At 36.4% G+C, this 124,004-nt stretch overlaps 2 protein-coding genes across 4 annotated transcripts; both read left to right on the forward strand.

Moving 5' to 3' along the window:
* Positions 1–1,842: 1,842 nt before the first annotated feature.
* gcgra (glucagon receptor a) lies at positions 1,843–78,355 on the forward strand. 3 transcript variants are annotated; one of them, XR_007826422.1, is made up of 15 exons: positions 1,845–2,091; positions 52,378–52,535; positions 54,587–54,683; positions 54,932–55,039; positions 56,779–56,882; positions 57,375–57,481; positions 57,657–57,825; positions 61,423–61,582; positions 61,719–61,779; positions 65,529–65,598; positions 68,043–68,131; positions 68,783–68,930; positions 73,048–73,089; positions 73,173–74,169; positions 74,389–78,355. XR_007826422.1 is itself a non-coding variant. In XM_051102207.1 (14 exons), the coding sequence occupies exons 2-14, from the start codon at positions 52,482–52,484 to the stop codon at positions 73,527–73,529; spliced, it is 1,542 nt and encodes a 513-aa protein (XP_050958164.1). In that variant the 5' UTR covers positions 1,843–2,091; positions 52,378–52,481; the 3' UTR covers positions 73,530–78,355. The 3 variants fall into 3 exon arrangements, 2 of the variants coding, with proteins under 2 accessions (XP_050958164.1, XP_050958156.1); XM_051102207.1 differs by having other exon boundaries at positions 1,843–2,091; positions 57,657–57,801; positions 73,173–78,355; XM_051102199.1 differs by having other exon boundaries at positions 73,173–78,355.
* Positions 78,356–118,096: 39,741 nt separating this feature from the next.
* Positions 118,097–123,649, forward strand: LOC127159466 (G-protein coupled receptor 183). Its single transcript, XM_051102280.1, has 2 exons — positions 118,097–118,184; positions 122,572–123,649. Exon 2 carries the CDS (start codon positions 122,601–122,603, stop codon positions 123,549–123,551), a length of 951 nt encoding a protein of 316 aa, XP_050958237.1. The 5' UTR covers positions 118,097–118,184; positions 122,572–122,600; the 3' UTR covers positions 123,552–123,649.
* The last annotated feature ends 355 nt before the right edge of the window (positions 123,650–124,004 follow it).

Raw genomic sequence — 124,004 nt, forward strand, 5'->3', positions numbered from 1 at the left:
TTGCAATTGCTCTGTGTGAGGAGTTGAGTGTAATGATGGACCTCCCAGCAATTCTTCACACACAAAAATAAATCACACAGCAGAGGGGAGCACATTTCCACAGACGTAGCACAGCAGTGGATCTCATTTACGGCATGTTTGTCGCATGATGACTTTGTGATGGTGCATGCTTCCATATCCTAATCTTTACACTGAAGAACATAATGTTTACATGCAGAAGACATTATGGAATTATGCATGTTCTGTCACATTGTATATGCGGTGAATGAGTTACAGCACTGCCTGCGTTTTCTTTAGACCCCTAAATGGAGAGCTTCTGTGTATGTATCATACATGTTATCAAATTTAGAACAATCGGTTCCAATAAAGCTTTAGGTGCCTTTAGGTGTTAAAAGTGACACAGCAAGGACTATAGTTATAACAATAGAGTCAAAAGTCTGATTACAAAAGTGTGATTTCTCAAGCTGTGATTTCTTCTGTCTTTTTTTTTTTTTTTTTCTTTTTACAGTAGTGAAAATATTACTAAATGTTTGATATAGCTGTTGGATAAACCCTCACTGACATTTCTCAGCTATATCATTTACAAACACTGACTTCTCCGGACAGGGGTATTTTCATTAATATCAGGTTACATAAATGTTTGTTTTTACTTTATACAGTGTAACATTTACAGTTACAGTTTCTGTTGACCGGAAAATGATTTGACGTTTTTCTTCAACCATACTGCGTCATAATTGTTTTGCTGTTAAAATTTTGCTGAAAATCAAATACTGTTTGATGGCAGGTTCTACTGTGACAACTTACCCCATATAAAGTGACAACGTGCACGTTATTGGGGCATGTTGTCACAAGAGGTTAATGTGTGTTCAGTGAACTGCATCAGTTTCTTGGGCAATATTTGTGCAAATGTTAAATATCTTTGTTGTAGCCAAATTTTACTGTTTGCCTTACGTTAAAATTAGTCTAGCTTCATAAATACTGACTGGAATATAATGTATTTTTGTTTTGTAACAATACCAGCAACACTTGTGAAGTGGAGAAATCAAAATAAAGTAAAATAATAATTACGAGTATAGCCTCAGTCTTTTCTTTAGAGGGTTTGCACTTACATCATGAATTGGTCAGTTTCCTGGATGTGCGGCCATATTGCCGATACTCAGATGTAAACAACAGCATGGATTGCACAATTAACGTACTACTGAATAGGTTGTTCTGCTAATTTATGCTGTCTAAACCACAGAAAGAAAAATTGTGTAAACTGCTAAATCATATAGAGAAAGTCTTAGTAAGCATGAAAGGGCGCAATAGGGGTAAAGATGCATAGAAGCAGTTAATTTTTCACCTACCTGACTGGAAATAATAAGAACCAACACAAATGTTGTCAAGATTCTTGCCTTGGAAATCCCGGTTCAGCCTGGCCACAAACACCTAGTTTTTTGCACTCGTATTCTGTTTTTCCTGGTCAGACCAATTAGTACAGCCCAAACATGACAATAATTGATCATTTCAGCAGCAATAATCAACAAAATATGCGAGTTTAGTTTGTTATTGTTTACGTTTTGTGCCGCCAACTAATGCCAAATGATTCTGTGGCAGATTGACGACGCGTCGTGAAAACCCTACATCTTAGTAAACAGATGCTATTAGTACTTGTTGCCATAATGGATATTAGCTCAGGTAATATTAATAAAAGTAATGCTGTTTGTTACTTTTACATAAAATTATCTAACATTAGTCTCACTCTGTTGACTGTAATTAACGCGGTCATTTAGTTAATTGTATAATGCAGTTAGCAGTGGTCAGTGGGCTGAGTGTTGACGTCAGGCTGATGATGCAGACAAGCGCTCCGCAGCTTCACTTTGAGCACTTCATTGTGTTCGTGCACTGGAACTCATGTGTGTCACTCACCGCAGACCGGTCACGCCAAATCTGAAGAGCAGATTGATAGTCTCCGACGGACTCATCTCGCATCAATCCATGCAGGATTGGATTACGTGTTAAATCCTGCGCTGGGATTCAGTTTTGCTCCTCTGAAGATGCCCGCTTGTGGATCGCAGATTGGGGACTTTCGCGGAATTAAACGAGCTAAAGGTAAAACACTTTTGATTTGTTTCTCTGTGTCCTTTGCGACAAGTTTGTTTTTTCCTGAATACTGAAAGTAAACAATTTTCTGCTTTTTGTGTCTAACAATAAAAGGGAAGTTAAGTGAAAGCGACATTTTAATCTGAGGGTTATCCCTTTTGACGTACATAAAATTGTTTATTTTGGTTTAGAAAATAAGTAACACATAAAGTAAATCTTCTGGTTTATGCAAGTTACTCTTGCGAAAGGCAGCTCTTAAAAACAAGTTGTCTGATTGCTTAACCTTAATCTTATCAATGCAAGAGTTTGTGAGTACAAAAACAGCATGCTATGTAAACATACACTACAGACGAAGCTATAAAATAATATCTTGTTTTTTGTATGCGTCACATGTATGTTAACAAACGCGAATAGTAGCTTAACTTTAGCATGTCGATTTTGTGTTCGGCACTTGAATTTACGCCAAATTGAAGTCATGACATTTCGTTTTATAGCTGTTTAGAGCAGGCTACCATTATTTTATAGTGTTTTCCACATTTTAAAGTGAGTCCTGTCAGTGCCACGCGTGGTCTGTTCTCTCTCTCTGTTTCCCCGCGCTGACAGGAACTGAGAGGATTCACTGACAAGCCAGTTGTTGATATTTTATGTATTCATAAATTGAGCCAGATGACCTTTTAATCGTATTTTAATAACGCATTTGCTTATTGTAAATTTTGGATAATAGTGCAATGTTTCTTTCTTTACTGAAGTAGGTAAGCCTATTCCTAGATTTTAGCAATCACAAAGAACCGAAGTGCAAGCTGAAAAAACTGAGGGATCACCTTTAGTTCAAATGTATCGATACATTTTAGCTGATCATTTACTTTCATGTGCTTGCTTGTTGTAACCTTTATTCCTGCTGTTCGAAACCTAATCGGAAACGGTAGGTTGTGAGTCATCACAAAGTTTTCACAGTTGTGCTGACGGTTGGTTCTGTTGTATTTATTTTTGTTGTATTCATGTTTTCTTCTGTGACCTCTTATTTTGGTGACGCTGACTTCACACATCTGCATTTTTTTTAACATGCACTATATATATCTCCACATGTTTTTGACTGCAACAAATTAAATGATGCACCTTTTAAACTATAAACAAAACGTATTATTACTAAAATATATAGCCGCAGGTAATCACATCTGAAGTGTTATTACTTTTATATGACAGTTCTGTTAATAAGACATTGAATAATTAACAAATTTTGTCTTTCGAATTTTTCCCTCAATGACAACAGTTCCAAAAGAAGTCAAAGCATCAAGCTTTGTGAATCACGCTTGAAAGCGCAAGCCACTCTGCAAGCCTTTAGATTTTCACCCTTAAATATAAATCAAATTTCTGGAATGTTATAAATGGTGTTTATAACAGTTTCAAAACTGACAATTCAAAATTCAAAAATTGACCCCATAGCGCTATTCGCAAAATGTATTTTTTCCCATTTGTGCTATTGCAACTTTTCATTTATTTATTTTATTTATTTATTACTCACCCAGGTAGCACACATACATCTGCAAGATGTCTGTTAAAGGAGAAGTCCACTTCCAGAACAAAAATGTAAAGATAATTTATTCACCCCCTTTTTATCCAAGATGTTCATGTCTTTCTTTCTTCTGTCATAAAGTAATTGTTTGGAAAACATTTCAGGTTTTTTCTCCATATAATGGACTGATATGGTGCCCCGAGTTTGAACTTCCAAAATGCAGTTGTAAACGATCCCAGCCAAGGAAGAAGGGTCTTATCTAGCGAAGCGATCGGTTATTTTCAACAAAAATTAAATACTTTATTTTTTTTAATCTCAAACGCTCATCTTGTCTTGCTCTGCCTGAACTCTGTGTATTCTGGCTCAAGACAGTTAGGGTATGTAGAAAAACTCTATTTTCTCCCTCAACTTCAAAAATCATTTTAAAATCATCCTGCATCAGTGCAGAAGTACCAACCCAGTCTTTGCAAAGTGAACATGCAAAGAAGATCAAACACCCTGAACAAAAAAGGTAAAACAACAATATAGGACGATTTTGAAGTTGAGGGAGAACATGAGATGAAAGTTTTTCGGCATACCCTAACTGTCATGAATCAGAAAAAAAAATGATGTCCTGTAGACTTATTGCAGATGAGCAAACACTCTAAAAACATATGTCTTGCAGATGTCAAATAGAAGTCGACGTGATGTGTGTGTGCTCAGGGCTTCCATATAGATTGATTTGTTGTTTGTGTGATACCTGCACTTTGTCCAAAAAAAAAAAAAAAATGCAGTAATTCGGGTCCAAAACAACAATGGACCAACTTTCATTGTATTGCATGAAAATAAAAAATCTAAATATTTTCAAAAACATGACATTTATGACTCAAAAAGAACTGAAGTCCCATAAAGAAAAGATGGCAGCATCCAGGTCTAAATTCTTCTTGGGCTGCATGTGTCAACCAAGCGACTGCCATTGAGATGAATGGGAATGCTAATGGATAGCTCTCTCCAGGTGTTATGGACTTTTTTGGGTCAAAATCAGCTTAATTGAGTGGATAACCAGCCAAGCTGGCAACACTGGTTGCTTCCACGTCAGAGATGTGTATCTGGACTCAACATCTGCTTTGTACTGGTTCCTAAAAAAACTGAATTATCTGTGAAGAGTGAACACATGTTTACTATGTTTGCAATGCAAACATAAACCCATCCAGACTGTTTTAATGCTTGAGGGGACCTGAAGTGGCCGTCAACCATCTGATGCGTTCAGACATTTACAGGTTCTATTATCAGCTACAGCATCACACAGAAACTGTTACAAGACAAGATAGGATTTTATAACAAGCGATTATGCACTAGAGAAAAGGTCTTTCGGTTCACAGGGTACAAACCTCAAAGCATGCTGTACTAGAATAATTTTCAGTAATTTATTTATATTTACATGCTGGGATAGTGACAGTATGTGACACACTGATTTTGTGTTGTTTCACTCTTATTTTCCCTTCTCATTGAAATCCAAACCTCAACGCATGCCCTGAGGCGCACAGACCTCGTCTGCCATGGATTTTGCTTATTATAGACCTTCAAGAAAAGTTATATCTTGCATTTGCATCACTTTTTGTCAGCTGAACCTGCAGGCTGAGGAAGTGGTCTAATGATGGCAGCGTGTGTAACTGGGGGCCTTTCGGTTGTACTTTATATGGTCATAAATGTCTCCACATAACCTGATGCCATCATCCATTTTCGTGGTTGTAGAAGCTATTTTTTATTTTTCCAACTTTGACTAATTTAGAGAACATTCATGTTTGGGCCTTGACAATACAGAGAACACACACAAAAATTAACAAATTTGTATTGTCTTATCACGTCCAAACAAGTTCCAGAAGCCAAATGTAAACCCAAAGCTTCAGATTAACGCATGTGAGCGATGGCACTGGTGCAACCAAGTCCTACAAACACTAGCAGGAGACAAAACACAAGTAAACAAACCCACTGTGCACATAATTGGTCTGTGCTGTACTGTTCATTTTGGGTTGCAATCTGTGTCCTACTTCAGAGCATTCGGCTTTTTGCTGTTTCACATAACTCGGCACTAATGGAAAAGAGTTGGGCACTTTTGTAGCCACACAAAACTACTGCAAGTATACTTTAGGTACACCTTAAATGTTTTGCATTTAAAGACTGATATTATTCAAAGATCATACAGTCATCAGCAATAGTGACATTAAAACACGTTTTAGGCTTAATATTAAGAAATAATTATTGTGCACAAGTAGTAATCCAAATAAAGTTTAAGTACAATTTTTATATCAGTAAGTCTTTAGTAATGTCAGTAATTATGTTAATGAACTATACTTAGTATAAAATAGATGTATTTTGAATCTAATACTTTTTTAAAAGGGCACACATATGTAGTTCAAGAGGGGAAAACACTTGCTTTTTAGACATTGCTTGTGCTTTATTCAGACTCTTAAGTAGGGTCTTAACGGTCAGTGCATGGATGTGAACAAGAATAATTTATTTATAAGACTTGTTCACTACTAGTCTGAAGGAATGGATGCAAACCGGAAACCACATTATTGTGTTTACTGTAAGTATAGTTAATGCTTTAATCAATATCCATGCCTCTGTTCTTGGAGTGTAGATGCCGTGGGCTGATATATCACATTGTGAGGTGGGAAGCATCACATTAGGTCTGTAATGTCTGTGTTTTTAGCACAGTGATGTTTATTGTTTTTCACCCTTGTGAATGCAGCTTTCTCATTGCTCCCAGTCTGTGCTTAATATAAAGGATATATTTAGACAACAGTTTACGCCGCTTCATGTGCTTCTGTATTAAAAAAGGAATATGTTCTCCCATTTAAGGCAGCAAAGAGGATGTTTTAAAAAAAGACGTTTCCCTTCTGCTGAATCATAGGACCAAATCAGGTGACAGAGAAAAGGGTATGTGTAGAGGAGAAGATTTCATCCTCTATACCATGCATTTTGTTCAGACACTGCTCATTTTTCCATTACAGTATGTCAAACAGAAAGAGCATTTGAGGCAAAGAAAAATGTCATAGCTGTATTTACTGTGCTTTGTTCATATTAAACCCAAATCCGGTCTTTTGGGGTAACTGTCCACAATGAAATCATATCCGTTTGTTCAAACAGTGTAATCAGTATCTGTTTTATGCTGACTTATCAGTACAATGCCAAGAGACATAAGGGAGAAGCTGTAGGTGTGGAAAGAGAACAGAAAATTTCATCACTATTTCTGATCTGACCTTTAAAATGAAATTCATTCTACACCTGGAATTTAATAAGATTTAATAAGATTTTAATTTACTTTCTATGGATCTAGTCTGTGTTTGTTTTATATAGATAGATCAATAGATAGATATTTTTTTTTCTTTCCAAAACAAAGACTAAAAAGAGACTTTGCCACATTTAGGCATGACTCTGCACTTAATTTTATCTCACATTAAAAATATATATGTGGTGAGATTTCTCCGAAATTATATTGTGGTGCTTGTTGCACATTTTACAACACTTTAAAAGCTAAAAGCAGGTTCAGTTTTGTCTAAAACTGATAGATGTGAATCTGGCAATGTTTTAATACATTAGCTGTTGTGCATATTGCGGTACTTTGGAAATGAAATGTCCAGTAAGTGGCGCTAAAGTTTAATGCTAAATTGCATTAAAAATAACATAAAAAAAAAAACTAAAACAGCTATAAATCTAACCAATTCTTTGAGCTCTTTTATTGTGACTCTATAGACTCGTCCTGAGTGCAGTGCTTTACCAGGTGAGCTAGTGAGCAAGTTTACTATGTCATAACAGCCGTAAATATGGTTGTCTGGTTATGTAATGCAAACATCAAAATGTTATAAGGCCATTTCACACTGAGAGCGATGCAAAAAAGCGAAGGGAATTGCTGAACAAACAATGCTTTCACACAGCAATAAAATGATTGATCAATCAGCAATCCATTTTTCCTTAGATATGTGTTCTGTGTATGGATTTAACATTGCCCGCTGCTCAACAGCATTAAATTAAGATAAATAAAGTTTGGTTCTACACCAAAAACTATCTATAATGTAGAGCTGCATGATTAATCGTTAAAAGATCAAGATCGCAAATCAAACGCACATACAATCTCATCTCTAAATGACAATGATTCGCCTGTGTTTGTTAAGCACGTCCTGATTTTGCTGAGTTAGATGTGTTCCTAGGTCAACATATTTTTTTTTGACCCTGGAACAACATTAAGCATTACAACTTAAACCTAATCTTACCCATGAGTAATCCCTAAAATCAGAGTAAAAGATGAATGACACTGATGTACAAGCACCAAACACTGATTGTAAGCCTACACTTCACAAAAACTATAAGATCTGATTGGTTAATTGGTTGATCCAGGAACATGTCGTACTTGGTAAAATCAGGTTCTGCTGGCAGTGAAACCTTTGCAAAAGTCTTAGCGGAACCAGTGTTAATTTTGACAGCAAACTTAGTCTTAGTTAAGATTAATTCTTAGATTAAGTCAAGAGCAGTGAGTGATTTTCTGTCTTACTTTTGTTGCTTACTTAACATCAATACCACAGACAGTAGAAACTAAATAGCTGCTGTCCCTTTAAAACTGAATGCTTGGATGCAATGTACTGATACAGGTCCGATAGTCTCCCAGTTGTTTGCGTTCACTTAAGACGAAACCAAATGTGTTTGCCTGAATACTCATCAAAACAGACAATTCGACATCATTTTATTTGTATTTCTCCGTTCATGAGACACAAAAGAGTACTTTTTGGTGCAAATGCATTAAAGTAACTTGACATTATCTTTGAAGACCAGCAATAATAATTTTCATTTTGATTGCGTAATAATTGCAATATATACATGTCAAAGTCAGACATGCCCCTTTGTCAGCTGTGATGCCTGCTTACTGGTTTAAACTTGGCCCAGGTTTTTAAAAGATTTTTGGGTCAGCACACCTTAATAGCTTCAACAATTGATTGCCAATTAAGTTTAGAATACAATAAATTTAGGCCCAGATTATGCAGAGCTGTAATAGCTGCTAATGGTGGATATTTTGATGAATTGAAAATGTAAGTTTTTTTTTTTTTTTTAATATGTATAAACTGTTTATGTTATAAATATGTTTTCGTAGTTTGTGTTGTCCCCTATCAGTGCAAAATTGTCACAAATTAAAAAGGATTCATGCCAATATTGTCCAAAACCCCACTCTTCTAGGGCTGTTTCCAAACTTTTGGAGGGCAGTGTATGTCTGCTCTTTTCTTACTCCCAGATATTGACGTTTCTGACCGTTTTACGAGACCGCAGCAAATGTATGCCAGTTTATGTCCCACCGGATAGATGTAGGCTATGCTACAGTCCTTATGCACACGTCTAACCTCCTAATCATGCTGCAAATTTGTCCTGCATTATTCTCTTCCCAAATTGTCCCTCCCTAACATTTTTGTCTCATTTTATTCATTTTTTCATTGGTGAAAAAAATGTTTGACAAATTACGATGAAAATTATTCAACAACGAAATTAACACTATCCAGAATGTTCAAATCTGCTTTCACGCTGCCTGTGGCACAGAGACAGACCGTGTTTGGGAAAGAAATAGCTTTACAAACAGTCTTTTCAACTGCACAGTATTATTTCTGTTTTGCAGTCATTTATAATATCAAAGAAACACTGGGATAAAAGTTTCACAGTTCAGATATAAACACACATGTCTGTGGTAGCGATCAAAATAGAGCAAACAGGGCTTTTGAAAGTAATCGGCACTTCAAATAATGTTGTCGATTACATTGTTTTGCCACTAAGTGGCAAAAAGTGAATTCAAAAATTGTTTGCCAATGCATCATTCAAAAGATTTGTTTAAAATTGATAAAGTTGATATCGAAACACCGCCACCACTCTCGCCTTTTATGCAACAGCAGCTGCTCCGTGCACATAATCTAAGCTCAAATCTAATTAGACGTCCCATTTCATCGCAGAGTGATGGAGCAGGGAAATCGGCACACAGGACGGAAAAAAATCCTCTTTTTCATTGTTCAAATGAGCGCCCCTGGTGTGAATAGCACTATAAGGATCTATTGTTTTGATTCAAAAGCATCATTGCACCAAATTTTCATGTTTTATGTGAAAAAGCCTTTATGTACTGTGATAAAACAGTTCATAATATGGTATTTTTGGAAGGAACTACATGGCAAGTCTTGATTAATCATTTCATTAATCAATAAATTTTATTAATTTATTAATCTACCCCTGTAACCATAAATGGAGTGAAAAGATATACAAGTTGTTGGCATTGTACAGCCACTGGTGTTCATTTCTGCTGTAGTGAATTGCATGTATAGCTACGTTGTTTTTGGACATAGAGGCACATTTTACCTATGTTGCCTAGGTTTTGCAGATTTTTGACTAGTCTAGTCCTCATTGTAGCTTATTCTGGCCAAGACCCAATCGAGAGAACATTTGACTGTAAAATTATGTAAAACAGCAGTGTTGGAACAAAAAAGAATGATAACAGAAAACTCAGAAATGTTATTAAACTTCTGTTTGCTGTTTGTACGTTTGTACGGTGAATCAAACTGTTTGTGCATATCTGCTACTGAGTGCCTCAAATAAAACTGATCAACTTTGACAGTTCCATTAATTCATTTTTGCTCAAAAGTGCTCAATACAGTAACCTTGCGTAGAAGTTGCATAAAGCCAGCCAAACAAATTACAGCTTGCCACATGGAAAAAGTGCTTACCATTTTTGCTGGCAGTATGTTTGTGGACTTGAGACTACTACCCAGGGTCGACCGTGCTGTTGTTAAACCCCTTTAGTCACTCAATTGGAATTGGGTGTAACGTGGCGTTATGTGAGGACGTTAGCACCAGCTGTCCTTTAGGGTCTGCGACGTGGGGTTACGCAGGGGTCCACGAGTTCACCAAGAGTTTCATTACACATTGAGTGACCACACGTGCTACGGTACACACACCCTGAGATAATTAGAGCCTCATGTATCCCAGCGTTCATGTTTGCTGTATGTGCACTTACAGGTGTTCAACAAGTACAAACAGTGCCTGAGAGCTGTAGGAAACAATAACCCCTCACTTACTGAATTAGCATTGACTTTTCTGTTTTTAACCAGCTCGAATTTTATTGCCAATCATTCCCGCTTTGTTTCTCGTGGTGTGTTAAACGGATCAGATCTGAGTTTATTAAATCTGTCCCAGTACATGAAACACTACGCATGAAGCTGGATGCTGGTCAGGGCTCATTTAATAAAACGTTCTCAAACACACATGCTCTTTATCTCCCTGTGAAATCACATTACCACTGTCATTTGTCCAGTGGAGAGACAGACACTCATGACGTTAACACAATCTGCCTCTGTCATCTGCAGCTTAATCAGTCTTAACCAGGCGTGACGCGACAAGTGTCCAGCGGCAAGTGATTCATCTGTCCAAACTGAAAGTGAATATGCAATGCGATGAGGGAGATGGATTTTAAATATAGTATCAATAATGATAATAATATGCACATATTGTTGTACTTGCCTACATTTGTATGTTGTTTTATACAGATATTCTACCACCAGGATGTCCAGATTAAAAATGTATGCATGTATGGAAAAAACCAACCCAGGCTCATTGTCTCAACACACAAAAGTTTAATGCCCTAAAACTACCTGATAGTGTTAACAAATGCAAAAACTATATAAAAATGCATTTGTTGATGCTGGCGTGCATGTTTTGTCGAAACATCATTTCACAGCGTTTGTACCAGAGCTCTTCGCTTTTCAAGTGCAACACTGTATCGTGTGAGCTACCGAGCAACCCTGCTAAATTAGAAAAATCATCCATATGAAGTTATATACGTGATGACAATGTTCAAAAGTTTCTGTTTTTACATCGTGCAGGATGTTAAAATTGTTTTGAAGTCAAAAGAGAATATTCTGCAAGGAACTGTATGAAAATTTGGCTTTATTAATCAAAACTCTGGTGCTGTAAATCATACTTTGTGTGAAAAGGAATAAAAGTTGTTTTACTGCCTCTAGTGTTCATTTCAACTAGATTTGCAGTGAAATGCAGTGATTCATACATATAGGTATGTTTTGTCAGTTTTGCGGAAATGTACATAGAGGCATGTATTTCGAATGAGCCTAGGAAGGAAAAATTTTAAAATATAACAATAACTGTCTTCATATTTCCGTGGCAGTTTCACAGAGATGGAGAGTGACTCATTCTCTATGTGATGGTGTGAGTTTATCACAAAAGTGCTAGAAAAACAGCTAAAATCTTATTTTAAATAAATGTATTTTTAAAAAATGATCCAATATGTTTTTATGGCTGGAAAAAATACTGTAGCTCTGGTTTATACAATAAAGAGCACTGAAAGTTAACTCATAATTGCTTTCATCAGAGCTGTGCACAAAATCAGGAAAGAAATATTGGCTCAAATTAAGGTTTGAGTCTGATCCAGATTTCTCACTGTTATTTAAAATTTAAAATTTAAAACAATAAAGACAGTTTATTGTTTTTAATATAAAAAAAAAAATGCTGCTTGGGTAACAACACTATACTGGACATGAGACAGCCGCCTAAGGTGGCAACACAGCTCCAGATGTGCGCTCAAATATTGCTAATCATCATTTGCATCAATTTCAGTAGATTATCTGGCTCTCTTTCATGCTGCAGCCTCTGGTCTCTGTGAATGAATTGCATGCTAACTGTGTCCTGGCATAGTAATCCTATATATATATATATATATATATATATGATGTATATGATGTGTGTGATAGCTGTGATCATCCGTCATTTTACACTGAGGGCGATCTACTGTAAATTGTAGCTGTAATTCTGTCCAGTTGGTGGCGAGTGCACTCCAGTGTGGCAGCAGAGTGCGGGATACAGAACAAAAACGAAACTCTCACGAATGTTTTCCTATGCGTTTGATTACACACAGGCAAGTACACAATACATCGATCTATCACGCCACATTAAAGAGCACCAAAACGGTATTTATTGCTTGAATTTTTTAAGGAAATTGAAGAAAATAAAATTTTCACATCAAAAGTAACACAAAGCCTAGCCAATTGCTATTTATTGGAAGGAAGACACACTATGTCCATTCATCAACTGAAAACAGCATAGACCAAAAGATTGATTGTGATTTAAGAATCAATATTGGTTCATTAAAATTTTACCCAGCCCTGGTGTATTTTTTAAACACTGCACTGTTTAAAAAATGTGAACAAAAATAAAAGCAATTAAATGTGTTATTCTAATGAAAATATGAAAATTAAAATAATAATAGATTATGACGGAATTTTTAAGACCCTGTCCATCAAAATAAGAGTGGACATATATATATATATATATATATATATATGTCCACTCTCATTTGGTTCGCTTGAATTAATTAAGTCAAGAGATGCTGGACAATTATTAAAATTCTGTGTACTTTTTAATTGTAGCGAAATGTAATATGGCTGACATTGATGCTGATATGATGTTTGATAACAAAGTTCGGGAGGAGCACGATCAGATAATCAACTAATTCGGCACAGGTGCAACTCGTCTAGCTAATCATCCAAAGTCATATATATGCACACAGCCGACTTACCTCCGTCATTCGACTGTTTTTCGGCATCCCCCCTCCACCCCAACTCCTCACTCTTAATCTATCCTCATCCTATACTTGGGATGGGGGGAGTTCTCTGGGTTTGGGCCATATTCTGGGCTCGGAGCCCTCCCCCAGGACAGCACGCCAAAATATGCTTACTGTTTACTCTACCAGATTAGATACCTCTGGCTTTATCACCGAAACATTAACTGTGACTATTATGAAGCTAAACCAGTTTAAGCATCACTTTCATGCTAACACAAATGGACATGATGGAACAAATCCTCTGGATATAATGGCTTACATTCTCAATTTACAGAAAGCCCTAAGAGAGAATGACACCGTCATACAGCGTCACATTTAGTAGACTCTACAGGAGGACAGAAGTGGTGTGCTGGAGAATGTTATGCTCTCATTTGTCACCATTACAACTAACATTTTCCAACCTATTTCATTTGTAAAGAGATCGTTGTAGCATCAGCAAATGCATGCCGCATGTTATTACCAATAAGAGTTTCTGATGTAATCACAGAGAGAAACTTTCCAGACATTATTACAAAACAAACCCTGACAGTGTATCAGAGATGTCTTGTAGCGATATCACGCTCACAGTTGTGCTTTTGTATTGAATATCATTATGACTGGGGTTTGGACATAGGTAATCACATCCAGCAAGTGTTATATTACTCGCCTTGTTTGTTTGTTTGTTTGTTTTTAATTAAAATAGATGCTTAATGGGAAAGTGATACAATCCCACTTTGGCTTGCAGGTTCAACGTCAGACTCTCAGCAAATCAATATAAACGTCACATAACATAATTAATATTCAGGACCCAAGCTTTCTTTGACATGGTTTTTGAGGCACAGAAGACCCTTTTCTAAAAAGTCTGTGAACTCGGTGACCATATTTGCAATGCCTCCGGGCAGCTAAAGGATCAAGGACCAGATCCTTTGTTTGAATGGAGAAGTAGTGAAACATCAAAAGCAACAAACTCTGACATCAACTGAGCCATAAATGTTGTTTGTTCTCTTAATGTAGCATTGAAAAAAGAAACCATATTCACATTTCCAACAGTAGCTGTGGTGATGCGATCCCTTTAACTATTGCTGATTGGCTCTTTTATTTAGAAGGCGGGGCTTGTTGAACCATACAGTATTTTGCATTGTAGTTCCTCCCATTCATTGTAATATATGAGCTGGAGCTGAATGAAGGTAAACTTTCCGAGTAGCCTACTAAGGACAATGAAGAGTTGTGCTTAACAAAAACATGCCTTTTTATATTCATTTTTATAATCAACAGTGTTAAAGGCTGAATTATTAAACTTTCCTAACAGCAGTGACAGCCTGGTCTCACGGTTTATACATAAGCAATCAAATGTAAAATTTACACAAACATCCTTTTTGTATGTTTGAAAAGGTTCTGAAACGTACAATATGGAAACATTAAATATTTACAGAATCTTTATACCATTTACAATTGCACATCTGTGGAGTTATTCGTTCGTAAACAATTTACATTTCAGATGCTGTCAGTATTGTACGTTTTAGTGTCTTTGCAAACGTAAATGTACCTGTGGTAGAACCACATTTTACATAATATATGTAACGAGATCATGTTGAAAATGCTGTTTTGTTTTGTCTAAATTGTATAACTTTAGATTTAATTTTGAGTTTATTTAAATTTAGATGTGTAATGTGTATTTAGAGAAGCTTAACTTCAGAATCATTTCAGCTGTGTTGTGCATATGAATGTCTAGCTTTGGCTCTGTTGAAGAACAAGTGTTTGCTTAGGATCATGTCTTGCCTTGAGGGAGTGACTGAATAGTATAATGAAGCTATAATGATTTGGTATAAGATGCAGTGCTTCCAAACATATATGCATCTAATTTTGTTAAACTGTTTTGGGGAACCTTCATGCAGCACTTTCAGTTCAGCATCAGTTCACATGCTGTCAAGTATGAAAAGTACAAAAATCAAATCACCTTTATAGTATCATAAAATGATTTCATATGCCCATCTGACTTTAAAACACCTCAAGTCATATGATAGACTGAGATTAAAAAGGATAGTTGTCAAAGATTAACATTCTGTCATAATTTCCCACCCATCATGTAATTCCTTTGACTTTCTTTCTTATGTGGAAACAAATAGAAGATATTTTGAAGAATGTTTGTAACCAAAATTTTGTGTCCCATTGAATTTTGTCCATAGTATGGACAAAAAATACAATGAAAGTCAAGTGGACACAACACAGTTTACTAACACTTTAACAAATATCTTCATTTTTGTTCCACCTAAGAAAGAAACTTTTCAGGGCCCGGGCACAGATGGTGCGAGGACCCTGTTGGAATTCAGTTTATTCTTTTTCATCTTTTCCAAAACGAATCTCATTTTTGAAGGCCTAACATATTTGAAAACTCATGAAACTTTAAAAAACGCCAAAAGTGGTGAAAATTTACATCTGATATGGGTTTCAGAAGTGAGTGTGGCAAAATGGCTCAATAGCGCCACCTATAAAATTTCAGTGAAGTGCCCCTCCCTCGAGCTGTTTCGCATACATGTGCGGAATTCGGTAGACATTTATAACACACCAATGCCTACAAAAAAGTCAGCCGATACAAAGCCCGAAACCCAACAGAAAGTCTGTTATTTTGGATTTTCTCTGCAAGCCTTGTGCCAATTTTGCCATTTGTAGGCATTGTTTTCAAACTCTTCAGGAGATTTTAACAGATCAACACCAAATTTGGTCAATGTAATCGAAAGCCCTTTATGATGTTAAATGAGTTTTTTGAGACAAAGTTCAAAGTTTTGCCATGGAAAAAGAAGTGGCTTTGAATTTGCTCCTGAATGAAAGCTTAAATTCTGCCAAAAAAAGATTTAATTCTGGAGCGAGTTTAATAGATGTGACATCAGTGTTTCAACTGTCATGCTATGAAACTAAGAGAATACTTTTTGCACACTTTTTGTTCACAACAGTACCCCGCATGTGTCGTATACTCTTGTGAAAATCCGTCGAAGACTGACACGGAAGAGAAGTGTTGAATAAAGTCATTATTTTTGTTTTCTTTGCACACATTCTTGTCACTGCATAAAATTACGGTTGAACCACTGATATCACATGGGCTATTTTAAAGGGGCCATCGGATGCAAACTTTACTTTTACACGTTGTTTGAACATTAATGTGTGTTGGCAGTGTATGTACAAATCTACCCTATAATGATAAAAAAAAAATCCATGCAGTGGTTTTTAATTAATCTGTAAAAATAATATCCTCTTTTTCAAATCAAGCCATTCTCAGATGGCGTCACACCGACAGAGGCCGCTCCCACGATCCCAGCGTCTCACCTCAGACCTGACCTAAATCAGCTGTAACAGTCCGACCTCCATTGTTTTGATGCCGGAACAGGGATGTAAGTTAGACAAGAATATCTCAGATTGAGCGATTGAGGTGTTGTGTTGCTAGACGTAAGAATGAACATAGTGGTCGTCATTTGCTCCCGACGTCTGAACTGCTGAAGATGCAGTAGATTATGTTTGTTTGTGAAGGGAATGTGCCTCCCGATCTACATAAATGCATCTATGTTCATGCAAATCATTCGTGATCCAGCTTCGCCTACAGCAGGAATGTAAGTTTTTTTTTTTTATGAATCTCTGCAGTCATCTTTCCTAATGACGTGCTAGTTAGCAAGTTTCACAGCTAAACATGCTTAATGCAGCTAAAGTAAACAGGCTCGTCACTCCACAGAGAGAAGAGGGGGCAGAGCGAGTAGAGCTCATTTGCATTTAAAGGAACAATCCCCTCAGAATGGGTTGATTTTTGCAGAGCTCATTTTGACAAGGTAAAAAAGGTGTTGTTTTACACTACCACTGAGAATTTTTAATCAAAGTATATTATAGACTTTTCATTAAGACCCTAAAGAATCATATCAACTTGTGGAAAATAGGCATCCGATGACCCCTTTAACAATGTCCTTACTTTCTTTCTGGGCCTTGAATGTGTCCGTTACTGAAAGCTAATGGATTTGACAAAAAAATATCTTAATTTGTGTTCAAAAGATGAACGAAAGTCTTACAGGCTTGGAATGACATGAGGGTGAGTAATTAATGACAACATTTTCATTTTTGGGAGAACTATTGCTTTAAATCATGCGTTTTATTTCATTTATTTAAAACATTTCATTAACCATGATGCCATCTTGACTCCATTTCATTTTAAAATTTAAAATGTTTAAAACCTTCATCCGAATTAATTGAACATTTTAGAGCTGTGCTCTTGTAGTGAGTGCATGTACTCTGATAGACTGCGTGCTGGCACTTGTCCGAAATGCCAAAATACTTGATAAATTGTATGCCATTGTTGTTTTTTTTATGGAATAATTGAACCCATTATTCATGAACAGCTTGATGAATAATAGTCATCTCTTCTTTGGCTCAAATTAATTACCTCTGCATTCAATAGTGAGAACCTGTCAATGCACTGGAGCACTTGCGCAGACTGAAGTGTTTCTGTCACCGCGCATGGCATTTATTCAGTTGAATTGGACTTCCATGAGTGGCACTCGGCGAGAGGCTGAAAAACATCTCGGTGACTTGCGTCATCAAGAGTGGGCTCCTGATGTCCGTGTGTTTAGTGTGGCCTATTTTTTGTGTAAACAAACAGGAAGAGCTGACCTTGATCTGTGGGCTACGTGTTGACGGCTGACCCTTGATCTATTGGGAACAAACACATTCTTTATGCAAAGAATCTTCTTCTGGTCTCTGCTTGGTTTATGTTAAGAGTTTTATATGTGCCACAGAAGTGCACACCCTACGCACCACTCTTCGCTCCCTTTCACTCTCATTGTTACATCAAGTGCTATAAGTTGTCATGTGGAGATCATGATGTTTTGCACTCAATTAGCAGTTTGATTTTGATTTTTATCTTAATGTTTTTCTCTCTTTTTTTTTTTTTTAACCTCTTATGATTTGGTGATTACATTGGCAAGCCAGTTGCCTATATCAGTGCAAACATGTTTTTGTAAACATGTCTACATACCATGCTGAGAATTAAGACGTTGATTGTTAATTATGTTAAGATTGTCACACATCAACAGCGATCAGTCAACCATGAAAGAATGTGTTACAGTGTGAAAAAAGCTATTTATATGGAGCTGGTTATGAGATGCAAATGTAAAAATGTAATGGTTTACATATCATACATTATGGTGAAAGTGTTTTGAAGTTATACAGTTTTTTTAAGGATATTGTAAAAATATACAGCTTCTTTACAGGTTTGAAATTCATTTTTAGGGAGAAATCTGAATCATCTTTGTGAAACTGTGTTTTTGTTTAAATTAGATAATTGTGTTTAAAAGGCATCAAATGTAAAATAATGTTTTACTTAAACATTTATAAAATAGTTAAAAGTATTAAATATTAAACATCAATATCAAGAACAATAATAAAGTAATTGATTCCTAATATTGCAAATCTGCATTTTACAGTGTTGTGAGAATGTCAGGTTGGCACAGTTTTCAATTTCATTCTATGATTGAATAACCATTAAGATAATCCAACTAGGTGCAAATTTATTTGCTATTGAATTCACTCCTGACTGAAAGCTTAAATCCTGTCCAAAAAGATTTCATTCAGGAGCGAGTTTAATAAACAGTTGCACTACTTTAGTGTGTAGTATTTCTCAGACATGCACTTTCTGCACTCTGTTAAATGCAATGAAATAAACTTCCATTCCAATGTTTTAAAATCATCAGTAAGACGGCAAACAAAATGAATTTATTATGTTGAGGGTATTAACGGTGCAGGGTTTTTTTTTAAACTAAATATATGTATATGTGTGTATGTGTCCAATTAAACATGCTTCATTGCAATTTGCAATTTGCAATTGTGCAATTAATAATAAAATAAAATTAATAAAAAGATAGTGTATTGGACAGTTGAGTTACATGGTGCAGCACAACATATCTTTAAGACCGATTCACACCATACATGATAAATATATAGCTTTAAAGTTTTAATAATCATTCTAAAGCATTTTGAAATGGGAAACTATAATGATAATGACAGGAGACCAGTATTGTTGGAATCACTTTCAAAACAAATTTTCCAGCTGATGAACAACTGAAAAACAATTTTAAAGAACATTTTAATGATGTTGTGACTTCTGAACTTGAAATGTCTCTAATTTTTATTGCAGCATTTAAGAAATCTGGCCATCTTAGCACTGCACTCCAGTGAGACAAATTATTCATTAGCCACTGTTTTGTGTGCACCAAAGTGTAAGAAACCAATGAGACCATATGTGTTGAGCTCGGAGTAATTTATTTAATAGTGTTCACTTCACCAGCGTGAGCGTGTACCGGTGAAAATGCTGATGTGTTAAAAATGCATTACCTCACAGTTTCCTTCTGTTTGTCAGACTCTATACAGAGCAGCGAAAGGGCCTGAGCTGGGTTGTTTGTCGAGTTGTAGCCCCATTAACTGTCTAGGGTTTTTTAAGGAGAGTTTTTAGATGCTGAAATCCTTGGTTTTGAATCTATACCTTTGTTGTGGCTATATCCATTACAGTATTATGTAAAAGAAGCAACCCAGGCTCACTGGTAAAATGCTCCTATGATAAATGATATTACATCACTTCTTGCACATATCATGGCAATTCAAAAGTAACATTTTGAGTAAGTACCACTAAAGGTTAATGCGTGAGATAAGAATGCATGCAATGTGAGGTAATAATGCATTTGTTGGAGCAACCATGACAATTTAGTTTGCTTCTACAAGTGTTTGAATTCTGTATCATGACTCGTGTTTCACAGGACTTGTGTTAGTCCAGTGCTGTACCAGGTGAGCTGAGCAAGTTTACTATGTCAGAAAAGCTGTATGTATGGAGGTAGCTATGCGAGGCAAACAACAAAAAGTATTAGTTTAAAGTCTTGCGTTAAAAAAAGTCTTGAGGTGATATTGTGCAGGGAGTTGCATAAAAGGAATTGTAGTTGTTGGTGTTTTACTGACACTAGCTGGAAGCTGCATTGTATGTAAAGACACATCTTGGCTAAAATGTAGGTAGAGTCACAGCCTGGACTGAAAAGAAACTTTTCAAACTGCTTTGTTTACTTAAAACAAAGGGCCACATTTCCCACATCTTTTCTCTGTTTACCACACATTTCTGAGATTTCTGCTTAGAGGAATAGTTCACTTCCAAAACAAAAATGTACCGATAATGTACTCACCCTGTTGTCATCCGAGATGTTCATGCCTTTCTTTCTTCAACTGTAAAGAAATATTTTTTTGAGGAAAACATTTCAGAAATGAGCTCCATATAGTGGACTTCAGTGGTGCTCGCAAGTTTTGAACGTCCAAAATGCAGTTTAAATGCAGCTTTAAATGGCTCTAAACAATCCCAGCTGAGGAATAAGGGTCTTATCTAGCAAAACAATCTGCCATTTTCTAAAAAAAAACAAACAAAAAAAAATGTATATACTTTTTAATCTCAAATGCTCACCTTGGCAAGCTCTGTGATTTGCATGCGTACTCTGTGTATCTGGGTCAATACACTTATGGTATGTAGAAAAACTTCTACTTTAAAATCACCCTACATCGCTGTTTAATCTTTTTTTGTAAAGGCCATTTGACCTTGTTTGCATGTTCACTTTGTAAACACTGGGTCGGTACTTCTGCAGTGATGCAGGATGATTTTAAAGTTCGACATACCCTAACTGTATTAACCCGGATTACACGGAGTACGCATGTGTGTGGCAGAGCTAAACAAGATGAGCATTTGAGGTTAAAATGTATATCAATTTTAATTTTTTTTAGAAAATGACAGATCGTTTTATGTTATAAGACCCTTATTCCTTGGCTGGGATAGTTTAGAGCCCTTTGAAGCTGCATTTAAACTGTGCTTTGGATAGAAGTGCATATAAGGACCACAGAAGTCCTCTATATGGAGATAATTCCTGAAATGTTTTTTTCTGTGAATTTTTGTTCTGGAAGTGAACTACTTCTTTAAATTAGTAACGCAATTTGTTATTGTCCATTTCATTCACCCGTTCTTTCTGCCTTCTCTCGTTCTTACTCTGTGTCTCTATCCGTCATAATCTTCCAGATTTGTTCTGGAATATATCCCATCTTATCCCTGCTTTCACTGTTGCTCACACTATCTTACGACTCTCACATTTCATGTCAGACAGGCCATTTTTGGTCTGTCATCCCTAGCCGAAGCGTGATCACCCATCCGTATGAAGAACGGTCGGCTCACCTTGACATGAATTTTGCCACCAGCAGTCTTTGTCGTTGCGGTGAAATGTAATCGCATTTGTCTGTCCTCAAAAGCAACATTTTTTTGCATTTATTTATTTATTTTCTGACATCGCTAAAGACAATAATCATGCATTTGACAAGTGTGTTTGTAAGGGTGTTTATTATTTGTCAGTACACACTACCATTCAAAAATGTGGAGTCAGAGAAATGTTTGTATATGTTTAGATAATGATTTTATTCAGTGAGGATGCATTATATTGATCAAATGTGAAAGCAAAGACTTTACATTACTAAAAAAAACATATCACTAGTATTTCCACAAAAATATTAAGCCACAGAACTGTTTTCAACATTGGCAATAAGAAGAATTGTTTTTTTGAGCAGCAAATCTGCATATTAAAATTATTTCTGAAGGGTCAATGTGAAACTGAAGACTGGAGTAATGATGCTGAAAATTCAGCTTTGCATCACATGAATAAATTACATTTTAAAATATTTTACAATAGAAATCAGTTATTTTAAATTGTAATATTATTTCACAATATTACTGTTTTTACTGTATTTTTGGTGAGCAAAAAATTTTTGGTGAGAAAAAAAAAAGATCCAACCCAAAATTTTTGAAGGTAGTGTATGTTCACATGGACTTGACCTGATGACCTTGGTGTTGCTAGCATCATTCTTTACCATTGGAGCCGTAAGAAGACACTTCACCCCCTTAGTGCATATAATCAAGTGAGACATTTACAGTAAATAAACAATTAATGGAAGATAAGCGATTAAGGAACTAACCTGATATGACCTTGTGTCTGCTGTTTATCAGATCTTATCACCTTTTATTTATTAAATTCTTTTACAACCTCCAAACTCAATGGAGCTTTCAAGCTTAAAGATGTAGGTACAATCACTAAGAAATAATAGTGGACTGTTGTGGTGGAGTGATGCTGTATAGTCCCAGTAAACTACACCATATTGCAGTAGTCTGCCGAATCTTGCACAGATCTGTCCTATGCATGATTATATTGTTAGATGCATCTTATTATTTGCATTTAGTATTGTTTTTCCTTGCTCTCCATGACCCTGTCAGAAAAGATCTCAGTTTTTGGGTCACAACCCCTTAAGAACCACTAGGTTAGAGAAGGATAAAAGCTGCCCTGCCTTAGTCTTTTACCCTTTTTTAAAGACAAAATTCCATTCTGAATTGCTATTAGCATTAGTTTGTGCTGAAGGGAAATAAATTATATGGTAGCCAGCAAGATAACGTTGCTTGGTATGTACAACTGCATGGCTGGCTGCTTAACTTGATAAATTCATTATTTATGTTCTGAGGCGCTCGCATGCCAGCTTCTGAAAACTTCAGTGGAGAGACACGGCACAGTGTCACCCTAAACTATGCTTCTCTCCAAAACATTTGGGAACAAATGAGACCTCCTTCACTGCCCAAAACAAGAATGGAAGTTCAAGAGCCCCCAGGCAATTTGATGTGGTTTACATAACTGTGTGTGAGAGCATCTGGCAGGGCATATGGGAGCATGCTGCTAAAAAAGTGTGATTCAGGAAAACGCAGAACGAGAAAGACGGGAGAGGAGAAAATCACTTAAATAGAAGACAAAATGAATAATGAATATTGCACAGATGTGGAAGTGAGAGGTCCACATGGGTAAATTGTATAAAACCATGATCATTTAGATATTCCAGCTGATGCTGCAGTAGTATAGAGAATGTCACTCAGTTGCATGGTAAATTGCAATTAAATGAGTGTGCATTGTAGTTCCCGGTTGGTCAGTCAGGGTGATGTCTTTGGGTCCTTGTCCCTTATACTTGCTGTCAACTTGATGTATTTTATCCTTGATCTTGGTCTGACATTGTTCTATAAATAATGTATATGGAGTGAAAGTAAAAGCTATTTTTGTTCCCAACATATAGTAGCATAGTAGAAATAAAAAAAACAGAGCTTTATTGGCTGATCATTTCCAACTCTTGTTATAACACTGTTACTAATTACTGAAGTCATTGTATTATTAAAAAATACATATGGGTGACACTCATAGAAACTTGCCATGGTTATATTTCACCCTAAGATTTTATGTACTTTTGTAGATATTCTGTTTTGCGTAATGTAAATAAAGCCCATTGTTTTGCATCTTGACATTTTTATAACATTTAACATATAACAAGCTTTTTACATTTATTCCAAAATAACTCAAGGTAGTAACAATTTAAATAGCATAATATATTTAAACAATTACATATTTTATCTGTGAGCTAATATTCAGCTGTTCTTTTTGTTAATAAACTTATTTTCAGATCAGTCATCAGAGCTCACGTCATTGTTAAAGTATATATTGGGTAATAATATTGCCATTATTTCATATATGTTGTAGTGTGATTTTTTTGTTTGTTTGTTTTTTTTTGTTTTTGTTTTTGTTTTTTGTTTTTCTCAATGTAAACGGTCACAACGTTTTATTTACATTATTTACACATTTATGAGCATATAACCCAACCCCTGCCCCTAAACCTACCATTTGCCAGTAAAACACAGGATATAACAGGCAGATACAGCTTCAGTCATATAGTATTAATATTCCAAGTCTTCCGATGCAAAGGATTGATTTGTGAGAGGAATAGACGCGATCGCCGTCTCCATCTGCCGTAAAGCTCAGTGTGTTTGTGCGTACATTAAACAAATGCTGCCAGAAGAAGCATTACATCAGCCTTGGTTGTGAAATTCCATTGGCTCTTGTGTGTCTCGTGACCAGTTGCGTCATGCTAATGTTCAGGAGTATCTTTTTAAATGAAATGTGAGCGCGTTATCAGAGCAGGATCATTTTCAGCGATTGAAACCTTATGTTTTACTGTTTTCTTCGTATAAAGATATTGTGTGGCTTTAGAAGACTCAGATTGCAACACGACTTGTTTGTAATGCTTTTATATTGCTTGTTTATGGTTGGTTTCTGCAATAAATACCTGTGACTGTACTTATTACCCCCCAACAAACTCACTGCATGCTTTAGGTGGTCTGTTAAAACTTAATGGGCTCAGGGGAGGCGAGAGAGATGTGGACTCCCGCTGTAACTTTACCTGCTGGTGTCACTGTTGGACAATGTTTTTTAGAAAAACAAGTGATTTATATACACTTTGTCATATTTTGTAATATTTGCATTTTTTTTAACTGGTCTACTGCCAAGATTAAAAATAGCTGCAGAGTGTACTGATTTTCCTTAAAGGGACTTTGTTCATTCTCAACACAAGCAGAGTCTGGGCAAGTCTCTCTGTGTTTGATGAAGACCAGTATCATTAGACATTGGATTACTATGGTATTTTGTTTTAAACAAGCGCTGTTTTAAAAAATGATGTGTCATCTGACACAAACACAGGCTGCTGGCAGCCCAGAAGCTTCGCTGTTAAATAACAGTCTGATTAGTGATGTTTTACTCTCTACACACAGACAGAGGAAATAAGCAAGAGCACAGCACTGTCACCACTTAACAGTTTGTTAAATACACTGTCACTGCATCCAAATCCGTCTACTTCCATACTATATAGTAGAAGAGAAAAACAGCATGCCAAAGAATAGTATGTCATGAAATCATAGTACACATCTGATGGACACTTTATCCCATGAGACCATGGGAGAGGATTTGTGAATTGCAGTGAAGTGATGTGACTGAGGTCACATGATAATGGCAAATGTAGTATGTCCACATTCATAATATATAGAGCATAGTTTTTAACAATTACAAAATGAGTTTCAAACTACCCAAGCTTATTGGAAATACATGCCTCTATCTACATTTCTGCAAAACTCAAAAAAACCTGCATGTATAGTCTAGAGGCAGTAAAATTCCTACAACTTTTACATTTGTAAACACTATCAGGTAGTTCAGAGTTAAATTTGATGTAGAGGGTATGTTATTTTTCAACACGATAGAGCATTAACCTTTTAGCGACACTTAGCGACAAAATCTGAACTGCCGCAATACATGCCTGAAGCTGTATAATAAAAACGTGACCACAGCCATGTATAGAACTGGACATTTCACTTTGAAATGTACAGTAAGGTACATAATCTGTGCTGCAGAAATGCTGCCACAAGCACGTATTTTCAGTGAGACTGGGTTGGTTTCAAACTGGTGTAGTACATACTACAGAGTATTTGATTTTAGACGCAGCTTATGATTGGATAAAAAAGCCTCTGGCAAATGCAGGAACCCAGGTTCAGATCTCAGATGTAATATATCATATTTATTTTAAATAATCTGAGCAAAACCGCATCTGAACCTGACAGCCAGTGACAGCGTGGCGACCCAAGAGGCATCAGCCTGCATTACTTATAGCTTCCTTCTCAGTAATGTTGGTTGCCGGTGTTGAAGGCACTGGAGAAATCAAAGAACATTACTCTCACTGTGCTGCGAGCTTTAAGCAGGTGTGAACTGACCCTCTACAGCATGTAGATGATCACATTATCCATCCTCACCTGGGGCAAACTGCAGGAAGGTCAGCAATGAGCCGACCGGGGATCTCAAATGTGCCATGACTAAACTCTCCATGGGCTTCTCTGTGGACCTTTTTTTTGTTATACTGTAAAAATTTAATGGTGAATTTGTGAATAAAACAAGAATTACTGGAGGATGCTTCACAGAAAATAAACTTGGAGTTTTGCTTGCCATTTATTTGTAAATGTTTTTGAAATGTACTAGCAATTTCTGAATAAAAATTGTTTCTAAAGAATTTATTTGTTTATTCAATGCATTGCATTTTCATACATGTTTTCAAAGCACTGGTAATCTCTCCAGGCCATACTCTGATTACCTAAACTACACTGTAAAAAAAAAATAAATAAATAAAAAAAGCTGTTTCAACTTAAAAAAAGTAAGTGTTCGTGCTGTCTTAAAGTTTTAAGTTTACTCAGCTCAGATATCCATGTTTTCATGTAGTACAACTTAACCTATTTGAATTTTAGTCAGTGTGTGGTGTGTATGTTTGAGCATAAAAAAGATCTACAAAGTTACAAATCTCAAAGTCCACTACAAAGGGAGATATTTCATTTTTAAAAAAATCCCTTTTCAAGAACTACAACGAACGGCTCCTTTGGACTACAGCGTTTGTTTTCCGGATGTTATGATGTTGCAACGTGGTCCATAAGAATATCGTTAAAATAAATCCCGTCTACAGAAATTTGAATGGTTGGTGGTGGGTAGGAATGAGGTGGGGGATTAGCCAAACTTTAGCGATACATTTCAACAAGCCACAGCGCAGCGGGTAGAAACACAAGCATTGACTAGAGTGGCCGCGATCTACTCTGGTGGACACATCAGAGCCGTAATGCGCCGAAGACGTGTGCAGTGTGTGTGAGAGATTTAAGAGATTTATTCATCATACAGTGTAGATAGCTTCACTTATAACGCAAGTGTTTTTTTAAAATGCATAAACTTGCACTAGACAAGGCAAGGCTAATCAGAGATTATGTTCTTTGATAATGTTCATGTTAGGCTGCTTTTAGCCTTATGCTGGAGCTGGTTTCAGGCAATGAAACTAATTGTGTAAATAATTAAATAAATGAGCACGATAATATCATGTATTGGCAATCTCGCAGGCTGACGATAGGACCCAACACTACTGTGGCGTATTATTTACTCACCCTCCATGCATCCTAGGTGTATATGACTTCCTTCTTTCAGACGAATGCAATCGGATGCAATCCTGGCACTCCCAAGCTTTAGAACTGCATAGACGAGTGTTTCTCTTCATCAGTCCAAAACAAGTCTAATAAAGTGCTTCCATCCATAATAAAAAGTGCCTCATACAGCTGCAGGGGGTCAGTAAAGGCCTCCTGTAGTGAATCGATGCGTTTTTGTAAGAAAAATATCCATATTTAAAATAGAAGAATTAAGAGCATAATAGGACCCCTTTAAGGCAGCATGAACACTTACTTTAAGGTTTTTTTTAAGTACTTTTTTTTTTTTGGCATTGTAATTCAATCCAAATTTTGAATATTGTATTGTATTTTAACTTTTAATTACATTTAAATTAATTTAAATCAAGGACCAGTGTTCCCATGTGAACTTATGTGTATTTTTTTTTACGCCCTTTCATTTTAGAGGCCTATTGCATGAAACACTGTTCAATTAAAACTCCCGGGAGAGGTGAAACCTTGCACCCTGCAAATTTTAATCTCTTTTTTTTATTCTGATAGTCTATCCAGTCAATGCTAGAAAAGCGTGTGTGTGTGTTTCTCATTGTGCATTCAGTGTCCTGAAATCCTCTCTTCCTGGCACATTCCTGGTGTGATTAGAATGATTTGATAGCACTTTAGTGTTGTGATACGCTCACCAAATTCTATATTGTTGTTTCTGTGTGAAATTTAAAACGAAAGCTTGTCATTTTTTTTTCCATGTTAAAATGCTAAAAAAATACTATGTTTTAGCAGACTGTAAATCATACATTCAAAGGTTGATTTCTCTCAAGAATATAAACACTGACTGGCACTATCAAAACATACGTTTGTTTGGTTGAACTTCAGACTCAATTTGAGGCAGGACCACCTGTTTGTTCAACCTGTTCAAACAATCATTCTTCATCTTTACTTTTTCTTTTACAATTGGCATATTTTAGCAGATTACTGGTATGAACAGGTTTAAATTAGGGCTGCACATTAATGGTTTAAAATATATGAATGATTACTTCAAATTCTAATCAAAATTATTAATCATAGTGTAATTGGTGTGATTTGACTTTTTGTATGTAATAAGAATTATTACTTTCACATAAGCACGAATCAAGATAATTTCAACTGATACTCAATGTTAATTTTTCCTCATAGTTTTGTGATTTATTATATTAACACTCTCTATATAATGAAAACTGGTAAATCATTATGAAATTTCTCTCAAAAGCTAAAACAGTGAAATTCATCATTTTAATTCCAAATTATGTTGATGTTTTGTTCTAATTATTTATTTATTTATTTAAACAAAAAAGACTTTGTATTGTCACACAGAGGTTGCATAAGTGCATTTATTTACTGATATAGTATATATTCATTTTTGGATTTATTACAGTTTGTCATTGAGAGGTTTTGATTACAGACTTAGTTGCAGCAAAAAGCTCAAATTACAGTGTGAAGGAACACAAACCAGCTTTATTATACTTTAATTTGAGCAGAACATCACAGTAGAGATTGCTAAACTCCAACATTAAAAGTTTTCAGATCTTCAGCACATTTTAGCAGGGTAAAAATCCCTGTGCGTATGGTTGCCAAGTTGGAAAGATTAAGTAAAACACTAGGCAGAACATGTATCAATTTAAGAGAAAAGCTTTATTTGGGGGATTTAAAACCTTGACCTGAAACCATGAAAGTTTGTGCAAGCAACGATTATGCAGTGATTATGTATTTTTGTAAAACACTGGGCAGAACATGTATCAATTTAAGAGAAAAGCTTTATTTGGAGGACTTAAAACCTTGACCTGAAACCATGAAAGTTTGTGCAAGCAGCGATTATGCAGTGATTATGTATTTTTGTAGACGAACCCATACGTTTTTCACTATACAAGAGCACGGCTGTAAAAGTGGATTAGCAAGTAGATGAGTTTTCCTATTCAGTGATGACATTTAACATCCCTGACAACCTCTGAAGTTCGATTTAGCCACTTGTTAGCAGCCATTATACTGATGTATTTTATGCTGTAGAATAAAATCTCCAAAATATCATGAGCTTGAGCTAGCTACAGCTTATTTCAGGCATTTAAAGGGAATCCCTTGTATTAAGACTTGCATGGCTTAATATAATATAAATGATGTCTCTTACTGAAATAGTAGTAGTAGTAGTTGTAGAAAACCCATTTAAGATTTAACGTGTTTTAACAAATCCAGATCCTTTTATACATAATTTGAGCTGGCGCTACCTGTTGCTATTTTTACCACAACACAACTTGGAAAACATAAAAGTACTGATACAATGACCACAGCTATTGTAAGAGATTACAGTTGATGATGTATATAAGTGTAGGCTTAAACCAAATGCAGTACCATCGATTTTTTTTTTTTTTTTTTTTTTCACAAGGAGTCTTAGCACCCTCAGATATTGAGTGAATTCCGCACTGAGAAACTCCTTCAGTGGCTGCGGCATCATGACAAGTGTCAGCATGTTTATATCTGTTCAGGATGGCATCTAGCGTTTCTTGTCTCTGCCATTTGTCAGCCTTTTCAGTAGCTGTGCTCTACTAAAAGCCTCAAAGGCATCAGGGCTAAAGTGGAGAGAACAAAGACACAGGTCTTTAGGAAGTTTTATTCATCCACAGGCATCTTCCCATTCTTTCTCCTTCTTATCGCTAGGAAAGCAGTGAAGACTTACAACTCTTCCTTTGTCGCCCTTTGACTGAAAAATACAACCAAATGCTGCAAAATGTGGTAATCGAATCAGTATTTTATTTTCCGGGTTGTGTCGTGGTAAAAATAGCAACAAGTAGCACCAGTAGCACACTGAGTGCAACCATTTACGTTAGCAAAAATATTGCGCCCCCTATAGTCTAAAACATGTATAAAACCCATTAAAAAAAAAACCCATTGACTTCAGCATGATAAAACCATGAGTGCTAAAATTTATTTCCAGGTTTTGGCCTAAAAAAATACATCCTCCCTACACGACTCCATGCAAGATAATGGAAATGTTGATAAAGTAGTTAGCCATTATCAAAGACAATTATGCTTGAATGAAAAAGAAAGTCACTTTGTCAGAGTATCCTGCTAATTTCTTTCTTTATATTAATATTTTACTAACATTCATGATTCATTCTAAACGGCTCTCATTAAACTTGTGCATTAATAAGCCATCAAATCAGTCAGGAGCTTCCAAAGGGAAAGATTTCAGTAAATGAAAAGTATAAATTAGAAAGATTTGTACACTTGAAAGATTAGTTGAAAAACGCTGATTCATTTACAACAACAAAACATCACCGCAAAGTGGCTCTGCACTGTAAAAAAAAAAAAAAAAAAAAAAAAAAAAACACTTTGTTGAGTCAACTTAAAATAATTTGTTACCCTGCACTCAAATACGTTTAGTCAACTTGAAATGTTAAGTTGTACTAAGTGAAAACATAGATATTTGAGTTGACTAAACAAACAGTTTGGTTTGTTAAACTCAAAAGCTGGGCTTGTTACCCAGCTGCCTTAAAATTTGAAGTTGAACAAACTCAAATATCTAAGTTGTCACTTAGTACAACTTAACATTTTAAGTAGACTAAACTTTTTTTGAGTTGACTGAACTTAAAATTTTAAGGCAGCCGGGTAACAAATTATTTTAAGTTGACTCAACAAATTGTTTTTTACAGTGTGATACGTCACAACATTTACACAGTAAGATTAAAACCTAAAATTTCCTAAATTAAAACTTTAACACTAAGCATGCACTTGTACGGTATGTCCCTCATTTCATGCAAATCTAGTTTATCCCGCCATTATCAGGCAAAGATCAAATAAGGCTAGATTCTAATTCAGAGTTGCTCTTTATCCTCACAAGCCCCAGACCTTTGAAATATACACACTCTGTCAGCGGCCCAATGGTTCACCTTTAACACTGCAGCCAATCTGCTCTTTTAAGACCTTAAGCTTTTGCAATATGTTTTGGTAGCTTCCCCTCTTGGTAACCCCACAGGGCCCCTGAGTTCACCCATATAATCCCCAGCCACAAAGATTTTCTGGATACAGAAAGTCCAAAGACGGCATGCTGTGTGGTTGATAATCTGTTATTTTCGTCTGTACCGTGGGTTGTTGGAGGCAAGCACCCTGCCTTCTTTTATTTCCTGTCAATGTACGTGCAGTAAATGTCACAACATGCATACAATGACAGAGTGACCTGACGGAAGTACTCGCTGATCAGAGATGCAGGTGTAAACAGGTGCACTCTGGATCAATGCGTTTCTTCTGTATATTCAACAATCTCAGAGCAAGCAGTCATTTGATGTTTTTGTGATGAGTTATCAGCAGGTGAAGAATAACTCCTGTTTAGTGAAGAAACGAAAGCGCCTGGGAGTCTGAGCTCAGCTCAAAAGGTCACAAGTGCCGGAGAGGCTGCGGGTCGTGTTCCTTATGTTTTCATTACCAGATCGACTGCTGAAGGGCACTCTGTCCAGGGCACGACTGAATTAAAGTAACTAAATCCACGGAGACCGGGGGGAATGTTTTTTTGTGGACCTTGAAAAAAAAGATTTTTGCACATCGTAGCTTATTTCTCTCAGCTATACTGCCATCCTATTGCCATTATGCACATTTGTGCCTCTTTCTGTCTGTACTGGTAAAAAGTTGCAATTTGGCAATTTTTTTGTTGAAAGTTAAGTTTTTGAAAGATGTCTCTTATGCTTAATTATTCAATCTAAAATACAGTAATAACAGTTTATTTAGTCTAAAATACAGTAATAACAGTAATATTGTGATATATCATAATTTAAAATAAAAGTTTTCTATTTGAATATATTTTCAAATGTATTTGATCAAGTTTCAGCATCGTTACTCCAGATTATCTGTGTTGAAAACATCATATATTTGTTGAAACCATTCAAAAGTTTGGGGTGAGAGATTTTTTTTTTAAGAAATTAATATTTTTATCCTGCAAGGGCACATTAATTTGATCTAAAGTAAATAAATATTTATTACAAAAGATTTCTATTTCAAATAAATGCTTTTCTTTTGAACTTCCTGTTCATCAAAGAATCCTGTTTTAACAAAAACTTTTAACATTGATAATAAGAACCATTATTAATGACTATTGATAATAACTGAGCAGCAAATCAGCATATTACAATAATTTCAGAAAGAAAATGTGACACTGAAGTTAAATATACACTCACTCAATACATATCTACTCACCAAGCCTGCATTTATTTGATCCAAAATACAGCAAGTAGATATATAACTGAAATATAACTGTTTTCTATTCGAATATATTTTAAAATATAATTTATTCATGTGATTTTAAAGCTGAATTTTTAGTGTCATTTTAGCATCATTATTTTTAGGATCATGTTGAAAACAGCTAAATAGAATTTTCAGATTTCTTTGATGGATAGAAAGTTCAGACGAACAGCATTTATCTGAAATAAAAATCTTTTTTAACATTATAAATGTCTTTATCATCACTTTTGATTTATTAAGCAAGGATGCTTTAAATTTAAGTATTAATTTCTATAATATCTTTCCCAAAAATTATACTGACTCCAAGCTTTTGAATGATATAATGTATTATGTTGCAAAATATTTTATTTTATTTTATTTTATTTTATTTTATTTGTTTGTTTTCAGATAAATGCTGATCTTTGGATCTCTCTGTTAATTAAAAAATCTTGAAAAAATTTCATTGACTATTTTAAATATTGAAAAAAATGTATAATAATAATAATAAATATTTCTTTAACAGCAAAATAGCATATTATAATGATTTCTGAAGGATCATGTGACTGGAGTAATGATGCTGAAAATGTAGCTTTTTAAAATATATTCAAATAGAAAGTTATTTTAATTAGTAAAACATATTTCACAATATTACTGTTTTTGCTGTGTTTTGGATAAAATAAATGCAGGCTTGTTGAGCAGAAGAAACTTTAAAACATTAAAAAATGGTTTGACTGGTAATGTAAATAAGATAAAAACAAACAAACAGCTATTTTAAATTGTAATAATGTGTTACAATATTACTGCTTTTGATCAAATAAATGCAGTCTTGAGCATAAGTGAATTTTTAAAACATTAAGTTGGCATGTACTTTGCACTATGACAATAAAGCTGTTTCTAGTCTGATGGAGAATTATTCATGGCTAATCTCTTTAGGTCTTGTGGGGTAAATGTTACAGAATGAATCTGGCCTGCGGCTGAAATGTCAGTATTTGAGTGCATTGCTGACCTTAGAGCTTTATTGGAAATGTATGCATGTTTAACATAGTTAGATCTTTAGTAATGTGATCACAGTTGTGACCAGGGAGTAGAGCGGATCATTACTTGCTCAATAACCTGAGATAATGCAACTAAAGCAATAATACACCCCAGAATTACAATGCTGTCATCATGTAATCAGCCTCATGTTGTTTCAAACCCATATGACCTTATTTTTTCCTTACATGGAACAGAAAGACTGCTCATTCCCTATTCTACTCATGTACATATAACATTTTCCCCACTCTTGAAAAGCACCAGACAAGCTGTGCAGGCCAGGTGGGAATTTGTAAGATCAGGTTTGACAAATCATAACAGGATTCAACCCATGTGACAAAAGCCAAAAGTCTCTCTGTAGTAGAAAACCTGCCTTGAATTTCTATACGGAGTATCTCTGTGAAGATGACTTAGTATGCTACCCTTTCCTGTGGTTCTGGAAAAATCTTCCTGGCATTTGACAGGAGATCTGTAACCTTTGAGTAAATCCAGCCCAGCGTGCTCTCAGTGTTGAGTGTAACTGTGCTTTTTTTAAGTGAGCTTACAGAGAACTTGCTTCCACCTCAGTCCCTTAAATGCTGTGTGGTTTTAGGTTTGCTGCTTCCACTTTAGAGCAGTGTCAATGTTAATTCTATATTTGCATTTTTTATTTATGTATTTCTATATTTGAAGAGTTCAGATGCAAAACCAGCTAAAAGCCATCTCAGTCAATAATGAGATAATGATACTGAGTGAATGCTCCTAACACATATTACACGTCCATCAACTACTTTCACTTCAAACTCACTAAATTCCAGCCTCAGCCCAATCAGAAGTACCAGTACTTACATAGAAACCTATACAAAGTAGCCAGAAAGAAATGCTCATTTTCAGTGTTGGGGGTAACACATTACAAGTAACGCAAGTTATGTAATAATATTCCATTTTTCAAGTAACTTGTAAAGTAACGCATTACATTTGAATTTCTAAGAAAATATCTGAGTTACTTTTTCAAATAAGTAACGCCAGTTGCTTTTTTCCCCGTTTATTGATTGACAAGTCTCCTGTCGGGAAATTGGGAGTAAACATGATGTTACTGTATTCTAGACTAAATGTGAACATGCATTAATTCATCCCACTCACAAAAAATAGATTCAGTATTCCTCAAAATGAATAAAAACAGTGAAATGCAAATCAGAATATGACACAACCCTGCGATAATTAAATATGTTAAATAAAACAAATATCCTTTATGTATTTAATCCAATTTTATTAACCAGTGTCTTTGCTGCTGACCTTCGATGATGCAATTCAACCATACTAATAAGAAAAAATTACTTCAGATAAACTAACATATGTGCTTAATTTTTTTTATAGCTGAAGAGTGATCTCCTGCATAAATGTACTTTTCTTTCAGCCTGAGGTGAATTCATTTCACTTTTGGTGTAAAAGGGCTTTTACATTAGAATTGTTTTATATTAAAAACAAAGAAGCAAGTACTGCCCAGATTTAAAAAGTAATGCAAAAGTAACGCAGAAGTAACATAACGCATTACTTTCTATAAAAAGTAACTAAGTACCGTAATTAGTTACTTTTTCAGGGAGTAACGCAAAATTGTAATGCATTACTTTCAAAAGTAACTTTCCCCAACACTGCTCATTTTAAAGAAATACGTCAGATTGATTTAGAGGCTTTTGCATCTGAACTCTTCATTTATTGTAGTGAAGGTTTCGTATTGAAGAAACAACAAACTGCTCAATGCTTAATGATTATATTTGAGAAAATACACTACTGTTCAAAAGCTTGTGATTTGTAAGTTTTTTTGTAATGAAAGATGAATGTGTTTTAAAATAGCAATTTTGTGTTGTATTATACATGCATCTTACAATTAATATGCCATTTTCTTCTGAAGACTGTCACACACTAAAGTAGCTCTCTATTTAACATATGAATTATCATCAAAACAATATTCTTTCTCTCTCTCTCAACCTTCCCATTTGTTCTGCTTGCTCTCCTTTAATGCACATTTTATGCATTCATATTTTACTTAATAGTGCACATAAATCACCAGAGTCTGTTAAATGAGGCTAATGGCAGTTATGTTAAATATTAATGGCTTGGGCTAAACAGAGCCATAAGAAAACCCTAGGTGTTTGTCTGTAGGTAAGGCAGTTACATTGTTAGAAATATAGAAATATTGAATAATCAGTGTTCTCTTTATCGTACATTCATTGAAGGCATTAACAAGCACATAGCACATTATCAGCACTATTAATTGTTTCTCAACAAGACCATTTGATGGTTCAATAATGGTGTCTGTTTATCCTGTTAAACAAGTCACATTGATTCATTATGATATTGTACTGTAGGAACATTTTTAACTTAATGATTTTTAATGATGTGATGAATCCATGTTAATGCTTTACAAGCCTAAAAACCTCCAGATGTTCAGCTTGTGGGTCAATGTAAGAAGTAATCCTAGTGAAGCATCTGCAGGCAGACAGAAATCCAAGAAAATCACCACAAATGACTGTTAATGGATTCCTGCAGACGAATGACGGAGCGCTCCAAATCTCAAGAACCTAACGTCATTTCAAACCGTTTATCACATGTAGCTGCGCTGTCTGATGTCAAGCCTTTTGTACTTTTCTTTGGAACTTTCTATTGCAGTATTTTTGTGTTCTATTTTATGAACAAAAAGGAAGCTTTGAAGAAAGTTTTATCTGTTTTTGTCATGCAATGAACGTCAGTGGAGAGACTCTGAACTCTCTGAACTCTGAACTCTCTCAGAACTCTGACTTTTGTCGTACCTACAGTCATGTGAAAAAGTTAGAACAGCCTATTCAATTTCCATGGTTTTCTGTATCAGGACATAATAAAAATGTATCTGGTCCTTGGCAGGTCTTAAAATGTGGAAAATAATTCCTCAGATAAACATCATCACATTACATATAACTGTGTCATGATTTATTTAACAAAAATGAAGCCAAGATGGAAAAGCCATGTGTGACAAAGTTAGGACACCCTATAATTCAACTGCCTGTAGATCCATTTTTAGCAGCAATAACTTGAAGCATTCATTTTGACTTTATCAGTCTCTCACATTGTTCTGGAGGAATTTGGACCACTCTTCTTTTCAATGTTGCTCCAGTTTTTAAGGTTTGTGGGCATTTGCTTATGCACAGCTCTTACCACAGCATTTGAGTCAGGAAGAGCTCTGGACTTTGAGTGGGCTATTGCAACACCTTGATTCTTTTCTTTTCAGCCATTCTGTTGTAGATTTGCTGGTGGGCTTGGGATCATTGTCCTGTTGCATGACCCAACTTTAGATGTCGGACAGATGCCCTCGCATTTGACTCTAGAATACTTTGATATACAGAGGAGTTCATGGCCAACTCAATGACTGTGAGGTGCCCAGGTCCTGTAGCTACAAAACAAGCCCAAAAATATCAGCTGTCCTCCAGTATGCTTGTCTTGTGCTATGAGGTGTTTGTGCTGATATGCTCTTTAGGTTTTCGCCAAACTTGCCGCTGTGCATTTTGGCCAAACATCTCCACTTCTGTCTTGTCTGTTCAAAGGACATTATTCTAGAAGACTTGTGTTTTGGTCAGATGCAACTTTGCAGACCTAAACTGTGTTGCAATGTTTTTTTTTGTTTTGTTTTGTTTTTTTTAGATTGAAGAGGTTTTCTTCTGCCAAGCCCTGCCAAGCCCAAACAAGCCATTTTTGTCTCATATTTTTCTAATGATATTGTCATGAACTTTATCATTTAATATGTTAACTGAGGCCTGTAGAGTCTGAGGTGTAGTTCTTGGGTTGTCTGCCATTTCTATGAGCTTTACACGGTCTGATCTTGGGGTGTTTTAAATGACTGATAGACTGCAACGGTTTGAGTTAAAAATCTTCGTTTGTGTTCTACTGAAGAAACAAAGTCACCTACATCTGGGGGTAAGCAGATAAACATCAAATTTTCATTTTTGGGTGAACTATCCCTTTAAGGCAGTTTATATGGTCAGTTTTGATTTCATGTTGACTTTAATAAATGTGCCCTTAACTCTTAATTACTTGACATGGTCATTTAATCTCAAGTATGAGGCATAAATAATTAGCATGGATCTTTGAATGTGCACAACTGCAGTCACTTATAATTATGGCAGCACTCTTACTATTGCTAGTGATTAATGAGACACTTTTGTTATGTACTTGTTGAATGGTGGCACATTGCAGAGGTGAATGTCAGCCATTCAACTGTCCTGGTCTCCATCCAGCCACTCTTAATCACTAGAGTAATGGTGTCTAAAATGTGTCAGCTGTATCTGTGCTCTGAATGGTTTGGGGGTCTTCTCTTGTTAATTAAAGGAATAGTTCATTCAGAAATAAAAATTAGCTGAAAATGTATTCACCTTCAGGCCATCCAAGATGTAGATGTGTTTAGATTTGGAGAAGTGTAGCATTGCTTCACTTAGTCAGAATGTGAGTCCAAACAGCTGATAAAAACATCACAATAATCCACAAGTAATCCATACCACTCCAGTCCAGTCTAAAACTGTGTTTGTAGAAAACAAATCCACCATTTAACTTCAAACCGCTGCTTCTGAGTCCATAATATTCATACATCCATTCAGCACTGCAGTGGAAAAAGAAACTGTAACCAGTTGGTTTCACAACTAGAACCATTCAAAACAATGGTGGAAAAGCAGCTGTTTCTCGGTTTGCATAATGTGTGTACAGTTTGTAAACTACAGAAATATTGATGACTCAGGAAAGCGGTTTCATGGGGTTTTTAATGGTGTTTCCTCTGCCCTCTAAAACCCACATTAGTGTCATGCCTTCAGACTGCATTCAGACAATGCATGTTGTCAGTGAGTTGACAGGGCTGTCGATGTGGATTACAGTGTTGATATTACTATTTTAGGAAATGCAAGAATGATGCCTTATAGGTAGGTGTTCTGAGGTTAAGGCCAACAAACCAGCCACAATAATCCTCCAGTCTGCTCATTTCACCGTAACAAACACAAACATGTTTTTTTTGTTTGTTTGTTTGTTTGTTTGTTTTTTTCCTATTGTGGTAAGAACTTTACATTGACCTCTATTGTTTCTAAGGAAGTTAATTTCCCGAATTAAAATTTCCTGATAATTTACTCACCCCATGTCATCCAAGATGTCTTTCTTTCATTAGTCGCAAAGAAAATACGTTTTTTGAGGAAAACATTCTAGGATTTTTCACCATATAATGGACTTCAGTGGTGGCAAATAGGTTGAAGGTCCAAATTGCAGTTTCAATGCAGCTTCAAAGAGCTTTACACAATCCCAAAATGACCGATCGTTTTGCTAGATAAGACCCTTATTCCTCAGCTGGGATCGTGTAGAGCCCTTTTAAGCCTCATTGAAACTGCAATTTCGGATGACGGGGGGTGAGTAAATTATCAGGAAATTTTCATTCTGGAAGTGAATTTCTCCTTTAAACACACACACACACACGCACACACACATTTGTTTTTGTGAATTGTGGGGACTTTCCATAGACTTCTATAGTTTTTATACTGACCAAACAATATCGTCTATCCCCTATCCCAACCCTAACCCTAAACCTAGCACTCACAGAAAATATGTTTGCATCTTTACATTTTCAGATAAACACCATTTACTATTTTTAATAATTTTTTAGGTTTTACTATCCTTGTGGGGACATTTGGTCCCCACAATGTAGCAAAAACAAGTACACACACACACACATATATATTTAATTTGTATAATATAATTTATTTATTTTTATATTTTTATATTATTATGATTTATATTTCCCATATATAAAAGTAACCTTAACAGTGGCTTCTTGCATTGATATTATTTGTATGTTAATATAGCCATTTTCCTTATGGGCACTGCTGGCTGCTCCCAACAATGTAGATGGTTTCAGGTTTTACCATGCCATCCTTCCAGTGTTGGCAATACCCAAGCCACACAAACACATGCACAGAGTGCTTGTATACATAAGCAAGTTCACTTGCCCAGTAAATTAGTTGTTGTTCAGGTGCAGTGAATGAAAGTTTAGGACGATATCTTGGTCATTATCCTTGCGAACAGCTACATAAAGAACCTGAGTCTGATCTTTAGAGAAAATAATGTTCTCTACAAAGTTCAGAGACATAGGTTTGCTGATTGGAAAAGACTGAATAGTTTGTCCTTCTCAGCCATGAGCATGTCTTCTTTTTTAATGATCAATGAAAACCATTGAGCTTGATCAATACTCATTCCATTGATCAATACAGGGTTGCTGAGAGTTTGGAAACTTAAGTGTACCTAAATGGAGTACACTTTCATCACTATGTTTCTTAACACACTTAATTACTAATTTTTTAGAGTGCACATAGTAATAATGTCATATTAAAAGTTTTACTTGAAGGTTCTTTTAAAAAAAATAGTTTGTCATGCTTTAAAGAAATACACTTATTCTGATGCGTTGACTAATATTCTGAAGCATAAAGTGCTTGGTTATAATTTTTATTCAATATTAAATTTAATATGGGGGGGGAGGTTGTTATGTAGTAAGTCGCGTGTCCAAACTATTACATACATTTCATTTTGCACTTAAGAATATTACCTAATTTACTTTAAGGAATATAGAAACATTCTTTGGTAGTTAATCAAAGAGAAATTACTAGATTTTATGTTTTCTCCATAAGTAACATGAACGATATTTGTTTGTGCAAAACTTGCTGCTCCAGTGCCAGGTTGGAGGTTTTAGCATGCTGCTGGGGTGTTCTTGGGCTTACTGGCTAAAAAAAAGTTGAGTCCTCTACCAAGTCTCTATGATATTCATAGATTTTCAAATATCATCAGTTTTTCTAAAAGTAACATCACACCTCTTCTCAACAACCTGCATCGTTTCATCGTTTCGTTTGTAGCACAATTGCTCCCGGATGAGTTCAGTACTTAGCCCTAGTGGTTCTGAAAACCCCTTTATTTTTACAACAGAAATGACATTGCAATCCGCCTCCATATCTGCTTTAGCCCGAGCTTTGTTTTCAAGTTAAAGCAGTTGTGTAGGCGTATTACAGTGTTGACTTCTATTGTAAATATATTCGCAAATGATGCTCAAGCTAACAAAAGCAATGAATCATATAAACATTCATTTCTATTTTTTTTTTTTTAATTTTCAGTTTTCTGGGTAAGGCATGCTTTTCATAGCTGATGTTGTTTCAGCATGAAACAATCATGCATGTGCCTGCTTGTCCACTACATCAGAGATTGTAAAGAGACAGCATGATATAGTGGAAGAAAGTAGATGAGTGAAGATTATAAATCAAGGCTCTTTTCCAAAACCTAGTGTGCTGCTTACATAGGACGTATTTTAAGCACCATAACACTGTAGAACTCATGGTGCAAAAGGCTTTTCCAAAAGTAGAATACCTTCTTTTTTTCTTCTTTTGTTTGCCTGTAATGTCCTGTGAACACTCAGTTGTGTTTTTGAAAAATGGAACTGAGGTGTAGTATAAATAAAGTAAAAGTGGTCCTGGTATAGAACCTTGTGGGACACCACCTTTAAAATTCCAAGAGGATGATGTAATTCTCCCTGAAAACATTCTTTCATGTAAAACTTAGGTAAACCGCCTTAAGACCACACCATGAATACCATGTTGATCAGTAAGAACAGCATCAATTTTCTCAAAAGCTGCACTAAAATCTAATATGTGACCCTGGACTACAAAACCAATCATAAGGGTTAGTTTTTTGAAATCGAGATTTATACACAATCTGAATAACCTGGAAATAGCTTTAAATTGATGTATGGTTTGATAGGATAGGACAATGTTTGGCTGAGATACAACTATTTGAAAATCTGGAATCTGAGGGTGCAAAAAAAAAAAAAAAAAAAAAAAACGCCTTTAACGTTGTCCAAATTAAGTTCTTAGCAATGCATATTACTAATCAAAACGTTTTAATATATATACAGTAGGAAATTTGAAGAATATCTTCATGGAACATGATCTTTACTTGATATCCTAATGATTTTTGACATAAAAAAAACGATCATTTTGACCCATACAATGTGTTTTTGTTGATTGCTCCAAATATACCCGTGCTACTTAAAACTGGTTTTGTGGTTGGGGGTCACATATAATAAGAACTAGGCAGCTACTACTGTTGATGTTTAATCAACATTAAACTCTCTCTCTCCTTCAGCTTGCTCCCTTTTATCAGGGGTCACCACAGCGGAGTGATCCTCATAGTCGATTTGGCACATGTTTTACGCCAGATGCCCTTCCTGCCGCAACCCAGTCCTGAGAGTGCACTAACTTGTGCATCCCCAGTGCTGGGACAAAATCACTCACTCATTCACACACACATTCACACACTACGGTCAACTTAGATTGTCCAATTCACCTATACTGCATGTCTTTGGATTGTGGGGGAATTGTGCCCGCTCTTACAGGAAAAATTGTACCCGCTCTTACAGGAAAAATACAATGGATAAAAAAATGGACTATTTTGCTCAATGTTTATGTGAAATCAAAAGATACTTTCATGACAAACAGAATTGCTATCTATGTAGAGTTTCCAAAGCAGTTACTTCATGCCTTTGTATACAGCAGACAGTAAGTCAGCTCAGTTGTTTTGGAACAAAGTCACTGAGTCTCATCTGTGGCATATCAGACTTGGTGTTGATAGAAATGGCACAGTAGAGTAGATGGAGTCAGCGGTAGTCCGTGAGTATCGCTGCTGACACAGTGAAATACGCAGTGACATTAATCTGAACCTCAATGAAGTGACAGCATGTGGTGTGTGATGTGACAGGACTGTGCAGCACTGGCACTCCCAGACATTTCCTACCGCGTTCCTCACTGGCATACAACCACGTCAATGTGCTGGTTCATGACACCGGTATCTCTAAGCCCTCTGTGAGCTTCTAATCAGATCATAGGCCCCTAACTGTCACATCTCAGCAGGAAAGAGACACTCTGAGAACTGCACTTGTTCTCTTACCCCAGTTAAATGGGGTAAAAGAGTATAGCGGGACAGCATTTTGGGGTCAATAAGTACATATCACTGCAGTTTCCAACAAAAATGAAGTCCAGAAGTTGTAAAACACTGATCACTTGTAATCATAACTGTGTACGAAAATGATTACATCTCCATAAAGCGGGGGAAGCGTGCAGCTGTTGATGCTTACAAAAGCATGCAGTCGCATTGTTATGTGCGCTGTTTTGTCGGTTTCACTTTCGCTTTTAAAATCGATCAAGTTCAGCAAGGAGGGGAGAGGATTGAAAGGTGGGGAGGCAGAATAACTTGTTTGTGGGCCGGCCCTGCTCCAGAGCGGGCTTATTTGTGCGGATTTTGAGGTGCGGTTTTGAACACTTCAGATAAACGCACGCACAAATCTTCTCATTGCGCCGAACTTGCATCGTTTGGCTTTTAAAGGCTTAAATGAGTTTAATCACAGATATCAATGTGTGCTGTTCAGGTCTCATCTGTGCACACGCGCTATCAGCACGATGACGGAATAAATGACTGCTCATATTCCAGCATACAGCATTCGCATTGTACAAGAGGGAATGGTTTATCCACGTTTTTATTTTTTTTCATCACTGTTGAAACCAGAATGCGCATCCATCAACAGAAACATACATTAGCCGAACCCTGTTTGTTTTACGTGTTGTTATTTATAACAAACCATATTACAGATGTGTTTTCAGATTTAGGTTGAACCGCGGTCCTAGTGCGTGCCGAACCTTTGTTCATGTTGAACTCCAGCCTCATTTGACTGAGAATCGGTGCATCCGTAAAACTTATTGTGTATTTGTCCATGTATAAATGTCAAATCTCAGTCCGTTTGACTCCTGTGGTATTACGTAGTCCACTAATGAATTTGTTCAGGCTTGGGTCACTAAGCCCAGATCACACAAAAATGGCATGGCTGTAATTACACACGTGTGTCCATCTGCTCTCACTGGGCTCTTCAGAAGGGCATGAGAGCAGCCCTGTATTGTGTGCTTTAATCAAAGAGGTTTGTTTTCTCTTTCATGACAGTCAGTATTCCCCTTTTGCAAAATGCCAGAATAAAAGCGAGCCCTCAAATTCAAAATAGTCAATGGTTGTTTTGTGGCACTTGTAAATAGAGTGAATGCTCAATGCTTTGCCTCTTTGTTCGCTTAAGAGGCAGTCGTAGTCACCTCTGTAATTACATTCTGTACTGAATTTAAACAGTACTGAACAATGAAAACTGCTGGGAGTAAAATCGGCACTAAAATGGCAATATAGACTGATCATTGGAGCACAGTTACTGAGACCACTTTATATTGTTGATCATGCTTCATATTATTGTGTGTATGTTATACTTGTGACTACATTATTTTTGCTATTACTTAAACATTACTACTATCATACACTACTGTTCAGACAGTTGGGGTCAGTCGTTGTTTTAAAGGGTACGTTTGTGTAAAACAACACCCTTTTACCTTGTCAAAAACGGCTCTGTTCACAGTGACTTATTTCGGTGCATGTCTCTTTAAATGATAATGAGCTACTGCTCACTCCGCCCCTCTCTTTCGTTTTTTTTTTTTTTGCGTATTCGGTGGCACATTACCATCAAAAACAAATCTAATTCACTGCGTCCTAAGTGGCTCTGATGTCGTGAGAAAATGAAGATTCTTATGTTAGCTTATGTTTGCTATTACGCTTATTTTCGCTTATTTTCGCTTTTACATCCAACTACAAAATACCTGCATTGCTTACGAGACATTGCTGTTGCTGCTGCTTGAGCACGTACAGAATGGCAGACAGCATACAACTGGCTGAGGGCGGAAATATGCTAATACGTGCCAGTTCATAAGCGGTTGTGGGCGGGGCCTGAGCAATATGACGTCATACTGCTCAGAAAATCAAAATTGAGACAGTTTAGTTTTTTGGGGGATAAAAAAAGGAGTGAATGGACTTTCATCATTTGTTGGGTGGTTGTGTCCACACGCTGTTAAGACATATTGGTAAGTTGGTAAAATGCTTGTTACTAAATTATATTCTTACTTATTTGTAACTAGCGTAACTAGCTACATTTGCTTGAATAGCTACTGCTACTAAACAAATTAGCTTCTGTGATTCATGTTAACCAACAAACTAAAAATAAAATCATTAGAAATTTAGATTTAAATGCCAGCTTGACTTCAGTGATTACATAGATGTACAGTAAATGCTGACAGATGTTGTGTGAATGAGCAGCTGCCTGTGGGCTGCTAGTGTAAAGCTAACTGCGTTTTGTTTTTGTTGTATCTCATTACCTACGGCCTATGAGCCACTAGTCAGTTTTTCGCACTTTTAACACCAAATTTTATGTGTGGCCTTTGGGTTTGTTTAATAAGCTAAAACCGCATCTGTGCCACTGTTACTTTTTTTAGCCATTGTTGGCAGAGATTGGTTTAAAGATGTGATATGAGAGTTGGCTAAAGTTGTAGCTTTAGATAGGCTTGAAGATATCCCTTTGTCAATTTTTCTCGTCTTGTTAAGTGAGATTAGTCTAATAGGACTCAAGTGCTATTCCTGGGCAATATTCCCCAACTTCCTACAAACAGCATTCCAGCATGTGCTTGAGGCGAGGTCTCAGGTGTTGAAACTGTCACACAGTGTTAGCGCTGTTTGGGGCAACAGTGGGGGGGAATGAATTTTTAAAGGGCCTCTGGTGCACATAAAATTTCCACTGGCTGAATTTTAATTTGCTTAAACAGCTCGTAACAAAATGAATCTGTGGTTTGTTGCTTCATATGTCAAAGACCATTGTCTGGCTTTGGGAGAATATGGCAGTTCTAAATGATAGCTTTTTAAGCAAGCTACAATGGAAAAAAAATACTTTACTGTAAAGATTCTGCCAACAATAATACTCTAAGTTTTTTTACAGCTAAATTTACAATTGTTTTCTTAAACTTAAAGGAATAGTTCACCAAAAAATTTAAACTCTATGATTGTTAATATGATAGTAGGATTTTAAAATTATACATTTTTAAAACTAATAATATTTATGTTTTCTTAGTTTTGAATTAGAATTTAATTTAATTACTATCAATAAAGTTGAGAATAATTAATGTTTAATGTTGTGATGTTTTTTAAATATGCATCATCTTTTGTGTTATGTACTAAAAGAACGAAAGAAAAATTATATAAAACCTACAATAATTTCTGCAGTAAATAAAGCCAGTATTTACACTACTGTTTGTTTTCGTTTTTTCCTTATAGTAAATGATGTTTGTTTTTAGACAAAATTAACAAAAAAGGTTTGAACAATGGTTTTCGATTAGACGGATATAAAAACGCACTTTAAATAAATTACTTGGTTGTTTTTAGGGCTGTCATTAACAGTTATTTTGGTAATCAAGTAATTTGTTGATTATTCTGTCCATGAATTGAGATAATTATAATACATTTGTTTGCAGGAATAAAATAGACCTAAGTGAACAGTAGCCTTCAAAATGGCTTAACGTGTATATATAATAGCAATGAGGCAATAATTAGTTCAAATAAAGTATCAAAAGCAAGTAATCATATGGTTTTATTGAACAAAACTGTTAAAATACATAATGTATTATAAACAACAGAGTTAATGTAAGCCTACATTACGCATTATAACAAGTGCCTGCAGAGGGCGCCAATGGCGTGGCGGTTGTTTTTACTTTACTGCATGATCTAATACATGTTAAATATTGACTCGACATAAGTTAATTCAAATGTCCACTTAATCTTTAATATTTGGCCATTTCTTTATGATAGAAACGCTACAGCCACTGTAAATTCTTGAATATGTGGACATCAAAACGTGTAAACTCAGAGTGAGGGTTTAAACTTTTATTTTGAAATCGCAATGAACAGTTAGCATATTGAGAAAGATAATGATGTATTCCCCTGTGTTTGCATAGGTTTATAAATGATTTACCTTACAAATCTGATGAAATGACTTGCATGACGTTGCAATCCCATCCCCGTTATAATAAACCCAAACTCACAGCAATATGAAGAGATGGAGTTGAGACGCTCTACACATGTAAATGATAACAGTTTGTGTAACGGAGTCACTCTTATTTACACGCATGTAAATAATTAAACCTGCATCGCATATATTATGCTTTATTATGATTTTTAAATGGGTTTAATATGTGAAATGTGCCACTTCCTGTATTTTGCCGATTACTTGACACGGGCAAAATGCGATCAAGGACTTTTTAAAATTAAGTACTGGAATAGAGTCGAGGAATCGTTGCAGCCCTAGTCGTTTTACTTTTTTTCACTGTACATCTTACATAATAATACATTACCTTGACATTCTTAGCCAATTGGATTGGTTAATGAAAACACTGGCAGGACAACCTACTGTCCAAACAGTAATTTTTTGTCTGTGTGTCGGAGTGTAATGGTTGATCTTCTCTCACGGGAAAAGTTTTGACTGGGCCGCACATACCTAACTAATCATTCTGATGGATTTCTGCAGGACGACAAGAACATTAGATTTAAGCTGAAGTGCTGCATAATGCCTTTATGTGATCTATTGTAGGCTTTGTTATAGAGGAGACCATGGTGTGCGGCGGCAAGTATAAAGGAAAAAGAAATACATATTTATTCACTGAAAATATTTCAATATATAGAGCATGGCGGGCAGAATTTTATTTCAGTAATATTACCTCTAGTGAACGGACTACTCATCCCTCAAGTTTTGTAATATAGTTTGTGGGTTTAAACCAGGCATTTGGCTTTTGCCAAATGTAAGGTCATCTGGAAGATTGAAATGAAGTAAAATATGACTCAGCAGACCGTTTTTGTTTTTCGCATTGGTCAGGGGTTTTCCAAAAAGTTTGGTGAATCTTAAACAAGGTTACTGTATACCTCTTTGTACTTGTGTCTTGGTGATGGATCGAAATGATTTCTGAAGGATGTAGCCCAGCTATCAATTCCAAGACTGGCAAGATCATAACAATCAGATATGGATGAAAGATACTAATCCAGTTCTTCGGTTCAGAAAATAGGTGAAAACTGAACATGAGATGAAAGCAAATCACAATTGCTGGCCCTCCAGAGAGGAATGGTAGCAAATGCAAAGGTAATAAAGATTTGTGACAGCAAACCTGACTGCAGGGATCAACAGTGAGTTTATTTATTCATTCTTGTGGCTCATCAACCTGTAGTTTATATTTTACTTTCCCTGCAAACATTTTCACCGATCCAACCACAAAAAAATCTTTATGTAAAATGGTAAATAATTCATTTTTACCTACATATTCTTTTAAGTATCATAAACCTAATTAAATAATATGTTTATTTTTATTTATAAATATTTATTCATAGAGTATCCAGGAATATCATAAGTCACCGTTGCATTTTACATTGCAGATGTAAGTATTTACATCAGTAGAATCTGTGACAGACAGAAATCACAGACGGAAATAGTATAAACTTACATGTAAATGATTGATAGATGTGAGATCACTGGAGCATAAGCATTGTGACAGGCTTGTGGAAAAAATCAGTTTGTATTTTTACAGAATTTCATCTTGTTTCAAGGATGTTTGTATACTGGAAGACAAACCCGTAGTTGAATTTGCATTCTGTTTAAATTGCAGGTCAGGGGCACCTAGAACAGACCAAAAGGGCACTTTAGCGTTGACGATTAAAAGGGCAGGGGCTCGAGCCTCACTGAGTATATTTTATTGTAACCAGTCTTTCAACTTTAAACTTTTGTTTCAGTATTTGTGAAATTTACTACCAATTTCTAAGTGAGAATTGTTTCAAAGACATTTTATTATTTGTAAAACGTACTCCAATAATCAGTGTTTTATTTACATTTATTTACCATTTTTACTAATCATTTAACAATCATGAATGCACAATACTCTGAAACCTTTTAGAAAGTCTGAATCACTGCAACAGTGTCAGTCATCAGATCACCATCCTGTACTGGGCTTCAAGTCAAAATGAAACAGTGATGTACTTCCATAATTCTTAGTGATTGTTAAAAAATATAAATAAAAAGGACGTTTAAATTGTGTATTTCTAGAGGGCATCAGGCAGTAGCAGAGCAGTTGCCGTTGAGATTATTGTGAATGTTAATGGGTACATTGTGATGAAAGATATTTTTAAATACTGTCAAATTGTCTTTTTTTTCTGGAGCATCTGTATTGTTAGTCTTTTGTATTCACCACAATAAAATGAATGCATTTAAAAAGGTCATTTAAGTGCCTGTCCCAGCCTGGCCAGAGATTGGAACAGAATGGAATTTGAAACGTTTTAGCCAAAAATGTTTCCATGGTAAAGGTGTTTTTTGCAGAAACGTTTCAGATTTCGTTCTGTTCTCCGACTACGGCGGAAGTAGGGATGGGGTGTGGATCGATTAACCAGGTGAGTAACTGTAACTACACTTTAGGAAACAAACACAAGGATAGGTAGTGAGCCACCTTGCTACTAACTTCATAGGCAGCATCCTACTTGAAACAGAACCTGTATGTTTGCAGTAACTCTCTGTCATATGTATATGTGTGAAAACCCAGCTGATTTCAGTGGTTTGCTGTTAGCATGTTGCTAAGCTAACAATGTGATATCCTAATAAACATGAAATATGTAAATACAGTTGAGGTCAAAAGTTTACATGCACCATGCAGCATCTGCAAAATGTTAATTATTTTACCAAAATTAGAGGGATCATACAAAATGTATGTTATTTTTTATTTAGTATTTCAAAATAGATGCCGTTCAAAAGTTTACGCTTGATTCTTAATACTGTGTTGTTACATGAATGATCCCCAGCTGTGTGGGATTTTTTATTTTATTTTATTTTTTTTGCTTTTTTTCTTTTCCAACAATGAGTGTATGATTTTGAGATTCATCTTTTCACACTGAGAGCAACTGAGGCACTCGTATGCAACTATCACAGAAGGTTTAAACGCTCACTGATGCCTCAGAAGGAAACAAGATGCATTAAGAGCTGGGGGTGAAAACTTTTAGAATTTGAAGATCAGGGTAAATTTCACTTATTTCATCTTCTGGGAAACATGCAAGTATCTTCTGTAGCTTCTGAAGGGCAATACTAAATGAAAAAAATCTATGATATTTAGGCAAAACAAGAAAAATGTATACATCTTCATTCTGTTCAAAAGTTTTCTATGTGAAATATGTTATTCAGGTCCGTACTAAATAAAAAATAACAAGCATTTTGTATGATACCTCTTATTTTGGTAAATATGCCATTTCACAGATTCTGCAAGGTGTGTGTAAACTTTTGACCTCAACTGTACATAGATAAATATTTAGTGAAAACAGAGGTGGTCTAATTACTGGGAGATACCAAGGTACGGCCAACTTGGGTCAGGTATTACTTTATAACGAATGATATTACATTTTTCACATTGTTGAAGTTGTGTGACAGTTAATTGTTAGTTTTGGATACCAGAGAAATTAATGAGAATGCTGTAAACTAAATCCTACCTGTCACAATATTGTTTGTGACTCTTCTTACATAACAGCATTTTTAATTTTTTTCTGAATAAATTTTGAAAATTGATCAGTCCAGAACTAATGTTTATTGGCAAATATGTTGAAGATTAGGCTGTCGATTAGTGCAGTGTGGTAGTGTATTATTCTGAATTCATCCAATTTGTAAACAGAGCTTGTTGCAGTGCATTCTGGGATTGCATCCTATAAGTTACCCTGCCTATGATGCATTAAAGTGTTGATTCAAAAAAGTCATCATTTACTCACCCTCATGTTGTTCCAAACCTGTCTGAATTTCTTTTTCTGTGGAAAAGATATTTTGAGAACTGCCTTAGTGTTTTTTAAATCCATAGAAAGGAAGCCAATGGTCATCAAAACTCTCTGGTTACCAGCATTCTCCAGAATATCTTCTTTTATGTTCCACAGAAGCAGGAAAGTCATAAGGGTTTGGAACAACATGAGGGTGAGTAAATGATGAGAAAAAGTTCCTTTGTTCATTCCTGTTTTCATCAGGTTCTGTTTTAACATTTCTCTGTAAACCATGTGAGTAATTGAGCTGGATGTGGAGAAAGGGTTCATGTATTCTGTCCGTAACTATCTGCTTCATCACGCGAGCAAGAACTTGGAGCAAAGACAGTGACATGGTCAACAGTCTGTGACCTTCCTTTGCCCAGAGGCTTCTGCAGAAAAGTGGGATAATGAGCGTGTTGTTTTTATACTGTAGATCAGTAGTCCAGGTCTTAATTGCACTGCAAACATTCTTTGTTCTTGTATGCTATCCTGATTGCCCACATTCAGCAAACAGTGAAATGAGTTTAGGGAGCCAATGAGGCTCACACTGCTTGCATTATTACTCAACATGATGTTTGCAGCTTTAATCAGTGGAAAAAACCAACATCAGTTCCAGTTTTCGGTCTAATTTTGGGAATGGGGTGGGGAATATGACCTAAATATCATGTTACGATGTTAACAGTACAAATTATTTTATGCGTTACATAACCATGCCGTACTGCCTATTTTTTAATAATTTGTCTTTAATTTTTCTTTCATATTTTGAACTCTTTTTTATATTTGTAATTTAAAGAGGTCATCGGACGCAAAGTTCCGCTCCCATGACAGTTGATTGACATGAGCGTCTTACGTCAGAACTGCCTTAAATCACCTGTAACAGTCCAATCGCCATTGTTTTGACGCTGGAGCAGGGATGTAAATTAGACAAGAATATTATTCGTGATCCAGCTTCACCTACAGCAGAAGTGAGTATAAAGGTTTTTTAATGAATCTCTGCAATCACCTTTCCTAATAACTTGCTAGTTAGCAAGATTTGCAGCTAAACGCGCTAAATGCGGCTAAAGTAAACAATGTCCCAGAGCTCATCACTCCACACTCCAGAGAAGAGAGGGGTGGGGTGAGCAGAGCTCATTTGTATTCAAAGGAACAATCCATCAGAATGGGTTGATATTTGCAGAGCTGGTTTTGGCAAGGTAAAAAGGGTGTTGTTTTACACAAACATTTTAATTTTTAACCAAAGTATATTATAGACTTTTCATTAAGACATTAAAGAATCATATCAACTTGTGGAAAATGGGCATCCGATGACCCTTCTAAAGCAACTGTATCGGGGATCTAAAGTGCGTCCAGCTGCGTGCAACTATGAAAAAAATATAGGAGCACCAGTGCGGCGAACCTGATCAGCATATTTGTGTTTGCGCTGAGGGGAGCTTCAAAGGTTTCTATGTGTTTTTGCAACGTTAAGTAATATATCTCAGACATATCTCACGAATCCTTTAATAAAAAATTGTTGAGAGAGTGTAAATAAGAGATTCATTGATTATGGAGGAACTTTGTGAAATCGCGATGGACTAAAATGAGTGACATCTTTTAATGATTTTTAAGGGAATTTGTAAATGAGATACTGATTTAATACAACAGTTAAATAAACAAGAAGTTAAAGGAGAAGTCCACTTCCAAAACAAAGATTGACATATAATGTACTCACCCCCTTGTCATCCAAGATCTCACTTCTTTCTTTCTTCAGTCGTAAAGAAATTATGTTTTTTGAGGAAAAAGTTTCAGCATTTTTCTCCATAGGGACTGATATGGTGCCCCGATTTTGAACTTCCAAAATGCAATTTAAATTCAAAGGATCACATGCGGTTGTAAACGATCCCAGCCGAGAAAGAAGGGTCTTTTCTAGAGTAAAGATCTGTTATTTTAATAAAAATGCTACAATTTAAATGCTTTTTATTTTCAAACGCTCGTCTTGTCTGACTCTGCCTGGACTGTTTTTTTTTCAGTTCATGACAGTTAGTGTATGTCGTGACGTGTGGAGTGGAACTGACTGTTATAAATGTATCACTGCTGTAATTACAGCGGATATCTGTAAACATGCATTTGTTGCTGATGTAAAGCAATCTTCAATTTTCATGAAAACCATGAAATTTACCACCAAACTTACTTTCAGAAGAGAGAAGAGGGCAAGAAATAGAAGTCATTCGCCTCATTAGAAGTTAGTGTACACAGTGTATTTGCTGTTTGATAATATGCTGATCTCTTTGACTCTTTCCATGTGTGCTTTAGGCTGTGTGGTGATAGTTGAAGCCTTCATATGAGGTGAGCATATCTCTTCGGACCCCCGGCTCCCCTCCTAGTGCCGCCAGCAGTAGCAGCAGCAGGACTAAGGGATGTCACAAGTATTCCTCTTCCTGACCCTGCTCTGTTTCTCCTCCTGCATCCAGGTCAGAGATTATTCCCTTTTTTTCTCTTTTTCCTCTCACTCTCTCTTAAGGTGACAAGATACCTCTCAATATACGTACCTCTTAATATTCTGAAGAAGCAGCGGTTGTGATTCTTTATATTATACTTACGGTTACCAATATCAGTTCAAAACATTATTTTATAGCAATCAGACCAAAGCCAAAACTAATTATCGGGACAAATGGCGCTCTGTATCTCCATCATGACGTGGGCTATGACTCGTATAATCAGGACTGCCCTGATTTTATCTGGACATCTGGTCACCATACTGTCTCCCTAAAAGGGCATGGCTAGCTGCTGCTTTATATATTTTTATATATTTAGCATACTTTTAGGAAGAGTACTAATTATGGAAATAAAATAGTTGAAAGAAATACATGTACAAACTGCACTTCTTTTTCACAACAATCACTGCATACATTTCATTTTAGATAAATAAGTTTGAGTTATCTAGCCTGATAAATATACAAATAAAGCTGAGAACAAATAAAAATGCCACACACGCACTGCTCAGCTCTTTTTTTTTTTTTTGAGTTGGCTATAAGTCTGAGCATTATGCAACTCACTAAAGATTAGATTAGCCATTAATTCAGCATATTCATGTGAGGAAATAAGAAGAAACAACAACATCACAGAAGTTCATTAATGAAGCTCAGCTTGCAGAAGTTTTACAGTTGCTGTATTTTATGGTTAGATTTTAATACTCCATCTACACACAAAGTAAGTGATGCAACACACCAGCTTTGTTGATTTTAATGACAGTGTTTACTGGAGTCCAGACCTTGAAATGAACTATGTTCTCATACAGTCACTAGCTAATGTCATCCAGAGCTGCATGGTAGTCTGCCTTTAATGACACTTACAGTTGAGGTCAAAAGTTTACATAAACCTTGCATAATCTGCAAAATGTTCATTATTTTACCAATATATTAGGGATCATGCAAAATGCATGTTTTTTTTTTTTTAATTTAGTACTAACCTGAATAAGATATTTCACATAAAAAACATTTACATATAGTCCACAAGAGAAAATAATAGTTGAATTTATAAAACTGACCCTGTTCAAAAGTTTTCTTAATACTGTGTTGTTACCTGAATGATCCACAGCTGTCTTTTTTATTTATTTATTTAATTTTTGTTTAGTGATAGTTCAGGTCCTTCAGGTCCCACAAATTCTTTGGTTTTTCAGCATTTTTGTGTATTTGAATCCTTTCCAACAATGACTGTATGATTTTGAGATCCATCCATTCACACTGAGGACAACTGAGGGACTCATGTGCAACTATTACAGAAGGTTCAAACACTCACTGATGCTCCAGAAGGAAAAACGATGCATTAAGAGCCGGGGGGTGAACACTTTTGGAATTTAAAAATTGGGGTAAATTTCACTTATGTTGCCTTCTGGGAAACATGTAAGTATCTTCTGTAGCATTGAAGGGCAGTACTAAATGAACAAAAATATGATATTTAGGCAAAATAAGAAAAATGTACACATCCTCATTCCATTCAAAGGTTTTCACCCCCGGCTCTTAATGCATCATTTGTCCTTCTGGAGCATCAGTGAGCGTTTGAACCTTCTGTAATAGTTGCATATGAGTCCCTCAGTTGTCCTTAGTGTAAAAAGATGGATTTTAAAATCATATAACTACACAAAAATGCTGAAAACCTTAAGGATTTTTCTGAAGAACAGCAGGCAGTTTAACTGTTCCGGACAAACAAAGGACTCATGAATAACCATCACTAAATGAAAAAAAAAAAAAACCAGTATTAAGAATCAAGAGTATGTAAACTTCTGAACAGGGTCATTTTTATAAATTCCACTTTTATTTTCTCTTGTGAACTATTTGTAAACATCTTTTATGTGAAATATCTTATTCAGGTCAGTACTAAATAAAAAATAACATGCATTTTGTATGATAGCTAACTTATTTTGTGTTTTACAGAAAAAATGGAGTTATAATACTTCATTCAAGTGACATAAGTGACTATAATGATAAAATGTTCATGCGGTCTCACTAATTGGCTCTTACAGGTGTCATCTGCTGCATCCCTCAAAACTTTGATGGCAAGATGGATGATGTACCGAGATGAATGTTTTCGAAATATTAGCAGAGAACCGCCGATGACAGGTGAGTTGTTTGGCATCCTTCCACAAGTAATGGCTGGAGTCGCAGTGACAGTCACAGTCGTGTATAAATTCAGCTGAGGTCTTTCACGGACCCTGTAGACAGCCATGATGAAAGTGCATAGTGCTGTTAAGGGATGTATGTTGGAAAACACTACCGAGACCTTAGATTAAGGGTCATGTTGCATACTGATCTTGTCCAGTGCTGTAAACAAAGCCTAGGTGACTTTAACATTAATGGTTGTTTTCCAGGTCTTGTGTGCAACAGAACATTTGATAAGTATGCCTGCTGGCCAGATGCACTGCCTAATACTACAGTGAGTGTGGCCTGCCCCTGGTACCTGCCCTGGCACAAGGAAGGTAAAACTACTGGATAAATAACATTTACATTGATAACATTTATAGGTCATATTTTATCCCGAAATTAAAAGAAAGACACAATGGACTATTAGGATTTATTTATATTATGACATACAGTCAAACCAAAAATTATTTAGACGCCAGATATAATTTTTTTAAATATTTTTTACTAGTGGGTGCAGGATACTATAGTTCATTTATGTAAGTGAGGACAGCAAAATAAAGTAAACTGTGACATATTATACCCAAAAATTCTTTGCAGTGGACTACCAGTAAAATTTTTACAAATTTGGGACCAAAAATTATTCAGACACTTTGACCTTGCGTAAGTGTTCTTTTCTTTAACTGCTAATGTGATCTTTTTACACCACAGACAGAACAAAAAAGAAACAAAGTATTGATGGTTATATAAATACTGTCATACTAACAGATTTTTTTTTGATTGATTGTAATCTATTACATACCTTTCTGTCAACGTTATCTGACATTTATCAAGACGAAGTTGTTCTGACACAGTTTAACTCTGAGTTCTTGTCACATTTTATTACCATTTTCTAAACTATAGCAAATAAACTGTGATAATGTGAGAAATATTGAAGGTGTCTAAATAAATTTTGGTTTGACTGTATATTGTAATCACAAGTTAAAAATGAAAATCTGCTGAAAATGCAAAAGATTTAGATGAAATGTAGGATCATATCACTTCACCAATGGTTCTTCTGCGGTGAATGGGTGCCGTCAGAATGAGATTCCAAAACGGCTGTTAAAAAACATTACAATAATCCTCAATTAACCCACACATCTCCAGTCAATCATTTAACAATAAGTGAAAATCTGTGTGTTTGTAACAAAAACAAAAAGTGTACATTTGTGCATATTTATCTCCTGATTCAGGCAAGATGACTTTTTCGCTGGAGAAAGTATGCTTATGGATAGAGGTTAAAATGTCTTAGTGACTGATTTGTTTCTTACAAACACACAACTTTTCACTTCTCAAGATGTTAAATGGAGGACTGCATTACTTGTGGATTATTGTGATGTTTTTATCAGCTGTTTGGACTCTCATTTTGATGGCACCCATTCACTGGAGAGGATCCATCTGTTCCGATGAAGAAACAAACCCGTCTTGTATGGACTGAGGGTGAATGGATTTTCAGCAAATTTTCATTTTTGGTTGAACTGTTTATTTAAGATATACTTACATTTACAATCCAGTCCGTGCCATTTTCCATTAACAGTTTACTTTCTGTTTGTCAGGTTACAAAATGAAAATAAAACCTAAAACTTATTTACACTTGATTAAGCTTGAAATCTAATTTTAGCAGTTTCAACAGTCAAAAGACTGCCTGGTACCAAACCCCTTCCTCCTCCTAATTCAGAAAATGAAAAAATTATTTGTGTTATTTAAGTTATTTATGGCTCTAACATTTAATAACTCACAATTACACACATTTGCTTCCTTATTCACATTGCATGAAGTTTTATTTTCTTTATGCAAAATGCAACTTTATATTCTTTTCATTTTGGGGTGAAATATTACTATGTATTGACAGGGATGTTTATGAATATTTATAAGTAAATACATGTCCATAAATGTGTTAAAAAATGTATTACATGTGGCTGCACTTTAAATAATGCATTTCTTTTAACTTAGCTAATTTAACACCATGTGGAATATTCTCTAATGTATGCATCCTGTGTGACCACTGTCTGTGTCTGTGTGCGTGTTTGTGTGCCAGTCCGACATGGGTTCGTGTATCTGGAGTGTGATGCAGATGGACAGTATAGCAAACAGAAGAATACCAGTGAATGTCTATCACGTGACCCAACGCAAATTGACATGGTAAGTGAGAAACACTGCAACTCTTTTGAGGCTAGATGAATAGGTGATTGTTATAATAAATGTCTGTTAGCTCTTAAACATTTTAAAGATGAATTATGTTCATTTCTGCCCTTCTAAAGGCTAGAATACATTGAACGACTTTTAAAATCTGAAGTCAAAATATCAAAAAGTCAATAAAACAGTTTAGATGTGATTGAGGACCTTTATACAGTTAAAAGGATAGTTCACCCAAAAATGATAAATTCTGTCATTAATTAGTCACCCTCATGTCGTTCCAACCCCGTAAGACCTTTGTGCTTCCTCAAAACACAAATGAAGATATTTTTGATGAAATCTGAGAGTTTTCTGGGTGAACTGTCCCTTTAATGCCATTGCAAAAACTGTAAGTCTATCCCTAAAATTCTCGTTTTCATCCACCTTAAATTCAATATTGTGCTCACCTGCGCATTTGTGTCATTGTCTGAGCAGATGTATTTATATGTCTGTGTGCAGCAACACTACGGACGCATCCTCAGTCAGTTTCGGACCATGTACACCATTGGATATTCTCTGTCTCTTGGGGCGCTGGTGCTGGCGTTGGGCATCCTGGTGGCCTTCAGGTAACATTCAAGCCAACTGAGAATTTATTCCTTCTGCTTACAGTTTAAATTGAAAACGTGTTTAGCATCAGTTTTTGGATCTTTGTTTTTGTGTCTGTGGTTAAAGGGTTGGGCTTCTTTGTGTGAACAGTGTAATGCTTTTTGACTTTTATTCATTGCACTCTGATCCGCACAGGAAGCTGCACTGCATGAGAAACAACATCCACATGAACTTGTTTGCCTCCTTCATCCTGCGAGCCTCTTCTATTCTTATCAAAGATGCCATGTTGGAAAGGCCTGATGACTTCCATGTTGGTCAGGACATCACCACTGAACTGGAGGTGGAGTGGCTGGTTAAAAACGAGGTCCAATAACCTGCTGTCTTTCTTTATGATATCTTATTAAAAGATGATTTCAAAGCTTTGGGGTTGGTAGGATTTGTAATGTTTTTGAAAGAATCTATTTGAATATATTTAAAAATATAATTTAATCCTGTGATACAAAGCTGAATTTTCAGCATCATTACTTCAGTCATCAGTGTCACGTGATGCTTCAGAAATCATTTTAATATGCTGATTTGCTGTTCAAGAAACATTTATTATTATTAATGTTAACAACGGTTTTTGCTGCTTAATATTTTTGTGGAAAATGTTTTCCTTTTTTTCAGCATTGTTTGATAAATAGAAAATTCAGAAGAAAAGCATTTGTTGCAAATAGAAAGTGTCTCTTTTCTCAACTGTATTTTGATCAGTTTAAAGGAATAGTTCACCAAAAAAAAGATTTACTCACCCTCAAGCCATCCTCGGTATATATGCCTTTCTCCTTTCAGACAAATACAGTCGGAGTTACATAAAAAAAATGTCCTGGCTCTTCCAGGCTTTATAATGGCAGTGAATGGGTGTTGGGATTTTGAAGTCCAATAAAGTGTATCCATCCATTATGACAAGTACTTCACATGGCTCTGGTGGGTTAATAAAGGCCTTCTAAAGTGAATCGATACATTTGTGTAAGAAAAATATCCATATTTAAAACTTAATAAACCGTAATCTCCAGCTTCTGCTAACTGTCGTACAGCCATTCACAAGAGATTACCATACCAGCGGATGATATAAGACATAGGCAATGCGGAAACTCTGGTAAGAATATGCTAGTCTCGCAAGAACCAAGTTTTGTTTACAGCAAAGGAAAACAAGTCTTTACAAATCCTTATTCTTCTTCTAATTTGTGACCAGTGTTTTGTTCTACTCTCTCCACTGCACTGGATATTTTTCCTACACAAATGCATCATTTCAGGAGACATTTATTAATCCCCCTAGAGCCATGTGGAGTCATTTTTATGATGGATGAATGCACTTTTTTGATTTCTATTGAACAATTGAATATTAACATCCATTCTTTGCTATTATAAAGCTTGGAAGAGCCAGCACATTTTTTTACATTTATATTTAAAGGGGTCGATAGTTGATTGACATGAGTGTCTTACCTCAGATCAGCTGTAACAGTCCGACCTCTATTGTTTCGATGCTGGAGCAGGGATGTAAGTTAGACAAGAATATCTCCGATTGAGCGATTGAGGTGTTGTGTTGCTGGATGTAATAATGAATGTAGTGGTTGTCATTTACTCCCGACATCTGAGCCGCTGAAGATGGAGCAGATTATGTTTGTTTGTGAAGGGAATGCACCTCCTGATCTACATATATCCGTCTATGTTCACGTGAATCATTCGTGATCCAGCTTCACTTACAGCAGAAGTGAGTATAAGGGGTTTTTATGAATCTTTGCGATCGCCTTTCCTAATAATGTGCTAGTTAGCAAGTTTAGCGGCTAAAGTAAACGGGCTCCTCACTCCACAGAGAGAAGAGAGGGGCGGGGCGAGCAGAGCTCATTAACATTTAAAGCAACCTCAACCAGAATAGGATGAGTTTTGCAGAGCTGATTTTGTCAAGGTAAAAAGGGTGTTGTTTTACACAACCATTGAGAATTTTTAACCAAAGTATATTATAGACTTTTCATTAAGAATCATATCAATTTGTGGAAAATGGGCATCCGATGACCCTTTAACATTTAAGAATAGAATAGAGTAGAATAGAATAGAATAGAATAGAATAGAATAGAAAAAAGTACTAATATTAATTCAATTAATTCAAAAGGTCAAGTGCTGACAAAAAAAAAAATGCGTCTTTAGGGATTTTTTGAAAATGGCTAAAGACTCAGCTGCTCGAATTAAAATAGGCAGGTCATTCCACCAGCTGGGAACAGTCCAGGAAATGGTCCATGAGAGTGATTTTGTGCCTCATTGGGATGGCACCAAGAGGCGTCATTCACTTGAAGAACGTCTGAACTAGAGAGTTTAGGTATATCGGTGCAGAGCCAGTGGGTTTCTTGTAGACAAACATCAGTACCTCGAATTTGATGCGAGCAGCTATTGGCAGCTGGTGCAATCTGATGTAGAGAGGTGTGACTTGAGCTTACTTAGGCTTCCGCTGCATTCTGGATCAGTTGAAGAGGCTTGGTAATACATGCTGGAAGGCCTGCAAGTAGAGCATTACAATAGGCCAATCTGGAGAGAACAAGAACTTGGACAAGGAGTTGTGTGGCCTGGAAAGAAAGAATAATTTTCTAAACTTGCTGGATTTAGAGAGAAGAGTTTCTTAAGCAGTGGTGTTACCCGGGCCTGCTTAAATTTTGAGGGCACCAGTGTGTAGAGGGGTGTTGATAATGTGATTGAGCGCAGGTTTAACTGAGGAAGAAATGGCCTAAAGGAAGTGAGTGGTGATAAAATTAAGCAGACAAGTAGTTGGATGATTGGAAAGGATACATTTGGAAACGTCTGCCTCTGAGAGTGGAGACAAGGAGGAGAGAGAGTCTGTATTTGTTTTATGATATGTTTGTCAGTTTGTGGTGTGGAAAATTGACCGCTGATGGTTGTTTTATTTATGAAGAATATTGCATGAATATTTTTAATATAACTCCAATTGTATTCATCTGAAAGAAGAGAGCCATATACACTGATGGCTTGAGGGCGAGTAGATCATGGGGTAATTTTCATTTTTGGTAAACTATCCCTTTAATGCATCCTTGCTGAATAAAATATTAATTTCTTTTTAAAAAGAAATCTTACAAACCCCAACCTTTTGAATTTTTTGTGTGTATCTCTGGATTTCTACATATTTTTAATAATCCTATACCTATGTAAGCATTTTCACAAGAATATTCTGGATTATTTACGATTTAATGTCTATGGACAGCATATTGTGTAAATTCTTCAAATAATGTGAACTTTTCAGATCCTTCTGTTGTGTTTTTAAGAAAAAAAAGTACAAAGAGCAACATTCTACTTTTAAAGGGTAGATTTAATGGAATAGAATCAGTGTCCTCAATATAACAAGCTTTATTGCTAATATATTAACCACTTTTGAGATATAGGACTTTTATTTATTTAAAAAAATGATTTAATATATATAAAAACAGAAATTAAACAAAAATTGTTATTTTATGACAGCTATTTTGGTCGCTAATGTCAGTGTGTAGTATGTTTGTTTGTGTAGTATTTGATTTATGAACATTTTCTCCAATAATTTATGCATCTCCCACAAATGCATATGCAAGTTAGCCACAAAAATAACTGTCTGACCTTTTCATTGCTAATTTTCACTGTCTGTCTTTAACAAACAGTCTTTTTGCACCGAGGGTTTGAGGGTGATAGTAAATCTGGCCCTTAATCTACAAACATTTTTTGTGGAAATTGCTTTTAGGTTCTTATTTAAACTCTTTCTATGCTGATAAGCTGTCCTTAAACCTTACAGTATGTTGTAAATGACCAGGAATATTCCTTGAAATGCATGCTAGTATAAATGTGGGTTAAATACCAATTTACTGTGCAAATCTAAATGAAGGCGGCAGGTTAAAATTTAGCCGAAAGCTTTCAGTGACCCAAAAACACGTCAATTTGTGCGTTTTAGACGGCGGTCGGCTGCAGGGTTGCAATGGTGATGATGCAGTACAGCATACTGGCGAACAACTACTGGCTGTTCGTGGAGGGCATCTACTTGCACAGCCTTCTGGTTGTCACAGTCTTGACGGAGAGGAATTACTTTGGCATCTACCAGTGTATTGGCTGGGGTGAGAGGTTCAGAGCTTTTACGCCGTGAACTCATTAACAGGGTTTAAGAGCTTCCTCATACATAGCATGTCCAAACAGAGTGCGGCAGATGGTTTATGCCTGGTATCACAAGGTCTCTCTCTCTTTCTCCCTCAGGTGCGCCTCTGATATTCGTGTTGCCTTGGGTGATTGTGAAGTACTTGTACGAGAATGAAGAGTAAGTTCTAGAGCCACGTGGGATGAGTGTGTTTGCGACTGATGAAAGCCAGCGCTCGTCAAACAGTCAGTGTGTTTTTTGCAGTTGGGGAGTTGGCCGACATCAGTACTCTGTCACTGTAGCGTTTGTTTTATAACAAATCAAATACATAAATTGTGAACACAAGCTGCCTAGATATTATGTCAAAGGCTCTGATGCTTCGCAGATTTTTAGCCCCTCTATGATAAATGAGTATTTAGCATTTTTATGTACCTGCTACATCCACTTCAGTCTTACAAGTTGTGGTTGTAGCAGCCAACATATCACATTGTCCTTAAAGTTATAAAGTGCATTGTAAAATCTCATAAATATTTCACTCATTCACTGTTATTGTTAGAAGGGCTTTCAAGATGTGTATTTATTTTAATAACCCTTTGGGAGTGCTGAGGTCGTGTATTTAATAGTATCTATTTCATCCATATTTTAAAACCTGACTGCATAATTCCCATACGTTCGTCTGCTATACATCAGATGTATTGTAAGTAGCACTCTAGTAATAAATCCCATAAAGTGTACATGAAGGAGATTTTCCATATGGTAGATATTAACATAACATTTTTTAGATATTTTCTGTTAGAGCTAGATGATAAAGCAAAAAATATTACCCTGGTATTTTTCTGCTTCAGCCATCCTTTCAGTCAAAGGCATGTAGCCTGCATATTTTTGTACGAACATATTTTAATACATAGAAAGTCACACTGGCACTTTTTTTTTTAACAATTTTTAGTCTCTCCGAGTCACAAAACTAATATAATTATAGTCTTTAGGACCTAATGGACAAGTAAAAAGAAGATTAATTTGATCGCAAATATTATAAGTAATCACAATTGCTTATTTTTTTAGCATCAGCCAAGTGACTATTAAATGACATTAAAGTATAGTACACATTAACCATATTTCAAAAACAATAGAAGTTATTATGAAATTACATATAAAACTTTACCTGCTTAAGTCCTACTTAAAGGGATAGTTCACCCAAAAATGTAAATTAATAAATGTCATTAATTACTTACCCTCATGTCATTCCAAACCCATAAGACCTTCGTTCATATTCAGAACACAAATGAAGATGTTTTTGATTAAATCCGATAGCTTTCTGACCCTGCATAGACAACAAAGGAACTATGTTCAAGGCCCAAAAAGGTAGTAAGGACATCGTTAAAATAGTTCAAGTGGCATCAGTGGTTCAAGTGATACTTTTGTCCATACTACCTTTCTGGGCTGTGAACGTGGTAGCTGCGTTTCTGTCTATGAAGGGTCAGAAAGCTTTTAGATTTCATCAAAAATATCTTCGTTTGTGTTCTGAACATAGACGAAGGTCTTATGGGTTTGGAATGACATGAGGGTGAGTAATTAATGACAGAATAGCTATTTTTAGGTGAACTATCCCTTTAAGTGGTTCGAAATCACTCAAAGCTGTCTTGCATTAAATATAACTTAAAGCTATAATGCATTTTCTTTTAATTGCAATTAACATGCAGTTGAGTGTCCCGAAAACATTGCACCTTAATTCACACTTAAAGGAACAGTTCACACAAAAGATTCCAAACCTGTATGAGTTTCTTTCCTCTGCTGAAAGCAAAATTGTGAAGAATGCTGGCATTGACTTTCATAGTATGAAAAAATATATATACTATGGAAGTCAACGGCTACTGTCAGCTGTTTGGTTGCCAGCATTCTTCAAAATATCTTCTTTTGCGTTCAACAGAAGAAAGAAACTCATGGAACAACTTAAAAGTGAGTAAATGATGAAGTTTTTTATTTCTGGGTGAACTGTCTCTTTAAGTGTATTATTTCCATAATAAATTCTGTGGATAAAAGGAATAGTTCACCCAAAAATGAAAATTCTGTCATTAATTACTCACCCTCGTATTGTTCCAAACCCATAAGACCTTAATTTATCTTCAGAACACAAATTAAGATAGTTTTGATTAAATCCAAGAGCTTTCTGGCCTGCAGAACAAGACATGTTTACGAAGACTGTTCTACAACAAAATGCCAGCTCCTGCGTCAGCAGCACCACACACATGCATTGTGGTACACTTGTGAATGTGCGGCAGAGACTGCCACGGAACAGAATAAATTGCTGTCTATGCAGGGTCAGAAAGCTCTCAGATTTCATCGAAAATATCTTTATTTGTGTTCTGAAGATGAACAAAGGTCTTACTGGTTTGGAACGACATGAGGGTGAGTAATTAATGAAAGAATTTTTATTTTTAGGTAAACTGTCCTTTTAATATATATTTTTTTTGTTTCTACAAGAAATAGCCCAGTCCCCTTTCTACTATTTTTCTGCAGCTCACCGGCAGGCACAGAGACTGACATAACTCATGTCGTTTGTATATCTGTGGCCGCACTTAAATGTGTCATGTTCTGCTGGGGTTGAGGACAGGTTCATACTCTCCCGCACTCATCACCCCATCCATCCAGATGAATTTACCCGTCCTGAGCAGATAAAACAATCACTCCTTCCTGTTGATAAGCTGAGCATTTTCCCCATTCCCAACAGAGAGCACGTCATCTGTCATGTGTCCATGAGGCCATTTGTTGCAGTGTCACCAAGTTTTTTTCCACCTATCACTCCAGATACTGAGATAATGCTGCAGTCTCAGTGTGCAGGTTTTCTGAATGCATTAAAATACTACTATAGTTGCCTAAATGTGCAGTATGCAGCAGAACTGCAATGTACTTGATTTGACCTTCCATTTCTAGAGTGATGAATGAACTGGAAGTAATATCAGCCACAATTTTAAACATCTAGTTCTTAATGCATTATTTAATCATACTGCCAAAAGACATTTTATACACAAAATTGGATTTTTTTTTAAAAAAAAGGGAAAAATCAGAATAATAAGAAAAATTATAAGGAAAAATTATGCATTAAGAGCCAGGGGTATAAACTTTTGAACAGAATGGAGAAGTGTATATTTTTCTTATTTTGCCTAAATATCTTTTTTTTTTCTTTTTTTTTTCTTCTTTTTTTTCATTTAGTATTGCCCTTCTGAAGCTACAGAAGATACTTATTTCTCAGAAGACAAAATAAGTTAAATTTACCCTGATCTTCGAATTTAAAAAGTTTTCACTCCCTGGCACCTAATGCATTGTTTTTCCTTCTGGAGCATCAGTGAGTGTTTGAACCTCCTGTAATAGTTGCATATGAGTCCCTCAGTTGTCCTCAGTGTGAAAAATGGATCTTAAAATCATACAGTCATTATTGGAAAGGGTTCAAATACACAAAAATGCTGAAAAACCAAAGAATATGTAGGACCTGAAGGAATTTTCTGAAGAAGAGCAGACAGTTTAACTGTTTAGGACAAACAAGGGACTCATGAACAACTATCACTAAACTAAAAAACAAAAAAAAACAAAAAACTGCTGTAGATCATTCAGGGAACAACACAGTATTAACAAGTGTATGTAAACTTTTGAACGGGTTCATCTTTATAAATTCAACTATTATTTTCTTTTGTGATTTTTTTTTTTGCGACAAAATATAAATGCAATGCAATGACGATTTAATGATGTACAGTACAAACATATGTTCCTCAAAAGTCTGTTGTATCATAACTGATACATTTAACATAAAAAAATATGCATGGATAATCAAGTAAACATAAGTTTCTTCAATAAACTTAATTTCTTAAGTACATTTTGTCTGTGTTGAGTGTATTTAATGAACATGACATATTTGATCTTTTGTTGTTGATCAGATGCTGGGTCCAGAATATTAACATGAAGTACTGGTGGATTATTCGTTCTCCAATCCTGCTGGCCGTGTTGGTGAGTGCGAGTCTCGTTCATTTCCCTCATCAGCCTCTCTCAGCTGTACTTATCTCCCGAGTGTCCCATATTCAGAGCACTGCTAATGACACTTTACCTCCTGTAATGCCACTTTACCTTCACCCTTGAAGTCAACATGAATTTAAAATTGCTTTTTAGCCTTGATTATCTAGCAATGCTGGCGATTGGACAGGAAAGCAGAAGGAAAGAGGGGGATTGAGTTCAGGACCTGCGAACACAGCAGCTCCGTATTCCATCTCATATATTGATATTCCCAACCAATCCATCTGTCAGTCAATTTCCTATGAATCAAGTACAACCCTCATATGTCACTGATTATTCTGTTTTACTCATAAATGATCAATTAAACAACAAGCTAAAAAATTAAACCTTACTATTGTGTTATCCAAAAGTCAATGTATCTGGGAATAAATTGGCATGATTAGTCTACATTAAAAGCAATATACAGTTGAGGTCAAAATTTTACATACACCTTCAGAATCTGCTAAATGTTTTTTTTTAACCAAAATAAGAGGAATTATACAAAATGCATGTTATTTTTTATTTAGTACTGACCTGAATAAGACAGTCCACGAGAGAATTTATAAAAATGACGCTGTTCAAAAGTTTACATACACTTGATTCCTAATACTGTGTCGTTACCTTAATGATCCACAGCTGTTTGGATTTTTTTTTTTTTTTTTTCGGTGATAGTTGTTCATGAGTCCCTTGTTTGTCCTAAACAGTTAAACTGCCCGCTGTTCTTAAGAAAAATCCTTCAGGTCCCACAAATTCTTAGGTTTTTCAGCATTTTTGTGAATTTGAACTTTTTCCAACAATGACTGTTTGATTATAAGATCCATCTTTTCACACTGAGGACAACTGAGGGACTCATATGCAACTATTACAGAAGGTTCAAACACTCACTGATGTTTCAGAAGGAAACAATGCATTAAGACCTGGGGGGTGAAAACTTTTGAAATTTGAAGATCAGGGTAAATTTTACTTATTTTGTCTTCTGGGAAACATGTAACTATCTTCTGTAGCTTCTTAAGGGCATTACTAAATGAAAAGAATATGATATTTAGGCAAAATAAGAAAGATGTACACAGCTTCATTCTGTTCAAAAGTTTACACCCCTGGCTCTTAATGCATCGCGTTTCCTTCTGGAGCATCAGTGAGTGTTTGAACCTTCTGTAATAGTTGCATATGAGTCCCTCAGTTGTCCTCAGTGTGAAAAGATGGAACCCCAATTCCATACATTGTTGGAAAGGGTTCAAATGCACAAAAATGCTGACCCTAACCCACAGTATTTGTAGGACCTGAAGGATTTTTCTAAAGAACAGCAGGCAGTTTAAGTGTTCAGGACAAATAAGGGACTCATGATCAACTATCACTAAACAAACAAACAAACAAACAAACAAATACAGCTATGGATCATTCAGGTAACAACAGTATTTAGAATATGTAAACTTTTGAATGCGGTTATATTTATAAATTCATTGTGGACTAAATGTCTTTTATATCTTATTCTGGTCAGTACCAAAATAGAAAATAACATGCATTTTGCATGATGCCTCTTATTTTGATAAAATAATTAACATTTTGGACATTCTGCAAGGTGTATGCAAACTTTTGACTTTGAATTCAGTAATGAAATTTCCTGTGTCGTCATTCCACTTCAAAACCCTGTGGCTATTTCAATTAAAATGCATATTCATGAAATGAAAAGAGACCAATTCTGCCTATTTTGCCCAACCTTTGCACACACACACACACACACACAGCAAGAATTTTGATAATACTGCTATTACTGCGACTCAGGTTTGAGTGTATTTTCGGACATAATCAAAGGAATATGAAGAACACAGTAGGGTTAAATGTTTTATGCCCTGCAGTTCCCATCTATGCTCACACCGTCACACTCAATTGCCTTGCATTTGGCTTAGCATTAAACACAACATTCAAAATTGAAGTAATTTCCATTATGCACGAAGCACAGCGCCATATGATGTCGACTCACAGTACATCAGGAAGCCACTACACAGAATATGTTTTAGGGTCTATGATTTCAAAGAATTGCTTTCCCCCTCCTCCAGTGTCTTTATTTCCACATGATTGCGTTGAAAGGCACAATACTGCGCAAATTGCCAAGCATCCATAATGCCCACATTGGCTACGAGGTTCAGATGAGCATTTAGCGATGTGCAGTTATGTTTCTTCATGTCTGTCCGCATCTCAAGTGTTCCTGTAGTGGGCAGGAATTCCTATGTTTGAATTCTCCCAGGGCTGGACTGTGCGAATGCTGTTCCCAGACTCTGGCTTCCTTCCCCCTACGCTCTTTGAGTCTTGAGTCATTTGTTGTGCTGTGATGAAACTGTTGTGTCAGTTTCGTGACATAATGGTCTTAATCAGGGCATTATTATGTTTTCTTCTCTGTCCAGATTAACTTTTTCATCTTCATACACATCATCAAGATCCTCGTGTCCAAACTGAGGGCGCACCAAATGAGATATTCTGACTACAAGTTCCGGTGGGTGTCCTACAGTTAAAGGGTTAGTTCACCCAAAACCAAAATGCCTGGCATCATTTATTCATCCTCATTTCAAGCCTGTATGAGTTTCTTTTGTATACAGTGAAACACAAGATGTTTAGATGATGCACACATTATGAAAGTAGCCCATAACACTATATTCCAGGTATTCTGAAGACAAACAATAGCTTTTGCATTTCATTTGGTTATGAGAGACATGAAAACAATGGCATTTGCAACACTGACACCAATGATGCAATGCGTTAATGCACCATATCTACCATACTTCAATAATTTGCATGTATTTGTGAAAGAGATTTGAGACCTACAGTAAAATGGACAGATTTTTATTGATTAACAACTTGTCACTTTGAGAGATTTGTACTTTATAGTTATTGCAATTTTAAGTGTGACGATAGAAAAATATATCTAAACTACTCTAGAAAGAATGAAAGTCATACAGGTTTGAAACAACATGAGGGTGAGTAAGTAATGACAGAATTTGTTAACACTTTAGTTTAGAGTCCCATTCTCAGCTGTCATATTGGCTGTTAATTAGTACTTATAAAGTACATATTAATACCTAATATTCTGCATTCGCACAATGTTGTGCATTTGTTTTCAGATTAACTGTTTTTCTCCCAATTTTAGGCTTGCTAAGTCAACCCTCACCCTGATTCCGTTACTGGGGATCCATTCGGTCCTGTTTTCGTTTGTTACTGATGAGTCTACCTCACATGGTGCTCTATCCCTGCGCCTCACAAAGCTCTTCATCGACCTCTTCTTCAACTCCTTCCAGGTCAGAAAGTCTTAAAGGATTAGTTTACTTTCAGAATAAAAATTTCCTGATAATTTACTCACCCCATGTCATCCAAAATGTTCATGTCTTTCTTTCTTCAGTTGAAAAGAAATTAAGGTTTTTGGGCAAAACTTTCCAGGATTATTCTCAATACAGTGGGCTTCAATGGGAGCCAATGGGTTGAAGGTCCAAATTCTTCAAAATGCTGCTTCTACCAATAATCCCAGCAGAGGAATAAGGGTTTTATCTAGCGAAACGTCATTTTCTTCAAAAAATAAACTTTTAATTACAGTTGAGTTCAGAAGTTTACATCCACCTTGCAGAATCTGCAAAATGTTCTTTATTTTACCAAATGCATGTTATTTTTTAGTACTGACCTGAATAAGATATTAGATATAAACCAAAACTTTTTGAATTTAAAGATTTAAAGATATTAAAGGATAAAATTTTGTCTTATAGGAAACATGTAAGTATCTTCTGAAGGACAGTACTAAATGAAAAAATACCTGATATTTAGGCAAAATGAGAAAAATGTACACATCTTCATTCTGTTCAAAAGTTTTCACACCCCAGCAGTCAGTGTTTGAACCTTTTGTAATAGCTGCATATGAGTCCCTCAGTCGTCCTTGGTGTGAAAAGATGAATCTCAAAATCATACACTTGTTGGAAAGGGTTCAAATACACAAAAATCATGCAAATCCAAAGAATTTGTGGGACCTGAATGATTTTTCTGAAGAACAGCGGGCAGTTTAACTGTTCAGAACAAACAAGGGACTTATAAACAAATTTCAGCTGTGGATCATCAGGTAACAACACAGTATTAAGAACCAAGTGTATGTAAACTTTTGAACAGGTTTATTTTTATAAATTCAACTATTATTTTCTCTTGTGGACTATGTGTAAATATCTTATAGATATATCTTATTCAGGTCAGTACTAAATAAAAAATGATATGCATTCTAATCATAAAATCCTTCTTATTTTGGTAAAATAATTTACATTTTGCAAAATCTGCAAGGTGCATTTAAACTTATGACCTCAACTGTACTTTTTAACTACAAATGCTAATCTTGCACTAGCTTGACTTCACAAATTACAAAAAAGCAGAGCTAGTGCAAGACTAGCATTTGTGGTTAAAAAGTATAATTTTTTTGGAAATGACAGATTGTTTAGCTTGTTAAGGCTCTTATACCTCAGCTGGGATCATGTAGAGCCCTTTGAAGTTGCACTGAAACTGTAGTTTCCGTTGATCCACATTGAAGTCCTCGATATGTAAAAAAATCCTGCAATGTTTTCCTCAAAAATCTTAATTTATTTTCAACGGAAGAAAGAAAGACATGAACATCTTGGATGACATGGGGGTGAGTAAATTACCAGGAAATGTTTAATTTGGAAGTGAACTAATCCTTAAATACACTGTCACATAAAATTCTAGAGTTTTACAATTGTTTTCCTTTCAATTAGTGAAGTTTTAGTGGAATGAAAGGACAATGGATTTACAGAATTACAGTTTACACCAGTTCAGCACAGTCACACAACAGAGCAATTTCAATTAGTCTAAACCATTTTCAGGAATTTAAAAGGCACTCCGTTTTCATTCATTAACAGATGGTTATCAAGCCCAAAATTGCTCAGAACAAGCTCAGGTGTAATAACAAATTTAAAACTGGTATGTTCTCAATAGGCCACTCAGCCGTGGATAAACAGAGACATCGACTCACCTTGCCAAAATCTCCCTAACAGCCCCATATGTTGCACATTAGCAGTGCATTCAAATGTCCCTTGATTGGCCAGCAGCTTTGAAAAAATTATTTGACATTCTGTAGCTTATTTTACAGTGTCAGGACTAATTGCTTTGCGGGAGCAGACGCTACAAATTGGCTGACTCACCCTTTGACAAACTGGTAATGACACTCAAGTGGAGCGCAGCTGCAATGTGTCGAATTTGTATCATCTGCCTGGAGGAACTGCCCTGATGAGACTTTTCACATGCATAAAGATTCAGAGTAAGGGAGAGATCGAGCAAGGCCATAAAGCGGTTATGTATCCATCTGTAGACACTTCATCCGTATTGGCTTTTGAACATCATACTGCAGATTGCACTAAATTAACTCATTCGGAATGTCAGGTTTAGCTCGTTCGCAAAATAGACTGATTATGACTTTTATAGATTTCTAAAAGCTCTTTGTTTTATTTATGCTTGACTATGAACAACCTCAAAACACAGTGTTTAGCTGGGCTTTTTACAGAGGAATCAACTTTTATACAAAGGAACTAACAAGAGCAGTGCGTTGGAGTCAAACCCATGAACTAGTCGAACAAGAGGTAGGGTCAGAGTCAGGACTATTTTATAGGAATATCAATTTCTAAACAACAAAAGATGACCAATGAACAAGACCGCATGGGTAAATCATGTTATGTTGTCTGACCTTCTGGTAAACCTGGTTGGCCAAGGTAGTCTTGCTGGTTAAAGAGATCACCCACCTCACTGTCATGTTGTTTCAAACCCATAAGATCTTTGTTCCCCTTTGGAACACAAAGATATTTTTGATGAAATTTAAGAACTTTCTGACCCTGCAAAGACAGCAATGCAACTGACATGTTAAAGGCCCAGAAAGGTAGTAAGGACATTGTTAAAATAGTCAATGTGGCATCAGTGGTTCAACTGTAATGTAATGAAGCTAGGAGAATATGTTGTGTGCGCAAAGAAAACAAAGATAATGACTTTATTCAATAATAATGTTTCCTACGACTCCTGTGTCAGCAGCACCAAATACATGTTGTGTTTCAGAAAGTTTTCAGATTTCATCAAAAATATTGTCATTTGTATTCTGAAAATGAACAAAGGCCTTACAGGTTTGGAACGACATGAGGGTGAGTAATTCATAACAGAATTTTCATATTTGGGTCAATTATCCCTTTAAGCTAGTTAAAAAGCCTGGATGGAGCACGAGCATCCTATTGGGACCAGCATCCAAAACACAACATAAACCAGTGATTTGTTATACTGTTGTTTTTTCCAAAAGAATTGTTAGCCAACTATCAAAACTTCCAATGTTCCCGAAACCATAGTTCTAACAAACATTCACAAACAGCATCTCAAAGTTGTGTTGTTGGAACTACACCTGTGGTTTGAAGCTTAGTTTGTTGTTAGCATGAAATTAAATGAAATAGATCATGCTCTTAAGCAAAATAAGCAGGATAACATGCATTACAATTGGTACCTGTTTTTTAAGTAAGAGGGAACCTGTCACTGAATCAAACATCTGTAAATAATGCAAAACAAATCCTGTGTAACATTAATAGCAACAGTCCTCTATTGTTGAACAAATGTGGTTCAAACGACCGATGTGTGACAAAATTACTAAAGTTTTGAAAACAGTCCTGATCAGGTTTTTTGATTGGCTTGATCTGAGTCATTGAATATTGAGCATTTGCCAATACCAAGTGCCAAACCAATAAGGTCTAGGGGTAGGGTTAGGGGTAAGTCATTTATACGAATTCATACCAATTGGAGAACTCGTAAAATACGATCTAGCAAAAATCATACTTATTCGTACAAGTGAGGCCGCATGAATTCATACGGACTAGCCATTGTGTGAATTTCCATGAGATTGAGTTGGATACACAGTATCTCTCAATCTGTAAGACACTGGTAGATATAAACGGGGTCACAGTTATTAATATGGGACTACTGATATAAACTTCTTATATTTTATGAACAATAATAAGCAGATTAATTGCAACTTGAAAGGAAAAAAAAATGAGATAAGGTTAGAAAGTATGAAGTTCCAATGTCCAACGCAAGACACAACCCTTATTAACGCTTTATGACAATGACGTCTCAGAAAGTCTGTCCGTCAAGTCCACGAGACCGGAGGGTGTCCCATTTATCATTTTAGCTTTCAGATGCTTCTGCTGAGCCTGCACTGAGGCGAACTCCACAGCTGACTTCTGCCACTTTGACCTGACATTTGAGCGATGGTGGACTGTTGAAAGTGCATACCGCCACCTATTGCACAACACTCGAGATCGGCTCGGGACATCCCTAGCACTTATGTAACTTTTTTAGTGTTTCTTAAATGAATTGCTTATTCATGTTCTGACATGTCCACAGGGGCTGCTGGTTGCCATCTTATATTGCTTCGTCAACAAGGAAGTAAGTTAGATTCTCTTTTTTAATGTCCACAACCATACAAAGCAGTCTGTTTCCTAACCATTCTGTGCATCTTGATTGGTCAGGTTCAGTCTGAGATTCTGAAGAAATGGAGACGTTGGAAGCTTGGGAGGGACATCGAGGAGGAATACCGTCACACCTACAGCCAGTCCCTTCAGATGAAGAGTGGCAGCATCATGGTCCCTCCTTCCAACCTCTCACGGCTGCCCGATATCGCCACCACTACCTCCCGGCTCGGCAGTCCAGAGGAGAAGCAGATGTTGGTGTCCAACAGCCAGAATGGTATGGGTACTGGATTGCAGTTCACCTCAACACCACAAGATAGTTCCACCTGCAGTTCGATAACAGAGGACATAGTGATGGTGGACAGAGGAAAGTGTTGTAGCATTCAACAACAGGACAATGCCAAGAGCAACCTGTGAGCTCACAGAAGAAGACCCTTAGCCTGACCATCCTCGGTTCTTCTGGCTGAGAGTCCTGAACCATTGGCCCTAGCTGGAGCGAGAGGCGTGTGTATGCGAGTGTGTGAGATAGTGTGTGTTTATGAGAGCACTGCCCTCTCTGATGGGACACATGATGGACACCCATTCGTCACATTAAATGGTGCTCAGCTGACTCTGGCCCAGTCAGAAAGGATCAGCAGTGAGCAGAAGGTGGATGTATGTTAAGAAAGATTTGCACAAATGTACATGTTAACAAACTCAATGATGAAGAACAGAGTCTTATCTCTAGTCTTATATAGCTATCTGTGATGCTGATAATTTAGTAGAGAAAACCCGTTGGGACTGCAGGGTCCAAGAGGAGCCATCACAAGCAAACATCCACAACCAGCACCTCTGGATTAACGGATAATTAAGAAAGAGATACAATTAACAGAACTTGTGAAAAACTTAACTAAACTGGTTGCATTCCAGAGCTCCAGAGCGAAGCAACCCTACATTTCCCTGTAGAAGACCAACCTGGATCAGAATTTCCATGCAGGTTTATGCTAATGTGGTGCCGACGGACCAACAAAGCCAAAAATGGGTGAAGCTGATTGGTCAAGGACATTCTGCTGGTTAAGTAAGTGAAGAAGCCTTGTGGTGACACCAGCACACCAGCATTTTTGTTTGCATATATTTTGGAATCAATTGATGCTTTTGGGTACATGTAACAAGTGAAGCTATTTGTGTGTAGTTAAATTAAAACCATTGTCTTTGTTAGAAATCAATTGCCAAGCTAAGGAATAGAAATAGACTGATCAAGTAATGACCGGTATTGCCCATGTGCCTTTTTCTGTAGGTCAAAGACCCTAATATTAAAACAGAAACACAGAGATTGACCATGCAAAGTAAGTGAAGTACAAATCAGTCCCACACCCAATCTTCAGAGGTGAAAGCTGCTTAAAGCAGATTCTGTCAAGCACACGTTAGATGAATGTGCCACTATTAATCACCATGATTTACTCCCTTAAGAGAAAATATGCTTGGTATACTCAAGCATGCAAAATACAGCCATATGTGAAATGCGTCAAAGGGTCTGGGTTAATGCCTTAATGGAGTAGTATGACAGATCTGAATCCCCTGTGTCAGTGGTCAGAGGAGATGACTGTCCAACAGATATGTTGGTATGTTCAAGAGTCAGTATTAGTTCTTCTCTCGCATACTTCTCATCTCCCAATAGACATTTAAAATCCTTCGCCACAGAGCTTTGAAAGATGTTCGGGAAGTGTAGGAGGAACAGCGAGGATGAGAAAGCCAAGAGAAAATTTAGAACAAATTACAGCCTAAGACATCGATCAAAATGATGCCTCACTCAGAGGATGTCTGTCAAGCTCAGTTCAAGATATGATATGCTATAAAAAAAAAAAAAAACAACAACAACAACAACAAAAAAAACTAAAATCAACTGCAAGACACTGAAATGAGATTGTGGCGAAGTATAAAGGTGAAGTGTGTAATTTCTGTGACATTAGCGCCATCAGATCAGTTTGAGTTCCCTAGTTGAGCCACAACAATAACAAAGCGTCTGGAGTAGGGCTGTGCCCGAATAGTAAATCCGTATTCGAAAAGGCACAAAAAACAAATCGAGTGTTTCCACAGCGCGTCATCATTTGGCCATGTTGGCGGCACTGAATGTAAACAATGCCACTGAACCAAACAGACCTCGCAAGTTTTGCTGATTGTTGCTGCTGGAAATGATCAATTATTGGCATTGTCATGTTTTGGGCTGTACTAAACCCTCTTAAAACATTTGGAGTACTATAGACTGCAACAATTTGTAACAAATCAAGGAGAGGAGTGCAAAAACACTGTCTGAGAAGCAAAAGGCGTTTGTTGTTGGCCAAACTGAACCAGGATTTCCAGGAGAAATCAAGAATCTTGACAACATTCGTCTTTGTTCTTATCATTTCCAGTCAGGTAGGTGAAATATTAGACAATAGACAATAAATTAGTGGAACAGCTAATTCAGTAGTACATTAACCATGCAGTCAAAGCTGTTGTTTACATCTGGGTAACTGACCAACCCCTGAAGTAAATGCAAACCCTCTATAATGCTTCTACAGAGCCACTAAAAGGACATGCTTAGCTGCTTGCTAGCAGTAGCCTGTTACATTACAGTACATATAATTTCACTTACCACATAAACAGAGTAAGGAGAGATGACTGATAGGGCGATGGCAAATGATTTGCAGATCATGAGCACCACTGACAAACATGTAATCTTGTAAAATGTGTGGTAAGTACTCCCGCTCCGTAGTATAAACGGAGTATGTGTGATTGCGAATCTCAAAAGTTAAAGTAATAACGTGAGCGTGCATTCAAAAGCGATTTCAAAGCCCCACATATTCATAGCGGCAACCTGATGCCCTCAATTTATATACAGTATAATTACCCAACAATATAATTGTGAGAGAAAGCATTTAAATATATTTTCCTCTCATCTGGTATTTATTCCCTTTAGGCGTTCCGTAGTACACGTCATTTCCCTTCTGAACGAAGTATTTGGAGTCGGGCGCATCCTTAGTCTGGAGTGGAACTTTTTGTCTGAACCGAAGAGTTAAGGTTAGTCTGGTTAATATTAGCAGTTAGCCCGTGTGGGTAGTTGTTGTGACCGCCATTTCTGAAGTAGATGTCCAGCAACTACATTTAAGCTGAATGCGAATGCTAACGAATGGAGTTCCCGTTATTGAAACGTACTTGAGACAAAATAAATGGACCATAGAGAGTTTGTTTTGAAAATTCATTTTTACAATTCTGTTTAGTGCCGCTAATGGCGTATAAATGACATACTTCACCTTTCATGACAATGAGCAGCTGATGCCCCATATTGTGGCATTTGTGTGTATTATGATGCACATTTATTTTCTTTAGATCATCAAATGTGATGACGATGATTATCGCAGATAACTATGTGGGGCAATTTGCACAATTTTAATTTATAATTGTTAGATATGTAGATATCAGTAAATGCCTGTTGAGATTTGTAATGACTTTGTTTTGTGATGTCTGTTATTCGTGCACATGGTGTGTATTTTGTGCTTGTGCGTGCTTTGTGAAGAGTGCGAGAAACATTTAAATCCTGGTTTAGTCAACTAAGAAAATCTTCTACTTTTTTTTCTTTTCTTTTTTTTGCAACGCTAAAGACCAATTTTGCCTTTCGAGTGAAACCGTCAGAGAAAGGTGAGGTAGTGGTGGCTAACTTCAAAAAGGGAAATATTTTATTGCCACAAGGGATCAAAGACCACAAACTTATTTGTCTGAGGTTGTCTGCCAAAACAAAACATCCTGTTGCATATTTCAAACAGATTTTCTTAAATTGGCGTCATGTAATGTTATCCCAGCCTGAGAGTATTCGTGGAAGTCAATAAATCATGCATACATGTGTCTGCCTTCTATTTCCATGTGAGTGTAAGGCCTCTGTTTCCTGCAGCCAAACTGAAGTGATGCCAAATTCTTCAGTGAGGGAGGCAAAGCGTCTGTTATGCTCATCTTTCCGCATTCGAACTTCAGAACCTCTTGGAATATCTAGGAATGAACCTGCCAAGAGTATCCCAGGAGAATCTGAGCCATGCTTTGGTAGCAGGAGAGATGGAAAGCTAAATCTGTGTAACCAAACATGCATTTGATGAATTGAACCCATTATTTTTAAGTAACTGAACGGTAATGATGTTGCATCAAAGTATGTTGAAAGAGTCAAATATTTATTCTGATGTTTGTATACAGGAATAGCTTACTCAAAAATAAAAATTTTGTCATTCATTTATAGTATTACTTCAACCTGAAATTATTTTTGTATCGACACAGAAGGACAGACCAAAAATTTAAGTCGTTGTGACAATCTTCGCTTTTGCTTTGCTTGCAGATTCTCATTTAAAAAATGGTTGAACTTTGGTTTATTTTATGACTTCAGAAAACTTGGAGTTCAAACATCATATGGAAACATTTTTTGGAGCTTGGCAGTAAAAATCATCATCTACTTTTCTGGTATAAATGTCTAATAACTCAGTGACAGAATTTTCGATTTTTGAGTGAACTGTTCCTTTAAATGTAATTTGTTGGCGCAAACTCAAAAACATGTCACTATATCAAATCATTTTCTCTTGCATTTCTTGCAAAAATGTCATAATCCTGTTTGCCCATGAAATCTTTGGGGTTTTTTTTTAGTCTTTGGCAGCATTGTCTTTGGTTGAATGAATTGTATATTTCTCAGTAAGGATTTCCCCTTTTTTATTTATATTTTTGCTGTTTTATAGTACACCTCAGCTACATTGCAAATGACTAATGCAAAATAATAAATCTAGAACACTCCCATTATATTCAAAGGCAATATCCATGCTGTAAACAAATGGTGTGGAAGCTTTGCTCATTGTAATGGTTGTGTTTTAGTTTTGTGTTGTGTAGTTCGCTTGCTATGTAGATTGGCTGTTGGTTAGGTTGGCCAGACATTGAGCCAGATATGACAGAGAAGGCCTGCCATGCTGTAGATTAAAATATGTGCTTGTGTAATGTTTTTTGATTAATTATGATATCAAGATGGTGAATAAATAAATTCAAGTAAGAAAAGAGTGGTTTGTTTTTTACTGTTCACTGTAAAAAAAAAAAAAATCGGGATTTCACCGTATGTAACTGTAGTATTTTACAGTAAATTACATTATTATCACTTTACAGGCTTTAACTGTGACGTTTCACAATATGATACTGTATTCAGGAATTTTACTGTGAAAATAATGCAGGAGGAGCTGTTACAATAAACTATTGTAAATTCTGTCCTGTGTCTGCGTGCTGTGTCCTGACTGAGCTTTCTCTGTTATCTGAGCTGCTCTCTCGTCTCCTCCATGTTTTCATCCAATGAATTCACCGGTAAGTGTTGAAATGTCAACTTAAATGCCTTTTTTATATGGTAGTGCATATAATTTAGAAGTATTAACCGAGTAGCATTAGTTGTAGGTTCTGTTGTCTCGCACATTGACAGAAAATGGCTTTTGTCCACATTAAAAAATGTGAATTGCAATTATTTTCTTGTAAAATTAGTCATCTAAAACTCTTGTATGCTGCCACATGACTCCTTTCACTCTTATTTCTTAAATAAATAAATCTTGATTTCTTTTCTAAACAGTAGGTAACAGTATATTTGTTTCAGGTGACATATTGAAGACGAGGGCATGGATACTGACATTGGAGGGTCAAGTTGATTCATAACTGGTCTGGCTGAAGTATGCTGAAGATGCTTCTTGCACTCTGGAATTTACCAAATGTAATTTCTACATTATATTGTACTTGAGGGCTTGTTGTTTATTTGGTGAGTTAAAACAAGGAATGTTTGGATGTGTTGGGATTTTGCGAGCTGTGCAGGACAGGCAGCCAAGAGGAGACGACCCCCCTTCTCCCCCTCAAACAAGTGGCGTATTGCCGATTCAACTTTTGTGTCTGCGCAGGAGACCTGAGCAGAAGCTGTTTTTAAAAGCACACACTATCTTCTGCAAACAGTACATATAAAATGATGTACACTGTTGTGTGCAAATGCTCTGCTTGCATAAATCACACACCTCTACTTTGACTGTTCTTGACTGTGTGTTTGTGATGGAAATGTTTTTAAGCTGCCGTTATTTAAATGGTTTGGGTTAATATCACCTTGTTCTGTCACCTTTTTGCTCTGTACTGCAACAGCAGTGACACTGAAGGTGATGACTGGGAACTGACACCTTTTTCATCCCACCTGAAAGAAACTAACAGCTTTCCTCTCTGTCTTTTTGTTTATAATTACTTCTTGGGCATCAATCCAGAGACGACATATCAACCAGCAAGTCTGTACACTGATCAGGAAACTCATTTTGTTTGAATGGATGTCAATCTAGTGTGTTAGCAATGTTCCAACGCTAAAACGGACAAACCCAACTCTGGCTTCGTGTTAAGCTAGATGTTGTCATGCAGTAAGATAATCACTGAATATGTTCTACAGTGTGTCCTGGTTCAGTGGAGAGAAGAATGACCGTCTGAACCTCTGTGCTGGAAAGTTTAAACAGAATTTATTAAACTGCAAAATAAATGTGTAAAATTGATTATGTTTTTGTGTTTATTTGAATTGAACATGTATTTACAGTGTTATGGGTTACTAAATGGGTGTCAAAAAAGTCAAAATTACAGTATTTTATAATAAATTCACAGTACATTTTAAATTAAATTTTTAATTAACAATACATTTTATAGCAAATTAAGAACACATTACTGAGCTGCATTACTATTACAGTTTACACTGTAATTCCACAGCAGAATACTGCTAAATTGCAGTAATCTGATGGCATTAACTGTAACTGTACAGCTAAATACCGTAATTTTACAGGACCATACTGCTAAATCACAGTATAGAGTAACTAATGTGAGGTCACAGTAAATGTCTGTCATTTCACAATTATTTACTGTAAAAATGATACAGTAACTTACTGTGAAAGTAATGTAACTAGTTCACAGTAATTTACTGTGAATTTACAGTACATTTTTTTGTTACATTGTTCATATGAATTTGTACAGTGCCATTCATGTGTTTTCATGCAGTCTGTTTTGTCAATATGTTTTTGTAATGATAGATCCAATGAAGGCAAGATGTGGATGAACCCAAGTGAAGTTTATTTACAGTGAAATCCAAACATAATCCAAAATGCAAACATAGACGTGACTTGACTTGACATGACATAAACTTGTCCTTAGCAGACTTGACTTGGCATGTCATGAACAGACTTGACTTGGCATGAAACAGGAGCACAAACTCACTAACAGCAGGTATACACTTCAATACACGACAAGGAACAATGGCAACAAGAGGGCTACTTATACCAAACAATTATGGTCACAAGTATGGTATATTTGGTATGTATGTTGTCGGCATGACCCAAGGAATGTTTTGAGACCAGTTTCATTACAATAGGCTTATGCAATCAGAAGTTATTAGCATTTTTGGAAATTTCATTATTAATGTTTAATGAATGGCGTATTACTTCTGACCAGTAGGTGGCGTTGTTACCAAATTGATGTGGCCTGGTCAGTGTGAAGTGACAATGGCACATACAAAGTTCGGTGTAAATATGTCAAAGCATTGCGGAGATACAGCCTCAGATGCAGTTTGGCATCTTTCCAACAAATTAGTTGATGCGCTAAACAAAAACTGTTTCGTATATCGACAAGAAATCCGTAACTTTTTGCCAGCATCGTCTGAAGATGATCCGAGTCAAATTTGGTGAAAATCAGACCAATGGTCTAGGATGAGTTTGAAAAAGTAGGTTTTACAAACAAAAAATTATAGAAAAAAACAAAACCTTACAGTTTACAGTTTTTGAATTTTGGATTTCTTTCGGCTCGGCATGAGCCAAGGATTCAGAGAAAAAAATAATTTTCAATCTGTTCCTTACGGTACAAAAGTTGTTAGCATAAACAGAGTAAAACTTTGGACAAGTGGTGGCACTAGAGAGTTTGAGTTAGAGACTCCAAATTCGCTATGGTTAATGTTGAGACTGTCCTCTACCAGTATGCCAAATTTCACAACTTTCCCCGTAAGCAGTTCTATGGGCTCCCATAGACTCAAGCGGAAGAAATGGAAGAAGAAGAATAATAAGAACGCCAACGGATACAATAGGTGCCTTCCCACCTTCGGTGCTTGGCCCCTAATTAGATTACAATATGTTTTAAAATGCTCATAATCAGAATACTTACTTTTTTATTGATTGCATGATCACTTTATTCACAGTAACACCAATTCTCACTACTGACTAGTTGCTTATTAACATGCAAATTAATAGCATATTGGCTGTTTATTAGTACTTATAAAGCATATATTAATGCCTTATTCTGTCTGACCATATTAGATTCCATAACCCAACCTCATATCTAAACTTTACAACTACCTTACTAACTATTAATAAGCAGCAAATTCGTATTTTGTTGAGGCGAAGTCATAGTTAATAGCTAATAGTGTATAGTGAGTACTGGTACCTAAACTAAAATGTAACCTTACTCACACAACTGCAGTAAAATATTCATAATTTAATGATTTACCTCAGAACAGATTAGATATTTCTCTCTGTTTTATTTTAATCAAAATGGCGAACAATAACCCCATTCAAGTACAAACTACTAGCATATTGGCTAGTTATTGTTACTTACAAAGCACATATTAATCCCTTGTTTTGCATGACCATATTCTAGATCCCTCGCCAGTACTTAAACATTACCACAACAACTACCCTATTTACTATCAATAAGCAGCAAATTAAAGTTTGTTGAGGGACAGCTCTTACTTAGCTAAATCTAGAAAATGTAGCCCACCATGTTCTAATATATTCAGTACAACAAATGTTGTAAACCTGCCTAAACAAATCCTGTGTTTACACTGGACCTGATTGTTGAGCGGACATGAATCCCTACGGTGCATTAGCTCTTCATTTTCTAATCCGTTTAATTATCTCGATCCTCTTTAAGGCTGTAGGCCAAGATTCTGTACTGCCTTAAACACAACAAATCTGTCTGTTTCACCATGGACATCTCACCTCTGTGATTTTAATACCATGGCCCCCTGTTAAAGAGAGGTTGTGCAGGGGATAGAAGCACAGCATGGAAAACAGATGTGTGGAGGTGTTGATGCTCTGGTTAACTGTTTTGTGTATGTGTGAGATTAATGCTGGAATAAGACCTGATAAGGGTATTGTTATCACACGCTACTTTAAATGCTAGCGTGAATCATCATTTATCATCACACTGGTCTGCTTCACAGTGTGATTTATGATTTACTATTAGAGCCTAACAAGGTCAATAAAATGCTTGAAACACACAGTCGTCTGGTGTGGTTGGGGGGATCTTGTTTCATAACTGTCTAGTTAATAGTCTTTGCTGTGTTTTCAAACCGCACTGTTTGTTTGCCTATCCTGGCAACTGCATTGCAACTCAAGAGTGCTGTAATCCAAATGAGGTGGTCCATTATCAACCTCCCCAGTCCACTGGGCCCTACATCATTTCCACACCATTCATCATGCACCACTAGTGTTTGTGGGCAGATGGCTCTTGGAACAGAACAGCAGTCGCTTATGTGAACTGCTTAGATGAATGCTTCAGTACCTCGCATCACAAATGTTTTTAAATGCCATTGCATTCGTAACAGACTAATCACACCACCGTAAAAAATGAGGAAAGCATCATATGTGGTGTGGAAGAACACTAATAGAGGTCATGACATGACTTTGAAGTATTTGCATATATGTTCTTTTGGGTTTTATTCTGATTTTAGTAAACATTTTTTGGTAACACTTGAGTTTAGGGTCCAATTCTCACTAGTAACAAGTTGCTTAAAGCATGCATATTATTGGCTGTTTATTCATTTTATAAAGATCATATCAGTGCCCTAATTCTGCATGACATATTTTAGATCCCTTAATCCTATCTCATACCTAAGCTTAACACTAGCTTACTAAATATTAATAAGCAGCAAGTTGACCCTTTGCAAACAGCTTGCTTGACAGGCAGTCTGACCAAGCATAATGCCAAATCCACTATTCTGTTTGAAAAACAGATTAGAATGGAGAGTAGATTAACTTCAGTGGACTTAAACTTGAAACACTGTGTGTATTGACGCCTTTCCGCGGTGAAAATAAAATAAGTTTTGATGTGATTTGTCATGACACATTGAAGAGCCACAAAACAGTATTTATTGCTTGAATTTACTAAGAAATGACAACATTTTAAAGCTGAGACCTTGTTTTTAATACCAGAAGTAACCTCTTCTGTCTTGTCTGTTGGCACGTTGTCTATTTCCTCTTTGCTCCCCTATTATTTTTCACTGCGTTAGAGTGTGAGAGCAGCATTGTTTGTCGGACATAGCAACAGTAACTAGGGGGGCAGGTTTTTGCGAAGGATCAATTTGGAGTTGAGGCAAAAGCCGTAGTTAATAATTATTTAATAATAAGAATTGGTCCCGAAAAAAAAAATGTTGTTGTTCTTGTTGTTGTTGTTTTGCACAAAAACATACAGTAGACTTATTGGAAAAAATGTACCTCTATCAATATTTTTGCAAAACTCCAAAAAAAAAAAAAAAAAAAAAAATGTATATATAATTCACTGCAGTTACCCACTGAAATGAACACTAGTGGCAATGAAACACCAACAACTTTTTACACAAATTATGATTAGAGGTGCAGATTATCAATTAACAAAGAGTTATTTTCTCATGGTTCCTCTCATAATAATATTTTATGACCTCAAAATACTTTTATCATAGTGCATGATTTGTAAGTTAAAACATTTAGACATTTGCATCACATAAACAGCTCTATACGCATTGGTTTTGTACCATAGTAAACTTGCTTGATAGCACACCTGGTACAGCATTGCACTGAACTGATTATTTATTTATTTATTTACATTTGGGTACAAACACTTTGTATAAACTGTATGAGTATAAACTAAATAAATAAATAATACATAAATCACAGTTTCACAGTTCATACACCAGTGTAAAAATGAAACATGAGTCTAAATAAAAGAACTCAAATTTGTGTTTGCTTTTGTATAAGACTGAAGAGTTTTATTTTGCAATAACAACCGACTGGATGTACATTATCCCGCTTATTAAATGGCTACTTGCCATAAAACTAACTGATTAGACATAAAACAGTGATTTGAGTTGAAATATTTGAACGCAAAGCTTCTGTGAAGAAAGCAGTTCCTAGCAAGTGGCAAATTTAAAATAGATGACATTTCACCACATGAATAACTTTGGTGATAAAAGACATTGATTTAAAGGCACAATATGTACGTTTTTGCTGCTAGAGGGCACGTATTCAAAACAAACAAAGAAACAAAGACGTAGTTTGATGGCGCCATGATTGAGTGTGGAATCATGGGAGTTGTTGTCTTCATCCCACAGCCGATGCAGTCCGTCGGGACTCAAATCATGTCCATGGAAGAGCTAATGTATTAAAGACTTAAGGTCGCTGTAGTATGAAGCATGGTGGGGCTGAAAGTCATGGAAGCAAAATGAGGCGGCTTGAGCAATTGCTAATGAAGAACAAGGTGATACACTGCTCGAAAGCAGCAGAGTTTTTATTATTCCACAGTCGCTTCCGCTCCTTACACTTAAAAATAAAGGTGCTTTAAAAGGGTCTTCACAGCGATGCCATAGAAGAACCATTTTTGTTTCCACAAAGAACCATTCAGTCAAAGGTTCGTTAAAGAACCATCTCTTTCTTACCTTTTTTATAATCTAAACAACCTTCTTCTTCCACCACAAAGAACCTTTTGTGAAACAGAAAGGTTCTTCAGATGTTAAAGGTTCTTAATGGAACCATTTAGACAAAAAAGGTTCTTCTATGGCATCGTGAAGCACCTTTATTTTTAAGAGTGTAGGGTCATGCGTATAGGAAAAAAGCAGCGCTGTTTTATCATAGTAGATACAGTTATAGTTCTGTTATAATGCTACTCAGTGACAACTCTGTGATGTCATATGCAGGCGACACAATGATATGGTTCATTACTCTAATTGAAATAGCTTATTTCTCTGGATTTAAACATACTTCAAAACATTTGGAATTATGCAAGTACACAAGTCAGCAAAATATATAACACTGTTCTAACGGTTTTTGGATATTGTGCCTTTAAGATGAAACTCTTTTAAAATCTTACAATCCACTACAATCGTCACAAAATGGCAGCAGCTGTGTTCGTATGAAATGAGAGAGCAGGTCTGCGATACCAGGATGACATGATTAAATAATTGTACACAGAATATTGAATATTAAGTTTTAATTTTTTATTAGCCAACCAAACTCAGAGCTTCCACAAAGAAAAAATGTTCTTAGCAAGCTAATAGTGCTAACTGCAGTTACCCGGATGAGCCTGTGTTATTAGTTTTTACTGGCTGTTATCATGGAATATCACCACGGAATGTGGTGACTGACCAATCAGAATTGAGTATTTCATGTATCCGTGTAATAGTGAGGAATAACATCTCTTGGAATGTCGCAACTGACCAATCACAATCAAGTATTCAGAGCCGTGTAATTAGATTTAATTCACCGCCTCTGGTGTGCATTACATTCTAATATTTCAATGGCCCATCATCAGTTATCCCTTAGTTAATATGTATTTCTTACTTTAATAAGTATTTCAAAATTCCAAGGGACACAATTTAAAAACTGGATAAATGAACTTGTGATGTTTACACATTAAGCAGTTTGTGCTGATTAAACTTGGTGATCTGCGCCTTGATGAACCAGGCTTTGAATGCACACTTAAAGCTGTTGGTTACATCTGCACCTGCCGGTAAAAATAGCATAAATATGACCAACCGTGCCCTCCATCAAATAATATTGGAAATGGCAGCGTGAAGTGCAATTTCCGTCCCTTTATTTCTTTATGCTCATGACGTGCAGACATAATTGTCAAAAGTCATAATGACAATGATAGAGGGGCAATTTTGTATCTGCTATAAATATTGCTCATAATGGGACCATTGCTTCCTCTCAGGTTGTTATCAGTTCCATTAGAGCTTAATGGACTCATTCATGATGTGATTATGGGGCACTTCTTACACATAAAGCTCTTAAACCTCTTTCTCCGAGTTAAACTGGCTTACCTTGACTCATGCTGATAAAGTAAGCGGGCTGAGCTTGTTCTGTTGTGTTGGTTTATCGTTGATTGTAAATTGGCCTGATATTCGGTCTCTGGAGAAATGTCAGTGACTGCTGTCAGTGTGAGGTAATACCGTAAGATGTGTGTTGAATGCACTGTTGTTCGTTACCACAATTAGTTTGTACTGTACAATGACTGAATAACTAATTTCTCATTGCAACACGTTAAGCGAGCATCATGAACGATATAATGAAAGCTAATGAAATCTTCACTGTGATTCAAAAATCTTCTATAGTGCCAGATTTACCCAATACACTCCAAAAATATAAACATGCTCTAGTATTAGGTGTTAGGCTCATCGTCTTGAAAATGTCCATAAAAGTCAGAAATTACTGTTATTTGCACTGTTTATTTGCACACACTGGTTTATAATACATTTTCATTTGTAAATTAAGTGTCTGAAAACATTACATTGACTTTGCACTAAAAGATATTAATTTAAAGTACATTATTTCCATAGGTACTCTTATTAAATCTTTGTTAAAGTCTACTTTTGTACAGGTACATTGTTGTTTCGTATGGAAATGAGAAACTCTAAATTTTTAGTTTGAACCATGGAACCATCTGGGTGGTAAAATGGTGAGTAAATGATAATGACAATTTTTATAAATATTAGTAGAGGCTCACCCATGTGTCTAGTGCACATTTCAGTGACAGAACATGAAACACAGGAGACAAATAAGACTATTCGACTCGCTGCTCAGCTGAACAGATGCTACGCTACTGTCACGCTAGGACTGTTTTCCGTCATGAATCCACTGGACCTGCATTCTCACATGCAAGTCTTGCTTAAAAACCTTCTCTATGTTAGAACTTGTTCTCTCAACCTGAGAGCATTGATTAATGGGTAGATGTCATTGTGCTGTGGGGTGTTACCTCTGTGTGACCCAGAAGGGCTACTTCCCACCCTCTGTTTTCAGTGACAGGACCCCCCTCTCTTGTTCTCTGTCTTTCTGTTGTTCTCGGTCTCACACTCTCTCCATCTGCCTGATCTGCTCTATGCACGATTTCCCTGGAGCAAGGGTCTCAGTCACTTCAAATTTTACACTCAGCGATGTACAGTGCATATTTTTATCTACAGCTAGATTTGTCCGCTAATATGCTGGCGAGTGCATTACAAGAGCTTGAACCTATTGCTCTTGCAATGCATGATCGCAAATACAGCTGATGTCGAAGGTTTACATACACCTTGCAGAATCTGCTAAATGTTCATTATTTTACCAAAATAAGAGAGATGTGCATGTTATTTTTTATTTAGTACTGACCTGAAAAAGATATTTCGCAGAAAAGACATATACATATAGTCCACAAAAAAAAAAAAAATAGTTGAATTTATAAAAATGACCCTGTTCAAAAGTTTACATACACTTGATTGTTAATACTGTGTTGTTGCCTGAATGATCCACTGCTGTGTTTTTTTATTTAGTGATAGTTGTTCATGAGTCCCTTGTTTGTCCTGAACAGTTAAACTCCATGCTGCTCATCAGAAAAATCCGTCAGGTCCCACACCCCGCATTTTTGTGTATTTGAACCCTTTTCAACAATGTATGACTGTATGATTTTGAGATCCATATTTTTACAATGAGGACAACTGAGGGACTCATGCAACTATTGCACAAGGTTAAAATACTCACTGATGCTTCAGAAGAAGAAAAAGAAATGATGCAAGAGCTGGGGGGTGAAAACTTTTTGAATTTAAAGATTAGGGAAAATGTAACATATTTTGTCTTCTGGGAAATGTGTAAGTATCTACTGTAGCTTCTGAAAGGCAGTAATAAATGGAAAAAAAGATAGATATAGACAAAATAATGATATTAAAAAAATGTACACATCATCATTCGGTTCAAAAGTTTTCACCCCCCGGCTCTTAATGCCTTGTTTTTCCTTCTAGAGCATCAGTGAGCAGTTGAACCTTCTGTAATAGTTGCATATGAGTCCCTCAGTTGTCCTCAGTGTGAAAAGATGGATCTCAAAATCATACAGTCATTGTTGGAAAGGGTTCAACTACACAAAAGTGCAGAAAAACCAAAGAATCTCTGGGACCTGAAAGATTTTTCTAAAGAGCAGTGGGCAGTTTAACTGTTCAGGACAAACAAGTGACTCATGAACAACTATCACTAAACAAACAAAAAAAAAAAAAAAACAGCTGTGGATCATCAACTATTATTTTCTCTTGTGGACTATATGTAAATGTCTTTTATCTGAAACACCTTATTCAGGTCAGTACTAAATAAAAAATAAAATAAATAACATGCATTTTGTATGATCTCTTTTATTTTGGTAAAATAATTAACATTTTCAAATTCTGCAAGGTGTATGTAAACTTTTGACTTCAACTGTATATATAATTAAAGACACCTTTATTTTACAAATCAGGTACTGTATGTAAAATTAAAACTTCCTCTTCGAAGCCATCTGTTATAAAACATTCTGCACACCCACGTGCAGTTTTTGTTGTGAGCTTCTTGCATTCTGTTTCAGTATTCAGACACATTCATTATCTGTTTGTCTACTTTGACAAAAAGCATGGATATGCTTTTCCTACACAAACAATTTGTTTATTCAATGACACACAGAGGCGAATACACAGCTGTGCCACATTGGCATGAGGTATTTCAGCTCAGAAACCTCCAGTGCACACAGGAGCTGAATCTGCCAAAACAGCATTATGCTGTGAATTTATAAAAGTCATTGTCATTATTGTCAGCTAAAACACACCTCCTTTCTATATAAAATGGGCCTTTCACAAAATTAAGTGCTATTTGCCTGGTGAATTTAATGCTGTGCTTTTACAGGCTACAGAAAGCAGGGCATAAATGGAGTACTATTTAAAACTGTACAGTGTTAGTAAAGTATATCAGATCACAGAAGTCTAACTGTGCGGACATGTCGAGATCATACGGGTTAATATCGAGGTATTTTGTGATACTGTTCACAGTTGACAAACAGCATCTGTGAGCTAGCTTTGAAGAAGGATAAGTTAAATGGAAAGCACACTAGAGACCACACATCAGCTTTTGAAATAACTTAGCTTAAAAATGCATTCGTTATCTCTCTTTGTGTTCCATCTGTCACAGAAGACAAGTCTACATAGTTTCATTGCGATGCATTTTGTCATCTGGACAGCGCAGCTTCTTCAGCTGGGTGCGCTGAGCCTGAGGGTAGAAAAAAACAGAGGCTCAAGAGTTACTCAACAGCTGGAGAAAGAAAGCGTGACAGATAAACAGATACAAAACACAACACAGAGAGAATAAGAGACAGCCGGCACCGCAGTGTGCCGTGCATCTACTGGACATGCTCAAAGGGATAGTTCAGACCCAAAAAATGAAAATTCTGTCATCATTTGTTCACCTTCATGTTGTCCAAACTTGTATGACTTAATTTCTTATGTGAAACACAAAAGGAGTTATTTATAGTAGAATGCCCCATCCACTCCTTTCCATACAATGGAAGTGGATGGTGACCTCGGACGTTAAGATTGTAAAGATAACTTCTGATCTGTTCTTTACAAAGCAGTTATATAACTTCAGAAGACTGGAAATATAATCAGTCATATGGACCCCTAATATGATGTTATGATGCTTTTTGAGCCTCACATCTCTTACGCATGAAGTGTAAATATTCTTCAAAGCTCTACTTGTCTTTCATTGGCCATGTCATATTACAATGGAAGCCAGTTTACAAATAGTAAAAAAATGTAAATAAATATTTTTAAAAACATTCAGGCCACTGATATGTGAGAGTTTATAATTTTAGGACATTTATCAAAAGTACTAGATAGATAGATTATTTTGCTGAATTTTCAATTATGTAATCCATGAGACTGTTAGTATCCTGTTTTGTCATGTTATGATTCAGAAGGATACCTATGATGATCCCTCCGCTTCAGTAATTCGCCCTCCATGTGCCCTTTGGCTGAACCGGCACTGTTCCAGACTCCACTGCATACGACTGCCTGTCCGTGCTGCATTACATCACCAAAGTGTGTACATGACGAGACTTGAGGTGGTTGAGGGGCAGGGCTTAGGGTGAAAAAAGTTCTAACATTTCCATCAGGTTGTTAACACTCTCCTATCTGGTTATTAGTGCACTGCATTACAACTGTCCTGTTACAGTAGTTTTGTTGTTTTGTTTTGTTTTGTTTTGTTTTGTTTTTGTTTGTTTGTTTTGTTTTGTTTTTTTTTGTTTGTTTTTTGTTTTTTTTTTTTTTGACAAGATCATTAAGCGAGTTAATTTAACAGATCTGTCTGGTAATGAATGAGTCATTCTTGTGAAATCAATTAAATGTGCGGACCAGTTTATTCATAAATCAGACATACCAAGGAGAAACAAGGGATGATCAGTCTAATTTGAATCCAAAAAATAAGACTGATTACCCCTACTTAGTTCCTCCTGCTAGTTCTTAAGGGTGTCATCAGATGCCCAAGTCTTAATAAGAAGTCTATAACATACTTTGGCTACACTTAAGGTTTTAGTGGTAGTGTAAAAAACACCCTTTTTACCTTGTCAAAATCAGGCCTTTTCAAAGCGAGACGTTTTGTTGCATTTGCCTTTAAATGCTAATGAGATCTGCTTGCCCCGCCACTCTCTTCTATGGGGTGACGAGCCGTAATGTTTATTTTAGCTACGTTTAGCTGCGAGACTTGCTAACTAGCACATTATAGGAAAGGCGATTTGCAAAGATGTATAAAAAACTCTTATACTCACTTCTGCTGTATGTGAAGCTGGATCACGAATGATTCGTGCGAACATTTTGCGAACAAAAAAAAGTTCAGGCAGAGTAAGACAAGACGAGCATTTGACATTAAAAATAAATAAATTATATATTTTTTTATATATTATAAATATATAATAAATATATTATTTATTATTATATTATTTTTTAATGAGGGGATATTTCTTATAAAGATTTTAAAAATACCACTGGGTGGATTTTTATCATAATAGGGTGGTTGTGTACACACACTGCCAACACACATTTATGTTCAAACAACATGTAAAAGTGAGTTTTGCATCTGATGACCCCTTTAAGACACAGCCTTAACATAGTGGCTATTTTTAAACATTTAGCTCCAACACATTATTCTAAATTTCTTCTATTCTTCACTATTAAAAAAGATTACAAATGGATTCACGAAGAACGTTTCAGTGCAGATAGGATTCCAAGGCATTCATTTGTGCTCTCAGCACTTCCTTCCTGCCTTCCTTAACATTTTAAGAGTTTCAGCCCGGGGCCATTTGCCCTTTCACAGCCTTCAGGGTGGGGAGGACGTACAAAAACCCTATCCCACCCTCCAATGGCATCTCTCCGACACACAACATATCAATAGCTGCCATAGATACAAATATAACAGCGTAAACACAATCCATCTGTTCCACTGCATTTATCGCTTCCGCTTGTTTCTCACGTACGCAGCACAAACCCTAGTTTCCTATTTTATGGCACAGTGAGCTTAGCATTGCTGTATAATCCTCAAAGACATGATACACTGCATGCTCTTACCCCCCAAAATTGCTTCCTATTCTGTTTGACAGCTGAATCAATTCAAAATGGATTACCTGACCACCATCATAAACTGTATCATGGGTTTGTGAAAAATTGGCACACTGGGTGATTTAACAAGAAAATCTGTTTAAGTGTTAAAGGGATAGTTCACCCAAAAATTAAAATTACCCTGTGATTTACTCACCTGCCATCCTAGGTGTATATGACTTTCTTCTTTCAGACAAATACAATCTGAGTTATATTAAAAATGTTCTGGCTCTTCCAAGCTTTATAACGGCAGTGAATGGTTGTAAAGTTTTTGAAGTCCTATAAAGTGCATCCATCCATCATAAAAAAGTGCTCCACACAGCTCCGAGGGGCTAATAAAGGCCTCCTGAAGCGAATCGATGAGTTTGTGTAAGAAAAATATTTGAACTTTATAAACAGTTGTACATGTTTGCTCTCTTCATCCCAGAATAAACCTGCAACCCATTGTCACAGAATGATTGTCACAGATACCAGAAATGTTCTAATCCAAAGTGTCCTAATTGTAAGATCTGTTGTTTCAGTTTTGTTAATGAACATCATAATGAGTGACAGCTCTATCTCTGACTGAGCAAATCTGAACAGCTGGAAAGCGAGACTGAAGGCAGCGACTTATTCATCTGCGCTTGCTGAGTGCTCATAACATTCCAGATCAGAATTAGAGTCTGACTGTGACAGCCTTGTGAGGGGGTAATGAATCAAAAGTTTCAGGCAAGCAGAGCACTCACGCTCCGAGCCTGAGGGATAGACCTAATATTCACGCTCTATGACTCTGTCTCCTTTTTTTTTTTCAGTCCCATTCAAAAAGCATTATGCTCCAGAGATGTGCACTGGCATAAATATATGCACATACCCAAACAAACAATCACACTCAAACAACCACAATCTCTAGCATGAAAATGTGTAGGACAACTATTCGAACTGTCTTCACATGCATTTCGAATACAGCAAAGCATCACCCTTAACCATTACATCTATAAATGTATCCATAAAACATGGAAACCCAGCATGTGGTGTGTGTGTGTGTGTACTTGTTTTTGCTACATTGTGGGGACCAAATGTCCCCACAAGGATAGTAAAACCTGAAATTTTTGACATTGTGGGGACCAGCCTGCGGTCCCCACAATGTTAAAAAATCATAAAAAATAGTAAATGATGTTTATCTGAAAGTGTAACGATACAAACGTTTTCTGTGAGTGCTAGGTTTAGGGTTAGGGTTGGGTTAGGGGATAGACAATATCGTTTGGTCAGTATAAAATCTATAGAAGTCTATGGAAAGTCCCCACAGTTCACAAAAACAAACATGTGTGTGTGTGTTAATCATACATTTCATGTTGTGAGTTTTTAAAAAATAGTACAGCAAACTTTTTTGTTGTTACAATTGTAGAAATTATTTAAAAGAATTAACTGAATGAATTTCATTTGTTATTATTATTATTATTATTTTTATTCTACTTGTTTTAAGTGAAACCGAGAAAAATAAGTATTTTTGTTTTTAAGCGGTAATTTGACTTTTCTCTGTGAGTGACGTCACTCCCAATCATCCAATCGCGTCCTGTTCTCTGAACGGCCGGTTTGGCCTGAGAGTGGGACGAGTCCGGTAAGTTTTTGCGACTCTCTGTGATAAAGAATAGAAATGTGTTATACTCATTCTAAATTTGACTTAATACTGACTGCAATAGTGTTATGAAGTTGTACTGCGTCCATTTACATGCTTTTTTGTCGAGTTTTTAACTGATATTCTTCATTAAATTGGCTTGAGAAAGCCAACTTACTGATATGCTATTTTCTTCTGAGACTAAATCTGTTGACACTAACTCCTCCTAGAGCTTTAACTCTACAAACTCCAAACTCAGCCCAGATCTTCAGACTGATCTGAAGATAGTTGCTATATCTTTTCTAACTGATCGGACTTACGGTTTTCCTAAAAATGACGTTTAAAACTGGGAAAAATCCCATAGACTTACATTGACGGAATGTTCAAATGAGCCAGCACTTTTTAAATTCCAACTGTCAAAACTCCCAGAATCCTTTGAGACTCAATCAAACTTCCCTTCTATGTACTGTATTTCTAATCCATTCAAACTCATTCAAACTCATCTATCTATCTATCTATCTATCTATCTATCTATCTATCCATCCATGCAACCAGAATCATGCCAGAATCATGCTAGTAAGTTGCTAATCATGCTAGCAAAATGTTAGTAACTTGCTAATCATGCTAGAAACATGCTAGTAACTTGCTAATCATGCTAGTAACATGCTAACAACATGCTACTAACTTGCTAATCTTGCTAGAAACATGCTAGCAACTTGCTAATCATGCTAGAAACATGATAGCAACTTGCTAATCATGCTAGTAACTTGCTAATCATGCTAACAACTTGCTAGTAACTTGCTAATAATCCTATAAGCATGCTGACAACATGCTAGTACCTTGCTAATCATGCTAACATCATGCTAGTAACTTGCTAATTATATTAGCACCATGCTAGTAAAATGCTAGTAACTTGCTAATAATCCTATAAGCATGCTGACAACATGCTAGTACCTTGCTAATCATTATAACATCATGCTAGTCACATGTTAATCATGTTAATAACATGCTAACAACATTCTATCTATCTATCTATCTATCTCTGACAGACTGTATTGCCTTCAAAACATCCAAACGTTAACCTTTTAAAACTACTTTAGAATTCAAACTATTTCAGACTGAAAACCATCAAACTTAAAACTTTTTAAAACTTCTTAAACTTTTTAAACTTTATAAACTTTTCAAATTTTTTAAAAATTTCTGTTCCGGCTTTCTCAAGCCAACTTAAAGTTTGTCTTGACAAACTTTTTTATCTAGTTGTTTTTACTAATGAACGTGTTCGTTTGATGTTTCCGCCTACGCGCCAATGTAAAGCGCGGCCTCGCTATGTTAATATCGGTTTTATACATTTTAATCTAGTGGATTTAGTTTACAAATACAGCATGATGTGTATTTAATGGTTTTATATTTTGGTTTCATATCAAAATGTATGTTTTTGTTGTTACCCTGCTTTAACTATGGTATGTTTTCGTTTTAATTGTAGTAAAACCATGGTTATTTTTGTAAGGACGGTTACTATTATTTGCCAGTTACTGTCATTGTAGGGCAGTACTTGATTTATTTCCTCTGTCTCCTTTTTTTAAACTGCAGAAATGGCTCACAAAAGTACTGAAACATTGAAAGTATTGAAACATTTGTGATGCTGCATGAAGACAGTAAGTACAAATGACAAACTGTACACAAGCGTATTTGGTTTTTGCACTGTTTTGCTGTTTTGGCAGTGTCTTGTGCCCATTTTTTGAATGTTGCAATGTGAAGTTAAAAATACTTTTTAAAACGCATCTTGAGCACCCGGTTCTCAGTTTTTTTTTTTATGGCACACTGTTCAGAGCTGCATTTCTCAAAAGCATCATAAGCTAAGTTGATCGTAAAGACCGTTGATGAAGTGATTCTATGATCTTCTTAAGGTTATGATGCTTTTGGGAAACGCAGCCCAGATTGTTTCTCCCTCTCTTTCTCTCTCCTTTTTTTCTCAGTAAAACAAAACAAACTGACATGTGTGAATGCCTCTTCTGTCAAAGGAAAATGCTCTCTTTTCTTGGCATTCAGTTTACAACAGATTGAAATTGTGCAAGGATATTCATATGGCAATCACTCCTGTTAAAACACGTTTTGCTAAAGAAATGAACCTCAGGGTTCCCAGTGAAGATGATATGGTGTGCAATTTGATACAGTAATATTAACCAAATTGTCCATAGATGCTGGGTACTTCTGTATAATCATATTAGTTGCTTTAAAATAAAATAAGTAAATAAATAAGTCCCCTTGAGAAAATCTTTGGGAGCCACTGACTTGAGTTGGGACTTAGCAGTAATGATTCATTTTGCAACAGGAACATGTTCTACACAAAAGCATAAAAATGTGTGGAAAAATAAGATGTATATATATATATATATTTTTTTTTTTTTTGCAAAAAATGTCCTGAAAGTGAAAGCATCATGCATGCAAACCTTTTGTTCTTCCTAATGAATAGGTAAGTGAGTAGTTAACATGGAAAGCTTTTGGGAAGTTGATGTCTTGTAGTATGACATGCTATCCTAACCTCAAACTATTTTTACTGCATTTTTTAATTATTTAAAAATCATAATGCATGCATGATAAATGCATAATAATTGAAAGACACTTAAAATAAAATCTAGACCTAAAATACTGACCTGTAATGATATAATTTTTATGATGACTAAAAACGCTACCTCTTAATCCACCACACATTTGCAATCCTCTGTTCTCCCCCCTTTCCTGTCAAGGAGACTGATGCCTCTAAACAGATTCATTCCCTCCAGGTTATCTCTGCAATTCTCATACCTACATTTTTTCCTGTCACGTTTATGCACAACTCAAACACTGCCTAACCTGTCTCTCTCCTTGCCAGAAATTCATTTATGTTTAATCAGCTTTCTAATTTTCTTTCACAAAATGTCATACTTCAAAACAACCATTTTGTGAGGAATGAAGACAAATAGTTCGCAGGATCACACATGGGTATTCATTGTAAATTGCCTATGTGTTTGTAACTACAGTAAGAAACCACAGTGCATCATGTTCTTTAGTACAAGATCATGATGTTATCCTTTATGACAAATCACTGTAATTTCAACACATAAACACATTTTTATAGAGGGATTGTCTTCTTCTCTCTCCGCTCTATTGCTGCTTTCTTTCCGTCCTCACTTATTGCGTGTTACTCTGTTCGAGTTCTTACAGAATCTGTTTAGAGATGAGGCAAATGATAACCAATAGCATTGCAAGACTAGTGGATCCTTGAATGTTTATAGGAAAAATATGGAAGAAGTTTGTCTGCGTAGGACAATAAAATAAATTCCACTTGGTTCTCCCATTTGCCAATCTCTGCCTATCTTTCAAACAAACTCTGTTTTAGCTAATACTCTAGTCTTGAAACTCCTCTTTGCTGTACTGTGAATATTATTGGCCCTTGTAAAGTGTGTGTTTCTGTCAGTTTACAAAACACTTTAGTTGCCTGAGTTTTCATCCCCCTTCTGGCCTCAAAAACATGAATGCATCCAGAAAGTTAGATTTTGCACATTGCGTTTATCTGTGATTCTGGCATGTTAAGAGTGTTTACAAAATGTAAGATGTCCAAAACAAAAATATCATCAGTACATTAGACATTTGAACAACACTGTACCATGCCTCTATTTTCCCTCCAATTTTAGGGTGGGCTTCACAGACAAACTAAATCTAAGGTATATGTTTATGAAATATAAATACAGCAAAGCTGGTGAATGCAAAATATCTGAAAATGTGAACAGGAAATGGTACTGTTGTTCTATTAAAAATAGTATTCCAAACTGGATTCCATCTGTTCTTTCTTCCTAAAAAAATTACTAAAAGAATCATTAAAGAAATGATTTTGTACCTGGAATCAGAGCCAAAAACATTTAATTCCTTACCATTCCAGAACTACTAATGTGTTTTAAATTAACTTTAATGTATTGTGTATGTTTCTTCACTTTCTAATGGTTTGGTAGAGTTATTTAACGTCTAATGAATGATTAATATTTAATAAATGTAAATCCATCAGAAACATAACTTGCAATGTGTCTTTAATTATGCAAACAGAAAAACATTACCAGAGCTATTATATTTTTTATTATGTGACTTAAATGATTTTTGCATAAAGCAACAGTGCATTATCATTTATCCATTATCTAAATGAAAGTGAAAGAAGAAACTTGTTTGAACATTAAAAGTTTCTGAAAGTCATTCACCACAACAGCTGTTTTGTTTATGCAGAGAGAAATACACTGCTTAAGGCTAGGTTCACACGAAAAGATTTTAAAAATCTTATAAGATCTTCAAAAGCTGAGAGACCACAAACATGAGGACCAAAAATCCTAGATTTAACCGTTTTGCTTCTATAGTGTGTGGTGTGCCACGGTGTCAGAGACAGCACACCACACACCAACAGATTTTCAACCCGACTGTGAACATGAGAAATCTCTCAAAATCTATTGAAACTTGCGAATAAACATCACACAACAGTTCTATAAGAGCTTTATTTCAACAAGACAGTTTGTCTTTGCCTTATGTTTAGTCATATTGGAATCAATTGACAGACAATATTGTTTGGAAAAAGGTTTGGTTAATACCTTAATCAATATTTACTGCAATTATAAAAAGGGTTATAGAAGTAGCATTCAACATTATACACAGGATGTATCCAGCAAAATATTTAATAAAATTTAAATCTGATATTGATTGAATTTTTCCTTTTATGTCAGTTGCCCTGAAACAGTGGTACATTTTTTTTTTTGCCATTGACCTTGGCATTGACCTTTTGTAAAACTATTTTGGTAAAATGTCTGTGATTTTATTGTACAAAATATTGATAATCATTTTTTGTTATGGACATTTGTATTGTATTATTATTTATTTCCTGCAGAACAGCAAAGGAAAAAAAACAGTCACGTCCGTATGATAAATCTATTTTTTTTTTAACTTGTAAAATTTCATATTCACCTATTCATATTTATAAGTTCCCCTGCAAAAAAAAAAAAAAAAATATATATATATATATATATATGTGTGTGTGTGTGTGTGTGTGTGTGTGTATATATATATATATATATATATATATATGTGTGTGTGTGTGTGTGTGTGTGTGTATATATATATATGTGTGTGTGTGTGTGTGTATATATATATATATATATATATATATATATATTTTTAGGAAGGAAATGGACCATTATAATGATACTATACGATTTTCTATGAAACATAAAAAAAGGAATTAAAACGTTTTTAAACGCTTTAATATTTTTATATAAAAACTTTAATGTTTATTTGTTCATATGTATAATGTTTATTGCTTATATCATGTATGTTTGTCATATACATGTAATTTTATCTTGTTAAAAAAAACACTTGAGAAAAAAATACACATGGTGGACAGGCAGGAAGAAATTACAATACTACAGTTTGTAATGAATTTGACAGAAAATGAATCCTCCATCTCTGCTTTCCAAATCCTTTTGTGCTGCGCTGCGGCATGGCTGTGTTTGTTATGCTTCCATCTTCTGTCAGCTCGCTTTCTGATTGGATATTGTTGTGTTTCACGTGATAATCCGTGCATTTGTTCTCGGGGTTCCCCCCACACATAAAGATTTCCGAATTCCAACATGTTGAATATTTACGATTCACGATCAGGGTGCCTCCGACGTTCTTCCGAGCAGATTCAGTCACTCTTAACACACCTCACACCACAGGTAAATCTGATAAGATAATCTTTAAAACCGCCAAGATCATCAGACATTACCTAGGATTGTCGGAAGGGGAGAAATCGACCCAAAATAAGCCCAGCTATCTTGTGGTGTGTACTCAGCTTAAGATAGCTGTGAAGAAACATACATGAGCTTTTAAGGTTAATTCCACATAGGCTATTTGCGTCATCTTAATCTACTGGTTGGTGTGTTGCTGGTGATTGAGTTGAAGCATCTAATTATAGAGATTGCTCGTACTGACCAGCTGGTACAGTACAGGACTCTATGTGTGTCCAAACCTACATGGCTCACTCAGTTCATGCTATTTTAATGAGCTGTGTGCCACAGCTTCTGATTTTGTTCACGTAATAAGGAATCTGCAGTGAAAATAGAACAGCAAAGTGTACTTTAAATTCCTAGGAGCCTGTATTTCGTCTCATAGAAATGACAAGGATGCCAACATAAAATTAAATACGGCAGTGCCCACTGCATAGAAAAAGACACTGTCCAACATTAACGTGCCTTTCAGAATTGAGAAAAAATTTGAATTTAGAAACTCCTTTGAATTGAGTTAAAACATATACAGTGAAGTACAGTAATAGATTCTATGTGAAAAAAACAATGTCAGTAGAGAGTATACAGGGGCTTTAAGGCTATGTACAAATATAATACTATAGTATAGTATAGCAATTTTCATAAATAATATTTGTATGAAAAAGGTACATTTTCCTTAGAGAATAACACAGAACCAGAAGCATTCACCTCTTTTGAGTTTTTATGTTTGGTTTTACAACATTGTAGCACAGTTGATCTTTTTCACACTGATCAGCCAAAAATATTTTTCATGTCTAAGTGGGAATTTTTTTAAAAGTTTGTAAACATTTAGTTTCGTTATTCATTTACATATGTATTTATAGTGAAATAATATTTCAAATATGCATTCATTAAGTCGTACCATGCTAGGGTTGCATCGATATCGCTTTGTGAATCGAGAAATAATGCTGCACCGATTCTGAGGTTTTCTTAATGCATTGCAATTCTCTCTCTAATTGATTCTGAGCTAAGTTTTTACCAGCAGATGGCACTGCATGCTTTATAAACAGCCGTACTATGGTTGATTTTACTGTACTTCAAAGGCTGTACAATGGACTGGAGAAGTTTTTGTACCCATCCCCTGGTTTTTGCTGCAGTACTTACTTTCCAGAAGGTGTACATTGAAGAGCTTTATTTATAATACAATCAATTAAATCCCCTATGACTCTGTGACACCAGCAAGATCAAATCATGTTTAAGGTCAAATCATTATTTTTGCATATGCATTCATTAAATCATACTTACGCATAAATTGTGGGGTTGCAATTCATAATCGATGCATTGCAAATCTAGAAATGATTGTGCATTAATTCTGAGATTTTCTTAATGCATTGCAATGCTCTCTTGATTCGATTTTGAGCTTAGTTTTTACCAGCACATGGCACTGCATGCTTTAGAAACAGCTGTATTTGGCTTGCTTCCAATTTCTTACACACACTTGAACCTGAAATAATCATTCATAGTTCTAAAAGTTTGAAACGAATGACAAGGGTGTTCACAGTGGGCTGTGTTTACATTAATCTTGCATCATAAAAGCATTCTGAGCCAAGGTGCAATTACATGAATTACATGACGCCCTTGGCGTTCTTCATGAGCATTTGAGTGTGTTGTTAAAAACTAAGCTCAGAATCGTCCAGAGAGAATTGCAATGCATACGAAAAATCTCAGAATCAATCCATGAATCGATTTATCTTCACAACCCTAATAAATTATCTACTGAACTGAGACTTGAGGACATTAAGATTGTTGCGAATCCTTGGGGTCTTGCTAGAAAACAAATCTTCTCCCAAGTCACAGGTGTGTTGTAGACTCCATTAGATTTTCTTCCAGACTTTCACTCTATATTGCTCCACCTAGCTTACCCTGTGCCTTTCACTGGTGTTTTTAATGATGTCCAGTGTTTGGCTTAAACTAAATTTGCCATTTAGTCTGAAAGCCAAAAACCTTAATTTTAAAACCTTCCATCTGGCTTCAGAGTCTCCCACATGCCTCCGCGCAAACTGTAGCCAAGATTTTTTTTTTCTAACAGTGGCTGTCTCTTTGCCACTCTCCATAAAGCTGTGAATTACGCTGTTAACAGTCTCTCCACTTTTAGCCACTAATGTCATTGGTCTCCTGGTGTCCTCCTTCAATAGTCTCTTTCTTGGACAATCACTTGAGAACATCAGGTCACAGCTTGAGTGATCCTCTTTTCATTTTATAAGTATTGATTTTGTTGTACTCCAAGGGCTGTACAATGGACTGGAGATGTTTTTGTACCCATCCCCTGGTTTTTCGCTGCAGTACTTACTTTCCAGAAGTTGTACCTTAAAGAGCTTTATTTAGTACAATCGATTGAAACCCCTATGACTCTGTGACACCAGCAAGGTCAAATTTTGTGTGTACCAAAAGAATAAAGAAAGGTCCTAGTATTATGTTTACATATGGCCATCAGATTTAGTCATTTTGCTCTGCACAGTACTGCCTTCCAAATATGTGTCATAAATCTCAAAGTCAGTAAACCAGAGTATGCAAAGTGATTAAGTAGCAGAGAGTTTCTGATTGGCTAAAAAAAATTAGAAGGACATCCAAAGATTCATCCATCTTCCAAACAGCGTATTCTCTGTAGGGCTGCAGGAATGTTGGTGCCTATCCCAGTGTCTCAACTGGTAGGTTGGTAAACACCCAGGATCAGGGTTGTCCAATCCTGCTCCTGGAGAGCCAGTGTCCTACAGGGTTTTGCTCCCACCAGCTTCAACATACTTGCCCGGTGGTTTAAGCCCCTGATTAGCTGGTTTAGGTGTGTTTAATTAGGGTTGAAGCTAATCCCTGCAGGACACTGGCCCTCCATGAAAAGATTTGGGTAGAGATTTTCTTACTATAGGGGGATGAGAGGGTCTATATTACTTACTATTGGAGAAAGCACAATGGCTAACTTGAATCACATGTTCCTTAATAACCAATCACATTGCAGCCTTGACATCACTGATTTTCAGCCAGAGTTGTGCGGCACTCAGTCGCTGTTTACGGATATCATAGGAATGAATAAAAAGTGCCGTAAACTGAATCCCACCTGTCGCAAAAAGTCAGTGACCCTGTTATGAAACTGCATTTTTTTGTGGTGAACTCTAAAAATAGTTCAATCCAAAAGTATTGTTTAGTGTAAAACATGTTGAAGATTAGCAGATAGGCTGTCAATTCATGAAATGATAAGCCATTTCCTCTAAAAAGCTTTTTTTTCAGCGTAGTAAAGCCTCTCTTCCATTGACATCCATTCAAAGAAAACAACCTCTGGTCCTGCCAGACCGAAAGCTTTAGCTTTGGCTGTTGCGCTTTTTGGCTAATGGTTGCAGGCTTGCCATCTAGTGGCTTTGATTTGCTTTGATCTCCCCTGGATGGATGGCCAGGGAACACCCAGAGAAAGCCCTCACCAAGGGTAATATGACTTATGTTTATTTAGATGCATTTGTGTGACTCTTTGGATGGTAAATTAATTTCAGTAGCTCCTGAACAGCAGAAAATTCACATTCTGTTTTAGAGTGGACTGAACTTGTTTTTTTTTTGTTGTTGTTGTTTTTTGTTATCTAGATGGTTAATATCACTGGGAAATAGAGAATTGTTGAAAATGTCATCCCATTATATTCAGAACAATAACCTGAAATTCAGAGACATTTCATAGCAATAATGGATATGAGAATAGCACATAATAAACCATGAGTCAATTCACTTGTCGGAAGTGTTCAGCAAAATGTACTCTGTGCTTGTGCTCATAGCAGGGTCAACAGACATTCAAAGCAAACAACTTCCCTAAATCTGTGTTGCTTCAGCACTTTTGGACATTGGAAATTAAATGTGCTGTAAGCAAGTTTTTCAATGTAATGCATACAGCAAAATGTCCCTACAAATGGATGTGCATGTCATGTAAAAAAAAAAAAAAAAAAAAAAAGATTCAGGAGAATTTAAAAACAATTATAAAAATAATTAAAATAATAAATTTGTGAACACTTGTAAATATTCAAATGATTTTCATTCCAAAGATCCCCTTGAAATTATCAACTGTTTATTTGGTATCATTACCTCCCGTTCAGCTTCCCTCTTTCACACATGCATTTGGAGAATTTATTTGGTGTCTCAGGCAACCTGATGAGGGCGTTATGCTTCTGAAAAAAACACACTCTTGTTTCTGAATGATAATTTAGTTTCTTTATGCAGAGAATTTGCAAAAAGGAAGTAAAAGAAGCAGCTGCAAAAGAAATGATCCTCTGACTCAGAGTTGGAATTTCCAACTTCCTAGTTGGAAAAGTGCCAGAGAAATACCATGTAGTGGTTTCCAACTTGGAAACTGATGTGGAAAGCTGGAACTCAGTTTTGCTGAGATAGCACAGTACTACATTGATCCATGCCAACCTTTCTTTCATTTACAACAACATCTCGCAACTGCCAGTGTAAAATTATCAGATATATAAGAGGCAGAATTATTCGTTATTAATGAAAAATAATAATTTCTTCTGAATTTCCTTGGTAGAGTTATTCATTGCGTGCCATTGCGCCATCATAGCAATTGATGAGATGATTGGCCTGCATGCCAACCCTAGGGTGTACACACATTCACACTGTTTTTCTTCCATCTCCTGAGGCTGAGCTGGTCATGGGAGTAGGCAGAAACACTGCTCAGATGCAATTAATCTTCTCCTGTCTTACATGAGATGTTTTACCTAGAAGCCAAGAAAATTAACCATTACCATGTAAAAATTATTAAATCACACCAGAGGCCAAAAAATATATATATATATTTTACATTGAGCTGTTCAGTCCTGCTCTCCCTTATGTTCCATGATAGACAATTACTTTAATTTAATATTTTAATATATGCTTATTCATTAAAAAAATCTTATAATGGGTGACTATTACTCTAAACAGACATTCAGATTGATATATACATATACAGTATGAATATGTATGTGCTCTTGCTGTACACACTACTTACTGTTTTGGTGAGCACATTACATTAGCTCTAAAATTATCATCAGTTATCATTGTTTACAAGCCTTACACGCTTTCCGCAGTTTAAAACACTGAATGAGCGATTACATGAGACATTTCAGTACATTGTACTTTAGGTTCTCTTATAATACAGCCAACTTTTTAACATTAATTCTTGTTCATTTCATACTATAGTACTAAAGAGAAAGAAATAATGGGTTCACTTGCCGGCTGGACTGAGGCATTGAAGCAATCGCTCATAAAGAGTGCCAAAACCGTATTTATTGTTTGAATTTCGTTATGAATTTGGCGTAATTTTAAAGCTGATACTTCGTTTATTAAAAGGTAACAAAGCTTTTTTTTCGATTACTGGACAGCTTCGCCCATTAACAACACAGCATATAGACTAAGATCTTCATAACAAGAAGCCATAGTATCGATTATAAACGAGAATTGTTAACAATATTGTCAATATCCACAGCTGACAGCTTTACCTGTTGTACTTTAAGTTGTGCATGAAATGGACACTACTTCGGACATCTGTCATTTTCGATCTCTCTCTATGCTGTACAACTGGAGCTGCATTTAGCAGGTGCGTCAGCGTGGCTGTTAGCCAGAAATAGTTTTAAAGTTTTTTTTCCACTAAAACTTTGATGTACATCGTCTCAGTTTAGTATGTGAACATGCCAAAAGATGTGATTGCAAAACAGTCAGGAAAAAATGCATTACATGTCCAGTCCTTAGTCCAAGTCCATAACATGTACATTTATATAGTCACCAATAGAGACCTCAGCTAAAACATCACTCGCAAACTAATATTTTTGGTCGAAAATGCAAGCGTTTTAGTCGCAGTCTGGAGCCCTGCTATAGAAATGGTCATTTAAATTCTTTATTGGGACACCAGGTGAGTGGTGTCCAGTGTCATGTTTCAAAATTTACAACATATTCACTAAGATTACATAGAATCACTAAGGTTTAATAAAGACCTTAGTGACTAGATGTCTTTAAGAAAAATATCCATATTCAAATCTTTATAAATTGTAAACTGTGGTGTTCCAGAGGATGATGCAGGCAAGCTTCGGTGAGAAGTGATGAATGAGGCAACACAAAGAAGAGAGCGAAATTAGAAGTAAATTACTAGAATACAAATCATACACCGTTTCACTAAGCAAAATCTCACAGAAACCTCAATTTTTGTGATATCAACTGGAACATAGCTTAGTTGGACATGACTTTGATTTAATGTAACTTTAGATTCCAAAATAATTTGTCTTATGTTTTTTTTTTTTTTTTTTTTTTTTTTTATAAAATAATATTTTAAGGACATTTTCTTTACCTTAAACTTAAATTGTATATATATTTGAGCAATAACATGCAGACTGTCTGAGTTTCATTAAGTGTTCATGAATTACAACCATTTAAATCCGGGAAAAGATTGATTCATTTGCATGTTATACAATACATGGAGATGACCTGTTTATATCAACCTGATCTCATGACAGAAACGTACCTGTAGGACCTTTTTTTCAAGACAAAGTTGATTGGCACTATAACTTTAAAGCTCTGTGACATTTTTAAAATAATGTACCATCTGCACTACACCTAAACCTACCGATAGTATGAACAAAGCGAATGTGACGTAAAAACGTAATTGCAGGCATGTCATTTTAGCTTGTTTTTTGATCTCTCACCTTTCAGCTCTTTCATCGTGAGTCATGATTTTCACACTATTCGAACCCGCATCCTAAGTCCAGTTCTGTGCCGGCTGAGCTACTGAGAAAGCTTGTTATGTCCAGAAAATGAAACATATGGAGCTGTAATCATAACTGATTACAAAAATTATTACAGGTGCTCGCTGTTTTACCACCTCTAGTGTTAATTTCTGTTGGAAACTGCGGTGATATGTACTTATCACTTATAGGTTAATTCCTGGTATCTTACGTACTCACTGTAGCATGATTACGTACATAATATATAAGAAGAAATATCAGGATATTGCTTGTATTCATATTGTATGTTTCTACTGCATGTCATTTACAGGTAGGTTCAAAAAGTCAAGAGAAACTGAAAATCATTCATGTTTGTAATATTAGAATGCAAGAATATCTTCAGGCATCCTATAACATGCATAATAGTCACAGAGGAAATTCCATTGTCAGCTTTCGTCATTTGTAAATTTTATCAAGAATGACAGTGTTGATACATCAGCTCAGTCTTTTGGGTTTTTGACCTTAATGGGAGAGTTTAGACATAGCCAGTGGCATTTCTGTGTCTGTTTCTGAGCAGCAGAGGCAGTCAGCTATTCTGAAATCCTGTGTGTAGTTCAGATCAGACCTACAGCAGATACAACCTGCAGCACAGAGAGACAGAAAGACCGTTTAAGGTTCTCTCATTACTTTTACAGTGATGTTCAACACTTTTAGCATTAAAGATTCATTATGGATTGCAAAGGTAATGAATAATAAATCATGCGTAACTGTTTATCAGTTCGTTTCATAGTGTTTTAAACAGTTGATTGATACATCTATAATTTAGAAACAATGCACTTAAGATAATAAATTATTACATAATACATTAGAAATTCATTTCCTACAGTAGTTATAAAGTATTGTCTTCTACAGTTTTGTTGCTTTTGTATCTGGCATCCAGAATTATTAAAGTATTATATAAACATGTTAGAAAGGGTTTGAGGTAGAACAAAGCAGGCTGAATAATGTGTAAATAATGTTAGACAAAATATGAAGAACAGTGAATTGAATGTGTTGCTCATTACACCAATAGTGCAGTGGCATAAATGAGTCTTTCGTCTCTAAATTTTGATTGAATGAGCTGAAAAATAAACAAAGCAACACATCTATGTTTTCTTTTTGCTGTTGCTGCCATTTAATAAAAACAATGAGCCAATCAAGGACCTGATTTACTGTAATTTTTACTATGAGCAAAGAATGTTCTTATGCATAATGAGAGGCAAAGTGCCAAAAATCCCTTCAACCATATTAAAATGACTGTATTCACAGCCTCAAGTGATTAATAGCTTTTACAATGGCAGCAAAAGCTATATGACGCTTATTACTAGCTCTGATCTAATGCTCTGCACTTGCATTCTCATTATATATTCTGTGCATTTTAAGATAATGTCTTTTGTTGGGTTATTAATAATCCTTCCTGATTAAATGGGGTGACCTACATGGGCATGCATGTTTTATGACTTCACTGTACAAGCATTCTAAACAGGAAAAAGTCTGAGCCTTTATATTTTGTGTTATCTGATGAAATGTAAATATTTGAATGTGTATGATGGTGATTAGTAATATTCTTTTCTCTCAGATGATAATTAAAGTGTTTGTGTTTATGTGTCTTTGAATGAGCTTCATTTGCATTCATTGCACAATCTTTTGTAAGTATCTCAACAAATCACTTGGAAAGATTGCACAAACAAAATATGCAGCCTTCTTTATTTTTCTACAATGTACTGTTTTCATTTACTGATCATTTGGCAGCACCATGAATATCAGCTGTCAGATGAACTCAGCTGATTAAGACTCCATTTGTGATCTCCATTATGACTTTGATTTGTTTTCCCCATCACTGATAACACATTTTATCACAAGAAAAGCCCTAAACAACATTATCTGGTGTACTGGATTGTGCTATTTATTTTTTGTAGATAAAGGACCACAAATACAGAGGTTAAGAGAGTAAACTGTATATTACACACACTAAATCTTACAAAATCAATCAGTGTTTTTGCAAATTGGCTAATTCCCTCACACTGTGTGTCTGCTAATGCGATTGTTTGATGATTAGCTCATTAGCTCTTGGGACATCTGTGTGATCGATAAGCTCTCCGGCAGTGGCAGAGCATAAATCATTTCAGCCCATGGCTGGTTAAATGTTCATCTTTTGTAAAACACTGAATCAAATTGAGAATAATTTGTGGCAACTTAAGTAAATGTAGATGTAAACGTCAAACGTTACATATTAGTATTCACTTCCAGAACAAAAATTTAAAGCTAATTTACCCACTCCCTTGTCATCCAAGATGTTCATGTCTTTCTTTCTTCATTCGTAAGGTAATTACGTTTCTTGAGGAAAACATTTCAGGAATGTTCTCCATATAGTGGACTTCTATGGTGCCCATGAGTTTGAACTTTCAAAATGCAGTTTAAATGCAGCTTCAAAGGGCTCTAAATGATCCCAGCCAAGGAATAAGGGTCTTATCTAGTGAAACGTTGGTTATTTTCTAAAAAAAAAAAAATACAGTTTAGTTTTTTTAACTTCAAATGCTCGTCTTGTCTGTGTAATCCGGGTCAATACCCATCTCTTTTTCTCCTCCAACTATAAAATCAGATCGCTTCCATTAACACATCCAAAGCTTGTACGGTCCTATACTGTCAATTCATTCAGTAACATTAAGAAGTTTTGATTTATATGCTGTTTAACGCTTCATTTTGTCTATGCATCTGTTTACATACACAATTGTTGTTTCTTCTGTGTTTGACCCAGAGATTCAGTACTCTTGTTATGGAATCTGGTCACGGACACAGACTGAAGAAGCAAACAGGCTTTTATTGACAGTTATGAGCAATGGCAGGTAAGTAGCAGTTCTGTGTAGAAGAGTAATGGAGATGAGAATGTTAACTAGATTTTTCTTGTTTGTAGATGCAGGAGATCATGGGTGGTGGAGCAGATGGAGTGTGAGCACACACATTGTTGAACAGGTAAGTGTCCAGGTAATCTTGACAATGCAACACTGGTACACAAGGAGAGGAAGACATGCTGGAGGGAATTGCTGGTGATAATTGCTGGAGTTTGTCACTGGAGATCAGGAGAACAGGTAAGCAATCCACTTCAAATTAATGAGACCGCACAATGAGAGGAGACGAGGTATGTGTTTTTATTGTGGTGCTAATGAGTGGTTTCAGATGAGGTGCAAATGTGGCTTGTTAGTATTCGGGTGAGGGCACGCACTGTGATTAGGTAAGATCTGAGCCCGGCCGACCCATAACAACTCAGATGCATAATAGCACCTACTACTGAATAACAGTGAAAACCTTTTACTTCATCAGTATGGTATGAGACTTGGTAACGATTTTAGCACTTGCTGTGCGATAGGTTAATTGGTCCTGGGATAGGGGTGTGCGATACATATCATCTGTAACATCTGATAATATCGTAATTGTTGTAAAAAAAATCACATTTAAGCTCATGATAGATCAGAACAAAATCAGCACTCATGTTATATTTCTCTTGCTGTTCTTGTGATATGTTATATAAATGTGAGACAAAATATACAGATGCATTTTTTGCACCAATATCTTGAATTTTAGGGCATAACTGCCTTTATGGAGTTGTTGCCCTACATCAACAGTTTTATTCAACTGTTTAAATGATTCGGTTCAGTTGCAATGACTTACTTAACAGTGACTTGCTTTCACCTACTGGCAGTTTTAATTTCACATTTAAAGTTTAATATTTACGGTATACTTAAATGTAAGAATTTGATGTATAACAGTAAAAATGCCCATAAAAGGTAAAAATCAATTTAAGCTTATTGGAAAAGTGGTCAAAAATTAATCTAGGTGAAACATTTGGTACTGCACCCGAACGAAATCTTACTGAAAGCTCTTTTTGCTCTTTTGAGATCTAAATTTTAAATTTAGAACACAATGTGTTTAGATTTATGGCTTTGACTTTCTTGCAGTTTTAGAGAAAAATGTGTTTTGGAAAGTGTATGTTTCATATAAAGCTTAAAAAATAGTATTTTCGTGCATTTTTTCATTGAAATAAAAATTTTTTGAACAACATACGAACAACACCAGAGAGTTAAGGACCAAACAAAAATGTTGTCACGGCATAAATGCACTGAATTTAAAAAGGGTTATTTTATTGTCCTCAAAACTTACAAGACAAGACACATACAGCGCAATTGCGCTCAAGGCGACCCGAGTTTGAATCCCGGCTCGTGGTCCTTTGCCGATCCCACTCCCCTCTCTCTTCACCCAATGCTTTCCTGTCTACTCTACACTGTCCTGTACAAATAAAGGCATAAAAAGCCATAAATAAATTAAAAAAAAAAAAAAAAAAAACTTATAAGACAAAAATTCCAGCATGGCTATCTAAATAAGATATTATTTACAAGTGTAATATGTATTGCATTGATGGCTATAAAACGTCTTACTGTTGCAATGTGTTGGCTGCTGAATCAAATTGCTTCAGATGTTAAAATACACCAGTAAGAAAATTACAATCAGTTTGTGGATTTAGTAACAGCTTTTAAATGCATGCAACTCTGGCATGAATAACAGCACTATTTCTGTGGAAAACGCAAGAGCGTTTTCTTTCCTCTAATACTTCAGTCACAGCATTCGTTCAAACAGACAGCGCACTGAGAAAGAAACATCTCATATTAAATAAATTTTGAAGTAGTAATACGTTTTGTTCTTTGGTTGCCGACTACTAACAAGTCCAAATATGCAACTGACTTAATCAGCTACGGAAAATGACTGTTGAGAGGCCTAATCAAAGTGTTTGAGGTTAATTAATAATGAAGATTCATTTTAGTTAAGATTTAGTTAAGAGTGAGAAAGCAAGGCTTCTTGGCTGTCCATCATAGGAACTGTGACAGAACAGCATCACAAATTTATGATCACTCTCAATATCTGACAAAATAATTTTCACACTCATGAGCGGTGGTATCATCAACATGGTTATTGTTTCATCTTGTCCTTTGAGATGCTGTTTATATGGAGACTGCCTGCTGTGGAAACTAAAGAGAAGTGATTAGCATTACGGCTCCACATGCTGTCTCTGCTGTCAGGAGCCATCACAGCTTGCGTATACCTCTCATCTTGCAGCAGGACTTCCCACAATCCCTCTGCTAATCGCTGTGAATCAGATTGCATTGTTCCAGGCATATAGTGCTCTGCACATTTAAAATAGGTTATATGAACTAATAATGAATAGTTGTGTTTTTGTTATCTGACATTAACAAAAATGAATACATTCTGTAACAGATGTGTTGTTTATTGTTAATGCATTAACATTCATTTATTCTAAGCTAAAGTGTTACCAAATGCATTAAATTTAAAGTGAAATTAAAGAACATTATTTTTTAATTTACTACAATATTAAAACCCATAATGTGCTGTCACTTGGCCAGCTTCATTATAAGCAGACACTGCCAAAAAAAACTGTAAAAAACTTTCCTAATCAATAATTATGCCTTGTTTTCCAGTGAAAAATCACAACATCCTTAAAGCAACATGCATGTACTTGAAGTACGATTGTATAAAATATTAAGACTTGTTTTAAGAGATTCAAATTTTATTTTTTTATATATAGTTTATTTTACTGGAAAGCAGTTAAAATACTGTTTTTTTTTTATTTTATGATGACTGTGTAACTAAAGTTTTCCATTTTCTCAAACAAGCTTTTTGAGAAACTAGACATATAGATGTGTTGTGAGGAGATGTGTGGTGGCCATGACTGTTATATCATGCCCTGTTTTCCATGCCCTAATGGATTCTGTCTTTCTGAGCTCTGACACACTAAAGCCTATAGAGATTAATAAGATCTCTAAAGCATCATCCACTAAGAGAGTTGATGGATTACTGGCTAAAATGGCAAGCCAAGGTCTTTATCCACCTTCACATAGCACTTACCTATTTACGCAAGCAAATAATGAACATTCATTTGGGATATTGAGCGTTTGCGGTGTATTGGACCAAGATGTTTTATTCCTCTTGCCAGCTGCCTTGTTCGAACAGTTGCTCAGAGAACCATTCTTGCGTTGAATTTAATACAATAGTTTACGTAAGAATGGTTTTATGAAGTATGCTCTCTGATGAAATGGCTGGGCAGTAAAGTCTTTTGCAAATAACAGCTGATAACACAATCTGATCGGACCAAACCCATTAAGCTGTCATATATCAGAACAATTTGGCTGATAGTTTCGTTTTGTCATTATTTGATTGTCTCACCAGAGCTATTATTGAAATGTCGTGGTTGTTGGAGAGCGTGGCTTGTAAATGTATGACTTAATTATGGAAAGGAGACTCATCCATCTCTGGCAGATCACTACTGCCCTCTCTTGCCATTAAAAGACAAAAATCTGGTGATGCCTGTCCAGCTCTATTAACATCAGTGAGATAAACGCTGAGGGAAAGCCTTTTATAATGAATTAAAATACTGTGATAAGAGATTTTTGGGTAAGAATAAGAAGCACCTCATCCGGTACTTAGTTAATGAGTGAGTCACTGAGCTTAATCCAATTAATTCAAATGGCTGATTCTTTCAACAACTAAGCATTTGACTGTGTTAATGAGTAAATCATTGAATCATTTTTATCAACCGATTTGTTCAAAACTCTGATTCCTTCAATCAATAAAGTCACTTAGAATAATAAGACATTTTAGACTGTTATCACACAAATAAAATCATTATCAACAAAATTAATCTTTTCAATATAGAGGAAACACAAACACTACATCTGAATTGGCATTTACATGTATTTACCCACTGCAGGACATGAATGCATTTAACCTGCAGTTACAAATGCATGAAAACTGTTTTAATATTTTAATCCTAAAACGTTGAATGCTGATATTTAAAATTATTTAAAAAAAAAAAAAAATGAAAATGTAATTTATATATGGAATTACAACCGCCAGTAGGTGTCACAGTTAATTAGTGAGTCATTGCGATTGAACCGAATCATTTAAATGGTTGATTCATTCAGGAATGAAACACCGTAATGTTGTTTAGCAAAAAAAGTCTGTGTTTGGATTGATTCTTGTTGGCGAAATAGAGCAAAAATAAGCAATATGGTGTCTAAAACGTAAGTCTCTTAAAATTATATATAAAAGTATATATTTTCCCACTGCGCAATGTGACGTCGTAGTGACGTCTTTTCCATGTCATTTTTGGACGTCCAATTTCCGTCCATTGATGGGGTTGTTTTGTAACGCCAGACGACGTCTTTTTTCGACGTCTACCACACGTCTAATGTTGACGTCGGTGGGACCTCCATGTAAGGGCTATTTATAGTCCAAAAGTGGTCCAAACGTGGTCGTTTGTGGACATCTTTTCAACATAAAATTTTGACTTTAACACGTCATTATTATACAACTTCTATGTAGTCCTATGTTTCATGTATTCATCGTAGTGACGTCTTTTCCATGTCATTTTTGGACGTCCAATTTCCGTCCATTGATGGGGTTGTTTTGTAACGCCAGGCGACGTCTTTTTTCGACGTCTACCGCACGTCTAATGTTGACGTCGGTGGGACCTCCATGTAAGGGCTATTTATAGTCCAAAAGTGGTCGTTTGTGGACATTAGAATATTGTGAATATTAGAAATGTGAATGTTATGGAAAAAGCCCCTAAAACAGCCAAAACGAGTTAGCTTGATTTAAAGGTAGCAACAAACGTTACCTAGCAGCCAGATAACAACGTGTAACATTAACCTATAGTGTTCGTTTCTGTGGTATCAGAGACAAAACACCTTATGGTTTACAATAAAACGTATAATGTTAATTTCATGAACGATTAAAGTGACTAAGAGACGGTAACATCAACCAACCTTGCATTATCTGTAAACCCCGTAGCTAGCACAAGTAACAAGCTAATGTAAGACGAAAAAATGCGTGCTGTGACCTGTGCCGTCCAGAACACTACGGCTCTGACTCGCGCCAAGCCGCCAAATGCCTCGTCTTACCTCGGCCAATCAGAGTGGCGTTTATGATGATGTGCTCGTTTCAGCCAATCAGAGTGATGCTGACTGGTTTTTGCCTGGTTGAAATCCTCCTTGATCAAAGAACTTATATTGTTGCCTAGCTTGATAGAGAGCTGTCTGTCCTTGACTTTTTTGCAGCTGTTGGTTCTTTTTAAGATAGGAATAAGGTGGATAGGCTAGGCTACCATGATTTTTTTTTAATATAAAATATATAAATTCATATAAATATAATATATATATATATATATAATACAATATATAAGTAAAAAAATAAATAACTTGATTATAGGCTACTTTAAATAAAATAAAAACTGTTAAAGGAAAACAGGAAAATGTAAAAACAAACAAACAAACAAAAAAAAACATATGGGCTACCAAATAAATAAATAGTAATACAGATAATAAATCTTGTTTGTTTATAAATAATCTGTATTCATATATATAATCATGTTGATAGGCTCTATTTTGTAAAACACATTTACTGCAACTGCCATAGACGTCCAAATGACGTCCAAAAAAACCCAGATCAAATGTTGAACGTCAAAATGACGTCCAAGTTGGGTAATGAATATGTCACGTTCGGGTCAGAGAAAAGGGGTCAGGGTCCAAAATGCAGGGAAAGAATAATTTAATATAACAAAACACAAATAAACATAAACCAGAAGGCCAACACGGCACAACACAAACTGGAAACAAGGATCAAAAACAAACCGAACCGAACACACACGAGGACAAAAGACAATGCAGACCTGAACAGGAGTGAGAAGTGAGAGTTCTTATACAATAGTCCAGAGTGTGAACAGCTGTGAGCGTAATCAGTGCAAATGACAAGACAGACGTGAACAATCAGGGGAGTGCAGTGCAAGGGGAACAGCGACCTCGAGAGGCTGAGGGAAGACCCACAGCCCCGATCATGACAGTACCCCCTCCCTACGGAACGGCTTCCAGACGTTCCCAAAGTCTGGAGGGAGGAGGTACGGAGGAAGGCAACTCAGGGGGAGGGACGGCGGGCCAGGCCCGTGCAGCGCAGTCACCGCCGCGTCAGGAACAGAGAGCGCGGTCACCGCCGCGTCAGGAACAGAGAGAGCGGTCGCCGCCGCGTCCGGAACAGAGAGAGCGGTCACCGCCGCGTCCGGAACAGAAGGCACGGTGAGGGCCGCGTCCGGAACAGAGAGCGCGGTCACCGCCGCGTCAGGAACAGAGAGAGCGGTCGCCGCCGCGTCCGGAACAGAGAGAGCGGTCACCGCCGCGTCCGGAACAGAAGGCACGGTGAGGGCCGCGTCCGGAACAGAGAGCGCGGTCACCGCCGCGTCCGGAACAGAGAGAGCGGTCGCCGCCGCGTCCGGAACAGAGAGAGCGGTCGCCGCCGCGTCAGGAACAGAGAGAGCGGTCGCCGCCGCGTCCGGAACAGAGAGAGCGGTCGCCGCCGCGTCCGGAACAGAGAGAGCGGTCGCCGCCGCGTCAGGAACAGAGAGAGCGGTCGCCGCCGCGTCCGGAACAGAAGGCACGGTGAGGGCCACGTCAGGAACAGCGAGCGCAGCCGCCTCCGCGTCAGGAACGGAGATAGCGGTCGCCGCCGCATCAGGAACGGAGATAGCGGTCGCCGCCGCGTCAGAAACAGAGATAGCGGTCGCCGCCGCGTCCGGAACAGAGAGCGCGGTCACCGCCGCGTCAGGAACAGAGAGAGCGGTCGCCGCCGCGACAGGAACAGAGAGCGCGGTCGCCGCCGCGTCAGGAACAGAGAGCGCGGTCGCCGCCGCGTCCGGAGCAGAGAGCGCGGTCGCCGCCGCGTCCGGAGCAGAGAGCGCGGCCGCCGCCGCGTCAGGAACAGAGAGAGCGGTCGCCGCCGCGTCCGGAACAGAGAGCGCGGTCGCCGCCGCATCAGGAACAGAGAGAGCGGTCGCCGCCGCGTCCGGAACAGAGAGCGCGGTCGCCGCCGCGTCAGGAACAGAGAGAGCGGTCGCCGCCGCGTCAGGAACAGAGGGAGCGGTCGCCGCCGCGTCAGGAACAGAGAGAGCGGTCGCCGCCGCGTCTGGAACAGAGAGCGCGGTCGCCGCCGCGTCAGGAACAGAGAGAGCGGTCGCCGCCGCGTCCGGAACAGAGAGCGCGGTCACCGCCGCGTCAGGAACAGAGAGAGCGGTCGCCGCCGCCTGCCCGAGGAAGAGCGTCTCCGCCTCCGCCAGAAAGCAGGGCCGCATCTGCGCAGCCTCGGCTCTACAGGCGTCCATCCCCGCCAGACAGGCGTAGATGAGCTCGAAACGGGCGGCCGACGCCGCCTCAAAGGACATTCCCGCCGTGTCGGGAACAGAGCGGGTGGTCGCCGTCGCCAAACGGGGAAGCTTCGCCTCCCCGAAAAAAATCCTCCCCGCTGGACCCATCTTTGAGGTCTGCATTCTGTCACGTTCGGGTCAGAGAAAAGGGGTCAGGGTCCAAAATGCAGGGAAAGAATAATTTAATATAACAAAACACAAATAAACATAAACCAGAAGGCCAACACGGCACAACACAAACTGGAAACAAGGATCAAAAACAAACCGAACCGAACACACACGAGGACAAAAGACAATGCAGACCTGAACAGGAGTGAGAAGTGAGAGTTCTTATACAATAGTCCAGAGTGTGAACAGCTGTGAGCGTAATCAGTGCAAATGACAAGACAGACGTGAACAATCAGGGGAGTGCAGTGCAAGGGGAACAGCGACCTCGAGAGGCTGAGGGAAGACCCACAGCCCCGATCATGACAGAATAGACCTCCAATTAGTGGACCTAGTTTGGACGTCGAATAGATGTTCAGAATTGGTCGGACCGACGGACCCAATATAGACATGATCTGCATGTCTATCCGACGTCCAATGTGTATATCACAACTGCCATAGACGTCCAAATGACGTCCAAAAAAAATAAGCCAGATTAGGTCAAATGTTGAACGTCAAAATGACGTCCAAGTTGGGTCATGGTTGGACGTCCAAATAGTGGACCTAGTTTGGACGTCGAATAGATGTCCATAATTGGTCATGGACCGACGGACCCAATATAGACATGATCTGCACGTCTATCCGACGTCCAATGTTTAGTGGGTTTGGGTGTTATGGGGGGTCCCTTAATGCTTATGGGAGGTAGTAATACCAGATAGTTGAAGACATGGTAAGCAAGTGGGTAAATACTTTGAATAAAAAAAAGGAAAAACGAAATAAAAGCGATACGTCTGTCATACACGTATACATATAGTGGCTGCGGTGTGTCACGTGACAATCATGACGTGTCGCCATGGAAACAATAAAGCGAACGTTCTAACATAAGGGTCGCCTAAAAAACTCTGGGGGATCACATAGAATATTTTAAACTCAACAGTGAAAGGGTTAAATTAACATTAAGTAACTTAACATTTCAAGTTGACTAAACTTAAAGTTGAAACTATTATTATTATTTATTTATTTAGTTTTTATATTATTTTTTATTTTTATTTTTTTTACAGTGCTCCCATACTGGCAGCAGAGTCCTACACCTGTGCTCTCTGTTTGCAGTGAAAGAGGGTTAGAGACTGACATGAGGGCCTCTGGGCCGGTGGTATAAAACCAGGACCAGTCCCAAGATGCAAATCAGCCCCCAGACCGAGTTTTGGAGCATGTAAGTCAGAGTCAGGGGAGAGGTGTTGTGTGACGGGCTGAATCTCAACCGATGCAGGTCTCATGCCTCACCTAACCCATTTATTCTCTCTGACTGACTTTATGCAGTCTAATCACTGTCCTGGTTTTTAAAAGACGCACTTAAGCATTGTAATCTGTACTATAATGTTAAACTGTACATTGCCAAGATGCATTACAAATTCAGTTCCTTGGTGCATGTTTAATTAAATATTTTGTCAATTTGGAATGATCAATATGTTATGGCTCTTCAAGTTATGATCCCAGAATGGACAGATGGGATCATTGTAGGGATAAAATGTAAAAACTAAAACAAAATATTTTTTTCCTTACAAATAAACATTACAAAATAGGATTCATATGATTCAAACAATGTACATTAATCTTAAGCAGTAGTTTCTAAAACAACACTCACTATGAGCTTTTACCTGGAAAACACCCACCAAAACAGCTTTGATCCTGTGAGGACAGAAGAATCTAGAAAACACAGCCTAATTCACCATCAGGGACCGAGTCCAGAAAGCATCTCAAAAAGACCCTGCCTCCTATCAACAATTGTAATTCCTCCTGGCCTCACGATGTTTATAAAGGCGACTCCACAATCTGACCCACATCTTACCGCGAAAATCATCTCTAAGAAGGTAAGAACCATGCTTTTCCTTGTCTTTTTTGTCTTTTTAGTAATGATTGTGTTGTCAATATTCATAGCCCTAAATATTGTTCAATGCCTTTTTTTTTATGTAATTTTGTGGGTGCTAATAATATCACCGTCATATTGGTTTTAGAATGTCTTTAAATATTATAAACAAACTACATTTTTATTGTACATTTGTTGTTTTGAATACTTTATGGATTTTTTTAAGCTTTAAGGTTTTAATTTGCCAGCAATGTGTCTTTCTCACTAAAAACAATTAACAAAGAATGCAGTTTTGTCAATTGTAGTAGTTAAAAAAAAAGATTTTACAACTTAAGTGGAAAAAGTAAGAAATTTGTACGACAATGGACAGTAAAAAACTAAAACCAATTTTGCTATGTTGGCGACGATAAATTGGCACCAATTCTTAGTGCGAAAACAACCTGACTACCTTTTCTGTAATTGAGCACATTCTATCAAATCAAGTGGGCATTATTATACAGAGCTGAAAGAGAAATTGATTAATAGTGTCAATCCTAGGAAGCCTCCTAATCTTTCTCCGCACATGTGTTCCCATTGGAAAGAGTTTGCCTGAAGGCAGAGAGACAGGGTAGGTCAGGGACATGCTCTGGGTCACAAAAGCCCTTCTGAGGCCCCGGTGGACCAATGGTACAGAGAAAAGCATGACAAGAACACATGAAGCTTGTCGTCCCTTCAGATTTAACAGGGTGGTGCTTCCCATATGCTCTGCTATAAAGGAGACAGATGAAACTCAGAAGTTCACGTTATGTTTGCACGTCTTGCAGTAGCTACAGTGACTGTAAAGAAAATCGTTTTTAAAGCTTTTAAAACTTCTTAATACTGATGAAATGAGTCGCTCAAGACGTAAAATGCTGATTAAATGGTGCGCACCTGTGAATGCACATTCTATAGGGAGTTTCTGTGCAATTACAAACTTTGCTGTTGCTTCAACCTTGACAGGAGTGTAAACTGAATTAGAAAAGAATACAGAGCAATGAAAACAAAAATATCTAAGACTTAAAAATGAACTTTCTCGCTTAAGATTAAGTAGTTATTCTTAGTAGTGGTTTCACTCCTGTAAATCATTCTAGTTGGTTAAACTGATGATCATGTTACTGCACTTATGGTCTTGCCAATTAATGCACTAAATTTAATGTGCAATGTAATGTGATTTGTTGTGCACAATATGTTAATGTAACTCATGCTACATAAGCACATTTTTAAATGTTGGACGTTGTGAGTAGTGTTGCTGCAAATGCAATTGCCTCATAGTGTAGTCTGTCCGTATATATGTATATGCCGAGGAAACAGGGCGGGTCTTATGTCTTGTACGGACCCTGATGGAAGTCCCTGTCGACAGGTGTTTCTGCACAGATGTGTTCCTGTGCACTTGTGTTTGTGCAGTGACTGCACTCCCGTGGGGATATGCAGGAAAACATCCTCAGAGGGAGATCCTCCTGTCTGTTTGTGGTAGCTCATGTATTGTTAGATCACAAAATGTGACATGAGCCACAATCGTTGCTCTGGTTTGTTTCATTGACACAGTGAGAACTTTTTGTGACATTAATGAATATAAAATAAGGTTAAAATATGATGAGAGTGGTTCTATTGAAATGTCTAATTTCATCTTGCAGACTTTGATAGGTCACATTATTTATTACACGCCACAAACTGTAAAATGGTCCCGCAGTGCTATCACCAAAATAGTCTTAATTTCGTTATTTGTTGATGTGTTTTTTCCCCCATGTCTAAGATCAGAGCTGGGTAGATTGCCTATAAATTGTAATTCTTCATTTCAAATTACACAACAAAAAATGTAGATAGTAACGTAATCCATTACATTAAATATTTTAGGTAATGTAATCTGACTAGTTTTAGATTACTTTTGACCTAACTTATCACATTGATTTAAATAGGATAATCTTGTATCACATTGACATAAAAATACAGAGATTAGGAAAACATAGAAAAACACATTGTAATTAATAACATGAAGTGCATTAAACACTGTATAACATCAAGGTTTCCCAAACTGGTTTTTGTGAAAGAACTGCAGGGTGTTTGAGTTTACCGAAAAACTAATAATTAGTTAAAATCCTAAAAAATATGAAATGAAAATAAACCATTTTAAAATCAATCAAAAAAAAAAAAAAAAACACTTACTATAAAATGGAATATTTTGTTTGTTTACGTGCATGTCATGTGACCATAACCAACGTCAGAGAACCAATGAAATGCAAATGTGATAATTATTAAAATATTTATTTTAAAATCTTAGGGGTACTTCAAGTAAACATATTAGGTGAAAGAGGATCAGGTTTGTGATTTTGTTTATTTTAATTTGTTTGAAGGACACATGGTTAAATAACATATAGAGTGATAATTCAAATAAAAATCAATGTGTTCATCAGTAGTTGATGCAATTTTAAAATACGTTCTTAAACCTGAAATGATTTTTGTAAATCAGTGGTGAAACGTTATGTCGCCACCTGACTCTAGTGACTGATCTCTGTGTGAATGTTTATAAGTAGTAGGCTATTTTAGAAAGAGAAATTAAAAAGATAAAAAAGAGGAATTAGAGAGAGTCAATAAATTATGAATGAATTATTGCTATTGTAAATGATGTAATCATGTAATCCGTAAAATGTCACTGTAGTCTGATTCCACGTCTTAATTCTAATAATTAAATCTAATTACAATTACTACTTAATTTTTTAGAATCTGACATTTTTAAACACTAACTGACTATATTAACATGCACTGAAGTGTAGCTAAAGAAGAAAGAAAGAAAAAATTTGGACTCCCAAGTTCATGCCTAAGTTTTTAGGCATGGGGTTGCCAAATGTCTTGAGCTTAAATCCCCCTGTCAGAGGGTCACATTTTCTGCCCTGTGTTTAAAGGAACACTCCACTTTCTTTGAAAATAGGCTCATTGTCCAACTCCCCTAGAGTTAAACAGTTCAGTTTTACCTATTTTGAATCCATTCAGCCGATCTCCGGGTCTGGCAGTAGCACTTTTAGCATAGCTTAGCACAGATCATTGAATCCGAGTTTCGATATTTTTCCTATTTAAAACTTGACTCTTCTGTAGTTACATCGTGGACTAAGACTGGCAGAAAATGAAAAGTTGCGATTTTGTAGGCAGATATCGCTAGCAACTACACTCTCATTCCAACGTAATAATCAAGGAATTTTGCTACCGTACCATGGGTGCAGCAGGCGCAATATTAGGCAGCACCTGAAAGTGACTGGCACTAAGTTAGATGCAGAGTTGACGGCTGCGTAATATCATTGCGCCTGCTGCACCCATGGTACGGCAGCAAAGTTCCTTGATTATTACGCTGCAATGAGAGTATAGTTCCTAGCCATATCGACCTAGAAAATTGCAACTTTTCATTTTTCGTCCGTCTTTGTACACAATTTAACTACAGAAGAGCCAAGTTTTAAATAGGAAAAATATCTAAACTCTTTGGTCATTTTTAAGCGAGATGCTAACGGTCTAATCGGATTCAATGATCTATGCTAAGCTATGCTAAAAGTGCTACCGCCAGACCCGGAGATTAGCTGAATGGATTCAAAAACGGTAAAACTCAACTGTTTATTTCTAGGGGACTTGGAAAATTAGCATATTTCCAAAAAAAAGTAGAGTGTTCCTTTAACTTTTCTTCGCAACCTGGCAACCATTAACACACGTAAACGATGGAAAAATCGCTGATGATCTAAAGAACTGCTAGTCGGTGTTCTTTCACACTGTCATTTGAGCTGTTTGTTATAACCTTACTGTAAATTGAGCTATTTGCAATGACCTTCCTTGCTGTAAATCTGCAAGGAAGCCTTCTCAATAATTCTGATTTCATTTCTCAAATGTCAAAAATCAGTTTAAATCATGTACTTGCTTTGCAGCAGCTGTGTGCGTAACAGATTTAGTTCACCAAAACCAAGTACATTAACTTTGTCATATCCATTAACATGCTAAAACTTTTCAGGAAGTTGTTATGACTCAAGACTGAGATTCTTGTATTATTTAGTGATGAGGTTTAAAAAAATACCCAAGCAAACAAAGATGTCACAAACAACTTTTAGGCCACAATTTTTATACTAAACATCCATCAGAGTCAGCAATCTTGTGTGACAAGCCCCATGAAGGCTGATTATGTTCCTTCGCTATTGCAAATAAACTTCTCCTCTGAGGAAATTCTTTTTCAGGCAAAATATTAAAGCATGAATTGTTTTGGGTTGTGCATTATACTGTGTGCAGAAAATGACTCGAAACAGACAATAAAACACTGTGCATTTAATAGTATATTTAAAAAATGGATTTGTGAACTTGGCATATTAGTAAGTTCAAATAAACATTTTCACTGTTTCTTCTAGAATCTCATTTCATCTCTTCATTTCTTCTCATGGAGAATCAACTACGCCATGACACAAGATTTAGCTACATCCTCAGAAGCAGCCTTCCCTCTTCTAACCTGACGAACAGTTCAGTCAATGCCACACACGTCTTCAGTGTGTTTGATGGGTGCGAAGACATGGTGGCCGGTGTTGTTTTTGACCTCGCTATACAATGCTTCAACGTGATCATAGGAATACCTGCCAACATCCTGGTCCTCGCAAATCTAATAAAGACCCGCAATGAACCTTCAACTTCCGACATCTTCCTAGGCTGCCTGGCCTTCATGGACGCCTACTTTGGATTCATGACGATCATAGCATTTCTTAATTTCTACCACTGGAGGAGTGCAATGGGTTGGAGGGCTATGAAATTCTCATATGGTGTGAAAGACACCAGTGGGCCACTTTTCCTCTCCTGCGTTTGTCTGGATCGCTTTATAGCCGTTCTCTTCCCCATCGCATTCGGACAGTTGAAGGACATCAAATACAGGATCGGCCTGACCATCATAGTTCTGCTGCTCACTTTTGCTTATGCTTCAGCCAAAATGATTGGTGGCCTCCCAAACTTTGAGAAGGTTTTCACTGGTGAGGTCTTGTTTGCTTTCACCTGGATGGTGGTGTGTAACGTGGCCATCCTCTGGGCCCTGAAACGCTCACGAGGCGCTGGCAAAGACGAGATGAATCCTATGAAAAGAAAGGCCTTTAAGATGGTGCTGTCTATCTTGATCATAATCATAAGCAACTATCTCCCTCCAGTTGCTATGTTCCCCTTTGAAGACCATTATCCACGTAAGATCTTCATTTGCTATGTGCAGCCAGTGGGCTTTGCCTTTGTAAACATCAGCAGCACTATCCAGCCTTTAACTTACTTGTCCCGCTTAGAGAAAGTACCATTCTTGCCAGATTCTTGTGTGGAGAAGTTAAGCTGCAAGGAAAAAGAAAAGCCCTCAAACAAATGATGACCTACTCCAATACAAACGTACTGACAGTGATCAATAAATGTAAAGTAGCAGCTTCATTTCCATAGTTCTTCAGTTTTTAAAATAATTCTGTACATAAGCAGACGAACTAAAGCTATAATAAATTATACCTTTCTAGATATGTTATTAATTGTAATATATAAATTGTTTAAAATGTTCAAGCATGAATGTATCTTTTGTAAATCCTGAGACAAATAAAACATGCAAAGATTAATTTAAGTTGAGTTGTGGCGCCATCATGTGTTACAGGCGAGAACATAAAAAAGAAGTTGTTTGTGATAGATCCCGGACATAAATCTATTTATTTTTCATTGTTAATTTAAACTTTTATAGCATTATTTAACTGTGATACATGACAGTTAAAACATTTAATCAAATAATTAAAATAATTTTTTAAAAAAATGTCAGCAGGAGGCTTGATATTGTACAAGA

The sequence above is a fragment of the Labeo rohita genome, chromosome 3 (assembly GCF_022985175.1).
Source record: "Labeo rohita strain BAU-BD-2019 chromosome 3, IGBB_LRoh.1.0, whole genome shotgun sequence".
NCBI lineage: Eukaryota > Metazoa > Chordata > Actinopteri > Cypriniformes > Cyprinidae > Labeo > Labeo rohita.

What these genes read in the sequence shown, in the direction of transcription:
- LOC127159466 (XM_051102280.1), top strand. Translation starts at nt 122,601, where the DNA reads ATGGAGAATCAACTACGCCATGACACAAGATTTAGCTACATCCTCAGA.
- gcgra (XM_051102199.1), top strand. Translation starts at nt 52,482, where the DNA reads ATGTCACAAGTATTCCTCTTCCTGACCCTGCTCTGTTTCTCCTCCTGC. An exon ending in AGTGGCTGGTTAAAAACGAG is followed by an intron (nt 57,826 to 61,422) that starts GTCCAATAACCT and finishes TGTGCGTTTTAG; the next exon opens with ACGGCGGTCGGCTGCAGGGT. An exon ending in CTACCAGTGTATTGGCTGGG is followed by an intron (nt 61,583 to 61,718) that starts GTGAGAGGTTCA and finishes TTTCTCCCTCAG; the next exon opens with GTGCGCCTCTGATATTCGTG.